The sequence below is a fragment of the Aquarana catesbeiana genome, linkage group LG12 (genome assembly GCF_042186555.1).
Source record: "Aquarana catesbeiana isolate 2022-GZ linkage group LG12, ASM4218655v1, whole genome shotgun sequence".
NCBI lineage: Eukaryota > Metazoa > Chordata > Amphibia > Anura > Ranidae > Aquarana > Aquarana catesbeiana.
This window is the reverse complement of record NC_133335.1, coordinates 98,866,796-99,010,974: the sequence shown is the minus strand read 5'-3', so window position 1 is coordinate 99,010,974 and position 144,179 is coordinate 98,866,796. Positions and strand designations below refer to the sequence as shown.

Below are 144,179 nucleotides of genomic sequence, written 5' to 3'. Positions count from 1 at the left end.
TAGACAAATCACACCTTTTTTTGTTTTGCCATGCCAATCAGCCTAGTTAAGCTGCAGCTGGCAAATCTGTTGCATGAAAATTGTTTGGGGGGGGAGTTTAAAATGCATTACTTGGAGTGAGCATACATCTGCAAAACAAATTATTAACAAAACACATAAAACAGAACATTTTGCTACAAATTTTATTGGTCAACAAAACAGGGCTTGGAAAAGAGCAAGGAAAGCAAGAAACACATGTCTGTTAATTTGAGACACTAACAGAATATGGCTTTGAGGTTTGACCATTTTGCAGAGGAAATTAACAGGAGTGAAAAGGACTGTGCCCACAAACGGACAGTCTCTTAAGGATTTAAACATTTAGTAGTCACAACATCTTAAAGTGATTGTAAAGGTTCATTTTTAATTTTTTTTAAATTACAAACATGTCCTACTTACCTTCACTGTGCAGCTCATTTTGCACAGAGTGGCCCCGAACATCCTCTTCTGGGGTCTCTTGGCGGCTCTCGCGGCTCCTCCCCACATCAGATAACCCCCTAGGAGAAGCGCTCTCCCGAGGGGGTTACCTTGCAGGCGCGCTCTTGAGTCCAGCATTTGAGTCCATAGCCTCCGAATGCAGGACTAGGCCCCTCCCCCCGGTGCCCGCGTCATTGGATTTGATTGACAGCAGCGGAAGTCAATGGCTTCTCTGGTATCAATCTATCCAATCAAGAGCCGAGAACCTCGGGCAGAGGAAGAGCGCGTCTCCGGCGTGTGAAATTCCAGGGCTCAGGTAAGTAAAACAGGGGGGTTGGGGGGCCAGTCACTGCCAGGTGTTTTTTCACCTTAATGCATAGGATGCATTAAGGTGAAAAAACACGAGGTTTTACAACCCCTTTGAGGAAGATTTTGCAAAATAATGCAGCATAGACATTTAAATCAAAAACTAACAACCTACAAACAACAAACATTGACAACATCAAAAATATTTCAGTGAAAAATATCCCCTCCCCAAAAAATAAAAAAAAGTAAAAAAAACTTGCTCTAAAACACATCTGTTTTCCAAAGACATAGCAAACAAAATAAGTGAAAAAAAAGTGGAAATACATGTGTTATAAACTCTATAAAGGACACCCAAATGTACTCTCGACTGACAAGACACACCTTGCCTCTTTTCAAGGCAAGGTAAAGAATGCTATCTGCAAGCTTTATATAACATAGGTTTGTGTGCTAAATAGGCAATTGAAAACACATGCACCGTCCATGAAACACACAAAATGCAAATTCACCCAATGTAGAGACAGAACTTCAAAGTGGGTACACATGTTAGGATGTCCTTAAATTACCAACTCAAAAACACACTCTCTGAGCAAATACATTTCACACACCAAAAGCCACAGCAAAAAACCAAAGTCCCTGAGCATGCCCAGACCAACCAAAATGCATTTCACACACTAAAAGCCACAGCAAAAAAACAAAGTCCCCGAGCATGCCCAGAACAACCCAAATGCAGCTAGCACAAAATAAGCCACCCCCCTGTCCAAAATTAAGCACATCATCCAGCATGCTACAAAATTACAGATGGGACAAACACCCGCCGGTCCAGGGGGGCAAAAAAAGAGCCTAACATGGGCAAAAGTTATACAACAAATACCATTGCAGTCTATGGGAACTGACTTGTTAATTTTGCTAGTCCTCACTTGGCTGGCTTAGATTCTAGTTGTTGGCCTTAAAATGGGTATGGGGCCCAGGTCCCACCCTGGGACATATATCAATGTCACCAATTTGGACAACCCCAAAAACGAAACAAGGAGAAGTGCCTTTAAAAATGCAAAATTGCTTAAAAGCTAGTAACTTGGAGGGCTTACTCTGCCTGTAAAGTGGTGCATCTGTAGCATGTATCCAAAATGCTGCTTCAAAGATGTACGGCTTTAGGGAAAACTTACAAATCTACATTACAGCTGCAAGATTTTAACCCAAAACAAAAAATAGCCCGCCCCCAATACATACAAGGCCATTTGGGTCTATTAAGGCTTAAAATGAGAACCCCCACGTGAAAAATCCCACCCCAAACTAAAAAAAGATTGTGCCCCTCCCACACACTAACAAACCCCTAGCCAAACACACAGCAAGCCAGCCCATGAAAGGGGGGTGGATGGTTGGAGGCAGGAGGGGCTCGGGCACCCCAAAAGTCAACCACCTTGTTCCCATATTCAGGCAGACAAGAGCCTCTTCCACACAACCCTAGCCTGGGTTTGTAGGGGGTTGGAGGGGGGGGGACAAGAGCATAGGAGAATGGAGTGTGGAGTTCCTCTTTAAAAGCAAAAGCTAGCCCAAGGAAATCAAATGCATTAGAGGGGGAAGGTTAAATGCCCTTTTTGGAGGAGCTAGAGGAGCGAGAGTCTTTTTACATCATTTTAACAAGGTGCATGTCACATGTTGGCAACGTAACATGCTAACATGACCTGTGTGCATATCTCCTTAAAAAAATACATAAAGGTGAACCAGCGTAAAAAAAAAATAAATTGTGAAGTTTAGAGGTGCGCCCGTTCAACCCACGCAATCGCATGTACGTTGCTTAACATTTACTAAGATTTTGGCCATGCAGTGAACAAACGCATTTGAATGAGCGCAAGAGTTGCTTGCGCATGCGCACTGCTTACATTAATCTCACGCAGTATTAAACGTACTTGCAGGCACAGCAGGCTTTCTCTGAAAAAGTTACTTTCTCATTCTATTTTGGGCATATTTGTTACTTGGGCAGTTGTTACTAAACTTCCTCACATCACCCCACAATATTGGCACCTCCATCTTGTGTCAATATTGACCTGGAGATATCCATAGTGGTGCACAGATTGCATTCTCCCGTGCGCCGAGATCGTGTATAGTAAATGGGGGATTAGAGCTCTGTTCCTGGCGCACGTAAATATTAAATGTGCGTTGCACCTCGCCGTGCGCCTCTACTGATGGTGCACGGCTTTCTGATGGTGCACGGCTTTCGTAAATCACCCCCAGGATCTCTAAATGAGGGACGTTTTGATGATTGATAGCTCTGCCTCCCCCTCAAAAATAGCATGGGAGGTGGGCACTACCCAGGGAACATGTAGCAATACAAAGATATTTTTTTCAACCCATTTGGCCAGGAGCAATGATTTTTTTCAGTAGTTAAAGTGAAACATTAAAATTGTCCAATTCTTTTAATGGGGTGTGTCCTAATCCTGCCTGCAAAGGGAATGTATCTCTGCTGTGTAAAGAAACTGCTGCAGTAAAAAAAAGTTTAAAATTGCCAGCAAATGACTTTGAGAGCTGTCGCTGACAGCTTTTCTTAAAAAATACAAAAGCACAAAGACCCCCTCTGCTAGGTTTTTTGGGGGACCATTGTCATTTGTTGGCAATTTAGACTGTACCATTTTTTTCTTTGTAAAAATAATTTTTTCTGTAGCACAAATACTAAAGCAAGAATTAACAAAAATGCAGAGTCCCCCCAAAATGCATACCAGACCCTCTGAGTCTAGTATGGATTTTAGGGATGCACTTTAAACAAAGAAAGACAAAAAGAAGCACGAGGTCCTCCAGGAAGTAGGGGGATTTTAAGCGAGACTCAATGCAATAAACAACAAAAAAATCAGGAGATCCCTCTAAAGATCTAATCAGAGCATGCAGCCTGGCGGGCAAGGAAACGAAGCATGCGTACTTTCACCCCTGCACTTTACCATGCTTCATGTTGATGAGAAAAAGAGCCCCTTGCTCTAAAGGGGCTCTCCTAAGAAATCAGGCAAACTTTTACTTTGAGTTTTACTTTTTTTTGCACTGATGTGATATTTTTAGTGAGAAGACTTTTGTTGGTATATTTTGAGGTAACTGGGGTATCTGGGGCTTTGCAAAGTACCAAAAATTTACATTGTAACAATTACAGGTGCATGTAAATTTTCATAACTTTTCTTCCCACAGCATGGGGAAAGTACCTTGCCAGGGCGGGAGCCCTCTGGCAATGCACCTTGTCCTTATGCGGATTGGGACAAGGGGCTCATCGTTAAATTCCTCAACCAAGGCTTGGGGTTCAGCATGGGGGAGAACTTATCAGAATCTGCATGTCCCTTTTAAGATAAGAGTAATTTGAAAATCAAAATGTATATATACTGCGTATATATTATATATATACATACAGTGGGGACAGAAAGTATTCAGACCCCCTTAAATTTTTCACTCTTTGCTATATTGCAGCCATTTGCTAAAATCATTTAAGTTCATTTTTTTTCCTCATGAATGTACACACAGCTCCCCATATTGACAGAAAAACACAGAATTGTTGAAGTTTTTGCAGATTTATTAAAAAAGAAAAACTGAAATATCACATGGTCCTAAGTATTCAGACCTTTTGCTCAGTATTTAGTAGAAGCACTCTTTTGATCTAATACAGCCATGAGTCTTTTTGGGAAAGATGCAACAAGTTTTTCACACCTGGATTTGGGGATCCTCTGCCATTCCTCCTTGCAGATCCTCTCCAGTTCTGTCAGGTTGGATGGTAAACGTTGGTGGACAGCCACTTTTGGGTCTCTCCAGAGATGCTCAATTGGGTTTAAGTCAGGGCTCTGACTGGGCCAATCAAGAATAGTCATGGAGTTGTGAAGCCACTCCTTCATTATTTTAGCTGTGTGCTTAGGGTCATTGTCTTGTTGGAAGGTAAACCTTCGGCCCAGTCTGAGGTCCTGAGCACTCTGGAGAAGGTTTTCGTCCAGGATATCCCTGTACTTGGCCGCATTCATCTTTCCCTCGATTGCAACCAGTCGTCCTGTCCCTGCAGCTGAAAAACACCCCCACAGCATGATGCTGCCACCACCATGCTTCACTATTGGGACTGTATTGGACAGGTGATGAGCAGTGCCTGGTTTTCTCCACACATACCGCTTAGAATTTAGGCCAAAAATTTCTATCTTGGTCTCATCAGACCAAAGAATCTTATTTCTCACCATCTTGGAGTCCTTCAGGTGTTTTTTTAGCAAACTCCATGCGGGCTTTCATGTGTCTTGCACTGAGGAGAGGCTTCCGTCGGGCCACCCTACCATAAAGCCCTGACTGGTGGAGGGCTGCAGCGATGGTTGACTTTCTACAACTTTCTCCATCTCACGACTGCATCTCTGGAGCTCAGCCACAGTGATCTTTGGGTTCTTCTTTACCTCTCTCACCAAGGCTCTTCTCCCCCGATAGCTCAGTTTGGCCAGACGGCCAGCTCTAGGAAGAGTTCTGGTCGTCCCAAACGTCTTCCATTTAAGGATTATGGAGGCCACTGTGCTCTTAGGAACCTTAAGTGCAGCAGAAATTTTTTTGTAACCTTGGCCAGATCTGTGCCTTGCCACAATTCTGTCTCTGAGCTTTTCAGGCAGTTGCTTTGACCTCATGATTCTCATTTGCTCTGATATGCACTGTGAGCTGTAAGGTCTTATATAGACAGGTGTGTAGCTTTCCTAATCAAGTCCAGTCAGTATAATCAAACACAGCTGGACTCAAATGAAGGTGTAGAACATCTCAAGGATGATCAGAAGAAATGGACAGCACCTGAGTTAAATATATGAGTGTCACAGCAAAGGGTCTGAATACTTAGGACTATGTGATATTTCAGTTTTTCTTTTTTAATAAATCTGAAAAAATGTCAACAATTCTGTGTTTTTCTGTCAATATGGGGTGCTGTGTGTACATTAATGAGGAAAAAAAATGAACTTAAATGATTTTAGCAAATGGCTGCAATATAACAAAGAGTGAAAAATTTAAGGGGGTCTGAATACTTTCCGGCCCCACTGTACATAAGAAGCTAATAAGGTGTTTTTTTTCTGGTATTCCAACAAGTACATTCTATCCCTATAAAAACTCATAGTTGAAAAATGTGCAAATTATGAAACAGATCAAAAGGTTGAATTGGGTGCATCATTGGCAGACGGGATATTAAGAACCTTGCTCACTTCTAACCACCATTTATTCAAAGATATATCATTCATGCTAATTTCTAAATTGTTTCAGCGTCCTGAGAATTTGCAGTATTGGGATCATTGCATTTCTGATGTAACAGGAGCCAGCTTTTAAATGTTCCCCATTAAAGAGATGGTTAATAATTTTTATGGGAACTTATATTAAAGAAGAGTACAAAAAGAGGCCAATTCTCATTGACCTAAGAAAGGCCCCATAACATTATCTTCTATTCTTTTCTTGATTGAATCATTTTCAGGCTGGTTTGGGGGAGCTGGAATTTATCCAGTTCTTATCAAATTGAAGCAAATTAATTTTATTGCAGGATATTAAGTTTGTGAGGTTTTAGAGACACATTACTGGATTGTTCCCTTTTGAGTTTAAACTTAGCTTTCAAATCATTGCTTAAAATTGATATAGTGAGAGAATCCTAATGACATAATATGACTTTTTTATAATTATTCTTCTGTTCAACTGTTCTTCATTGCCTTGTACTGTATATAATCAGGCATAAGTTGTTTTTACTGACATATAGTAGTGGATCCTCATAATCTTATTTAGGATATAGCCTGGCAACTTTGCTGCTGCATTTGACATATGTACATTTATGGATAAAACAAGGTTTCTTTTAACAATAAAATGACATTTTAAGAATAAAATATAAATGACAAAAGTATAACTACTTTTTACAAATTGTAAAGTCAAAATTTTGACAAAAATACAATTTTCCACACAATGTTTACAATTTTTTTGTGGCTTTTAAGTGGGTAAGTATGATGCAAAACTATATTGGAATTGTTTTTACACGAAATCCTTTTTTCTATAGCAAGAAACAAACAAACAAGAAAAAAATAAGATAAAACATTAAATTAATGAAAAAATACACAAATAATAAAATACACAAAAAAATGAAGATACAAAGAACGCTAAATGAAATAACTAAACTACTGTAAGTTTTATCTAAGCTGCTCAATAAGTGAAACTGATGACATTTCATGGGTGGTAAAATCTAGTTTTGATGCAAACTTCAATTGGGCAAAATCATTCCACTCATCTCCAACTAGTTTTTAGTGTTCATTAAAGTGCCAAGTAAGCTTTGTACTATATATGCGTGGAATGGGCAGTAAATGCACTGCAGGTTTTACTAGTTGGCAGTGTGAAGCATAAAGTATAGCTAGCCATAGATGAATTGTTTTTTCTTTCTTTATTCGGTCAGTGGGCTGAAAAAAAAAAAAAAAAAAAGTTTGTATTTCTACATCCACACAAGGAAGGTGGATAGGGGAATTCTCTTACTGAGGCATTGTATTCCAAAAGCAAGATACACTGATCAGTGGCTGCATCCAATTGACTGCAATCACTGATCAAGAAAAATGATCCAATATTCCCATTCGACAGAAGGCGATTGTTAGAGTAGGAATGGCCACACATGGATCAAAATGTGGCCAGTCCCTGCCATACCCGGCATATTTCGATCCATCGATGGCCAGCTTAAGCTTAATCTGTGCTTAATTACATAGTGCCCTATGCCATGTTTACTTCATAGATGGGTTTGCACCTAGATATAAATTATTAATACATTTTCTGATCTGTGCCTATTTAGGTGACCATGCTCTGGATAATCAAGCTTTAAATTGTCATTGTTTCAGGGAACAGTGGTTGACTGCAGAGAATAAAACTACCGTATATACTCGAGTATAGATTGATCCGAGTATAAGTCAAGGCCCCTAATTTACCACAAAAAAGGGAAAAACGTATTGACCTGAGTATAAGACGAGGGTGAGAAATGCAGCAGCTACTGTAAGTGGTAAAGAGGGTCAACAATGCCCATCTGCAGCTGCATGCCTCCCTGTGTCCTGTGCATGTGTCCCTGTGTCCTCTGCATGTGTCCCTGTGTATGTGTGCATGTGTCCTGTGCATGTGTCCCTGTGTATGTGTGCATCCTACCTGTGTCCTGTGCATGTGTCCCTGTGTATGTGTGCATCCAACTGTGTCCTGTGCATGTGTTCCTGTGTATGTGTGCATCCAACTGTGTCCTGTGCATGCCTCCGTGTGCCGCTCTGCAGCGATCAGTGTGTGATAATACCATTCGGCGGCCATTCTACTATTCAAAAGCCGCGCCTCCTCCTCGTCTGTGATAGGCAGAACACTCCATTTCCCAGCAGTCAGCCTATCACGGACATTATGTCATCCTCATACCACGGACGAGGATGAGAGAATGTCCGTGATAGGCTGTACACTGACTGCTGGGAAATGGAGTTTTCTGCCTATCACAGACGAGGAGGAGGCGCGGCTTCTGAACAGTGGCATGGCCGCCGAATGGTAATATCACACGCTGGCAGCCGTCTGCCTGCATGACACGCTGATCATGTAGGCAGAGGGCAGTGACTCGAGTATAAGTCAAGGGGGGCAGTTTCAGCCTAAAAAAAAGGGCTGAAAATCTCGACTTATACTCGAGTATATACGGTACATCAAGTTGACTATTTTTGTGCCATATCCTAAAGCAACACAAATAAGTACATTTTTGCCTAATGTCATAAATTTTTGCATGATTCAACCCATGTTGAGAGCATGTGGCCTGGTATGGTTCAGGAGGGGGACCGCACAACCATCCCTCACTCACTTTTTCTGGCCAACTAGGCTGCATGCTCAGACTATGGTATTGATTTCTTAGGGGACCTCATACACTTTTTTTTGTTTTCTGCCTGAGGTTCCCCCTTAAATCCATACCAGACTCAAAGGGTCTGACATGTATTTTGGGGGCACTCTATGCATTTGTTTTCCATTCTTGCCGCATTATTTTAATTCTTGTGCTACAAAAAAGAAACACTTACAAAAAAGTTATACAGTTGAGACTGCCTGCAAAGAAATGTCATTGCCAGCTTCTTAAAAAAAAATACAGCACAGAGATATCTCCAAAGTTTCCCCAAAATACATAGGAGACCCTTGGATGGATCTGTGTGCTGTTTTTTGTTTATTTTTTTAATCTGACAATGAAAGGTCATTTGCTGACATTTTACAACACTTTTACAAATCACTGCTCCTGGCAGAATGGAATTTATTTTTCATAGGCTCCCCAGGGCAGTGTCCATCCCCCAATTTTATTTTTTGACAACCCCTTGCCTATTATCCCAGAAAATGGGAATCTTTAATTTGACAGATTCACCTCCTATTGATTTCTGTGTGATTCGGGTTCGGGATCTGAACTTCTTTGAACCCTGCTCGAACTGAACCCAGGGCAGTTTGGCTCATCCTTATATATGTTACCTAGATTTCTCACCTACACCTGGTGGGGGGGCTCCATGAATTTGGGTCTGTTGTGAAAGGTGCACACTTTTTGTTTTCTAAGATCTTAAAAAGTTTTGGTCTTGGCCCTGAAGCCCTGAGGCTTTGTAGGGCTTTGGGTGGGATAATGCCTTCATCCCTGGGTCCTAACATAAGTCCTTTATCAACTAGTTTAAACTTTCCATAGACCTTTTATTGTGTGAGCTGACTGATGCTGATGTCTCTGTCTCTCGCCAAAAAGGTACTGTACATGTGCTGCCTGTTTGTTTTAGGGAATATATTAGAGGGCCTGATGTTAGTCAAGAATAGAAATGAGCTCAAGGCTCAAAACCGGACTGTTATCCTGTTTAAATGGGAGCCAAATATTATATATATCATCTTGATTTCTACCACTACTATCTATGACAGATTCTTACTGTCAATTGTTCCTAAGGAAATCGCAAGTGCCAGCATTCAGTGAATCTTTAGCAACCAGTGCCGTCACTTGGCCCATTCATTTACTGGCCGGGAATTCCTGTACATATAGACAAAGGGTTGGGGATGGTGCTGATATCACTGAACAAATGTGGCCCACATTGCCATGAAGATATATAGTTTTCATTGTGGGTTCTGAAAGTGTACACCTAATGAGCCATAGAAAATAAAAAAAAAGCTTAGCCAAACACGTAGGGCATCTGTGTGTGAATCTAGACTCTTGTTTATATATATATATATATATATATATATATATATGTAACAATATATTGTTTGTGTTAAATGTGATGATGTTGCTTAAAAAGCTGACCTGCATGGCAGATTTGGAAATTGTAAAGTTTCAGAAAGTAAAAAATGAGTTAATGTTGCATGTATTTGAATATTTTGGGCTATTAGTACTGAAACAGAAAGAATTTTAAAAAAGTATATGAGAAAAGTGAGTCTTTGTCATGAGGAGTTTATGAATGTTTTGCTTTGCATGCAGACTAAAAATCGCCGCCTAACCCCCCCCCCCCTCCACAGTCACTGAAGCATATAGGAATGTGAGTTAACTGTTGACTCTATAACGAAGAGTAAATGTTTAACATTTTGCCTTGCCTAAGCCTGGATATTTCATTTTATAGACTTGTGCAGGGCTTTTTTTCTCAGAGAATAGGTAAACCCCTAATGCTGCCCTGACCCCCACCCTCCAATTGGTAGGAGAATATGCTACATCACATGGTGTGTGTGGACAAATATAGAAAAAAAGCAGGGTTCCGGAGTGCACTAAGTACAGAATGCAGGGTTGAAGAGTACACTACATATGGAATGCAAAGTTCAAGGGTGTGTTACATACAGAATGAAGGGTTCAGGAATGCGCTATGTAACGAGTGCAATGTTCAGGAGTGCTTTGCGTACAGAAAGCAAGGTTCAGGAGTGCGCTACGTATAAAAAGCAATGTTCAGGAGTGCATGATGTACAGAATACAGGGTTCAGCAGTACTCTATGTACAGAATGAAATGTTCAGGTGTGTTACCTACAGAATGAAGGGTTCAGCAGCGCACTACGTACAGAATGCAATGTTCAGGAGTGTGTTACCTACAGAAGGAAGGGTTCAGGATTGCACTATGTACAGAATGCAATGTTCAGGAGTGCGTTACCTACAGAAGGAAGGGTTCAGGAGAGCACTACGTACAGAATGCAATGTTCAGGAGGGCGTTACATACAGAAAGCAGGGTTCAGGAATACACTAAGTATAGAATGCAGGGTTCAGGAGTGTTGCTATGTACAGAGTACAATGTTCAGGAGTGCATTGTATACAGAATGCAAGGTTCGGCAGTGTGCTACGTACAGAATTCAATGATCAGGAGTGCGTTATGTACAGAATGCAAGTTTCAGGAGTGCGCTACGTGCAGATTGCTTTGTTCAGGTGTGCGTTGCGTATAGAATGCAGGGTTCAGGAGTGCGCTAGGTACAGAATGCAGGGTTTAATAGTGTGCTGCATATAGAGAACATAGTTCATGAGTGCATTACATACAGAATGCAATGTTCAGGAGTGCTCTACGTACATAATGCAATGTTCAGGAGTGTGTTACATACAAAATGCAGGGTTCAGGAGTGCGTTAAGTATAGAATGCTGGGTTCAGGAGTGTGCTATGTACAGAGTGCAATGTTCAGGAGTGTGTTCTGTATAGAATGCAAGGTTAGGAGTGCACTACGTACAGAATGCAGGGTTCAGGAGTGCGCCAAGTACAGAATGCAATGTTCAGTAGTGCGTTATGTACAGAGGCAAGGATTCAGAAATGTGCTATCTACAGAATGCAATGTTCAAGAGTGCATTACGTACAGAATGCAGGGTTCAGGAGTGCACTTCGTACAGAATGCAGGGTTCAGGAGTATGCTGCATACAGAGAACAGGGTTCAGGAGTGTGCTATGTACAGAGTACAGTGTCCAGGAGTGAGATACCTACAGAGCTCTTCTCCCACCTCTAAATCACCCCTCCCCACCTATAGAGTACTGTACTCTGTTCCAGCTGAAAAAATAGGCTGGAATTGTACAATGTGATAATAATAATTTTTGTGTTTATAAGTGCCAGTAGCAAGTAGTAAGAACAGGGCCAGTGTCGGAGGTCTTCCAGCTGAACAAAAAGCCTTGGAATTATAATTTGATATTTGTTATACAAGAGAAATGAAACATTTTTTATTACGCACTCCCTCATACCCACATAAGTATTCTGTAACTGAAGAATTCATTACAGCTGTGCTTACACAGAAACATAGAAAAATGAAAACATTAGTTTGTTAAACTTTGATTTACTGATTTAATATTTCTGATTCAATGAAGTGAAATTAACAAAAACCTTTGAATCCTGTGAATAAAATATCCCTAGTAGTTAGTCTACAAAAATCCAGCACTGGACTCAATCACCCAACACAAGGTTCAGCATGATTTTTAATGTGTGTACTGTACCTAGGGAAGTTTAAACAATTAACCTTACCAAAAGATATATGCAAATAATATACAGATGTGTTGTACATACAGTACATTCATAATGATTATTGTGTTTTCCATTTCAATCAATGTGGTGATGCATATAATCCTAGCGGACAACTGCTACTAGTGTATTATACATTATTCTACATATAAACTAAGTTAAACTAATTATATTTTCCTGGATGTACTTAAAAGAAATAGCATACAAAAAGTTTAAAGAACCTGTTTTGTATAGAATTCACACTCCAGTGCAGCTTTTCTTTTCTGCCAAACTGTTTTGTATAATGTATTTTTCCTTTATTAATATTTACAATGTTATTAACTAAAGAAGAAGACTATAATCCCCATGGGCCATTGGACTTTTTGTTTTTTGGGGAGGCGAATTAGGAAGCTTTATCACAGCTAGTGGAGCGCATATAAAGCATTCTGAGCCAAGTCACTTTGGATTCAATATGAGGGAGAAATTAGAAACCAAGAAGCATATGCTAAATGCACTGATGACATTTTAATTGGAGATGTTTATTTCACTAATTTGAAATGGCAAAACTGCCAGCACTAAAAGGTACCAAACCTACAGAGATCTGTGTGGCATCAGGTAGATTTAAGAGTCCAAAGAAATTGCAATTGCAAATTAGTGAAACAAAAATAGAGAGACCAAGGGAATAAAGAAACAGATGGAATTTGGGGTCCATGAGGGTGGTAGAATTTGTTTGCCTCCTTTATAAAATACTAAATATTAGGGCCGCGGAAATAAATTTTTAATTCCTCGATTAATCGTTCATTTTTTTGATTGTTCAAAATTTTTTTGATCGGTAGGCTGCCTGCCCTGGGGCCACTTCGGGCCAAGCTGTGGCTGCAGCGCAGCGCTCCGCTCCCTCCTCCTCCTCCACTATATGTCATACACAGTCTGCGGGCATCTCCCGCTGTGTGTCTCCGAGCTGAGTGTGAAAACTTTGGCCGCGCAGTGACAAAGTGTTCTGTCTATCACACGAGCTGATCTAGGAGGAGGGCGGGACTTTTCTCACAGCACGGCCAAAGTTTTCACACTCAGCTCCGAGACACACAGCGGGAGATGCCTGCAGACTGTGTTATACAGGCACAGGCACTGACTACAGTGAGGCTGCGATTATGGGCACGGTGAGACTGCATTATGGGCACGGTGAGACTGCATTATGGGCATGGTGAGACTGCATTATGGGCATGGTGAGGCTGCCATTATAGCCATGGTGAGGCTGCCATTATGGGCACGGTGAGGCTGCGATTATGGGCAGGGTAGGTCTGAGATTATGGGCACGGTGAGACTGCATTATGGGAACGGTAAGGCTGTGATTATGGGCACGGTGAGGCTGCGATTATGGGCACAGTAAGGCTGAGATTGTGGGCACGGTGAGGCTGAGTTTATGACGTGTGATGTCCTAGCCATGCCCCGCTATGTCCGGCTTCGGCCGTTGCCATAACAACGGTGCTAAATCAGCTAAAAGTAGTTGGATCTGTATGTGCGTTATAATTAAGCGAAATTAGTCGATTAATCGATTTTAAAAATCGATTAATCGAACCTGAAAATTTCAATCAGTAACAACCCCAATATATATATATGTAGGAAGGCCAGTATGGTGGCCTGAATTTATGGGAGGAGCCCGGGGGGTATTTAACCAGCCCGCTCACCTGTGGTGCTTGTCGGTTTCCTGTGCGCGATATACGTCACTAGGCCGACTATTCCGATTTCAGCGTTCGCAAATACTTGGCTCACAAGTTCCCGCATTCGTGATCTCCGTGCCCGAGAGTTTTTTGAAGTCCGCGTTTACCGATTCGTTCGCACCACGCGTCTGGCTGGGCTGTCGCAGGTAGGGTCCCCTCGGATTTTTGTTTTTACGTACGTTATGTCATGTCACTAAACCGTGGTATCAGAATTACGAATCACTCGCAAATTTCACGAACGTAACCACATGTGTATTACTCGCACTGTCGTCATGTTACCATTTTGCGTTATCTGAGGAAACCATAGCGACGCAAGCGTCGCTTCATTTCAGACAGGTCTTAATTGTTAAACATGTGTCAGTAGACAGCCATAGCGATTCGTAAATGCATAAATCTTTTCGAACCACGTCAGTTCGATACCAATCATTTCTCATTTCTGAAACATTTCTAAATACATTTCTAACATTTCAAACCATTTCAAATCATTTCTCATTTCAGTCACGTACCGCGCTCCGATCCGAATCCAGTCGCACCTAAAAGATGCACCGATTCGCTCCGGTGTGCCCCAGTAGTTACGGCCTCATTTCAGTACATGCTCCAGAGTCACGTCATTATCAGTCGTTATGACTCATCGATTCGTACCTCTGTCATGGTTATCATTTCATTTCCACGTATCACGCTCCGATACGAATTCAGTCGCATGGAAATGCACCGATTCGTCTCGGCGTGCCCCAGGTATTACCCACATTTCAGTACATGCTCCAGAGTCCGATTCGTGGTCAGTTGCTACAGCAGCACGACCGATTCGCGCCTCTGTCATGGCAAACAATATGTCACACCTGCACTTACCGCGCTCCGCTTCGAATCCAGTCGCATCCTCCATGCACCGATTCGTTACGGCGTGCCCCAGGGCTCGGCCTCATTTCTGAAACATGCTCCAGAGTCCGGATCATAGCTAGTCACAGATATCGGGCGACCGATCCGCATCTCTGTCATGGAATTGCTATCATTTCACTCCCACAGCGCATCACCGTTTCGAAACCAGTCGCATCCGAGATGCACCGATTCGTCACGGAATGCCTCAGTTGTTTCGGCCGTATCCATACCTATACCAGAGCTCGGTGCGTTGCCAGTCGCAAATGCGGCACAACCAATTCGAGCCTCGGCCAAGGTAAACATTTCTCTCATTTCGTTTCTTACTGCGCTCCGATTCGAATCCAGATGCATCAAACATGCACCGATTCGTCCCGGTGTGCACCAATGTTTTTCAGTTGCCTCATTTCAGTACATGCTCCAGAGCCCGGATCACGGTCGGATCAGTCACGACACGACCAAGCCGGACCTCTGTCATGGAGTTCACTCATTTCATAATCAAGGCAAACATTTCAAATCATTTCATTGTCACAAGATTGTAAGCACCATATAAGTCATTGCTTCAAGTTAGTCAGCAAACCCTTCACGAACTATCACCTTTCATTTTCCTCCAGGTCAGTCAAAGTTCAGTAGGTCCACCCTGCACCAGGTTGGACGATATCCCCCCAGGTAAAAAAAAAAAAAAAAAAAAAAGTGGGAGAAAATAAGTCGGGTAAGTATGACTCAGGGAATCAAAGAAAAAACTTGAAATTTATGTCACCCCCAATAGGTTACAGTCAACCAAAAATAAGAGCTCAAAGACAGGATATTCTCACCAGATCAACCATGTCGCAGGCCGGCAGCGAAGACTTCACGGCCCCTCTGTCACCTTCCCCGGTCTCAGAGAGCGGCAGCGTGCAGTCCCTCAGGGGATGGACTATCCCCAAACTGACGGCAGAGCTAAGACGCAGAGGTGTGCCCTTCCCCGCCACAGCGAGGAAAGGCGAGCTGTTCAAACTCCTCTTTCCCCCACCAGCAGCAAGACCCAGTACCCAGCAGGCATCCCTCCAGTCAATATCTTCAGCCATCTCACAACTTCACACGATGGTGTCGTCCCTGTCTACCTCGGTCACAGACGTACAAACCAGGGTGGCACTCCTGGAGGCACGACCGGCCGCGGCTATCCCCGACCCAACCGCAACCCAAACCTTAACACCCCTTCCTGCAGGTACCTCAGGCTGGAGCCCCATTGTCTACCCCTCCCATTTGGTTCCAACCAGCATCAGGAAGGACATTTTGGACGGCAGGGACGTCAACCTGGCCTCTCTCCTTATTTCTGTGCACGATCTGGCAGAAAATAAGGCCTACTCCTGGGGTGACATATCGGTGGTCCTTAAAGCCAAAGACCCCAGACTGAACCGCAAGTTATCCGTCCCAGAATTCACCCTGGCCTTTGGCATGCTGAGAGACGTCCTATGCTCAGCCGCTCCCAGCAGAAGGGAAGAGCTGGACTTATACCTCCATACGGTAGTAGACTTGGGCTACAAGTATGGAGGATTTTCCTTTTACGACTACCACCGTTCCTTTTCCGCAAAGGCTGCTGCCAGACTCACACAGTTCCAAACAACAACAAATTGGAGTCTCATGGACACAGAGCTGTTCTGCCGCCATTTTGCCGGCTTACGCTCACCCCTGTGTGCTATTTGCCAATCCTCCACCCACACTGCCACCTGGTGCGCCAATGCGACAACCAGACGTCCCTTCTAATTTCCCTCTACCTCCGGTGCACTTCAGGGTCAGTCGGCCCCTGAACAAACACCTCAGGTGGACAAATTCGGACACCCAGTCCGAACCGTGGGAGGGGCAGCCATCTGCAATAATTACAATTACGGGTCCTGAAACTTCAGTCAGTGCCGCCTACTTCACATCTGCACCTTATGCCAAAGAGCGCACCCAAGAAACCTGTGCGAAGTCAAACAACAGAAGAGGGCTTGACTAAGCCGGATCAATGTCTTATGGCTAGGACTCTACCTCACCTCACATCCCACCCCCTCCCTGGCCACCTACCTTATCCAGGGCTTCACAGTAGGCTTTCACACCGGCCTCATTTCACTACCCCACAGTACTTACGAATGTGGGAATCTTCGTTCAGCGGCCATTGACGAACAAGCCATAGATCGGCTCTTACAAGCAGAAGTAGACCGAGAGTACGTCATAGGCCCCTTCACTCAGCCCCCTTTCAGCACTTGGAGAGTCAGCCCTATTGGGCTTGTCAAGGGCAAATTCACAAATAAATTACGTTTGGTGTACGACCTGTCTGCGCCTCATTCTTCCCACATCCCCAGTCTCAATTCCCTGATCCCCTCCGAAGAATTCTCCCTAAAATATTCCTCCGTGGACATGGCAATCCAAGCAGTCATCAAAGCAGGTACAGGTGCCTGGCTTTCCAAAGCCGACATCTCGGATGCCTTCAAGCTCCTGCCTATACACCCATCCCTTTGGTGCTGGCACGGCATCAAGTGGAAGGAGGCATATTATTTTGCCACAAAACTAACGTTTGGTTCGAAGAGTAGCCCTTGGCTCTTCGACACATTCGCTCAATCCCTCGCTTGGATACTGGTACACAAGGCTCAGTGCCAAGAAGTCATCCATTACCTGGATGACTTCCTACTAATAGAACCTCCCAGCAAGCCCCCAGGAGACCTTGACAAACTCAGAGTGGTATTCAGGAATCTCAATGTTCCCATCGCCGAGCACAAAGTCGACGGCCCAGCACACAACATCACCTTTCTCGGAGTCAACTTAGACACCTGCACTATGCAAGCCAGTCTCCCCCTCGACAAACTAACCCGCATCAGGGCGGTCCTTCACAAATTCACCCACACCAAAGGGTGTACCAAAAAGCAGTTGCAATCTCTCCTGGGAATGCTTAATTTCGCCATGCGAATTATTCCACAAGGCCGCACCTTCGTGTCACGTCTGCTGAGATTCCTGTCAGAAACACAAGACCCCGATCAGATCCTGAATCTAGACTCCGCAGCAATAGCGGACCTATCTATGTGGGAGGAATTCCTGTCCGCCTGGAATGGCATATCCCTATTTATACCCATGGTGTCAGCCCTTTCACCTCAGGTGGTGACAGACGCTGCAGCTTCCACAGGTTTCGCGGCAATTTTTGGCCACCAATGGTTTTCAGGACCCTGGCCTCAACAGATACTGTTGATACCCGGCTTTACCCGAACATCTTCCCTCTTCGAACTCTATCCCATAGTGGCAGCTGCACAACTCTGGGGTCACCATTGGACAGGGCAAACCTTGGTCTTCACCACTGACAATCAGGCCACGGCAGACATCATCAACAAAGGCAGGTCCAAGTCCCTAGCAGTCATGTCCTTCCTGCGCAGATTGGTAGAACTGTCCTTACAGCGTCAGTTTAACATTCACTGTGCATTTATTCCAGGCAAATACAATTTAGCTGCTGACGCACTGTCACGTTTTAACTACACCTCCTTTTTCAAACAGGTTCCCGCAGCCGATCCAGTGTCGGCCCCTATCCCCGTCTGGTCACAGCTGACCCTGGACTAGCTCAACATTTACAAGGAGCAACGCAGCTCATCAATCACTCACTCTCTCATAACACACTCAAAGCCTACCAGACAGCTTGGAGGGCATTCAATAAATTCCTCACATCCTGCTGTAAAGGACCAACAGATGTCAATCAGGTACTGGCCTTCACTTCATACTGCCATACTCAGCTGGCCTTATCTTACAATACCATTCGGCTATATCTAGCCGGCATACAACATTTCTTGACTCTTGAAGACCCCACAAAATCTTCACTGTTCTCATCACACGCTATACGAGCCATCCTTAGGGGCATTCAGAAACAACAACCAGTGATCAGCATCAAGCGCTTACCCATCACGGGGCCCATCTTCAGGGAGATGTCGACTATTCTGGCTACTTCTCCATTCGGTCTGCTCCCCAGCACGGTCCTACAAGCAGCCATATATTCGGCTTACTATGGGTTCTTGCGACCTGGCGAGTTCACCTGTAACAGCCCCACAGACCAAGTACTATGCAGACGGCACTTGCTTCGCTACCAAGACCATTTTTTCCTTCACCTCGAGGTTTCTAAAACCCAGCAAACAGGCTCTGGAGTAGACATTCACCTCTACAAAACTAATAACAGCTGGTGTCCAGTCACCGTACTTAACCGTCTCCTGTCACTCCTGCCTGAACAACCGGACACCAGTCCTCTTCTACCATTCCCAGTTAAACCCTTAAGTGCCTGTCAGTTTGTAAAACACATAAGGATACTTCTCCGCAATCTTCACCTTAACCCCAGTCAGTATTCCGGACACTCCTTTCGTATCGGAGCAGCCTCCGCAGCATCCCGCCATGGGGTCCCAGACCACGTCATCAAAAGATTAGGCAGGTGGAAATCAGCCTGCTTCGCCCGGTATATCCCCAATCCTCAAGTAGAGATGGCACAGGCATTTTCAAAATTGGCTCAATGAATAACTGAAAACCAATAAATATTATACCCCTACCTGAATGTTTTTGCCCCCTTATTTTGGCATACCGGCCATTAGACCAAGGCACACTTTCAGGTCCATTTCATATGGTAAGTCCACACTTCCAGGTCTATTTCTGATGGTAAGTCTTATGTTAACTATAAATGTTATCTATGTCCATATCGGACATAGGGCTCCAACCATAAGTAGGAAGGCCAGTATGGTGGCCTGAATTTATGGGAGGAGCCCGGGGGGTATTTAACCAGCCCGCTCACCTGTGGTGCTTGTCGGTTTCCTGTGCGCGATACCCACCCTCCCTTCCCCATTTCACAGCATTTCTCAACTATTCATTTCTCTTTACAGAATAATCATTTCTTAAACCAGGGTATGCCCCCTTATTTTGGCATACCGGCCATTAGACCAAGGCACACTTTCAGGTCCATTTCATATGGTAAGTCCACACTTCCAGGTCTATTTCTGATGGTAAGTCTTATGTTAACTATAAATGTTATCTATGTCCATATCGGACATAGGGCTCCAACCATAAATATATATATATATATATATATATATATATATATATATATATATATATATATATATATAGCTGAGCTACATGGCCCATTCCATTTGTCCAAAGGTACCATAGTCAGTTACCCCAACTCTGGGCGGCCCCAGGGTTCACAACAATTGCTATTGTAGAAACATGTACAGTACATGTTCTTGTCCCCTTTTAAAAGCTGTAAGTTCATTACATTCAGTTATCAAAATGCTAATAATTCTACTGAGCTTTAGTTTGTGTAGACATGTTCTCCAGATTGGTAGAATCTTGCTCTCTTGCCAATACCACTGCTGTGATTACTAAGAAATTACTGCAGGACATTGTGTGCAAATGTGGCTCCATGGAATCAGTGGTCTCAGACTATGAAGGTCATTTTAAGGGTCAAATTATGACTGAGCCAAAGCCTCCAAACTGAACAAGGGTTTCTCACACCATTTCAACCAGAACCATCAGAAAACACAAGACATAAGATACAAGCCCTTGCCCTTGGGATAAAAGTATATCAAACTCCCCTCCCACTTCCCCCAGCTTGGGGTCCAGAGATTGTCCCCTTTCAAAATACTGTTTGGTAGAGTCCCTATTACAAGACTCATCCTCCTCCAAGTAATACAATTGATGCATTGCTCACTGTAAATGTATATATAAAAGTTACATAAACAACACATTACATTGTATGCCCAAGCTTTATTATCTATTTTAGATCCCAATTCTGATGCTGAGTCACACTCCCTACAGTCAGAGAACTGGATAACTTTTAAAAGGTTTCAAAGGAAGGGACTCGAATCAAGGTTTAAGGTTTCTTCTAGTGCACCTGAAAGTTATGTTATATGGGAAATAGGACCTGAAGGTTGGAGTCCCTCACAGATCCATTGAAGAGAATGTAGGCATAGAAGGCTACTTCCTCTACGTTATTTGTTCTCAAATAAATGAGTTCATATTCATGCTACATTAAGTATACATTTTAATGATAATCTTTTTGCTTATGTTCCAAATGTTGAGAATACAACAGAACTGCAGTCAGAACATACTACATCAGATGATTTTTGTGTAAATAACGATGCAGTAACTGATTCACCCAGTGTAAATGTGACAGATCCATTTTTAATAAAAGTACATGAAAGGCCTATTGTTTCTGTAGGATCATACGGGAGAGAACTATGCAACCTATTATTTGATTTACATAATTTTTACTTTAAGGGAATATAGACAACAGAAAAAAGTATTATTATGTTTTACTTGAACTTATCCAAGGGTTGCTAGGATTGTTTTCATCCCATTGAGTGTGTTCTGGAAATTCTGATTAATAAACATCCAACTTATGCTAAAAGTACACAACCAATAAACTATTTGTGGAAGGGAAAGATTGTTCTACAGTTAAATTGTAATTCTGTTTATCAAGCTGTGTTGTGCAAGAAAACAGGTGTAATACTTACTGCCAAATACACAAAAATCTCAGTATGGAAACTAGAGACTGGTGCTAACAACAAACAATATGAGGTTCTAAAATTCACAAACAGGAACATCTATAAATGCTTTATTTTGTTAGTTACTGTATGTGGGAAATGTGTCCCCGCTGTTGAGTGTCACTATTCGATTGATGTGACTCTTTGGCCCTTATCAAGACAAACCATTTGTGTAGACAATTTGTAATGCAGTTTATCAGGGCTGTTGGACATTTACCCAACTGGCAGTTGTTCAACTTTAAAGATACTATTCCTAGGGAAAACAACCAGATTAGTGATCACAAACATTGATTTTCACGATTCGGATGAGGTAAAACTTGTGTAACTGAGGTAATAGCTAATAAATGGATCAAGAGATGTGTAGCATTTATGAAAAAATATACATGTAAAAAGTTTGGTTGGATTCAGAATGTTTTCATATTGGAGCAAAAAGAGCTATTGCAAATACTGCATTAAGACATTCAGGCATGGCATTGGGCAGAAACAAGCATGGAAGATTTGTACAACATGTAGAAAATGGAATTAAGACACAGGGCTAGTTTACACTTGCTTCAAAACATGGCTTCGGACACGCTTTGTTAAAGCTCTGTGGACGATAGTCAAAGCCTGTCACTAAATAAAATAGTTAGTATACAGTCCTGTTTACACCTTGCTTTTGCTTTGTGCTTCGATAGGCTTTAGCGGGGCTTCAATGAGGCTTTGGTGGAGCTTCGATGGGGCTTTCGGTGAGGCTTCAGTAAGTTTTCGATGAGGCTTCAGTGGGGCTTCAAGCAAGCTTTGCCATAGACTTCTATGGGGGCTTTGAAGATGCTTTGAAGCACCACTGAAGCTACATGGGGTATAGTTTTTGAAGCAAAGCCGAATCAAAGCAAAGCAAAAGCAAGGTGTAAACAGGACTGTAAGCTAACCATTTTATTTAGTGACAGGGGCTTTGCCTAGCATTCAGAGAGCTTTCACAAAGCCTGTCCGAAGCCTTGTTTTGAAGCAAGTGTAAACTAGCCGTTAATGTGTGTTGAAACCAAAGCAAGTGTAAATGAGCCCTTAGACATAAATCATTCTTTTAAAAACTTACAAAATGCTCACAGTGATGCAACTACCCCACTATCTAAAAGAATTAAACTGAAATGTAAGGGTTTAATTGAACTGAACTGCATAAGTAGAACATAGACACAGGAATGCATGCCAGAAAACACTTCTGGACTTGACTGGTACCAAGTTTCCATATATGTAATGAAACCATCAATCAGTGAAACGGCCAATTATTGTGGCTGTTAAATAGATAACCTTTTCTCAAAACTTTTATGAGATCAGGGTCTGGTAAATTCTTCCAGAAGCTTCCATACCCCAACGTTAAAAAAAATACAGTGTAGCAGTCATGACTATGTAATGTATAAAATACCACATAGGATGGAACAGGGCTCGGGTAAATACTATGTAATTGCAAAGCACAAAAGTGGTCTGGGGTAAATGTCTTTTCATGTTGGTGGTCAGTGTGCAACATTCACTCAGCTTGCCCCCTTGCACCAGTGGTCAACATGCCCCCTTACAATGGTGGTCAGCATGGTCTCTTGCACTGGTGGCAAGCATGCCCCCTTATAATAGTGGTCAGCATGCCCCTTGAATTTGTTATTAGCATGCCCCCTTACATTGGTGTTCAACATGTCCCCTTGCATGGTAGTCATTTACAGCTGTAATAGGCTGTCGGTGCTGGTTGTTTACAAACCCTCATGCCAGGGTGCTAAATGTAATCCTGGACTCTGACCTGTCCTTTCAGCCCCAAATCCAATCGCTGTCCAAATCTTGCAGACTTCACCTCTGTCTAAACTTTTTAGCTCTATACACCACCACAATGGATTTGAAATGAAACAAACAAGATGTGCTTTAACTGCAGACTTTCAGCTTTAATTTGAGGGTATTTACATCCAAATCAGGTGAACGGTGTAGGAATTACAACAGTTTGTATAAGTGCCTCCAACTTTTTAAGGGACCAAAAGTAATGGGACAATTGGCTGCTCAGCTGTTCCATGGCTAGGTGTGTGCTATTCCCTCATTATCCCATTTACAAGGAGCAGATAAAAGGTCCAGAGTTCATTTTAAGTGTGCTATTTGCTTTGGAATCTGTTGCTGTCAACTCTCAATATGAGATCCAAAGAGCTGTCACTATCAGTGAAGCAAGCCATCATTAGGCTGAAAAAACAAAACAAACCCATCAGAGAGATAGCAAAAACATTAGGTGTGGCCAAATCAACTGTTTGGAACATCCTTAAAAAGGAAGAACACACCGGTGAGCTCAGCAACACCAAAAGACCCAGAAGACCACAGAAAACAACTGTGGTGGATGACCGAAGAATTCTTTCCCTGGTGAAGAAAACACCCTTCACAACAGTTGGCCAGATCAAGAACACTCTCCAGGAGGTAGGTGTATGTGTGTCAAAGTCAACAATCAAGGGAAGACTTCACCAGAGTGAATACAGAGGGTTCACCACAAGATGTAAACCATTGGTGAGCCTCAAAAACAGGAAGGCCAGATTAGAGTTTGCCAAACAACATCTAAAAAAACCTTCACACTTCTGGAACAACATCCTATGGACAGATGAGACCAAGATCAACTTGTACCAGAGTGATGGGAAGAGACGAGTATGGAGAAGGAAAGGAACTGCTCATGATCCAAAGCATACCACCTCATCAGTGAAGCATGGTGGTGGTAGTGTCATGGCGTGGGCATATATGGCTGCCAATGGAACTGGTTCTCTTGTATTTATTGATGATGTGACTGCTGACAAAAGCAGCAGGATGAATCCTGAAGTGTTTCGGGCAATATTATATGCTCATAGTCAGCATAGTCATGCTTTTGCTTTTAACTACAACTGTATGTGACACTGTTATAACTTTTTAACCATGTTTTCAATTAAAATGGAATTTTATCATATTATTACCTTCCTCTTTACTTTCTCTTACTAAATATTTGGCTACACCTAGTACCGCAATAGTCCCCCCCCCCCTTTGGGTTTCCTTCCCTGCATGGGGTATCGAGATACTGGCCGACAGAAGCAGCGAACTGCGGCCGTTCCCTACCTCCTGCCTTTCCTTGTACATGCTCATAGTCAGCAAAATGCTTCAGAACTCATTGGACAGCGATTCACAGTGCAGATGGACAATGATCCGAAGCATACTGCGAAAGCAGCCAAAGAGTTATTTAAGGGAAAGAAGTGGAATGTTATGCAATGACCAAGTCAATCACCTGACCTGAATCCGATTGAGCATGCATTTCACTTGGTGAAGACAAAACTGAAGGGAAAATGCCCCAAGAACAAGCAGGAACTGAAGACAGTTGCAGTGGAGGCCTGGCAGAGCATCACCAGGGATGGTGATGTCTATGCGTTCCAGACTTCAGGCTGTAATTGACTGTAAAGGATTTGCAACCAAGTATTAAAAAGTGAAAGTTTGATGGATGATTGTTAATCTGTCCCATTACTTTTGGTCCCTTAAAAAGTGGGAGGGCCATATACAAAATGTTGTAATTCCTACACCGTTCACCTGATTTGGATGTAAATACCCTCAAATTAAAGCTGAAAGTCTGCAGTTAAAGCACATCTTGTTTGTTTTCATTTCAAATCCATTGTGGTGGTGTATAGAGCCAAAAAGATTAGAATTGTGTTGATGTCCCAATATTTATGGACCTGACTGTAACTCTGTGCCTGCTGTTAGGGAAAGCACTGTACAAGTTTACCAACCTTTGGAAGCAGGCACAGAGCTTGAAATCAAACAGCGAGGTACTGCACAGACTGACAACAGTAGTTGTTGAATTGCTGCTCATCAGGGGGAAGTAGTTAGTGCCGGCTGCCTCTTTTTTTTTTTTTTTTTATTCTATTTATTGTTTTTTTCGTTTAGTACAAAACAACAATACAAAAAAAAAAAAAAAACAGTACGTTAAGGTGACCAATGGACACCTTCAATGTATGGCCAACATGGCCTTCCTGTTCTAACTAACATAGTTCAGCTGTCTAACATATTTAGTGCCGGCTGCCTCTTAATATACAGTGTGACCACTGTCAAGCTGTAGCCCTGTAGAAGGAATGCCATGTCTTAATTGTTGAGAAATGATCAAAAGTATCAGAGGAAATCTAACCTGCATTGTACTACACCCAAGTACAGTCTGAAATGTCACAAGACCTTAGGTTAATGATCACATCCCTCTATGTAGGACAGTTTCTACTTGGTCTAAGGAGACAAGTGGATACAGTAGTACCAACATTCCTATCATTCACATAAAGTGGAGGATGATTCAATGCTATGATTGTAATGAGAATTGAAATTGAAGCATCACACCACTACTAAGAGGTCCAGATACAACTATATTGCATTAGAAATCAAGGGTACAACCCAATGACTTCTAATGGAATAAAGTTGTATCTGGACCTCTTAGCAGTGGTGTGGCACTTTTAATTCTCTTTATATTACACTTCAAGCCAAGGAGATTGTGGAGCTCCTCTGGTGTGCAGAAACGGCCTACTCAGGAACCAGATCATTTACACCAACATCAGATCCTTAAGATAACAATACCTGTAGGCTAACCCTACAGGCTCAGCGCTATCTTTCCACTTTCCTTAACTGTTCAGTACTATGATTTTTAGAGCCAGACCTACACTATTTCTTCCTTAGTACCTGTTGCTGGGATAGAACACCATGCTTATACAGCAGTCAACTTTGGTACTATCTTGCCAGAAACGACTGTGTTACTATCTAGATTACACCATGATCGAATGATCTATGAATTCAGACAACTTCAGATCATAGATACTGATGGGTATTGGAGAAAGGATGTTGTTATACTATGTCAAGGTGAAAAGACTCAGGTCAGGAGTCAGGAAATAACAATGCTGGCAAAAGGAAGGATCATGCTTATCGAATGCAGTGGAATTATCCTCACATTACATAAAGTGTTATAGGCAAGTTAGAATCAGATAACAAGTGACACACTTGCATTGAATTTTACACAATAGGGTACCCTACCTTGTGGGTTTTATTGTACACCTGTAACTGTCATACGTGCAGCAGAAACCCTAGAGCATACACCTGTTACACAAGAAAATAGGCTTGACATGAAACCTGCCACACCCATTCATTTATAGAAAATTCCTTTGGGATTTGTTAAAGGCCTGGTTGTTAGATTTCAGCCAGCAGAATAGGATTTTGAATATATTGTATATCGTGTTGTGAAGTAGCGCTAATATAGCACGTCAACAAAAAAGAACAAAAAAAAAAACAAGGAATTTCTCAGATGCTCATGGCAAATATAAACTCATATACAAGTGTTCAAAGTCCTAAAAGGTGCATCCCATAATATATATCTGAGCAATAATGCAATGAAATCCAGTAAAGTGTATGACATAATACTAAACTAAAAGTAAATTGTTTCCCAGGAGTAATCAGCATCCGAAAAAATCAGGTGACTCAGAGAGATGATCATTTCCAAAGTGAAAAATATAAATCAGAGTAGATAACCGAAGAGACGAGGGGGAACAGGTGAAAGAGTCCAAATTAAAGATGTAAGATGGTAAACATGTCTTTCTGCAGTCCTCCCCCAGTAGTGCTAGCCTCTCACCTTATAGATAGACTCCAACGGGTCTAATGGGGCAACAATAAATGACCAGCCTGTTGTTGAAGCTTTCCTCACAGCTTTCAAGGGATCAATGAAACTTTTGTCTGGTCTCCAAGGTCTTTTCCTAGAAGAAAGTTTTCTCTCAATCCTATAGGTGGGGCAACAGTAAAGGACCCGCCTGTTGTTGAGGCTTTCCTCACAAGGTCCAAGGGATCGCTGTAACTTTTTCTTCGGTCTCCACGGTCCTTTCCTAGAAAAACGTTTCTCCCAATCCGCAAGATAGAAGATAAAAAAGAAGGCTCTCCATAGTGTTGGAGAGCGGATTGGGAGAAACTTTTTTTCTAGAAAAGGACCGTGGAGACCGGAGAAAACACAGACAGTGGGATTTAGCCCCGCCCCCTTGTCACTGGATTTGATTGCCAATGGCTCCTGCTGCTATCAATCTGTCCAATGAGCAGAGCAACAGAGGCTGGAGCCACTGCACTCATGCACCTTGCTGGATTGGATCGGGCTCGGGTAAAAGAGGGGGTCTGGGGAGAGATGCAGCACAGAAGGTTTTTTTACCTTATAGGATAGAATTCATTAAGATGAACAACCACTTTAGGCTTTTTCCATCTGTTTTTACCTGGTGATCTGGCGTGTAACACACCTTCTGTATTAGAGTGCGCCCACTCTGGATGAAGGAGCACATGGGGCACAGCAGACAGCAGCATTGTCAGTCTAGAAGGGAGGGTAGTGTTAAATGTATTAGCAGATTTAAATACACTATACACTAACAAATTGAAGCTGAACTCCGGCTAATACTTTATAAGGAGTTACTGCAAAAAAAAACTTTCCTTTTAGGATAAAGGTTTTACATGAATAAATAAAAGTTGACCATTGTAAGCACCCCTGTCAGTGGTACCGTATATACTCGAGTATAAGCTGAGTTTTTCAGCACATTTTTTTGTGCTGAAAGTGCCCCCTCGGCTTATACTCGAGTCAAGCACTTTTCTGCAGCAAACATTGCCTTTTTTCCAAACCGAATTTGGGGCCCTGTATCTCGGGGCCACTTACTGCTAGGAACCCCAAATTTGTTGTGCAAACCCAGTCAAACCCATACCACAATGTTTCCAAAGCTGGTGTTCCTAGCACTAAGTGGCCCCGAGATACGGGGCCCCAAATTCGGTTTGGAAAGTGTCATTCTCTGCTGCAGAAAAGTGCTTGGCATTTTCTGAACCGATTTTTGGGGCCCTGTATCTCGGGGCCACTTAGTGCTAGGAACCCCAGCTTTGGATATGTTGTAGTGCTAGTTCCACTGGGTTTGTACACCAAATTTGCACTAAGATACGGGAGATATGGGGCCCCAAAGTCGGTCAACTGTGTCCATCTGCAGCAATGTCATTTCGGGACCCTTTGGGTCCAGAGACCCCAAATTTTGGCTGGGGGGCATCTAGGAACCCTTAACTACCGAGTTTGAAGTTTAGGGGACCTATGGCTGCAAATGGGCACAGTGAGGCATGCAAATGGACACAGTGAGGATGCAAATGGGCATTGTTGACCCTCTTTTCCACTTACAGTAGCTGCACATTTCTCACCCTAGGCTTATACTCGAGTCAATAAGTTTTCCCAGTTTTTTGTGGTAAAATTAGGTGCCTCGGCTTATATTCGGGTCGACTTATACTCGAGTATATACGGTAAATGGTTTGTCACCCCTGAAAAAGTCACGTGTCTGTGACGTAACATGTAGGGCACAAACGAAGGTATACCGGTAGTGACGTAAGCAGATATATGAGTCACGCACTCGTGGATTTTGTTCTTTTTTAACATTTTTGGAATGTGAGTGAAGCTATTTGCTTTAATAAATCTTATACATAAAATTACATCACACAATGGGAAGTCTTTTCCACATTTTGTTTTGCATACCCTAAGCGAGGTTAAGAACCAACACAAAGGAACACCACCACAGAGACCCGGAAGTCAGGGAGAACAACCAGAAGGCACCTAGCGGGAAGAGGGGATAGGAGGACCACCATATTAAGAACAAATCCCTTCATGCCTTAACTCAAGTAGTAAAACGGTGAGAGTCCAGAGAGCACAGTGGTGTCACAGCAGCATTTTAGAGAAGAGACAGAGGTTTTTTTTTTTTATCTCACACTGAGGTGACGGGATATATACAGTATAAGAGACATATCAAAGACATATGGACTATATGATGAACTAGCTATATTGGAGTATTGGAGATGCACATTAGACTTTGCTTACCTTTATTTACTTTGTCTTTCATACTATAGCACTTGTATGATTTGATTTGCACGCTTTAATATCATTATACCTTATGATTAATTATTCATTGGTATTTATTGTACCCATCTGAGGAGCTTATTAATTTTTGCACAATTTATCATTGCTTGTTTTGGACTACTAACAGTGAGTTTTTGCACATATTTAAGCACCTTGTTTTTGAACAATATCTACTGCGATCTTTTGCACATTCAAGCAGCGCAGCACCATTCATTGTATACCAAATGGTTTGTCTTGTCCCTGTAAATCAGAATGTATGTAGATGTGTTGAAAACAATCAGCTGCTCCAGGGATGGACAATGATCAGATACCTCATTTCCTGTAAAGGAATAGCCTTGCAGAATTGTAAGCACCAGAGCTGGCTGTGATTGTCTTTGTGTGAAGTGACATGTATTTTTATGCAGCCCAAATACCCAGTAACCTTTCCCCTAGAATGTCTGGATGTTCCAACCTTAAACTCCATGAATACTAGATTTTTTTAGCTCACCTGGACATTAGCCATGAGAAAAATGAGTGTTTAGTTCACGCTAATAGTTCCAGGAACTGTGATGAACGTTTTCCTGTCTGGTTATGCTGTCTTTATATTTAATATTGTTAAACCTTTCAGGACGTATCTTTGGTAATTACTAACTTTATAAGCTTGCACACATAGAGAGATATTCAGAACAATATCAATGTCTTTGGTAATTACTAACTTTATAAGCTTGCACACATAGAGAGATATTCAGAACAATATCAATGTTTAACTATTCTCACACAAGTAAAGCTTTCATTAAAAATGACAAGGAATCCTTAGTTACTGGAAAAGAAAGACATGGTCTACATAGCTAAGCCAGTATGTGTGTCAGGTTGAGGGGGAGGTTGTATGTTGTACATTATATTTACATTTTTGTATACTTTTTCCTTTTTATTACACTATCACAAGGGGTCTAATATGTCTTCTCTGTGACAGTACTGAGTCAGTGTCAGGCCCTCTTTATGGTGATGTTAGAGGTCAATTAAATGGTCTCCTCTGCCTCCACTACAGAATACAAACAGATAGCATTCTTCATCAGCAGCTTACCTGGCAACCGTCTAGGATTTTGACAGCTGTGACTCAGAAATGTTTAAAGCGTTAAAGAGGTCACTTTACACTGGGGAGATGGAAACAGGAGTGTGTTATCTCCTCCTGACCTGCCATTCTGAAGCCTCCTGGATTGGTCCCTGGCTCCCAGCGACAAGAAAAGCAAGATGAGTTCACGGACTGGGAACATTAGGCGATGGCACATTGCAAGAAGGGGCGATCACATGGATAGGGCAGCACACAGGGTGTAAAAAGCGTTTTGGGTGGCTGGATAAATCAGTTCTGCTTAAAGATCGCAGGGCTGCAGAGAATTATCAATAAACAAACCCACAGCCGCTACTTGCATTTACATCTGTTTGCTGCCAAACATCGTGCTGTAAACTTAGCTGCTGATCAATTAAGTCTTCAAGGCTCTCCACAGAGAGTCCTCTGATGAAGCCATGTAATTGGTGGTGTAACACGTAATGGGCGGAACGGGTGACATCATGTATCTCGGGAAGGAAATTAAGCTGTTGTGTATTGGGAAAACAGCCGCATGGACATCTTAAAAGGGCCAGTATACCCTAGTTATCTGTACATGTTGAGACCTGTAGTGCACAGTAGTATGTGAGTGCATTTTGAGTTTAATAAAGAGTGTGATTATAATACAGTGATGCACTAAGGGCATGTGCTTCTTTCTCTTTGAGCACATTTATTGAACAAAGAGAAATGCATCCAGACCCATCTGTGTAAGTCGGATTAAAGAGTAATGTAGAGAAACCATAAGAGGAAAGAGGGTATCCCAGCAGGTGGAAACATATTAATTTGGAAAAAAAAATTATGAAGTACCATAAACGCACAAGAGACTGTATTGTATAAAAACATTTTTCATATATCTGTATATTTTTATTACATATTTTTCTTCGTTGTTTTGTAAAAAAATTTCATTAATTATATTTTTGTGAGGTGGCGCTATACTATATTGGTTTATAAAAGTTTGGAAGGTGTGTGGAACAATTATAAATGATAGCAGCAACCTATAAAAACACGTCACATGGTTCTGATATTGATAAATGGTATAAACACAGATTGTGATTGCACAGGAGTGCATTTGTTTATAGTAATCACCTGTCAGTACTAGGTGTACTAGTACCTTTTGACAAATTCTCCTTTGGTCCACAGGTCCCTTTTCCCCACAACACCTTTGAGCTTGATATCTTTTAGCTTTTGTAGCTAAAAATAGGATTTTTAAAACAGCTTACCTGTAAAATCCTTTTCTTGGAGTACATCATAGGACACAGAGCCTCAAGTAATTACTTGGTGGGTTATGGGCCTACCTTCAGGTGTTGACACTGGTATAACCAATACAGGAGGTTGACTCCCCTATATAACCCCTCCTCCTTCCAGGAGTCCTCAGTTTTTGTAGCCAAGCAATATAAGCAATATACTCTCACCCCATAAAACAGAGGGGCGGGAGCTCTGTGTCCTATGATGTACTCCAAGAAAAGGATTTTACAGGTAAGCTGTTTTAAAAATCCAATTTTCTTTATCGTACATCATAGGACACAGAGCCTCAAGTAATTACTTGGTGGGATGTCCCATAGCAATGCTACTTGAGGGGAGGGAGACACAACCTGTAGGGCACCCCCAGACCTTGAGGAATTATACTGCTGCTTGCAGCACACTGCGTCCGAAGGCGATATACTCATTCCATCTACTTGATAACATTTTGTAAATGTATGCACTGAAGACCACGTTGCGGCCTTGCAGATTTGAGACATGGAGGCCTGGTGACACACTGCCCAAGAAGCACCAACCGCTCTGGTAGAGTGCGCCTTAACTTGAAAAGGGGGAATCTTTCCCTTTAAATCATAAGTTTGAATTATAACTTGCCGAATCCACTTAGCCACAGTGGATCTTGACGCTGGCAGTCCTTTTTTAGGACCCTCTGGCAGAATAAATAAGACATCAGTCTTACGAATCTGAGCAGTTTTCTTTAAATAGATCTTCACTGCTCTCACCACATCAAGACAATGTAGTGACTTTTCTTCTTTGGAACATGGTTTTGGAAAAACGATGGCAGGACAATATCTTCATTCAGATGAAAGCCTGAAACCACTTTTGGCAAAAAGCCTGGACGAGGGCGTAACACCACTCTGTCCTCATGAATAACCAACATGGTTTTGGAAAAAACGGCAGGACAATATCTTGTTCAGGTGGAAACCTGAGACCACTTTTGGTAAAAAACCTGGACGAGGGCCCAACACCACTCTGTCCTCATGAATAACCAAATATGGCTCTTTACAGGAAAGAGCAGCCAATTCTGAAACCATTCTTTCTGAGGATATAGCAACCAAAAATATCAGCTTCCTAGTCAGAAGGACTAAGGGAACATGCTGTAATGGTTCGAATGGCGGTTTTTGTAACACTGACAAAACTAAATTCAAGTCCTAAGGGCTTAAGGGTGATTTAACTGGCGGATTAATCCGCATCACTCCTCGCATGAAACCCTGGACTAAAGAATGCGTAGCAAGTGGTCTTTAAAATAAAATTGATAAGGCTGAGACTGGGCCCTTAATAGTACTCAGGGCCAACTTCATCTCTACGCCTACTTGTAGAAAGGCAAGAATTCTGCCTATAATATATATATCTCCGAGGGTGCCAACACTTGGATTCACACCAGGAAACATAAGCTTTCCAGACTCTATAATATATAGTTCTAGAAGCTGGCTTCCTAGCATTAATTAAAGTAGAAATAACTGCCCTGAAAAGCCCACACTTCTTCAGAATGTGGGTCTCAATAACCAGGCCGTTAAATTTAGCATTCGTATGGAATATCGGCCCCTGCGAGAGCAGGTCTGGCCTTTGTGGAAAGGACCACAGATCCCCCCCACTGCCATCTTTACGACCTCTGCATACCATGACCTTCTGGGCCATGCTGGTGCTGCCAGAATTACCGGTTTTCTTTCCAGCTTGATCCTGCAAAGAAGTCAAGGCAGCAACTGAATGGGGGAAATGCATAGATCAGTAAAAGCTGATCCCAAAGTATCACCAACGCATCTGTTCTGCATGCGAATGGATCCCTTGTTGTGGACACAAAGTTGACTAACTTTGTTGCACTGGATGCTAGAAGATCTACATCCGGAGTCCCCCATCCTTGACAAACAGCCCGAAACATGTCGGGGTGAATAGACCATTCCCCTGGGAATAATCTGCCGGCGGCACATGTAGTGCGCGTGCCAATTCTCTATTCCCAGAATGAAGACTGCCGATGGGCACGGAATATTTCTTTCTGCCCAAGTTAGAATATGGTTCACTTCTCTCTGCCCTGAGAGATTCTTGGTGCCCCTTTTGATGATGATATAGGCCACAGCCGTGGCATTGACGGATTGAATCCTGTCGGGACAATCCCTTAACCTGGAAGTCCAGGCTTTTAGAGCCAGACACACTAGGATGTTGATGGGCAAGGCTCGTTCGGTTCTTGAACACTGTCCATGGACAGTTGTCTTCTCTGTCATTACCACTTTCCAGAAAAGTGGTTTGAAGTATTTACCCTTTAGGACATTCTTTAGTAACCACCAATTGAGGCTTTGGGACACCCTTGGGGACAGCTGCATTGGCAAGTCCAAAGCTTGGATTATTTTGTTCCAAAGAAATAGAATACTGTTTTGCAACAGTCTCGAATGGAACTGGGCAAAGGGAACTGCTTCGAATGAAGCCACCATCCTTTCTAACAACCTCATGCAAAGGCGAATGGAGGGACCTCCTTTTGACCTGACCATCTGCACCAACTCTTTTATAGAGTGGTGTTTGTTTTGTTTTGTTTTTTTTTTCTGGGCAAGAAGACCCTTTTTCTGGGCTGTATCTATGATCAGACCCAAATACTGCAGCCCTTTTTTAGCGATTTTAATGGAGACTTTACTAGGTTGAGAATGCAACCCAGACCTTTCCAGGTAACTGGTTGTAATGCGTACACCTTACTTCGAACAGCGATTGGTCTATTAGAAATAGATTGTCTAGGTATGCCAAGACTGTTTAAGCCCTGTGCCCTTGACCTGGCTACAGGTGGGGCTAGCACCTTTGTGAACACTCGAGGTGCTGTAGCTAGCCCGAAGAGCAAGGCTATAAACTGAAATGCTGCTGTTCTACTTCGAACCGCAGAAACCTTTGGTAAGTGAGAAATATATGGACATGCAGATATGCATCCCTGATGCCGATAGGTGCCGGAAGTTTTCCTCGTTGCAGGATAGAAACTACTGACTTGATCGACTCCATAGAAAGGAGCGGATCTTCAGGAACTGATTTAGATTCTTTTAGATCTAGAATGGATCTGTTGAATTTCTGCGTGGCTCTGTACATGTACAGGAAACGCATGAAAAAGGCAGTGAAGGTTCCAAGGAACCTAAGAAAAAACAGAACTATCAGCTGACTCTACTGGAGGTAGCTTGGAAGAGGCACAAATGATCTCTGTAAGAGGTTTGTACCAGCAATTTCTCAGATTGCGAGGTTAAAAAAAAGTTCAACTCTAGTTGTCTCCTCTGCAGAGGAGTACTCGGTTTGCCTTTCTTCCCGATTACCTGAGGGTAATCCTTCATCCTCTACCCACTGTTCCCTTGATAAGGGATCTCAGGTGGGGGAGGGGGGGTCTAACACGCTTCTCATCCTTGGATAGCGGATGCGATTAAAGTTGCTAATTTTCCTTCTAGGCCCCGCAGGGCGGAGGAAAAACGCATCTTCAATCATGTATACAGGGGCTGAATATTTTCTCCTCTTAGGCTTAGTTTCCACTATTGCAACCCCAAAGTTGCGTGATTTTACTGTGATCCTTTGCGGCGCAATTTTGATGCGACAGGAAACAATGCTTGTGTATTCTAGAGGTTTATGGACCTCAAGTGGCATCAAAGTGCAAAGTAGTGCAGGGACTACCTTGAAGTCGCACAGATCTGAACAGTATTTATTGGAAATCATGCCCTAGAGTCTGACGGTGGAGGCTGTCATCGCTGCATAGAGGCAGCTGCCCCAGTGCAGGGGAAGGAATCTATTTAAGTGACTTGTCCAAGGTCACAAGGAGCCAACGTGAGGACGAGGTCCCACGTCTTTCAGGAAGCCTCCCATGGCTACGCTGGCCATCAGAGTAGTTAAGCTGTGAGGAGTGGCTCCTTCACTAGTGAACGCCGACATGTGGATCTGAACCCATGTCTGTCAGGAAGTCTCCCATGGCTGCACTGGCCGTCAGAGTACTTAACCTGTGAGCTGTTGTGGCTTCACTTTAAATAAAAGGATATTTATACCTTCTACTGGACAAAAGAGCTTTACTGCTAGAAATCATTTGGATGTATTTCACCAAACCTTCCCCAATGAAAGGGGAAACTAGTCAGACACCCCTTTTTTGCAAGATGCTTCGGCTGACCAACCCTTTTAACCACGGGGTCCTAAGCATGTGTTTTAGCACAAGCGCAAGGCGAGACGTCTGGTGGATAGGGTCTTTTATGGCATCTATGGCGAAACATAGCGCCATTGGTAGGAGGATTTTAACAAAAAAATTCCAACTCCTTATCTGTTGGATGCTTAAGCAATTATGCATCTTTATTGATGCTGGAAATCGCAGCGTCTACTGCTGGTATTTCCAGCCCTTGTGAATTTTTCCTCTATGATAGAGAACTGGGAAACTCTTTGGAGGGAAAAAAATGCTTATCCAGATGATCCCATTCAGCATAAATAAGTGCTGTTTAAAAAAAAAACAAAAACAAAGAAGGGACCTAGACTTTCAGCCTACTTTGTTAGGAGTAGTATAAAAAGTAGAATGAACCATCTCTGTAAGAGTTTGTACCATCAATCTGTCAGATTGTGGGGTTGCATACGGTTCATCAACTGTTTCCTCAGCAGAGGAAAATGTGGCTTTTCCCCGTAATCCCCTGAGGATAACACCTCATCCTGTGCCCACTGTTCCCTTGGAAAAAGGGGTTTGAGGTGGAGGAGGGGGATCTAGCATGCTTCCTATCCTCTTGGATGGAGAATGCGATTAAAGCCGCTAATCTTTCTTCTAAGCCCAACAGGGCAGAGGAGAATGCATCTTCAGTCACATACACAGGGGTTGAAGTGTGAGAAGCAGTTGCACCACCAATTGCTTCCAATGACTCACCCTGGCTTGCCAAGTCAGGTATCTCCGGAGAGGATGACAGTGTGGAGGCATGACTGGAACTCCCAGCACCTGGGAGTGGAATCCTTGGTACCTTTGTGGTACACTGGAAATCAAATGTGCTAAGCACAACAGCAGAGGCACTTTAACAAATTATGGTATTTGCTGAACAATAGTTTTAGCAAAAGAAAACAATGTCACCATAAGGATCAACCTTTGATACTGAGTACCATAATATTTCCTGTGCCGGAAATGCCTGTTTACACACCTTTACATGCCCAGCGCTTCTGTGTCTCTTAGTGTGACAGACTTCTGTCTTCAGCATATGAACTGAGAGCGTCTGTGTTAAGCGTCAGGTGAGAACCAAATTACACATAAGTGTCAGCTGTTACTGCACCTCTCCAGGAGGAGAGGGGAATTTTTATCAGCAGTGTTTGTTAAACTCCTAGTTTTAAAGGAAGACTTCACTTTATACAAAAAAATGCAAATGGCTGGTTTTGTATGTTCATAAACTACTGCTGTAACCCCTTTAGATCCCTCAGAAGAGGAACACCATCTGTTCAATTAAGAACTCCCCTCTGGCTGCAGGGACCACACCCGCTGCTTTAGCCAGACACAGAGCTGCTGAAAAAGCATTGTACTAGGTAAGTGTAATATACTCCCTCTAGAGGAGACATTTTAAGGCATACAGTTATACATTTTATATATATATATATATATATATATATATATATATATATATATATATATGTATTTTTTGGAGAAAAAGGCATAGGTGGACTTTTTACAGTTCCTAGGCTTCTCCCCTTACCTTATCCTCGCTGCAGGATACTGCTGATTTAACAGACAGATCCAACTTTCACCCATCACGGCGGGCAGCGTAGTTAAACCTTCAAAGACTGGGGCCCTTTTTAAAGGGGTTCCGCTCCTTTGGACCTGTATAGCAACTCTCAGGAACAACTTTAGGTAATATGAAAAACCAAAAGGAGTCCTGGTTCCTAGGGTCCAGCTCTCAAAGAGAAGCTTACAGGCAAAACCTTGTTCTTCAATGCGAGGCCCAGGTACCATCCTACCAATCATGGCACGCTGCGCCGATCGCACATGTGAAGCCATAGCTGGGCACCCACAGCTGCAATGCTGGCGCCGCTGAACGGAGGGGGAGACGAGCGGGGCTTCTATCCCCCACATCGCTGGACCGTGGGACAGGTAAGTGTCCGATTATAAAAAGTCAGCAGCTGCAGTATTTGTAGCTGCTGACTTTTAATTTTTAAAAAAAAAATGGGAACTCCTCTTTAAGGAAGATAGGGCTTCCATTTCTAAGCACATTTGGCTAAATGTATTTAATTTTCTAGATTTTAATTAGAAATAAATAGTAGTAGTGGGATACCTAAACAATCTCCTCTTGAGGGAACAGTTGGCACAAGTAATGATTGACAATGTGATGTGGCCAAGCTAGACCTTAAACAGGTTTAGTTGAATCCTGAACTGTCAGAAGAGCTGGAACTGACACATCACTTGGAGAATCTAAGTCTCATCCTAGGCAAAACTCAAGCCAAGGTTTTCCTTTAGCAAGAAAAACTTCTGGCTCTTCATTCCCAGACTCTTCTGCATAACACTTCTTGGCTTAAAGGCAATGCTGTTTTCTTAGTTTCACTTCAGACCCCTTCAACCAGCATTAGGTCATTGTGGTGCAAATCAGTTCAGTCTAGACAAACCAACTTGCCTGACACCAAAGTCCATGCTATCTCTGGCCTGGTGGCTCAGGAATCCAGCACTGGAGTTGGGAAAATCCTCCCTCCTGTTGTCTTAGAAGGGCTTGGTGTCATAGGCACCATGACAGTACAGGGGAATTGGTCACCAGAGGAATCTCCTCTCCCGACCAACATTCTACCGCTCAGGGCAATTTGACTGTTTCTATAATGCCAGACACCCCAACTGGAGGGTCGTTCATTTAGAAGCCAGTTGGACAACGCCTTAGCAGTGGTTTACATTGAGCATTATGAAGGAACCTAATGTTTCATTGCAGAAAGAGAGGTAGAAATAATTTTAACCTGGACAGAACTTCACATTCCAGCCTTGTCCACGATTCAAATTCCAGGCATGGACAATTGGCAGGCACACTACCTCAGCCAACAGTGCCTGGTCCTGGGCAAATGGTCTCTACAACTGAAAGGGTTTCAGGACCTGTGTCACAGGTGAGGAACACTGGATGTGGACCTCCTGGCCTCTAGATTTAGTAACAAACTGGACAGGTTTCTGGATGCAGGCATACTCTGGGGGGGAAGCATTGGATGCTCTGGTGACTTTGCGGAATCAATACATCCTGTTCTATACCTTTGAGGTAGACTCTGTGGGGCCTCCATGTCTTCTAATCCTGGACCAGCGAAGTAAGGACTCTAGGGTCGCTAATCATATTTAGTAGGGGCATACGAGTGCTGGATGCCAAAATGGAAATGGTGGACATACTTACTGTAACTGGGAATGGCCTTGCATGGGTTTGTGCTGTAGTGACATTCTAATGGGTACTGATCCTCCCCTATTTAAAGCATACCAAAACCAAAAGCCAAAATGTTAAATATTGCATCTTACCAGCTGTGTTGGCTGCATTTGTTTTTATTTATATTTTGCGGGCTAAGAACATTTTACGAAATACCTGTTGAGCTTGCCAGAAAAGGTAGCAATCTAAGATTTCCCCTTGCAATCTACTAATCTCATCCCCCCATATGCAATAGAGATGAGCAAAGGCAGACATGTTCAAATTCCAGCCTGGATGGCTCCTGTGGTTCCTTACATAAACTGAAGTGAGCTTAGCCACCCAGGGACAAGTTGTATGTTATTCGCAGGATTACAAAAGGTAAAAAAAAGAAAAAACCTCAAAAAGAAACAAATGAAGAAACCACATATAAAAGGACTGGTAAGTGGCAATATATTTATGTCGAATATGAGCAAAATAAAATGGCATGTATAATGCAGCTGTCATAAGCATTAACATGACAATCTGTTTTGCTGAGTGCACCTATAACATTAACTGTTGATCTGGTTAGTGTTTTTTTTTTTAAACTTCCATTAAAAGCCCAGACTGTTCAGCAAAAGTGGCAGTAAAAGGTTGAGGCAAAATAAAATAAACTTACCTGCCTGTTAAAAGAGAAGTATGGGGTTCCTTTTTTTTGCTTACATCTATTCTATGTGAGCTGCTGATATCTATAAATCCTTCCAGCCCTCTCAGAAGTGCCCCCATTCTGTAAAAATCAAGCTAAATACCTGTGGGAGGGGCTACAGTCTTTCATACAGTGTAATACCGACAATGGTCTGGCTCTGGAGTCTGGATCCACCCATCTACCTGTCATTTTGCTTGATTGATGTTGGCTCTCTGCTTGCTCCCAAGACAAATCCAGCAAAGATTACTATCACTGACTGAAGTGCTCTTATATGTAGGGGAGAAGTTACTGATAGTAATAAGTAGAGGAGATTTACATACACAGCACTATCTACCAGAGTGAAAACAATATATTTGTAAAGCAGAATACACATATGGCTGTGACAGCACACAGGGATTCCATGCATTACTGGTATAGTAAAATGAAATAAAATCAGAGCTAACATTGTGAATGAATCCTTTTATTGACTACCTGGATTTTTATAGGAAACAATGAAACCTTCCATTCACATCTATTTGTATTTTCATACTGAAGCACAGAGCTCCTCAGACATGGACAGAGCTTTGCTCCCCCATAATTGGTGTATTACCTAGTGCCCCTATAGTAATAATGCTTCCTTCATTGTAAATAGAGTATTACAGGATCACATACTGTACAGTCATTACATGTTGTATAGTGCCAACACATGCCGTATGGGGACAATAGGACTGTATAGGAGTACAGGGGGTGGGGATGATGGGATTGTATAGGAATACAGGGGATGGGGATGATGGGACTGTATATCACTGCATGTGATGGCACTGGGGATGGGGGGATAGGGATGGGATCAGTGATAGAGGGGGGGTGGTGGGGGGAGGGTATGACATCAATAACAGAGAGATGATTTGTACATATAATAAAAGGAGACTGGGGACATATCAGGGGTCACTTTAGATGTGGGGGAGTTGCAGGTCTCCTCTCCTATATACTGTACACAGGTATGCTCTATACACATAGCACTGTGTTCATTTCAGAGGACAGACACAGGGCACTGGTCCCTATGCTCCTCTTGATATAACACAGTGCTATGTGTAGAGAGATTACCTGTGTTCATAGAAGTTTTCAGTGACATTCCCCACTCCCCTCCCCCCCCCCCCCCCCCCAAGAGCTGGAGGAGATGCTACATGAACTTTGAATGAATGAGTGACAGGAAGGAGGGATTCAGAGTACACAGGAGGGAATATCAAAGCCCAGGGGAAAGGAAGAGCTTGCAGATAACAGCCAGGGAAAGATGAGGATTTCACTGCTTGCATCACACAGTCTCTGCTTCCAGGTTTTAGCTGGGGACACGCTGCCATGGAAATAGAGGCATGTGAAGAACGTGCTCGTTCTAGATAATAGCCTGGGTGTGCATCTCTTCAACAAACACACCCACATGTCCTCCAGAGGGAGAGAATGAAGGAATGGCTGGATTGTGAAGCTGTATCCGCCCCCAGAAACTTTTGAACTGAGAAAGAACCATTAGAGGCCGATTCTGGACACTTCAAAAGAATATTCTACAAAAACTAAAAGGGCTGAGGAAAGAAATGCAATGCAGGTATGAGGGTAGAATGTACTGCCTATTTTTGCATTCCTATACTTCTCCTTTAATCTATGCAGTCCATTGCTTATAATATTGTTTTCTATCAAACTCTCAAATATCTTCTTGACTATAGGAGTTAAACTAATAGGTCTGTAGTTAAGACTTTGATTCCTTTTTAAATATAATGACCTTGCACCAATTATGGTCTTAAGCTCCAGTATTCCTTCCTTGTTTTTTTTGTTTGTTTTGTTTTTTTTTTTTTAAGCTTTTCCTTTTTTTCCCCAGTCACCAACAAGTTTTCAAAGGCTACTTTCACACTGAGGCGCTTTACAGGCCCTACAGTGCTAAAAATAGCACCTGAATAGAGCCTCTCCAGTGTGAAAACCCAAGTGCTTTCACACTGGAGCGGTGCGCTTGCAGGACAGTCAAAAAAGTCCTGCAAGCCGCATCTTTGGAGCTCTGTATACACCGCTCCTAACAGGCCCCTGCCCATTGAAAACAATGGGGCAGCGGCGCTCCCCGGGCGGTTTTAATCCTTTTTCGGCCGCTAGCGGGGGTTAAAACCGCGCCGCTAAAAATAGCACCGCTTTACCGCCGGCGCCCACCCCAGTGTGAAAGTAGCCTTAAGGGCCTACATACTCGGATCTGAATTTTTTACTAATATATTTAAAGAAGTTTTTTTGGGGGGGTTTTTCCTACTTTCCGTTGTAACCTTCCACGCACATCAATTTTTTTGGGATATTTCCTTTTTACATATTGTTATATTTTTTGTAACCTTTAAATGAAAATGTTCCTTCATTTTTTTTTTTTTTTTTTAAATGCCCTTTCCCTTTTCTTTATTGGTTGTTAAAATTTAGACATTAGCCACGTAGGTCTTATTTTTAACCTTTCAAAATTTATTGGCTAAGAGAATGTGTTTGCATAGTCGATTTGAAACATTCTTATTTCTGTTCTTCGTTGACAATATTCCCCAGCAGTCTAAATCATGGAGCACAGCCCTGAGCCCTGGAAAATTTTACAGTGATTGTAAACCCCATAAAAAAAAAAAAAAAAAAGGTTTATACTTACCTGCTCTGTGGCCTCTTATCTCATTTGCTGGGGTCCCCTCGCCAGCTCTGTCCATTCCTCTTCTGTGTGTGCCCCATAGCAGGCCATGTGCTATGGGAGCACACATGCGGGAGAGTTCCTGAGCCAGGATGTGCGGTTTCAAGAACACATACATGGCAGGTCTTGGTCCTGCCCCCCGGTCTCTCCTCACAGGATTTGACTGACAGCAGTAGAAGCAAATAACTCCCACTGCGCTCCGCAAAGCTTGCGAGAGCAGGGACAGTAGACTTCAGCCAGGCACAGCGCTGGATTGATACAGGACTCTGGTAAGTTAGGGGGCATAGAAGGAGAAACTAGTACTGGAAAAAAAAAAAAATTTACCTTAAGAGAACAGGTAAAAAAAAAAAAACTTTAACGCTTAGAACCACTCTAAAATTAAGTGTTTTTATCTTACCAGTATGTGTTTGTGTTTTGCAGCTTACATTTAATGAAATCAAGTTAATGGTCACCGCTACCCAGATATTATTTTATGTGAACATTAGTAATAAGCTCTGCATGGTCTAAGATTACACTATCAGGTCTATTAGAGTATCATTTCTAGTCGGGGCTTCTATAAACTGTACAATAAAATAGTCTTGTATTCGGTTTATAAACTTTTGCCCTTTTATTGTTCCAGAAGTGTCATTACTCCAGTCAGCTTCAGAGTAGTTATGTCCCATCTCTATCTGTGTAAGTAGCTGAATCGCTATCTCCTCATTACTCTTTCAAAATGCAGTGTTGCACCTTCAGCACCATCATACTTTATCAACAAGGTCCCCTTTCACACTCACTTTTAACTGCCTTTTTACATAGGTGGGGGCATTTGTCTCCATTCATTTAACCAGTGGAGAAGTGAACATATCCACCTTAATACAGCAAGGTATTTTACTGGCAGGATCACCAGGGGGAAAAAAATAAATAAATATAAGTACTGCAGCCACCATATCTAAGAACTGGTAAGGTGACATGTATTACATTTTGCTCTTGGGTTTAGCTACAGTTAATTTTTGGGTTTAACTATACATTAAATGCATACTGTTTACTAGTCAACAACTATGCAGCAGTTTGTCAATTACAGCTTTAGATGCTTTACAAACTAAACAGATGTTGGTAATCCCTGTAGTGTTTTTTTAACACTTTATTTTAAGAGTTTCACATACAGATAAGAATGTTGAAAGAGCGTATACATAAAGTGATTGTAAAGTTTTTTTTTATCAAAAAACAAACATGTTATACTTTCCTACTCTGTGCAAGGGTTTCTTCGCCGGCGCTCCTGGCTCCTCCTCGGGTGCCTCCATGTAGAGCCTCCTTCCATGGGGGCACCCACATGGGCGTGCTCCCGAGTCCTGCTGCAGCGTCCATTGACACAGACAGTGGGACTTGGCCCCACCCCCAGTGTCACTGGATTTGACAGCAGTGGGAGCCAATGGTTCCTGTTGCTATCAATTTATCCAATGAGGACCCGAGACAGCGACTGGAGCCACGCTGGGCTCATGCTCGTCGCTGGAACGATCAGGCTCAGGTAAGGAAAAAGGGGAGGGGTGCGTCTGGAGGACAGCTAAAGCACAGGTTGTTTTTCACCTTCATGCTTATGCATGAAGGTGAACAACTATGAGACTTTACAACTCCTTTAGCATAAGCAATATGACAAACTACACAGAAAACCATCCTGCCTGTTGAATGAATAGACCCTGTAGCTTCTTGGCTGCTCCTGCTTTCCCTTAACCACTTGCCGACCACCTCCTGTAGATATACGTAGGCAGAATGGCACGGCTGCGCAAAGTAACGTACCCGTACGTTACTTTGAATTTGCCGCCGTGCACACGCCTGCCGCGAGCTCCGTGTGTCGGGTTGCAGGTTCCGCGGAGAGGACGAACAGGGAGATGCTGATGTAAACAGCATCTCCCCGTTCTGCCTAGTGACAGTTTCACTTGTCTCTGCTCCTTGTCATTGGGAGCAGAGATCAGTGACGTGTCACACACAGCCCATTCCCCCTACAGTTAGAACACATCCCTAGTACTGACTTAACCCCTCCCCGCCCCCTAGTGGTTAACCCCTTCACTGCCAGTGTCATTTACACAGGAATCAATGCATTTTTATAGCACCGATTGCTGTATAAGTGACAATGGTCCCAAAAATGTCCGACATGTCCGCCATAATGTCGCAGTCACAATAAAAATCGCTGATCACCACCATTACTAGTAAAATAAAAATTATTAATAAAAATGCCATAAAACTATCCCCCATTTTGTAAACGCTATAACTTTTGTGCAAACCAATCAATAAATGCTTATTGCGATTTTTTTTACCAAAAATATGTAGAAGAATACATATCGGCCTAAACTGAGGAAAAAATTTTTTTTTTATATATTTTTGGGGGATATTTATTATAGCAAAATGTGAAAAATAATGCGTTTCTCGCTCTTGTCTTGAATTGTTGCTCTTTTGTTTATAGCGCAAAAAAAAAAAAAAAAAAAATCACAGAGGCGATCAAAAAAGCTCTATTTGTGGGGAAAAAAGGATGTCAATTTTGTTTGGAAGCCAAGCCACACAATTGTCAGGTAAAGCGGCAGTGCCGAATCGCAAAAAACACTCTGGTCAGGAAGGGGGTAAATCCTGCCGGGGCTGAAGTGGTTAAAATTAGTGTTTGCGTATTTAATGATGAGGGAGTCTGAGGTGGCAACCAAAAAGTTAAAGGAAAACCTGGCTATAAGCCAAGTGATATTTGTCATGAAACCCTGCAGACGAAGTCCCTGACTGAGGCCAATGATCCTCCATCACAATATTGCGTCTTTCAGAACAAAATTAAACAAGTCATTAAAATGGACCTGCCCATTGCTCATTCTGGGGAAGATTGCTCTTCTCAGATACTAAGCCAACTATTGCTCCTGAGCCGCTTCATTCAAGCAAAACTGTATCTGAACCAAACGGATATTTCCCTGCAAGCATTCTTAAAGTGGAGTTCCACCCACAAGTGCAACTTTCGTTTATCTGATTCCCCCCCCCCTCTGGTGGCCACATTTGGCACCTTTGTGGGGGGGGGGGGGGGGATGGGTACAGGCAAATAACGTCAGCAGCTCAGTCTCCCTGCCTCCTTCCTTCTTCTGCTGGGCCAGTGAGAGCGCAGCGTGCATATGCAGTAGGGACCCGGCCGTGAAGCCAAAAAGGCTACACTGCCGGGTTCCGTTACCCGCAATGGCGGCGGCAGCACCCGACCAGCCGATGTAAGCATCAGCTGCGGTGCAGACATTGCTGGACTCCAGGACAGGTAAGTGTCCTAATATTTAATGTCAGCAGCTACAGTATGTGTAGCTGTTGACTTAATTTTTAAAGGGGTGGGCAGAAATCCGCTTTAATATGGCCTGGTCTACCTTAGTGACATCGAGATAAATATTCTCAACCTACTTTTGAGAAGGAGATTGAGTTGACAGCTATGAGATGGCAATCAAAAGATATGGCATTATTGCCCTTTTGGGAGCCGTGCTATCGCCTTGTGGAATGACATGGCAGATGAAAGTTGGACAGATATTTTTCTGTTTAGCAGTTACAGGGTTAACACAATTGTACAACATGACCATGGGAGCTTCTGTTTTTTTTTTGTTTTTTTTTAATCATGTTCTCATTTTCCCTAGGGTTGGGTTACAGGAAGCCTAGAAAACTTCTGGACCTAGCTCATGGCTGTCTTTTAACAATTGGCTCTACTAAATGTTAGAGTAGATAGATTATAATGAGGCTTTATATTGGACACAACTTCAATACGTCACAAAAAAACAAAAACAAAACCAACCGCCTTACCGCTTTGGGTTATTGATTGGATTTGCTTTGTGTGCAAGAGGTTAATGTCCGACATGGGAATACATGTCCTGTGTCTCTGCCTTCACACCAAGTGTTCCTGAACGTGGGCAAAAATTCTTAATGGCATCCTTGGTCACTCTGCTCTCTCCTCCTGTCAGCACGTTCCTTTTAAAACAACGAGTACTGCAACATACCCAATCTACTCCTTGTGCTGCTTCTCACACTCTCAGTCTGAGCCCTACTGCACAGGGACTGAAAGGCTGATACCAAGTGGCAGAGAGGATCCTCTCCCCCTACCCGCTGTCACATTTTAAAAACCGTGCAGGACCCTACACTTCGTGTATATATTCAAATAAATCCAAACTTTTTTCAATGAAGATCGATCAGATTACAAAAAAGTGCAACGTTTTGGAGCCACATGCCTGACAAAGGGGCACTGCATGGCTCCGAAACTTTGCACTTTTTTGTAATCTGATTTTCAATAATTAAAAAAAAAAAAAAAAAAAAAAAAAAAAAAGAAGAAAGAAAGAAAAAAACAAACGTTCAGACTTATTTGACGATACATGGTGTGCTGCAGAATATTTAATTTGTAGTGCATGCTCCAGTATCCAGCTGGTGGTCACTACAGCACTCGACTTTTGAGCGCTCATTCCATGTGTGTGATGGGTATATAGCCCATGATCTACCTACACAGAGGGCACTGGTGAGCATTCTCATAGTTCATTGATCTTTCTGCTCTCCAGTAACTGTCTGCCTGTGCAGGAGGTACAGGTTGACAGTTATACTGACTCTGCAGGAGCCTGATATTATTACACCCATTACCAACTGATCTAAGGGGCAATGCTTTCCCGCCTCCTGCGAGGAAAAAATATAAATGCACATTTTTTATTCTGCAGAAATAGGTGCATTTATGATCTTTTCCCAAAAGGTGAACTTGGACTTCAATGTTTGCAATTAAATTGATAGAAAGTGTGCTCCTGCCAATATAGACAAGAGGTAACAAATATCCACAAAGTCATAAAAAAAATAAATAAAAATCACACACAGGAAACAAGGAAAATCAAATGTCCTTCAAACGGTTTTAATTTCAAAAAGGCAGGAAACAGCACTGTTAGATTCCAAGATTATTGCACTGAATTTTTTTGTTGAAATTAACTCAACAAAATCCTTTCCTACAAAAAAAAAAAAAAAAAAAAATGCCACTGAAAAGGTTTCTTTAAAAATGAAAATAAAATGAAGTCTGAAGGAAAGAATAAAAGTCTTCAATGCTTGATGCTGGAGAACATGCATTCCCTGAAACAATCAACCATTTATAAGCTTAGCTGCGTCGAGAAACCTAAAACCTGATGCTCAAGTGCACCACAGCCAAGGAGTGTTTATAAAATGCCCAAATACAACCTGGGTCTTAAAACACTGGGCCTTCTGCACTAATAACTAGAGTCCAATTTGTTAAACAGGTTCTTGCAAGAAAAAACAAACAAAAAAAAACAAACAAGCATCTACACTCATATGAATGCTAACGAAATGTACCCATATATACATGATTACATGGTGGCGGAGTCTAGTAATTGTAGCCACTTTTGTAATTTTGGGAAGGGACAGTCCCTACATCCGGAAGATACATGGCTCCTTCATCCAGGTGTGACAAGGGGACTGTGTCTTCTTCACTGACCTGTCGGTCAAACTCGGACTTTAAGGCAGGACGTTGATTGTCAGGAAAAGCCAGAGAAAACAGAGCCTCGGGTTCACACACAAACTTGTAGACGTAACGCTCGCCAGCAACCTGTAGAGGGAAGATTTGTATAGTTATTCGAAAGGACCAGTAGGGAGTTTTCTTTACATATGAAAACACTAAACTTGTAGTTTGTCAGGCCTTTAGGTGACACGTTGTCAATGACTAGACAAGGGCAATGTGTAAGTCATGGAGGCCTAAAAAGGGTAAAAATTAGGTTTCAGGTGTCACTATAAAGTGAAATCTGATTGGTTGTCATGGATTGCTGAACTTGCATATTACAAATGCTGTGGGCTCTGTCTTACTGAGCAGGCTTTAAAAGATGATAGAAAGTACGTAGGCCGCCATTGCTGACCCCTTATTCTAAAAAGCTAGGCTGCCATACCGATTCATTTGTTAAATATTTTTAGTCACTTATCAGTTAAGACTTCACTTGCTGTATACTTGCTTCAAACCAAAGACTCAAGTGTTAAAAAAAAAAAAAAAAAAAAAGTGTATATAATCTTGCATTTTTTAAAGGAGGTCAGTAAAGCTGGCCTACATATTTGTATGGTAAAAGACTTATTTTAGAGATTACTTTTGGTGGTATTTGGTCACCATTAGGTTTTTAATTTTTTCGCTATATAAAAAAAAAAAAAAAAAAAAAAAACCCAACAACCACACAATATTTACTTTCTGCTACAAAACCCATCAAAAAAAAAAAAATCTAATTTATTCATAAATTTGGGCCACGTGCTACGTGTCTTCGATAAAAAGAAATCCCAATATGTGTATATCGATTCTCTGTTTTCCTGCCACCAACATGGCTGCATACTGTTACCTGCCATGGATTGGTGCCAGGAAAGGAAAAATTACTGCAAGTATTTGATAAAATTTAAATTTTCCCATCAAAAATGACTTATGCTTTAGAGATTCCATTTCTAACTTTAATAGGACTAGTTGTCAAATAGTATCACAATAGTAAACCATATGAAGGAATGACCATACATTTCCGCTAACCATCAGCTTGACATTAATTGTGTAATTATATTGGTGTGTATTGAATTTAATATAATTATATAACAGTTTCCTAATTTATGTTCTATATGTATTGAAGTGATGTACATTCAGACGCATGTTCTTGCCTGAAGGGAGTTTGTAACTTTTCCCAAAACGTTTGCTTATATGAAAGCTGTGTCTTTAATTTTTAATTTCCTATTTGTCAACAAAGTCAAGTGTAGCGATCTTGGATTTTGAGATTAAATATAGGTTAGATTTTTAATTTACTTACTTTCTGCATGATTCCTTTTTCATAGTAGTACCTCAGAGACCGGCTCAACTTGTCGTAATTCATTGCTGGCCGGTTTTTCTGCATGCCCCAGAGTCTGGCGACCTACAAAAACAGAACATCAGCGTCAAAACACACTGTCAAAAGTAAGGAGGAGTTAACAGGTTAACTTTACAGAAACTTTGTTTTGTCCTTTTTATTTTAAGTTTGAAAGGGCTAACATGCCTTTAGGCAAAAAATACATTCTGCCCTTCTTGATGTTATACAAGCTCACCAAGCTGTGACATATGGAAAACAAAAACAAAAAAAATGATTAAGTCCAATATGAGTGAAGTGAATTGGACAAGGTGGAGTTGCACATGACACTAAATATATTGTGAAGACAAGTGCAAGATGTGAGTCAGCTATCCATACTGTAAATATAGTTCTCTATACATGCACACATCAAGCATCAGAAACCTTAACCCATAAGAGAGATGAAAGGTTGATATATAAAAAAAAAAAAAAAAAAAAAAAAAAAAAAAAAGAACTTACAATATATATTAGGTTAGATTGAGAATGCTACATTTGTAAAAGGTCTGGAACTAAAGTGAAGTGGTCCTGAGGTCATTAGAAAACATGACTGATAGTGACTTCTCACCTAGCTGTATGTCACGCTGACCTTCGGGCTTCAAAACTTTGAATGCCTGCTTATAAGGACTTATGACTTCAGTATTATCTTCCTAATCTGCATACTGCTTCCAAGAAAGAAGTGAAGCCAAAGGATTGGCATGGCTAGCATTTTCAGAAGATATCAGCAATAGCAGCTCCTATATTTATCTCAAGTTTTCCCCTGTGACTGACAAATGACTTTACAGCAGAAACTGAGCAAAGCAAGGGTCTCTAAACTAAAGAGTTCGCAAAAACTGAACCATATTGCTTGACCTGTTCAGTGAAGATCATACGCTTTATACTTACTAAAAGTGGAAGTCAGAGCTAGAACGAAAATTGCTCATACCCACCTTCTAAACACTTATACTAACTACCCTGTAGAAGGAAGATGCTTATACTTGACTATTCTCAGAGTGCTCTGGTCCAGTCATGTGATCAGTTGCCTGTGGTCAGCTTCAGGGGAGAGGAGTGACAGCCGACAGATGCCCCATAGTAAGCTTATGGGTGATGTCACCTCCAGGGAAACTATTTCAATGGCCCTCTCATATCTTCCCTGCAGCCGGCAACTCACCAGTCTGAGAAAAATTACTCACAACCCCCAAATTATTTTTATACACACACATAAACATCATCCCTTGTTATAGAAATAAGGCTCGACAGGTCCTCTTCACGGAGAAATTTGGGGTCTTTAAGGAGAAAAAAAAAAAAAAAAAAAAAAAAGGCAGTGTTTACATCTGCCAGAACCAAAGTGATGCTGCTTCCGGCCTCCCAGAACCATCTGGTCCACAGCCAGCTCTATGGTAATCCGGCAAAAAACAGTCAGATCGCATACTGGGCTCTCCGATCACACTGGAAAGCCCGAAGATGCATTGGTGGGTGGCGGGGTTTGTCTCCCCTCCAGGTGCCTTTAAAAGCAATCCAGCGGCTGATCAGTCGCTAGGATGGCCTTTATAAAAAAGGAACTGCTGTATGAAAAAATAAAATACAATTTAAAAAAAACAAAAAAAAAAAAAACAAAAAAAAAAAAAAAAAAAGTAGCTGCAGGCATTCCAGTATAACTACTTCAATCTCCTACGGTCAGGAAGTGCTTATGTTTAGTTCTATCCTGGACTTCCACTTTAAGAGATATTGGCTTAGATATGCTAGGCCACAAGGACTTTCAGATAGGCTTTCCAGGATATAAAATTACAGCGCATACTGAAGGAATCTTGGCTGAACATCTTCCGACAAAAATGAAAAGCTAGGAAATCTTGATGTATACAAATCTTTATCAACTAGTCAAGTAATTTTCAGAAAGATAGCGGTTGATCCTGCCAGAAATCTTGGGTCCTTGTTACCTTCTGTGCACTGAACTCTGAAACAAACCGTGTATTGGCCTTCCCAGCTACACCTTCCACACCTATGTAATGGAGGGGATGAGGGAGGGAGGGTGTTTGTAGTCTGAAAGGAAGGCAAATGGAGGACAACACTGATCCTTCATATACACACAGTACACCGAGTGAGCATCATCTCCCCAGGACTGAAATTTGATACAAGCAGGATGACCAGGTGAAAATCAAGGAAAATACCATAAAAAAAAAATGCAGCCACTACATCTAAGCTGCAATAGATTACACTGTATGCTTGAGTTTGGGTAACAAGCATTGTATGCTTGAGTTTGGGTAACAAGCATGCTTTTACACATTTTAATGTGTGAAAGCATGCTTGTTCAAGGTGTATTGTTTTCATGCGTGAAATGCTCATGGGATGGAAGAGTACTATGGAAGATCCTGTAAATGAAACGTTTTAGCCTAAGGTGTATATTACAGGTGAAAGTCGTTTCTAAAAAAAAAACATACCTCTTCTGGCTCTATCAGTTTAAATTCCATGCCTCTACCAGTCCATGCAATGAAGTGGGAATTGGAAGGATCATCCAGAAGAGCCACCAGGAACTGCCACAATTGCAATGATCCTCTTCTTTGGTAGGGTGGTCCATCTCTGTAGGCTCCAACTTCCTGTTTGATATCACCTGCTGCAAATCCAACAACAAATTAGACAGACATTGTGGCCAATACTTCTTACACAGCTACCATTTCTAAAATTACCACAAAACAAAAGCGAAAAATTGAAAGCCTGTGACAAAAAATGGTCTCTTGTTAATCCAGTCCAGTACAGGATCACAAAGTTCAGCTCCCACCAAGGTTCATTAGTCTGAACCAGCTGTCGCAGTCTTTATTTACATGATATGTATACATATTACCTGTGTAACAAAGCAACAAATACATAAAACTGAGGATGAGCCAAAACAGGCTAAAAAAAACCCTGAAGCAAATATATACATCTGCAGCCACTGTTATGTAGTAGGGACACTACTAAACTAAAAGGACCTCTATCAAAACATGCACAGATACAGCTGTTGTGAACTAATCAAATCTCACCAGTCAGTAAGGATCATAAAGAAAACATAATTCAATAAATATCTTGTTGTCTTAAGCTTTATTCAAACTTAAACTACGGCTTGCCACCCTCTGAAAAGCAATCTGCTGTGGATCACTTTTCAGAGGGTAGTATAGCAGCAGCTGACAGGCGTTCACTGCCACTTCCTGAATGTCTTTTCTACATTTTTAAAATTGGCAAAATGGTAATTTTATAATGCGGGATTGCAGCGCAAATGCGAGTCAAGCATTCAGCTCACAATTTGCAGTACAGTCTCACTGAACTCAATGGGCAAGTATGACAGACAGTCATCTTTCAAACTCTGCACCCAGAGTTAAAGTGGATGTAAACCCTTATATACTGTACACTCAGTGAAGTGACTGGCCTCAGGTGATACACAGATGAAAAATCCTCCTACATAAGTTATACCCATTTATCTGCAGTCTTCTCTTCATCTGTTCAAAGAGCAGAATTTTTAAAGCTTGTCTAAGCTCAGAAAAAAAGGGGTGGAGAGCTGCAGTGCTGTGAGGAGAGATCTGAGTGCTGATTGGAGGGAAGGGACACACCCCCTCACACAAAACAGGAACAGAGCTAAGGCCGTCAATCAGCTGGAGATCCCTCCCCTGTCATTTTTTCTCCTGGTGTCAGGAAAACTTGTCGTCAGAAGTGATTGATGATAGCAGAGGAACAAAGCAACAGACAGAAATGACACTTATTGCTCTGGATCGAGACAAGTATACACTATAGAGGGGTATGCTTTTCTTCATATTTCAGGTCTGAGATTTACAACCACTTTAAAAAATGTTGCTACTGCAAAGCATCTGTATTGTTGTGGCCAGGGGGTGGTAACACCATGGCTCAGCTACCCATTTTACCACCCCCCAGCTGCCCATTTGAAAGACTTTAAAAAAAAATATTTAAAAGGAATCCAAATTTAGACCCTTGTAACTTAAGCAGGCAGTTAAATATTTACCTTCAAACTTTTCTGGCACAACACAGGCATCATCGGTGAAGGGTCTCATTGGCTTCTCGTAGCCATAACCTGCAAGAGAGAAAAAACCTTATTCAAACTAGAGGTAAAAGACGATCAGGCTGATTTAATAAAGGAGCAGAACATCTTCACATAATAAATCGTATGAATATTCAAGCGAATAATTTAATGGAATATTCACACAATTTATAGTGTGAAGATTCTCAACTATCTTAGTAAATCAACCTCATTGTGACAGGAATAGTACCACTGAAGTGGCACAGGGCCAGTGTGGTGCCTATTTAAAAAGGGAACAAAGTCTTTACCTAAGTAACTATAGACCTGTTCGTTTTACTTCTATAGTCAGGAAGATACTGGAAAGTTTAACCCCTTGCCACCGAGTGTACGCAGATACGCGGCCTCGGCTTTCGGGGGTTATACCGGGATGATGCCCGCAGCTGCGGGCATCATCCCGGAAGTTTTCCTTAGAGCCGGTGATCGGCTATCCAGGGATAACAAACCAATGCAGCTAAAAGCCACTCTGTTGTTATCCCGGAGTGGGAGGGGACATTTCCCCCCCCGCCGCTCTTACTGGGCTTCCCGACCCACCAGGAGTCCCGATCATTGATCCGCCACTTCCTGCAGCTAGAGAGAGACGGGCTTCGTGCCAGCCTTCTCTCTGTAAACACGGAAGCGACGTCACTTCCTGTTTACTCGGCTGCCAATGGCGCCGGTTTTTAAAAAATATACAGTATTCAGAATCGCCGAAAACAGCGATCTGAATACTTTGAAGTGCAAAGGAGTACCTGTCACCACCTATTACTGTCACAAGGGATGTTTACGGCAATAAAAGTGATCAAAAATTTTTTTTTTTAAAAAAAACAATGTAAAAAAAAAAAAAAAAATTTTTTTTAAACGCCGCATATGTAAACAGTGTTCAAATCACACATGTGAGGTATCGCTGCGATCGTCAGAGCGAGAGAAATAATTCTAGCACTAGACCTCCTCTGCAACTCTAACCTGGTAAACGTGTTTTTTTTTTTTTTTAAATATCGCCTATGGAGATTTTTAGGTAACGTAGTTTGTCGCCATTCCACGAGTGTGCGCAATTTTAAAGCACGACATGTTTTGTATCCATTTACTCGGCATAACATCTTTCACATTATACAAAAAAAATATTGGGCTAACTTTACGGTTTCGTTCTTTTAAAATTCATGAAAGTGTCTTTTTCCCCTAAAAGCTGCGTTTAAAAGACCGCTGCACAAATACCGTGTGACATAAAATATTGCAACAATCTCAAACAATTTTATTATCTAGGTTCTCTTAAAAAACTATACATAATGTTTGGGGGTTCCAAGTAATTTTCTAGCAAAAAATACAGATTTTAACTTGAAAACACCAAATGTCAGAAATAGGCTTAGTCATGAAAGGGTTAATAAAAAACCACATAGACGAGTTCTTACTGGAAAAAAATATTTTAAGCAACAGACAGCATGGATTCATGAAAGACAGTTGTCAGACAAACCTGATTTCTTTTTATGAAGAGGTAAGTAAAACCTTGGACAGAGGGGTGGCTGTGGATATGGAATACTTGGATCTTGCAAAAGCGTTCGATACAGTTCCCCACACACGGATAATGTGTAAGGTAAAGTCTACAGGCTTGGAAATAGTTTGTAAATGGATAGAAAACTGGCTAAAAGACAGAATTCAGAGAGTAGTGGTTAATGATTCTTACTCTGAATGGTCTAAGGTTATCAGTGGTGTACCCCAAGGTTTCAATGCTGGGACCCTTACTTTTTAAAATATCTTTATAAATGATATTGGGTCTGGGATCAAAAGTATTACTTCAGTCTTTGCAGATGACACCAAGCTATGCAGTGGAATAACGTCCTTACAGGATGTTTTCAATTTACAAGCCAACCTCAATGCACTGATGTCTAATTGGGCGACTATGTGGCAGATGAGGTTTAATGTTGAGAAATGCAAAGTTATGCACTTGGGGGGCTAAGAATATGCATGCATCATACATACTAGGGGGATCCATAGATTTTGGTAGATCATTAGCTTAATAATAGCATGCAATGCTAAGCTGCGGTTTCCAAAGCGAGTAAAGTCGAGAGAGGGAGAGAGAGAGAGATATTGAGAGAGAGAGAGAGAGAGAGAGGTAGAGAGAGAGAGAGAAAGAGAGAGTTAGAGAGAGAGAGAAAGAGAGAGTTAGAGAGAGAGAGAAAGAGAGAGTTAGAGAGAGAGAGAAAGAGAGAGAGAGAGAAAGAGAGAGAGAGAGAAAGAGAGAGAGAGAGAAAGAGAGAGAGAGAGAAAGAGAGAGAGAGAGAAAGAGAGTTCGAGAGAAAGAGAGAGAGAGAGAAAGAGAGTTCGAGAAAGAGAGAGAGAGAGAGTTCGAGAAAGAGAGAGAGAGAGTTCGAGAAAGAGAGAGAGAGAGTTCGAGAAAGAGAGAGAGAGAGTTCGAGAAAGAGAGAGAGAGAGTTCGAGAAAGAGAGAGAGAGAGTTCGAGAAAGAGAGAGAGAGAGTTCGAGAAAGAGAGAGAGAGAGTTCGAGAAAGAGAGAGAGAGAGTTCGAGAAAGAGAGAGAGAGAGTTCGAGAAAGAGAGAGAGAGAGTTCGAGAAAGATCGAGAGAGAGTTCGAGAAAGATCGAGAGAGAGTTCGAGAAAGATCGAGAGAGAGTTCGAGAAAGATCGAGAGAGAGTTCGAGAAAGATCGAGAGAGAGTTCGAGAAAGATCGAGAGAGAGTTCGAGAAAGATCGAGAGAGAGTTCGAGAAAGATCGAGAGAGAGTTCGAGAAAGATCGAGAGAGAGTTCGAGAAAGATCGAGAGAGAGTTCGAGAAAGATCGAGAGAGAGTTCGAGAAAGATCGAGAGAGAGTTCGAGAAAGATCGAGAGAGAGTTCGAGAAAGATCGAGAGAGAGTTCGAGAAAGATCGAGAGAGAGTTCGAGAAAGATCGAGAGAGAGTTCGAGAAAGATCGAGAGAGAGTTCGAGAAAGATCGAGAGAGAGTTCGAGAAAGATCGAGAGTTCGAGAAAGATCGAGAGTTCGAGAAAGATCGAGAGTTCGAGAAAGATCGAGAGTTCGAGAAAGATCGAGAGTTCGAGAAAGATCGAGAGTTCGAGAAAGATCGAGAGTTCGAGAAAGATCGAGAGTTCGAGAAAGATCGAGAAAGATCGAGAAAGATCGAGAAAGATCGAGAAAGATCGAGAAAGAGATTGAAAGAATTTTGACCCTGTACAAATTAGTAAGACCTCATCTGGAATATGCAGTTCAGTTTTGGGCACCAGTTCTCAAAAAGGATATCGGGGAACATGTACAAATATATAAAGGGTCCATATAGTGAACTTGGTGTTGAGTTATTCACTTTACGGTCAACACAGAGGACAAGTTTCCTTTACGTCTAGAGGAAAAGACATTTCATCTCCAAAATACAAAAAAGTTTCTTCACAGTGAGAGCTGTGAAAACGTGGAATAGACTCCCTCCAGAGGTGGTTCTGGCCAGCTCAGTATATTGCTTTAACTGCTTGCCGACCAGCCGCCGTCATTATACTGTGGCAGGTTGGCACAATCCCGCGAGCCGTCGTAGCTGTACGTCGGCTCCTTTAAACGGGCGAGTGCGCGCTGCACTGCGAGGGTGCCATTGCTCGTGGCTGACGGACGCGATGACCGCTGGCCACGAGCGATCGCGTGCATGAGAGGCAGAACAGTAAACACATAAATCCCTGTTCTGTGAGGAGTGACAGATCGCGAGTTCCCAATAGCTAGGAACCACTGTCAGTCATCTCCCCCTACAGTTTTAACACACCTAGGGAACACATTTAACCCCTTGATCGCCCCCTAGTGTGAAACCCCTTCCCTGCCAGTGACATTTATACAGTAATCGATGCATTTTTATATCACTGATCGTTGTAAAAATGCTAATGGTCCCAAAAATGTGTCAAAAGTGTCCGATGTGTCCGCCGCAATATCGCAGGCTCAAAAAAAAAAAAAAACGCAGATTGCCGCCCTTACTAGTTAAAAAAATAAAATAAAAATGCCATAAATCTATCCCCTATTTTGTAGACGCGATAACTTTGGCGCAAACCAATCAATATAGGCTTATTGCGATTTTTATTACCAAAAATGTGTAAAAGAATACATATCAGCCTAAAACTGAGAAAAAAATTAGATTTTTTTAAAAAAACTGGGGATATTTATTATAGCAAAAAGTGCAAAAGTGTTTTTTTTTTTCCAAAATTGACAATTTTTTGGTTTATAGCGCAAAAAATAAAAACTGCAGAGATAATCAAATACCACCAAAAGAAAGCTCCATTTGTGGGAAAAAGACGTCAATTTTGTTTGGGTACAGCGTCGCATGACCGCGCAATTGTCAGTTAAAGCGACGCAGTGCCGTATCGCAAAAAGTGCTCTGGTCAGGAAGGGGGTAAATCATTCTGGGGCTGAAGTGGTTCTTAAGAAAGGCCTGGACTCTTACCTGAATGTACATAATATAACTGGGTACGATCATTCATAGGTAAAGTGGATCCAGATTGCCTCTCTGGGATCAGGAAGGAATTTTTTTCACCTGCTGTAACAAAACTGAACAATGCTTTGCTGGGGTTTTTCCACCTTCCTCTGGATCAACTGTGAGTATAGGATTGTGTATATGGGGTTTGTATGATTTTATTTATATGGTTGAACTAGATAGACTTGTGTCTTTTTTCAACCTGATTAACTATGTAACATGCTGGCATTGTTTTGCAGGGACATTTTCTTAAACCACCTGCGGTTTACTTCCGCTTTAAACAGATTCCTAGTCCCTTTGCCATCCTCCAATATGGTCCACTGGATTCTTGGCAACTCTTGTAAATTAAATCTTATTTAATATTTTCATGCTTTATTGCAAAAAAAGTTGCAATTCCAATCATCTTTTAAACAGAACTACAGTTAAGTAAAATGCAATACATTCTTGTCTTTTCCCCCCCAGCATGTTATTGGCCAAAAGCAGCAGACTGACAAGCTCCTGCCTAAGGCCGGCCATACATGGAGGAGCAAATTTCTTTCCTGCAACCACGAGTTGCAGGAAAGAAATTAGCTTGATTCCTCCATCAAGACAGACACTGTTGATACCGGAATCCCTCCTGCCAGGTCATTGTCTTCTCCCGGCGGTGGGGGGGGGGGCGTCCCTGCTAGAAGAAGACAGTGATTATTGCTAGTGCAAAATTTTCGGAACTATATAAATACCGATAATAAATTGGGTGCAAGTAGTAAAACACAGTGGGGTTGATTTACTAAAACTAGAGAGTGAGGCCCGGAACGAAAGGACTGCAAGGAGGGATAGTGTAGGGCCGGGCATGACAGTGTGTCTAAGGGAGACACATATGGGGTTAATGTGGAAAGGAGTAATGGGAGTGGCAAGAAAGGGGAAGGTAAGAAAGAAGTTTTTGCCAAAGGGGAGTGGTTATATTTATAGAGGGGGCGGTGCAAAGGGTCAGTGTGAAGATGAACTTACAGGAGGAGGCAGTTTTTCTCACTGCTCCTCCATGATGGCAGAGATTGAAGCAATACCAGAGTGGCTGCAGAGACAGGCGCGGAGCTCATGGAGGATGAGGCAGACGGATCCCCGTCAGGTGAGGTGTCCCATCGCGGAGGTCGCGGCCTCCAGCGTGCTTTTCACCAGGGCCTGCATCTAGACCCATTCGCCTCCCCAGAAGCCCGACAGAGGAGCGATCGCTTCCCCCGGCAAAACAGCATCAGCCACAGCTTTCAGCAGGCCCTGGGTGGTCCACACGCCGCCTGCCTAATCCGGTGGGTGGGGCCACGGGCCAACATGGCGCCGGTTCCCCGCACGGACATCGTGGGTCAGGAAGCAGGGCGGCATCCCCATCCGCACACAGCGATCAGAGGGGGGAGATGATGAGGGACGGAGAGCCGAGCAGAGACACGGAGGTGGTGGAGCGGGAGATCGGGAAGTCGGTGAGGGGGCGGAGCCTACCGGGACGGCGCTCGGTGGGACAAGATGGCGGAGGAAGAACAACACATGACAGCCAGGACATCGCCAGGTCAGGTCAGTGACGCCGGTCTGGAGAAGGAGGAATTTCGGGGGTGAAGCGGGCCCCACAACTGCCAAGCACCACGGCCTTAGGGATTTCATCTCCCGGGGGGCTTGCTATGCCACCCATCCTGGAAAAGGACGAGAGGTCAGAAGGGAAAGCATCAGGGGAGGAGGAACCACTAGTACAAGCGATGGAGAGCAATGCGGCGGCTGTTGGGGGAGCTCCTGGTCAGCCCGGTAAGTCAGTGGTTAATTTGTCTTTGTCTGATGCATTGCAGGATGTGTTAGGGGTGGTAGCTGCGGGTACGGTTAGGCCAGCAGTTCCTTTGATACAGTCAGGGGGGGATACGCTGGGCCAGCAGGGGGCAGGGCACAGGACTGCCAGTGCGGGGTCCGGTACGCAGCTGACGGATTTATTGGAGGGCCTGCGGGCGTTGTTAGGTAGATTTGAGGCAGTGGTTGGAGGAACTGGGGGATCTGGGGTGGAGATGCCCCCGGCAGCTCCGATACCCGTGCAGTCAGGGGTAGGAGTGGTCACCGAGAAGGCAGGGGAAAAAGGGGATACGGAGAAGGCGGAGAGGACCAATATGGTCAGGACTGCGAACGCGGCAAAGTGCGAGGTATACCTCTACTTCGAGGGCCCGCTGGGAGCTCATCTAAAACAGGAAGTCCGGGATAAGATTTACAAGGGCGAGTATGTGGAGATTTTTCGCTACTGCCATTGGAAAAAATTAACTTGGACAGGGTGAAACCTGATGATTCCAAGAAGGAGAACGAGGAAAGAAGGAGGTACAGGCTTATACCGTGTACATTTGTTAACTGGCTGCAAGCGTTTGCCATTATGGTGAGCGTTATTGGTGAGAAGAACCCCAAGCATTGCTCGGCTTTGTTCTGTTACATGGACGCTATAGGAGAGGCACATAGGGTGTACGGTGGTACTGCTTGGCTTAGATACAACGAGCAGTTCAGACAGCGCAGAGCAGTCCGCCCGTCTCTGCAATGGAATCATAAAGATATTAGCCTCTGGATGAGGCTTATGTCTTCAGCGAGGGCCCCGCCTCAGTTTTTTCAGGGGGAGGCCGGGGGTACACATTCCTCAGGACTGCCGGCCGGAAAGAAGTGGGGAGTATGCTGGCAGTGCAATGAGGGCTCCTGTAAATTTGGAGCAGCATACAAGTTCAAGCACGAGTGCTCTGGGTGAGGGGGAGCCCATATATTGTCCAGGTGTTTTAAGAGAGGGAAGCATGCCGGCGACTCTGCTCAAAAGAGGGATGACGCCGGTGAGGGTGGAAAGGATGCTTCCTTTTCTAAGTAAGTATCCAGACAGGGAAGCGGCAAAGTTATTGGCTTCGGGGTTTCAGGACGGTTTTAAGAACCCGTGTTCGTTCGCGATGGTTCTGCCAAAGGCAAGGAATCTGACATCTGCTTTACAGCATCCGGGGGTGGTGGAGGACAAATTGGGAAGAGAAGTGGCCATGGGGCGCATGGGGGGGCCCTTTGCCAACAAACCCTGGCAGGATTTGGTGGTGTCACCATTGGGGGTGGTGCCCAAGACGGAACCGAACAAGTTCCGCGTGATACACCACTTATCTTTTCCAAAAGCCATGTTCGCGGCTTTCAGCTCGTTTTTGGAGTGGGTGATTAGGGAGGTTTCCAGCTTAGGTTCAGTCATACATTATTTGGATGACTTTTTGTGTATAGGCCCCCCTGCTTCCTCTGTGTGTGCGATTCTACTTTCCACGTTGCAGCACATCGCAGGCAGGTTTGGTATACCATTGGCCGCAGAAAGAACGGAAGGCCCAACGGCTGAACTTAGCTTTTGGGGATAGTAATAGACTCAATGGCGATGGAGTGCCGATTGCCCAGAGGTAAGTTGGAGGACTTGCAGAAGGAAATTCGGGAAATCCACGGACTGCGGAAAGTTCAGTTGAGGACTCTGCAGTCGTTGCTGGGTAAGTTGAATTTTGCCTGCAGGATCAGCCCCATGGGGCAGGTATTGCCGACGGCTGTCGGCAGCCACCGCGGGGGTAAAGGCCCTGACTCATTTTATTCGCCAGACCGGGGAACACAGGGAGGATTTAAAGGTGTGGTATGAGTTTTTAGCCTCATACAATGGCAGGGCGGTGTGGATGTCTGGCCCGGTGAGTAATTTCGATGTAGAGCTGGTTACAGATGCTGCAGGCTCCACGGGCTATGGTGCATTTTTCCAAGGGCAGTGGAGCGTGGAACCCTGGCCGCAGTCTTGGGAGAGGGCGGAGTTCCTTAAGAATTTAGTGCGACTGGAACTTTTCCAGTGGTGCTGGCTTTGGAACTGTGGGGGGAGGCATGCCAGATTCTAAAGTTGAGAATAAATTGTGACAACATGGGAGTAGTGCAGGTGGTCAATCGCATGTCTGCGTCACCACAACCAGTTATACGGCTTTTGCGGAAACTGGTGTTGAGGTGTTTGAGATTAAATATTTTATTTATGCGGTGCACATCCCGGGTGTCGACAATTCGCTAGCTGACTCCTTGTCTCGATTTCAATGGAACAAGTTCAGGGAGCTGGCTCCGGGTGCACAAAAAGAAGGAGTTCCTTGCCCGGACTGGATTTGGGAGCTGCCCTTGGAGTCACCGCGGGATGGATTCGGCAGTCTAAGTGAGTCCACTTGGTCAGCCTACGCGAAGGTATGGAAAGAATGGTCAGGGTTGGTACAGGAGGCAGGGGCTGGGAAAATGGGGTCTGACGGGCGGTTACTGGTATTGTATTTTGTAGCTAGGAACATTGAAAAATGTTTTTTCGGTCTCTTCCATCGATAAAAAAATGGCGGGCTTATCGTTTCTTTTCAAATTAATGGGAGGGGAGGACTGGAAAAAAGATTTTGGGTGAAGCAGGCCATAAAGGGTTATCGAAAACAGCATATGTGGAAGGATGTGAGACGGCCTGTCATTTTTGCGAACCTGGGGTCCGTATGTGCGATGTTGGGTTCAATATGTAAATCGCGGTATGAAGCGTTGCTGTTTACAGCAGTGTTCTCGCTAGCATTTTTGGGGTTTTTTCGGATAGGGGAGTTGGTCAGCCCATCGAAGTGTTTGGCAGTGGGCCTGTTGGGAGCAAGATGTGCAGGTGGAGGTGGATATAGTGTGTTTGCGGCTGCGCAGGTCAAAAACTGATCACCAGGGTAAGGGTGTGGATGTGTCGCTGTTCGCATTACCTGGGTCTAGGGTGTGCCCTGTTGAGGCAGTGCGTGAATTTCCGAAGATTAGAACAGATGGGGCAGGGCCATTCCTGAGGCATGAGGATGGGTACTACTTGTCAAAGTTTCAGTTCATATCAATTTTTAGGAAATGTCGTAAAGCAGCTGGGTTGGACGGGGCAGGGTACGCTTCACACTCCTCCCGCATAGGGGCGGCTACAGAAGCTGCCAGATGTGGGTTGGATGAGGCGGCTGTGCGCAGAATTGGAAGATGAGATTTGAGGAGATTTCGGTCTTATATTAGGCCTCATCTGGCCGTGGAATAGATATAAAAAAAAAAAAAAAACTATCTTGGATGTTTACAGGAAAAGGAGGGTGCATGTGGGATTCGCATGTTGTGATATGGTTGTGTTAAGTTGACAGGTGTGTTGCTGCCTTTATGTTATTTGTTTGTCATTTCAGATGGAGGTTCAGTACGCCTTGTCTGGATCATAGGGCACTCCTAGGTGTGTTGGGGGGCCAGGAGAGGAGACGTAAGACCGGATGGCAGGCAATTGGGTATTTTCCAGGAGGGAGGCTTATCGGAGATGGTTGGGGATACCCGGGATGAGGTGGGGTAGAGTGATGGTGGAGGTGGAGAGGTACGTAAGGCTGGATAGACCACCTGACGTGTTAGTGATACATGAGGAATGATTTGGGGATCCGGACAGTCAGGGACCTGATCGCGGATATTAAATCCGATTTCACGCACTTGCGCACTAAATTCCCGGGTACCCCTTTTTGCTGTGGTCTGACATTGTGGCTAGAACGACATGGCGTTAGGCTAGATCTGTGGTGAGCATCAGTAAGACTCGTATCAACAAAGTAGTGGGTAGGTTCGTGGCACAGAATGGGGGTATTGTGATTAGGCACAGAGAGCTTGGAAAAAATGTGGGGCTCTACTTGAGGAGTGATGGAGTTCGTCTCTCTGAAGTGGGGATTGACTTATGGCTATGGGTTTACAGGAAGGGATAGAACGGGCCCTGAGGGTGTGGAGGTGCCCTCAAGGGTAAGGTTGTCACCCTTTCGGGCTGTGGCGGTGTTCTTCTGGTGGTCTTTGACGGTGGCAGTAAACGGAGGGATCAAAAAGGGGTGGGGGGCTCATCGTTTGTATGTGCCCCTCCGGTGTATTCCTGAACAGTGGATGGAATACTGGAATGGTTGCACTGTGGGAAGGGGTTGTCTCCGAGCGGTCACAGCTGGAGGCCTATCAGTTTGGAAAAGGTCCCACAGTGCATTGGTGTGGTATGTGGTTATATGTGGTTAAAAGGTGGGTCACCGTCAGAGACCATCAGACTGGGGTTAACAGGTTATGTTATTGTTTATTATATTTATATATACAGTATATATAATATATATATATATATATATATATATATATATATATATAGTGGTTTGGAGTTATTTAGTTGGTTTGTTTTAATAAAATAGGCTGTTATGGCCATTTTACTCCATAAAATATAAGTGTGGTCTCATTATTTGAGGTGGGTAAGGTATGGGTTGGAGTATAAGTGGGTAACAGCGATAAGAATGAAGGGAACATTTAGACTACACTGGTCAAGTGAGGCCCGGAACGAAAGGACTGCAAGGAGGGATAGTGTAGGGCCGGGCATGACAGTGTGTCTAAGGGAGACACATATGGGGTTAATGTGGAAAGGAGTAATGGGAGTGGCAAGAAAGGGGAAGGTAAGAAAGAAGTTTTTGCCAAAGGGGAGTGGTTATATTTATAGAGGGGGCGGTGCAAAGGGTCAGTGTGAAGATGAACTTATAGGAGGAGGCAGTTTTTCCCACCCTCCCGCCCTAGATATATGTGTGCAATGTGTCCGTGTGTACTTGCTGCTCTGTTTTTAATTTATTGCAGGAAAAGGAAGAAGGTCGTCATGACAGCGGATAGGTGCCCTTCAGGGCTATGGCGGTGTTCTTCTGGTGGTCTTTGACGGTGGCAGTAAACGGAGGGATCAAAAAGGGGTGGGGGGCTCATCGTTTGTATGTGCCCCTCCGGTGTATTCCTGAACGGTGGATGGAATACTGGAATGGTTGCACTGTGGGAAGGGGTTGTCTCCGAGCGGTCACAGCTGGAGGCCTATCAGTTTGGAAAAGGTCCCACAGTGCATTGGTGTGGTATGTGGTTATATGTGGTTAAAAGGTGGGTCACCGTCAGAGACCATCAGACTGGGGTTAACAGGTTATGTTATTGTTTATTATATTTATATATACAGTATATATATATATATATATATATATATATATATATATATATATATATATATATATATATATATATATATATATATATATATAGTGGTTTGGAGTTATTTAGTTGGTTTGTTTTAATAAAATAGGCTGTTATGGCCATTTTACTCCATAAAATATAAGTGTGGTCTCATTATTTGAGGTGGGTAAGGTATGGGTTGGAGTATAAGTGGGTAACAGCGATAAGAATGAAGGGAACATTTAGACTACACTGGTCATGCAAGATCTGGTGCAGCTCTGCATACAAACCAATCAGCTTCCAGGTTTCCAGGTGCACACTAGTTTTAGTAAATCAACCCCAGTAAAAGAAGGTGAAGTAACAAATAACCTCAATGATTAAAGCTAACCTCCAGGAATCAGACAAAATCTACCCTTGCAGTGCAACTTAGTCCCATGCAAAGGTAAAAGTCCTCGCCTAGACTATAGGTGCAGTAAAAAGGTAATACTTGCCTTATTCCTGGCTACAGCCAGCTTCCTTCAAATCAATGCCACCGCCAAGTTGCACTTGCATACTTGCCTCCATCATGTTACAGGCAGGCTCCACTATACACAATGAAGCCTAATACACACTAGTAGTTTTATTTTCGTTCAACCCAGCAGGGCTGAATAAAAAAACCTGACAGCTCATGAGGGGCCGCTGTACTAACTGTCCGATATTAATACAGCGATCTCCCCTGCTGTTATACAGGGTTCTGACAGGGGGCGGGGCCCGCTGAGAGCACTGACCGGGAGTCGGTCGGCAGACCTTGTTTGAGCATGCCTCTTCGACAGAAGCCACCCGGATGTCCGGCATGTGTCAGACCAGCTGCCGTACACACGGGCCGAATGTCGCTATTCAGCCCATGTGTACTAGGCTTGATGCCGAGGATTACCTGGAGCTTGTCAGACTGAGGGATAGGGTATGTAATAAACCTTTACCCTGCATCCCTAGACTTAGGCATTTAAACCATTACAATGTGAGGGGCCCCACTGCAAGGGTTGATTTTGTCCAATTCCTGAAGTTCAGCTTTAAGTAAAAAAAACTAGACTCATACCAGGAAATGAACCAAGCTTCCTTTGCCTGGTGTAGGAAACAGTCAGGAGTGGTACGTGTAACATTAACTGAGATGATTGACCTGTTTCAGGCCTGTCTGCGACACCCACGCCAGTTTCTATTTCAGAGCGCTATAGACACTAGCGCAGGTCTGCCCCCAATTATCAGAGGGAATGCAGCAGGTTTCCATATAAAAAAGAAAAAAAAAAAAAAAAAACTGGCACAGATTCCTGCCAGGTGCAACCTTGTTACACGGGAGAAGAGTTGTCACAAGACAGCTTCAATTCCCCTCTCTGCCCATGCAGTGATCACACTACACGAGCAGATCTGCAGCGTTAACAACCCTCCACCCCCCTCTGATCTAAATGGAGGATACAAGGACTGCAGCGAGATTTGGAGCATGTAGCTCCAGCTCCGTGCTGCCTTGCATAGAACTAGATCAGTCAATTTACAAAGCAAGCCTTGCACCCCTTTTGTTAATTAGGGGATTTGCTCCATTTTTTAGGTTTAGAAGAGTGGTTCAAGCACCTGCACCACTGTTAATTCCACCCAAAAATGTGAAAAAAAAAAAAGTGGAAGATTTCTAAAACAAGGAATCTGAACAGGTCTTATAGTACTTTCTTCAAATGTTATTTACATTCTTCCAGACATCCTGGAAACACAAGATTGTGTGCCAAGGGGTAAGACTATATGACAACTGTACAGTACAGTGTTCGATTACAAGGGTCCAGTGCAGCAGGACACATTTAAGAAAAAAAAAAAGTTTGTAGGGATGGCAGGCAAAGGAACATGGAACATGCAGAAGTCTGATTAAAACGATAGAACAGCATGCCATCGGCTATTCCTTCACCTGTCTCCTTTAATCACATTACGTTCTGACTTAAGAGAATACTTACCATCCATGTTTGAGTAGCCTTCCATGTTTCTGTACATTGACTGACACCCAGGAACATCTGCAGAAAAAGGGGGGGGGGGACACAATTTGTAACTTCCATTAAACAATATAGAGTCCAACAACAGAGTCAAAGTCCAACAAACCACAAACTAAACACTGCTAAAGTTGACTTGGAAAAGTTTTAGGAAGTGATCCTAAAAACGGTGCAGGGTGACCAAGCAATTGAGCAGATGTGCCTTCTGTTTATATTAGACCAAATCAATGTATTATAAACACATCTGACAAAGCTTGTGATATTTCCGTTCGTTACCTTCAGAGTTTATCCTGCTGACCCAGGCGCCAAAATTAGTTTAAGTACAAAAATAAAATAAATATTGAACAGATCAGTCTGACATAAATCAGAAAGGATTAGGATAGGTCCTTATAAAAGCCCTGCGTTTTGGGTTCACCTAGATCAGGGGTCTCCAAACTTTTTACTGAGGGCCACATCATATTTTACAGATATTCGCGGCCGAAAAAAAAAAAAAAAAAAAAAGTTAAAAGTTATTTAGAAAGGATTTCTCAGCCACGGAATAGAACAGAACTGAAAGGCTGCCATCAAAGCTGGATGGTGCACCTGTATCCTCCGCCCGCACCTAAATACCGGAGCTTCATGCACCAGGGCCAAACATTTTGTGCACATAAGGCCTTACACCTGTGTCCCCGTCAAAGTCGCCCCGCACATTTATGTCCTCACCAGAGCCACCCCCACCGCACACTTCTGTCCCCATCAGAGCCCCCCTGCACCCTTTTGTCCCCCATCGGAGTCCACATTCCTCATTTGCATCCCCACCAGAGCCCCCCGCCATCAATGTACATTTGTGTCCTCCATCTCAGCCCCCCACATTTTTGTCCCCCACCAGAGCCCCCCCCCCATACTTGTGTCCCCACCAGAGCCCCTCTCCCAGCACAATTCTTTGCCCATCAGTCCTCCTGCACCGCTTTCTATTTCCCCTGTGTCTATTACCGATGTAGTGCTCCTCTGACGGGCTGGCTTTAGTGCAGACCTACTGCACTTCCCGCCTCCCATCCTGCTGTTACACAGACTTTGTATGTGAAATTACAGCGGTAAAGGACACCGAATGTAACTACAGGGTGGGAGCCAGGAGGTGCAGCAGGTCTGCACTGAAATAACTTGGGCTTTGTTGGGTTTCTTGGGTTGTGGGACTTGAGCTGCACACCCCCTCGCTGCCTGTCAGTTTGCAGAGCATGCCCCGCAACCCTTGCAAAGACCGTCCCTGCAGCAAGTCTGGTGATTCTAACTGGAAAAAACGTCCTGGCGGGCCAGATGGGGCCCGCAGGCCGTACTTTGGAGACTCCTGACCTAGACGAAAATAGCCATTGACCAATGCAACTTAGCTTAAACTCCCATTGACATTCCATAACATAATACGCTTGTACACAATTTACATTAAAGCTGTGTATTCTGTACAGGTCTGGAAGTTTACAGATATGACGACCTATCTGATCAGTGCACTCAGTCCTTTGAGTGCTACAAGCCTTCTGCAAGTGAACCGCAGACTTGCACAGCTGTGCTGATTTTAAAAATGAGACAGAGGCTGCAGGGTAGAGGAACCCAACTACTGCCATGGGGAGGAAGGGGGACACTGGAGGTGGAAACCTGGTGTAAATATGGATGTAAAAAAAAAAATGTTTTTTTTAAAAAGGTGTCCAACAAAAGCATTTTCTTTTTAGTGTTTGAATCACCACTGAATTTAAAGTGGTTCTAAAAGAAATTTTTTTTTTTTTTACCATAATGCCCTATTCCCTTACACAGTTACCAGAGTCGTCTCTCAATCCAGTGCTGTCCTATCTTCAGCAACTTTTCGCCACTCTTCTTCTAGTCAGGGTAGGTTTTGATGGCAGCAGCAGCCATTGGCTCCTTGCTGTCAATAAAATCATGTGATGAGGCAGCAGGGCCAAGCCACACTGTGCATTGACACACACAGTCTGGCTTGGGAGTGCGCGCCCACAAGAATGCCATTATAGTAAGCGATTTGCTATGGGGGCACTCAGGAGCAGCAGACAGCACCAGTGGGGGACCTAAGAAGTGGATTGGTGCTGCTCTGTGCAATACTTTTAGACCCCTTTTCACACTGGAGCGTTTTGCAAGCACTATAGCGTTAAAAATAGTGCCTGCAAACTGCCCCAAAACAGCTGCTCTATTCACTCCAGTGTGAAAGCCTAAGGGCTTTCACACTGGAGCGGTGCACTGGCAGGGCGTCAGAAAAAGTCCTGCCAGCAGCTTCTTTGGAGCGGGGAACTCACTGCTCCTCCCCATTGAAATCAATGGGGCAGCGCTGCGATACTGCCGGCAAAACGCTGCTCCGGCAGCGCTTTGTGGGCGGTTTTAACCCCTTTTCGGCCACTAGCAGGGGGTTAAAACCTCCCCACTATTGGCCGAATAGCGCCGGTAAAGCGGCACTAAAAATAGCGCCGCTTTACCGCTGACGCCAGGGTGCTGGCAGTCTGAAAGGGGTCTTACACAGAGCAGGTAAGTAGACCATCTTTTAATTTTAGGGAAAACAAAAAAAACTTTACAACTGCTTTAACTGTTCTATGGGAATTTCTGCTCCCTAGTCTCATGGGTAATAGTTTCATCAAACAATACGTCCATACACATTTGTAGCAGGGATACAGAAAGCAAAAAAAAAAAAAGTCTGGCAGGGTTTCTAGTCTACTAATCCCCCACTGGAGATTTTACCCTTAATTCCTTTCTGGATAAATCTGAGATCCCTGGGAAATGTTGTAATGGATTGTAGTAAACATCCTGACAGTAGGTCCAGTCGTTCCCAGCCCAAACCTTCAATTTAATCTGGACGTTGGTAAGCAGAGCAGAAGAACATGCACTTGTCTAGGAGTATTCAGCAAACTTGCAGAAAAAACTACAACACATGCTATGGATGGCAACCAGAGTAACCACCATGTTCCATTCTCAAACCTTAGAAAAACTGACAGTTTGAACTGGATTGCTTGCGAAAGGCAATACCTTAATTTCCCTTTCCATTATTGAAGACAAGATGACCCCAACCTCCCCCCACACTCCACTCAATCTTACTAAGAAGGATGAGCTCCGCGGCGTGTTCATTCACACACTCCACGTGCAGAGCCCGCCAGGTAGTCGGCACTGCGATAATCACATGTAGTGAGACATTTCCTGATCTCTCCAGCCGCACATCGCCTGTGATTAGCGCAGCGCCGACTTCGTGGTGGGATCTACACGTGCTCATTATTAAAGACAACTTCTTCTATTGGGTACAGCATTTTCAGCTGGTTTTCAAAGGAAAAAAAAAACCCACCCAGTTAGCAAGTGTCACTTGGGGTCATTTTACTAAAACCAGAGTGCAAAATCTGATAGACTTTTGGCTTAGATGCACTTCTACATTTAGAAGATCTGGTAACTAGCACTCAATGTTAAAGATCACAAGATATATTGCTCTACCCAAAAAGTACAAAGCAGAAATGTGACGTTCCTCACAAAACTAAAACGCCACCAATGTCCATCCATGTCTAAGCTTCTGTTCCCCAGGTCCTAATTGCAGTGTATAATCAGCCAGCAGTAAGGTAAGAGGATGAAAACAGCTAGATACATTACACACAGGGGTTTTTCTGTTACACATTTTGATAAGATGGTTTAAATAAAGCTGATCTTTCACATCTATCTATAAACACCTGCTCAATGTGAACATTGGAGGTTTGGTACTATCCATCCTGTATTGTAACGTCATTAGCACAGGTCTTTTTTTTCCTCCCAATGCCTTAATAGCCTTGGGCAGAAATACAGTAAGAGATAGTGTTACCACAAGACAGCCCATATTTCTGCTATGATGTCAGCTGCCTATGAAAAGGCAGCCCAGCTGTGTAAGCCAGCACCAGAGTAGCCCTATGGGGACTTCTTGTCTTTCGCTCGTCCTCCATTTTGTGAGTGAAATTCCTTTGACTCCATTCAGAGTATGTGTGTCTGACTGGCAGGCAGGTGGGAGGGGGTAAGGATTGCTTTGTGACCTTGATTTCTATCAGAAAAAAAATTGTAGCTGGAAATTGCAAGGTCACAGTACACCAAGAATGCAGCCTCATCCCAGCATGGTGCCACAAGAAGCAATGATTAATACAAGTCAGAAATATTCATTTATCTATATACTAAACAGAGGCCAAAAGGAACCCCGAGGAGGAACGTTCAAATTCCATCATTAAATACAAATCAGGACTCCGACAGGTCCAGCTGTGGAATTCCACTGCCAACCATTCCTGAAAGTTTTTTTGGTTAAATCATCTTTAGTTCACTTGTACTGGTATCTCAAACAAGCCATTTCATTTTATGTGGTGGAACAGAGTTGCATGGAACAGACGTTCACTCACAAGCAATGCAGACAGACACCAAATCAGAAAGCTGACAGACATGGACAGGCATGTACTTAAAGCACCATATACTGATTCTCCCTCTAGCTATAAAGCAAAATGGTAGTGTGTCAGATATAAAAGTTTCCAGCTATAAATCAAACCTCACAGGTCTCACTGTAGGATCCCAAGTCTACCATACTGGATAAAACTTGACAAAGGAAACAAAGGATCCCAAAATATTGGACCTTTAATATAGTGTAAAGTTGGCCAATAAAGGGTTATTTCACAACAGCCTATGCAGGTAAAGGGCAGGTAAAGGGCAAAGATTAAAAAAAAAAAACAACTTGCATACAAAATGTAAAGGATCCTGGGAATCCCACTGAACAACAAATGTGTTGATGCTTCCCACTAAGTGGGTAGGTGTCACCAAAAACCATATACATAAAATAGAAAAAGGCATAGACACCACACCAGCTACCATAGCTGGTGTGGAGTCTAAGCCCTTTTTTCTATGCATACATCAAAAAAAAAAAAAAAAAATGCAGATTTGACTAAAGTTAGATAATGCCCTAGGTGTAGGCCATTTACATATTTCCCTGTAGCATGGCTGAAAAACTCCCAGTGATGACATCCACCCATCCTGCCTTATTGCTAGGATGTTACTAAGGCACTCTCAGCTGTTACTGCTCATGCTCCCCATCACAGGAGTGAGCTCTCAAATTCTCATCCGTGTGTTATACTAGTTCCTCTGTCACAAGATTGCTGAGCTTAAAGCTAATACAACAGAGGAAGAAAAATAATATTCCCAGAGATTAGAATTGGAGAAAAATCTCATTTCTGTAATGGTGGGGTTGCACAACGTTTGGGAGGATCTTCACAATGCCCTAGCAACTTGGTAAGATGTGGGGGACACCATTCCTGGGAGTTTTAGTATGTAAATGGCCTATACCTAGTGCAAGAGCGTAATTCAACTTATGACAGATGAAACCAAGCTGCTACCCCCTTAATCATTCACAGCTTGCAAGCACTGGCTTCCAGCTAGAAAGGTCTTTGGTAACCTCCAAAGTTCTTTAAACAGCATATAGAAAAACCTGGCGCTCCAGTGCAACAGCTATCATCACATGCTCTTCATTAATGTTCATATAGTAGTCATGTTAAAAAAAAAAAAAAGAAAAAAAAAACAACACGTTTCGGCCTGTCAGGCCTTAATCATGGCTCGTGACAGCCGAAACACTTTGGATTTTTACATAACTGTACTACTACACAAAAACTTTAAGAGCATTTGATTAGCCATTGCACTGGAGTGCCAGCTTTCTCTATATACGGTTATACAACTTTAGTCACAGCTGCACAGTTTGTTTTCATCGCAAGACAGTTTTTGATAAAGGCAAACTAACCCTTTAAACTTTCTGCAAATCCACCGAAAATAAACTTCTAAAGAGAATGGAGGATTGGTCAGATTGCACAAAATTTTTGCAACAAGCTGGAAATCCTCTGAGCAGTAATGAGCCCTACAAATGATTCTGTTACAGTGACCCAAGGCCAGTGATGGCGAACCTTGGCACTCCACATGTTTTGGAACTACATTTCCCATGATGCTCAACTACACTGTAGAGTGCATGAGCATCATGGGAAATGATGGTTCATTTGACATCACAACCAAAGTTAACCCTAAATACTCTGATTCGTGCCTGTGCATCATATTGCACATCTGACTGAGACATGTACAGTATAGCCAACCTTAAAAACAGCAAATCTATTTTTGAGCTAGTGAAACTAAAATCGATTAAAAAAAATTCCCAACTGGTCTCTTTTCTGGGCCAAGGCTAGCCATAAACTAAACTAGACTATGTCTTTCCAAGTATAATAGGTGGGAAACCATCTGCTGGTGATCTAGAGAGGCAGGACCTAGTACAGTTTCTCACGAGACTAGCCTGGTAAACAGCAGGCACACATATGATTAAACGCATTCCTCATGTTTTCTTTGAAAAGGATGGGAGAAGTTGGCCGGCAGAATTTCCTACAAGTGCGTCCGATGAGAAGAACGCTTTATCACCCCATTTTGTTGCCACGAGGCATTGAACCAGGGACAAAAATTATGTTGGTCATGAATATGGTTCTGGCAGTCAGATGTACATGTGCAACCATACTGATTTTTTTTTTTTTTTTTTTTTTTTTTTTTTAGGAAAGTGACTCACCGGGATGGGGTAAAGACTATTATAAAATGTTGGTAGACATTAAAGACCTTCGACAATCTCCCAACCATTACTAAGAATTGCTCTGTACTAAAAACGCTTCATTTTCAGATCTTTCATTGGGAGATGCTATGGGATCAAAGCAGCAGGTCTCTTACCTGAATCATATGAATAGTCTGTCTGCTCCTGTTTGATTACAACACTGGAAGGATATCGATTAGCTCTGCTTGGACCAATATGGTTTGCCTGGTCATACATGGGGTCATGATACTCTTGCTTGAAGCCCTGCTGTGGGTATGGGAGACATGGCTCTGACATTTGCCGTTGGTAGTTGGCAGGAGACTCCCTGCTCATGTTCTGTGCTGATGGAAAGGAGTGGCACATCTCTGGCATCTGCTGTGGGTACCTGGAGCTAGGAATACAAAAGAAAATTTGATATTACATTATATTTACATACATTATCCTGAGGTATGGCAAAATATAGCCTTATCACTGTCTACAATCTGTTTAACATTTTTAAGACACTGGCATTGTGTTTTTTGAGAATAATGGCAAAGTACATGTGAACTCTCACCTTGCAAAATTAAAACAGCCCATTTAGTTTAAAATCTAAATGAAAGGCAAAATAGACGTGTGTGCACACACACTTTTTTTTCATCAATACCTTCTTTCTAAGCGATTACATAATCTGCTCCCCAGCTGCATAAGGGGGCTTTGAGAGCTAGGGGCGGAGAAACAGCTGTACATAGATCTTCTTAGTGAATGGCTGTGCAGGGGGGGGCGGGGGGTGGGGGGGGGCGCGCGTCAACACAACTGATCAACTCCCTTCTCATTGGCTTAACTTTAACATAGGCTATCCCCAGGAATGCCATTACCAGACTCATCCACCTTACAAACCGCTCAGCATCTGCTACCCCTCTCTGCCAATCCCTCCATTGGCTGCCACTCATTCAACGAATTAAATTCTAAATACTAGCAATAACTTACAAAGCCATCCACAACTCTGCCTCCAGCTACATCACTAGCCTAGTCTCAAAAATACCAACCTAATTGTTCTCTTCGTTCCTCCCAAGACCTCCTGCTCTCTAGCTCCCTCATCAACTCCTGCCATACTCTCCTCCAGGACTTCTCCCGAGCCTCGCCCATGCTCTGGAATTCCCTATTCCAATCTGTCCGACTATCTCCAAAACTATCCACTTGTAGGCGATCCCTGAAAACTTCTCTTTAGAGAAGCCTATCCTACCTACCCCTAACATCTGAACTTTCATTTTCTTCATCAGCTCCTCCCCCACAGTTTTTACCCTTTTGTATCACTTGACACCCCCTCCTAGATTGTAAGCTCTAATGAGCAGGGCCCTCTGATCCTCCTGTATTGAATTGTATTGTAATTGTACTGTCTGCCCTAACATTGTAAAGCGCTGCTCAAACTGTTGGCTCTATATGAATCCTGAATAAAAATAAGAACAAGAATAGTAACAAGAATAGTAATACAGGCAGGCTGTTCACCCAGCACAACCAGAAAACTGACCACGCCGAGGTGGATGTGTTCTCATGCCTAGTGTGGTCAGATTGAAATAGGAAAGCAGGGGAACTGGCAAGATCAACAGGGATTTTTACACAAAAGGAAGAAATACAAAGAACATGATGATACTTTTTAATAAAAGTACAAGGTAAAAAAACAGACATCTCAAGCATATGAAATGTTGGGGGTAACATTCCTTCATTAAGGTTTCTAGTGAGAACTAGGAATGCACACCTGAGTGTCTATCCTAGTTCTTAGGGCACCTCTTTCAAGTGGCAGCTTGGGTTTCCCCTAGGATCAGACATCAATTCAGCACGGTTTCTGATCATGTGATTTCCACGAGAGATGTATGGCAATTCATTTGGTTCTTTACAAACTGCCAAGCCCATGCTGTCACAGTAACCTACACTTTCCGTGTGTATTTTTTTTAACTTTTATTACTTTTTATTGAACAATGTACAAGTACAGGATCACCGTAAGGATATGGAGTACAAGTTAACAATAGCCTACACAGTAAAGAACGTAAAGTTGGGGTACAAAACATCCCCCAAGTAGATCACTAGGCAATAGGTACATAGTAAAAAAAGAACGAACAATGTGCAACAGTGTAGGCGAGGGTACACATGAGCTGACACTATGATAAACTTAGTTTAGACATGAAATGTCATTGGGGAGAAACCGTAAAAACTTCCATTATCGCTAAACACATTTTGGCAGCTTGCAAACAGTGGTCCCAGATTTTATTGTATAAGGATGTGCATCCTCTGATGTACAGGTATTTTTTATATGGTAGTGTATTGTTTATTTCAGTCAACCAGTCGTTAAGTCAAGGTGGTGTTGGTCTCATCCATTGTCTAGCTATTATTTTCATGTGTATGTTTTTACATTGTAGATATAGTTATCGTCTTGTGATTTCAATTTATGATACAAATACAGCTCCCACAAGAGAAAGGAGACCACACATAACAAGGTATTTTCAATAACGGCCCTTACCCATGTTCCACAAGATATCCTCCAGACTGAACAGGCTGTGATGAGCTCTGTGGAGAGACAAATCCTCGGTCCTGTCTATTAAAGTGATGGATGGGGGACACTTGAGCGCCTTGGTTCTGAGACTTGATACCAGCTTGCCTGGATGTTTGATCATAAACACTTCAAAAGAGGAAATTGCACATTCAATAACTCAAAAGCCACTACTCAACCATAGGACAATACATTCATATTCTAGTCAAGTCAGGAGATCCAGTCAAGTTATTGTTAAAGTTGAATTTTACTCTCCCATCAACCTTAATTTTTATTCCACATGCTGTTAGCATTAGTAAATAAGTATATCATATATACTGGTTTTAAAACTTTTGATTTTAATATTTCTTCAGTTGCTTCAAGTTTCCTTGCCTAGGCAAATTATGTCATACATCCCAGGAATATTCAGGAGAGGAGGGGGTTTTTTTTCAGCTAAGAACTCTCCTGCATGCATGCGTGAGCTAAGGGCAGGTGGATTCCAGGAAGTAAATGCTACATGAATCATTTGCCCTTACTCAAGATGGCCACAGCCAGAAATGCTAGGGGGGTGTTTTTGAAAGCGATTTCTCAAAAAAAAAAAAAAAAGCATGGAGACATGGATGGATTTGGGGAGGTGCTTTGAATATTAAAATTGTGTTTTTTGTTTGTGGTGCTCAGATGACCAAAAGGTAGGAAGAACATCTGCGTCAATACTGTAAATGGCAGCAATGACTTCTTAAAACAATCTTTAAATAAGAAATAAATCCGTTCCCTGTGAGCGTCGCAACACACTGGGGCGGAGCCTGGCTGCAAATTCAAAAAAGTGAAAAATCATAACACATACAGTACACTGTAATCTTACAGATTACATTACTGTATGAAATCATTTCACATCCCTTTTGTCCCCAGTAGTTTGTCCTATGCCCTGCATGCAGTTTTATGTGATATATACGGTTCTTTCTGCCTGGAAACTGGAGATTGTCCATAGCAACCAAAAAGTGTCCCTTTACATCAAAAGTGGTTTTAGACCAGTTAGAAAACAGCGATAGTAAATTAGAACACTTGCAGAATTGAGCGATAATGAATTGTGGGGAAATTTATTATATTATTTTTTATAATTATTTATATTATAATTTATGATTTTGTGTTTCAAACTTCATCATACCCGGGATATATACTAGACTCTTGGTGAACAGATATAAAGTGTGTTATTGCTAAGAATTACAGGCCTACAATATAAAAACGCCAAATTTCTATGCAAAATAATTGTACCGCTTTGAGACGCGAAAATCTGAAATAATCATGCCGCCAGGGAGGTTAATGAAGATATGCCATGTACAGAACTTTGGTTTCAAAGGAGGCAAAGCTAAACCTACAAACTAAAAAAAAAAAATGCATATAATGTACTCACCTGGCATAAAGGCACTGCTCCCCATTACGGTATTCAAACTGTTGTTTCTGGCTACAGGAAAGACTGGGCTCTGAACAAGAACTGGCCTGCTCCTTTTTTATTTTCACTGGTGGACTGTGAAAAGCAACTGAAACAGAGAGAAAGAAACTAAACACCACATATATGAAACACACATTAGACGCTAAAGTGTCTACAGATGAGGTCTTCTCCCTTTGGAAGTGTATAGGGAAACGTCTCACCAGAACCATAACCATGCTTTTACAACTGCCAAGCTGCAGTTTGCTTATATCTAAAAACTACAGATACCAATGGGGGGCGATTTACTAAGACTGCAAAATCTGGTGCAGCTCTACATTGAAACCAAACCAATAGGCTTCCTGTGCGGGTTTTGTTTTTTGTTTTTTTTGGGGGGGGGGGGGGGGGGTTCTCCAGATTTTGCACTCTAGTTTTAGTAAATCAACCCATGTACCTTGTCCGGTATAAAAAGCTATAGCGTGCCAGGTACAGGCAGTCAATAAGTACCATGGCAGTCTCTTCCATATGCACCATAATGTCCTTATACCGTAACCAACCCACTGGGCAAGTAGTAACCTACGATCATCCTGTGAAAAGTTTGCTTAATGGACAATTAAAAAAAAAAAAAAAAAAAAAAAAGGGGGGGGGGTCTCTTGCCCATAGCAACTAGATTTGAGATTTTCTCTAGTACAAGACTAAGAAAAATGAATGAAAAGCATAATTTGCGGCTTTAAAGCCACATATGTAATGTATAACCAGAGTTCAAGGTTTTAATCCAGGCGTTTGTAAACTGCTCTTCAGACTACAGCAATTAGAAATAAAAATAAACACCTCTAAGCATGCTGGCCTGACTTTTAATGGCCCCACCTAATTCTGAAAGTATAGGCCTGGAGCAAAATTTCAAGGTGCTTCCAGGTAATGCCACAGAAATAGTTACCACCGGTATGAAAGATTAGGGAGATTTTTTCAAAGCAGAATGGATCAGAGAAGCGGCAGTTACAGCAGCATTAAATCCAAAAATCAAACATTTATTATACTGCAGCTTACCAATTCTTATGCCATGTACACACGGGCAGACTTCGACTGGACTGGTCCGACGGGACGAATCCAGACAATCCGACCGTGTGTGGGCTTCATCGGACCTTCAGCGGACTTTTTCGGTTGAAAATCAGACGAACTTTAGGATTTGGAACATGTTTCAAATCTTTCCGACGTACTCGAGTCCGGCCGAAAAATCCGTTCGTATGTATGCTAGTCCAACAGACGAAAACCAATGCTAGGGCAGCTATTGGCTACTGGCTATCAACTTCCTTATTCTAGTCCGGTCATACGTCAGTCATCATGTACGAATCCGTCGGACTTTGGTGTGATCATGTGTAGGCAAGTCCGTTCGTTCGAAAGTCCGTCGGAAAGACAGTCGGACCTTTTATGCTGAAAAGTCCGCCCGTGTGTACACGACATTTGATGTGATGGCTGCATTAGTTTTCCTTTTAGGCTTTCTTCAATTTTCATCTGGTGATCTAGTTAGGAAAGTCTGCTCTTCAACAGAAAAGTGCTCTTGCAGTTGCGGGGAGGAGACAGACCATTTAACACTGGCAGGGGTGCTTAAAATGGTCAGCTTTTATTTATTCATGTAAAACCTGTATCCCAAACAGAAAACTGTTTGTTGTAACCGGCCATAAAGTGTTAGCTGAGTTCAGCGTCCATTTGTTAGTGTACTTAAATCTGCTACTCCAGCCAACACTTCCCACCCCCCAGATCGACAATACTGCTGTCCAAATCCGCCCCTGTGCTCCTTCATTCAGAAGTTGTGTGTAATACAGGTGGTGTGTTATTGGCCAGATCACCAGAGGAAACTGAGGGGAAAAAGCCTTAAAACTAATGCAGCCACCCCATCTATGATTGGTAAGCTGTAATATATTGTATTTTTGCTTTTGGGTTGAATACCATTTTAAGAAGTGGTCTAGCATACAGGTCAACAAAGAGACCCCTTGCCTTATTGCCTTTTGTATGACTGGAATACGTGGTTTAAAGACCTATTCCACTGCACCAAGTACAGCTTGCAAGGCCAGTGGCATATATAGATTTTTTTGCACTTCTAGCAGACATGCTTAAAGCTAAACTGCTGGAATCCCACACAATTTTTACCTTTAGCTTCCTTTACTTAAAACACCTATAAATGGCTTAGTTCATATAACATCTTTAGGTCCTTTATCTACTTTGCGCTGGAAGAGTATCTCGATATGTGGCGCATGTCATGTCCAATGGGTTTCCTATGTGGCAAGCTTAACTAAATCTCCCTCGATACTATGGGAACTCACAGGCATGGTGGGCAGCCTCCAGACTCGAGGGTGGTGCTTAGGGCTATTGCTGGCAATCAGTGGCTGTGTATGGGTTATGACAGTGCTACAAAGATCATACCCAAAAGGGATGAAGGTGTGACATCAGCACTTCACAGCTACCTTCAGTAATCCGCATGAGGAGGTTGTGTGACCAAAAGTCATATCGCCATAGGGAGAAAAGTGGGGCCTGGTTGCATAAACTGGAGCAACCATGAAATAGAAGAAATATGGGGCATGTTTGAGGGGCAAAAAAATAAAAAAAACTGAAAAAAAAGTGCATTTTAAAAACCAAAGACTAGTGGTTTTAGGCTTGATTCACACCTATGCATTTTTAGTGCTTTTTGCATTTTGCAGATTTGTCCATTTAACATGGTTTCCTATGGAACACATTCTGTAGTGCAAATTTGCAAAAAAGCACTAAAAATGCATAGGTGTAAATCAGGCCTGAGACAAGTAAAGTATCCTTTATGATCATCTAAGGCCCCTTTCACACTAGCAGACTGATTGGGCCTACCTGTCAGTTGTTCAGGTGACCCGATCAGACTCTCCAGTCTATGTAGCGGTCAGTGTGAAAACGGACATATGGCATTTTTTTTTCTCACCTACATCCAATCAAAACCGACAGATGGGGATCAGTTCCCCTTTCATCTAGCAGATCAGATAGCAGTCAGGTGTAAACAGACAGGTGACACGTTTACATCCAACCACCCATAGAGAACAGCAGGCTGTGTCTGCTCTGCATCAGTGGAGCGGACACGGACCAGCCACCCACCTGCTCAGTAGGCATCAGCAGACAGATCCCGCTGAGCTGGCGGAGTCCTCCCCATGTGCAGGGGCCTGATCCTCTTAGCTGGAGTTCAGCTTTAAGGGCTTGTTTACACTAGTGCTAACCCTCTGAAGAGCAATCCACAATGGAATCAAAGCATTTCACGGGTGGGTAGGAGGCCTTAGGTCAACCAATCATTGTTTTAACCCAAGGGAGCCCGCAACACCACACTGCAACCATGTGAATTGCACATGGCTACATAGCACTTACCGCGCAGCCCTATTCACTTAAATGCGTTGTGTTCGGTGGGAGGTACTGGCCACTAAACGTGACGGGTTTATTTCCCCCCCACAGCTGCAAGTAAAGCAATGCAGCTCATCTGTTACAAACGCTCATGTTAAAAATATTCCAATCCGTTTATGTAGAGGTTCAGTGATGATGCAGACATTTTATTATTTTAAGGGATTGTTCACACCAGTGTCTTATGATAACGGTAAAACTTACTGTCTAGCACAACGCATCAAGGACCATGTAAGGAGTTGCCATTTAAATGGCACCCCAACAAACCTGAACACCACGCCTAGACATCCTACAGACGTGAACTTTCATGCATGTGAACACACATATACAGAAACACACACACACACACACACAGTGGAGTTTTAACAGCACATTTAAAAAGAATGTGTTTCTTACCACAATGTGTATTTAACATGTAATGTTGTATAACACACGCGTATTACGGCAACAGACTAGTGGAACAGCCCAATGTAAGTGGCACATAATACGAGCCACATCACCATTTATTTTCTCAACAAAACACACAACTTAAAAAATACATGTATATTTGTTTCATTCTAAAAATGATATCTGGCTCCCAGCTTCTACTGATCAGCTAAGCTTTATATAGGACTGTAGCAGTGAAGATTACGATTATTATCTAAAAGGCATAAAATCTATTAGATGGATGTAAATATACAAGGCAAATATAATTGTCGAGGTAATAGGAAGGGGTTTGCATCACATTATCCCAGGAGACTAGTGGGACACTGGCAGGACCCAAAGAAGCTCTGTAACAACAATTAGAGAAGAGGCAATGACGTATTTAATCTGTTCTCCTGTCACTGTTCTACCATCATCTACACCCAGCTTGTTTGTGATGTCCCAGTGCAGCCATGTGACAAATGTCAGGGGATGGTGTAACACCGATGCAAGCGGCTCACTTGGGACATCATTTCCTTCTCTGCAGATTGTGTACAGATCAGAGCTGCTCTAAACACCAAAGCTTTGTCAATGAGACTCCATGCGAGTAAACATTACAGTTCTGACTGCCGACACATTCCAACCACTTCCCATTCACGTGTCAGAATGATTCACACTGTTGGCATTGTGTTGTCATATAGGGGGGTGCCCATATCAAGAGGGGGCATGTAAAACCCCCTATTGTGGTATTATTCAGAGATAATTTTCTTAGATACGGCTTTCTGTGTAGTAATCTTACACAAAAGGAACACTAAACCCAAGAACAAATAAAATGCAACATATCTACAGCCCTTGGGGCCCATTCACACCATTTGCAAAGGGATGCGCTGGGCAGCATTGCCTGGCACAATCCCAATGCAGAGACCATCAATCTGTCTCGTTTTCTATGGTGTCCATTAATACCACTGTGTTGCGTGCTGAAAAAAAGTACTGCATTCCAACACTGTGAATAGAACTTATTGAAATATCACTTGTAACAGTGCAATAAAATTAACCCCCAAAAAATAAAATAAAATATGTATTATATTAATAATCAAGTCCTCCTAGTACCCATCAGCATGCGTGTTGGCAGGATAGCTGGTGTGAATCAGCCGTTAATGCTGGTTCACACTAGTGTGATTTCTGACAAGACTTGAGTTACACAGAATTGCATGACAAGGGAAATCACATTACTTTTAAATGGTGTCCGTTCATCAATGCGACTGCAGTGCGATATTGGAAAAGATTTGTGCTACTTCAGTGCGATTTAGCTCCACAGAATATGCAAACCACAGTTAAAATGACATCAAAAATCACACTTCATATTTGCACTGAAAAATCGGATCACTGTAGTGTAAAAACCTATCCATAGTTATGGTGGATGCCTTATTGTCTTTCTCCAAGTGAAGAACATTTTCAAGGCCCCTTTCACACTTGTGTGACATCAAAGTCGCACGATGCGGTCGTGATTTGGGAGCAGTACTACTTTGCCACAACTTTGGCATTAACCGCTCTCAGCTTGTGCTTACAAAGTGAAATCGTGTCTATATTATTCAGGTACGATTTGCATACTACTTGAGGGTTTAACATTGAGGTCATGGATGTTGGACCAAAGTAGTGCAGGGACTATTTTGAAGTCGGCACGACTTAAAGTCGTGCCAATATGAATGGTAGTCATTGAAAATCATGGAGAATCTTGTTAATAAAAAAAAGAAAATCATGGAGAATGACTTGTCATGTGATTTTGCAGTACAAAATCGTGGGACAAGTCGTATAAGTGTGAAAGGGGACATAATGACAGTTGGTCCTGCCAGAAATGCATGGTCCTTGTCATTTCTAGAGAGCTTCTCCAAAGAATATCCTCCTTCCTAACAATGTAAACAATTATTTGCCCTGCCCCCCCCATGTAATTGAGCTAGAGAAATTTGTAGTCCATATCAGGAAAGCAGCCTAGGGTGACAACCATGGCTTTCTCATACACAATGGAGGAGTGATGTAGTCACCCAGGGACAGGAAGTGTTTTATCTGTAGGGATTACTAGATAAATAAAAGCAAAGAAAAAAAAAGCCAGAGAATGCAGCCACCTCACCAAAGGACTAGTAAGCAGCAATATTTAAAGTTTTTGGTTTAGGGTTTAGATCCAGGTATGGCAATGTTTGCATAAAGCGTAATTCAGCTTTAGTTGCATTGGTTATAGGCTGCTTTCACACTAGTTGTAAAAATGCAGATGTGTTTTCCACCTGTGAAAAAAGGACGCAATGTATTTAAAAAAAAAAAAACCCACAACAACTGCAGCTGCGTTTTGCATTAATTTCCATGGAGAGGTGTGTTTTTTGGTGCAGACGTTTTACCGCACAAAAAATGCAGCATGCAGGACTTAAAGCACCCTACCTGCAACTGACTGGCGTGAGAAGTTCCATAGGATTTAATGGTCATGTGGTTTTCTTCTGCTTTTAGTAAGGCAAAAAAACTGAAGAAAAACTGATCAGTGTGAAAGGGCCCCATAGCAAGCACCACGAATATAGGGATCACCACTAGCTTCTGGGTCCAGTGCTGAGCGGCTGCTCTTCTGCACTGAACACGAGAGGTCACACACTTGGCACGGGCCTTGCAATTCTCAATGAATGCAAAAAAAAGTGTTCTCTGATGGGAAAGGGTGGAGATTGTGCAATCACTGCTTACCCAGAGAATGCTGTATTCTGGGGGTGAATTACTGGGAGGGCGTTTGGTCTCTTGCCCTTTCATACTCCCCCCCCCCTACTTTACCTAAGATTACGGTGTTAGCGGTGCCTACTACAGTGATTTCCAGCTTCCACAGATCCCACAGTATGGCACATGTAAAACTTACATTGGTCCAAGCTGGACTAATGTAACTAATGCCGGCCATACACGGTTCAAATTTCGACAGCATTTTCTTTCGAAAATCGTATCTAAGAATTTTCATACGAATTTTGCATCATTAGTGGGCTGCAGCAACAGCCAATTTTCGTTCGGCAATCAAATCTGATGAATCGGACATGTTGGAAATTTTTAGAAAAACGAACGATTTTCTAATCAATGATGGGAGAATTGTGCGAGAAATGTAATAAGAAAATTTATGGAGAGAAAAGAAGATTCCCGGCCACGAAAATTCTCTTCTGTAGCAATATGAGGTGAAATTGAAGGCTTGGTCGGCCGAATTTCGAAAAATCAATGGTGGCATCATCCGATCACAAAAAAAAACAGGAACTTTCTGATTTTGAAAAGAAAATTCTTTCGAAATTCGACCATGTATGGCCTGCTTAAGGAAAATTTTCCATAACTGGAATTCAGCTTTAAAGACACAGCCTTTAGCCTCTCTCCAACTTGAAAAACTGGGAAAGATAGCCCATAGAAAAAAAATAAACACATTCTAGAACATAAAATGCAGCATATATGTCTTGTTGCTAAAATATATACATTTGAAGAACTGTATATAATACTTCTAAATATACTGTACTCTAAATTCAATTTGATGCAGCATGACAGCACAATGACCCACAGAAAGCACACCAATCCGTATTATGGCCAGGGCAGGCTTCTAAAAGCCGAGTGGCAATTGAGGGTTCCAGCGCTCTTCCTCTTTTCTCGCTTCTTTATTATGGAATCTTTTGAGGTTTATTGGGCTCCAACCGTGAAATCTGGCACGCTTCATATAGGATTTATTTAACATTCAGTAAAAGGGAGACGGGTGCTGCACTGACACACACTGAACCCTCCTTTCCCTATGCCAGCACCTGAATTCTTTGCTGAGGGAGCAGGCAGGAAATGTGCGGGGAGTAGGCCAGGAGCCCGGGCCCACAGGGGTTAAAGTAAGGACACACAAAGCCCTGTACTGTACATTGTTCAGGGACAAGTCTGAACGTGACACACCCACAGGCCAGACCAGACACTTCCGAAACAGCTCGGCACAATCTGTTGAGGATGCAATCTTTTCAAAGGCTTGGCGTGTTGCTGCCATAACAGAGGGAAAGGCAGACAGACACAACTGCTTACTCCTTTATCATTCCCTCTGCCCTGCATCTTAATGGCTGACTACATAAAAAGGTGCCAAACATCTCCCCCCTGATCTGCTGCAATAGAGGATGTTGTATAGGTAATCTGTGTGCAGACGCTTCAGTTTATGAAATGCATGCACTTAGCCTCTTGATCGCGGAGGAATAGAAAGTGGGTCTGGTATCCAGTATCCAGTCAATGCAGAGTCTAGCACGTGACAAGCGGGAACTGGAAGACTACAAGAGTGGAGCACTAATGACCTCTAATGGAATATTGCATTTCATTCCACAGACTGGAAGAGCTTGCTACACGGGTAGAGGTGGTGCTGCAGACCTTTATCTACTGTATATCCAAGATAATGACTGGAAGAAAGTGCAATGTTCTTCCCTTCACATCACTGATCGCCACGTGGAATCTGTTTATCTGGGCCAGTTTATGACCATTTACAAACCATACATTGACACGAGGCACTGCTAAAGATGAATTTCAGGGATCAGTAGGTCATACAGAGCTACGCTGGTCTAAGCCAGTGTAACTATGTATATATTACACCTGGCCAATGCCCTTGGAAACTGGAAACCACTAAGCACACACCGCTACTCCCTGATCTCCACTTTCTTCCAGGTCCCAGGTCAGCATACCTCCCAACTTTCAAACTTGTGAATGAGGGACACTTGAGGGAGGGAGAAGCTGGCGGGGTGCTCAGAGCACCGCGGCAAAACTGGTTGTGGCCAAACTGCAGCGTGAGGGACCTAAGGGGAATGGCTAAACAAAACTCAGGTGCCTGGTATGTGCTGGGGGAGGGGGGTCACTTTGGGAGGTAGAGGACTTGTGCTAGAATGTGGGGTAGAGTTAGGGACAGATCTATATTGGGTGAGGGGTGCTTTGGGAGGGGAGAGGACTTGCGCAAGAAATATTCTCCCCCAGTTTACACTTTTCAGCAAAAATCTGCTCACTCATCCTCACAAACCCCCATCCCAGTACAAATACTCTCCCACCTAGAATGGGATGTTCTCTCAATCCTCCCAGCATAAATTCTCTTATCCTCTCAGCAGAACCCCCCACAAATACAGCTTCTGGTATAAAATTCCTTTCTCCCTCCAAAATCATCCCCACAGCATAAAATAACCCCCCCCTCCGCTCATCCCACCCTATTGTGTAACAATAGCGAATTCATTTTTGCTATTTTCACACTAAAATTCCTCCCTGCCAATCAGGAGGCAGGTCGTGAGACTTATTGGATGCCTAGCACTTTGGCAGAAGAGCAGCCACATGTCGGAGGAAGCTTGATGAGCAGACACCAGAGCCGCCGCTGCCCGAAGCCTCCACTCCAGAAGAGGCCACCACAGCCCCGCCACACAAACGGGTAAGTGCTGGCCCGCCCTTGGGGGAGTTGGGGGTGCTGTCAGTGCTGCGCCGGTAAGGGGGGGGGGGGGGGGGGGTGCCGTTTGCTTGCCGCCCCACCCCCAAAAGAAGAACCCACCAGCCGCCACTGCAAGTGTACTAACCTCCAAATGTTCCCATGTACAAAAATCCTCAATCCCTCACAATTCCTCAGCCCCGGGGAGATCCTTCCCAGACTCCTGCCTTGGCAGAATACACATCAGAGCTGAGGAGGAACCTATGGGAAACTTCCTCAGCGCTCCAAAACTATTGCTGCCGTAAACATGCAGCCAGCTGGGAGAGATACCGGCCGCTATAGTGTCGCCGATTACTGTGCTGGAGACCCGGGGACACCCCGCAGGAGACGTGGGCAAATGCCGGGTGCTAGTGACCGTCGACACTCCCGTCACGCCTAGTCCCAGCCCTGGTGATAGCACACACTGCGATGCAGTCTCTTGTATTGCAGGCAACATTTCCCGCCGGCTGCCTGTCACAGTAACTTACTTACAAAGACTGCATTGCAGTGTGTAGTACCCCATACACCACACACAAACTTCTGGGCAGAAGCAACTAGTGCCCATGCTAGCTCACCCCCCCAGACAAGTCCCTGGAACCAAGTGCTGCAATTTGTTCCGGCACTTGGCTCCACTCCGGGACTCAGCCTTGATTCGCCGGGACTTGCATTAAATCCTGGGACAGTTCTCCAATTTGATAAGGTGGTGAGGCAGTGTGGTGATATCACACGCCACCTCATCCAATCAGAGAATGCTTTGCGTTCATTAAAAATAATATCTGAATGGAGCCCATGCCACGTGGGTGACCTCCTGTATTCACAGGGAATCAGTCCAGCTGCTCAGCAAAGAACCAAGTGGAGATGGTGTGTACTTTCATTTCTGGCTTCCAAAGGGCATCATGCAGGTATGGTTTAACATTTAGCCCATGACAATTAAAAAAAAAAAAAAAAAAAAAAAAAAAGGAAGTGTAGCTCTTATTTACATTATTTTCCCTGAGGTCACATGATTGTCCATCCTCCTTTCTTCCCACAGCTTGGAGGGATGCGGACAGCTTGCTTGCCTCCGCTGACATCATACATGGCAACACTAAGCTGCACAACTCAGCTGCACAACAATTTTTATACAAAACCTCTTAACCTCAGCGCCTCCCAGCCCTTTAAGAGGTTTACGGAGGTGGGGCAGGGTGTAAGAGAACATGACTGCCTGTCCTGGTGGCCACGTTCTACGAAACCTCTCGACTGCAAGCAGCGATCAGGAGCTTTTGGTTAGGTGTTGGTGTGAATTGAATTCAGACAGGAATCTGATTCACACCCATGAGATCCAATTCTGGTGCGGAAAAAAAAAAAAAGTCCTGCACGATTTTGGTCCGACTGATACAAATTCAACCAATGATGTCTTCTTTAGATGAAATGCGTTGGGACGAGCCCTGCCGTTGTCATTGCATTACCCACAAACCTTATATTTTCAAGAGCTTGATCCACTTTCCAAATGTGAGCATTTCCAATTTTTAATAAATTTCTATGTTTATACGGATTCACACTACGTGACGTATTTTCTTTTTTGGTCACGCTACTTTGAACATTTGAGAGGATTTGGTCTAACAAGTTGGCTGCTTCTGAGGACTGCTTCTCTGGGACATCTCTTGACCAATTGGACCATCTTCCATTTTTGATCTGGAGCCCAGATGTGGAGATCCCATACCTTGGTGTTTACACCATATGCCTTGTTGACTCACTGAGCATATGCCCATTTGAGTCCTCTCACTCTGGTAAGCCTTTTCACTGGCTGTGTCTTTACTTTAAACACTGATGTCAAATGGAATCCCCTTACTGGCTATATAATCAGTTTTCACTGTTTATCCAAGGACTGTTACATTCATGGTTCAAAAATGTTTATATGATGGAACATGAACTTTAGTTTGGGTGTGAATCCCACATCAGTTTTCACTGTTTTTATTTAGTAGTTATTTCACAAAATATATTAGATTGTATACATATGAATTTGTATCACAAATTTGTAAGCACTGCACAAAATTTTATCCTTCACATATTTCTTGATTTACACTTGTCTTAGTGTTGTTCTGGCTGCTATTTGATATACGTTTGCATGTCAGTGCAACATACACCATTTTTTCGATTTATAAACCAATCTGTATAGCTGAATTTGCATCGCACAGACATCGCATGTGATCTGCACAGCAGTGTGAATCACATGCGATGTCTGAAATCACACAAGTGTGAACTGGCACTAAAGGGCAACTTTTTTGTTGAGAAAAAAAAAAAAAACAAAACAAAACCACCATTCCCCTCTCCCCTCTAGGTGATCAATGTACATGGCAAGGATTTTAACTTTGTTGTAGATTCCGATCTTTTGTTATTCTGAAGGAATAGCGGTTTGTCTGTGTCCATGAGCAATGTGAATCTGTATGGGAGTGATTTTATAATCAGCTGCTGTGCCTGCAGGGCTCTAATAAGGGAAGTGGCAGGGTCTGCAGCCCTTTAGAAGTAAATTTCCCTTTGGGAGTATCCCAACAAAAATTACCTGAGGAGATACCCAAAATCTGATTTTCTATATGGTGCAGACTTCTTGGAAAAATCAGTGAGCCAATCATACAAGCAGGAAAGGACATTTCTTGGGGACTTAATATATACACCATTTGTATACAGAATACCTCCAGGTAGCCATATTGCATTTTACAGAAAATTACAGATCTGCAGATTAAAAAGGAAAGGCTATTTTTAATAAAATTCAATTACATTATGACTTGTGTCGCAATGGACCAATATATAGATTTTTTTTTCTTTATTTGCCATTTTTTCCCCCCATGCAAGTGGAGTTAACCTTTAATAAGGGTAAACTGGTGGGGATGCATAGAAAACTGGAGCCGTTCAATGGGTGAATTGGATGTGTTCTGCCTTTGACAAGTTCAAGTGACAGATGTAGGCAGATGGGCTGCACTTGTACAATGAAGTCATCTAAAATACATGAATCAGACACCTGCTCCATTCTGCTTATTAAGACTGATGTCTGCAGTGTAAAACCACCGTGCTACACAAAGCCCAACATGAAAACCTGCAACAAAGAATGTCACTAGCAAACATCACATTCCACTGAGATCAGCGCACATTCCCTATTGCAACACGCTCATTCTTCTGACCTGAAGATTGTCATTCCTGAGAACGTCCCATGGCTCCACCATCCAAACCACATACCAATAGCAATGTATACAGGAAATGTGGAGAACTACTTACGGTTCTCTGACTGGAGGTCCTGCAGAAACTGCTCCTCACTGTCTGGAACTTGAGCTAAAGAAAGGAGAAGAACACAAAAGGTTACAAGGAACTCTTCCAACCATTGACACTATACTCTAAAAAGAAAACTATACAAGTATGTATTCTTAACCCAGTTCAAAAAAGTCAATTGCTCTCAGCCTCCAATTTTTTATTTTTGCTGCCATGATCCGATTCCCTGTTAGAGGGTGGCTACGTTCATTCTCCATGGTCCTCTGTATGTAGGACTGTAGCCACCCTCTCGTTTGCTCCTGAAATGGAGCAGAATTAAAAGGAGGGAAAAGGAGAGGATCGGGAGCTCATTGAGGACATTTCAAGGTGGCAGAAACAGTAAAACAAATTTCATGAAAAACAGATTACAGAGCCATTAAGTAGTGGCTGTGCGTGGATGATTTTTTGGGAGAATAAGGATATTTAGCAACCAAAATTGCACATGACATCAATATCACTGCCACCACAGCAGGGTGCCCATAACAAGGGCCCAACTGTACTGTTATCGGTAGCCTTGAAAACATCCATCATGAGGGTAAAATGTCACAGTCACCATCATTCTTGTGTGTGAATAATGCAACCCTTCCCACCACAACTTCCCACCACAACTCAGGGGTTTGCTGTGCATTGTTTGACAATCCTTTCCCCATCTTAAAGGGCTGGGATGGCAGCACACAGCAGGTGAACAATTTATAAAAAGGGAAAACCTTTTTAACTTGTGGACAGAGTGGAGAGGGATTAGAACCCTGTCAGGTTTGTATTGCTGTCCATGTCCCTGTTAGGAGATTCACCTTCTCGATTTGTTCCATTTACAGTTATCATCGAAAGTGAAAGTAATGAAAATCCCAAAATTTGGGCTGTCACCAGGACAGGAATAGAGGGGAAAATCAAATGGGCTGCTGACAACTTCACGCTAGGGGATTTCCTCACTTCCTGTTTTGGCGACAGGAAGTTACAGTAAGTAGAATAACCCCAATGGGACACAGATGGCAAAAAGCTGAAAGGGGGTTAGGCAGGCCATACAGGACAGGACTCCTACAGAAAATGAATAGATTTCCCCCATCCAAACACTTAATGTGAATGAGGGAATCACTCCTGAGTTATTGTATTTTTACAGTGAGCCTTCCCTGCTGTCAGAATACACTGATCAGCACTGCTGGCTTTATCCAGCGGCACTGATCCGAGCAAAAATTTGCCAGCAGGCTGGTTGTACAGATGTCAATGAAGAGATTGACATTGACAACCACCTTGCCCATACATAGATGGAAAATTCAGCCAGTCCCTGCTGAACTGGCCGCATTTCCATCCATCTATGGCCGGCTTTATAAAAGTATAAAAATAAAAAAAGTTTTGGCCTTTAGTTCTACTTGAGTCCAGAATACTAAAACACATTGGCAACGTCATTTACCTGCCTGTAATGTATGACAATGGCTGTGATGAAAACAACCCTTAAAGTGGACCAGTCACAGGAAAATCATGGAGGTCATTGCTGTTCTGTCTGGGAGAAGGTTGGGTCCCTGGCTGTCATACTAATCTAATGTCTTCATTGCTTGCCAAGCCCCTGCCAAAGCCAAGTGACCCCAATTTACAGAACACTAGTTCCAGCTCTGCGATTACTAGGATTGAAGAGTTATACAACCAGGGAACTAGCATTTTCTATGAGACAAGAAATCACAGGTCTGACTTTCCCTTATGACAGGAATAGATTGTGCTTGGCTTCAGCTGCCTGCACGACACTTTTCAGTACTGACAGGGACTCATACAGACTTTATATGGCCTTGTACTAAGGGGTCACTCTTCCAGGATGGGACCTCACTCAGAGCAGGCCTAAAGACAGGTCACATGACCACTTTTAGGTGGGAGGTCAGGGGGGGGGGGCATGGGTTTAAAAGCAATGCTGTTTTTACCACTCCCTGACTTGCCCATGTGACAGGAGCCCACAAACTTGGGGTTTGTATTTCTGCCTGTATTGGTCAGTAAAACCATGGCTCATCCTCATAATTTTACCCCCCACCCCCCCAGAAGTGTGGGTCAGGTTCAGCAAGTGGTACTGTCCTCTGAACATAAGGGAATCATTTTTGCAAAGCATTGCAGCTGTGGCTTTTGCCTCCTGCCTTTACAGCTTAGAGGGAAGGTGGTAAAAATGTGACTCAACCACCTTTTACCACCCCCAACCCCAAATGTAAAAGAAAACCTTATTGTCTTGGCGTCACATAGAAAAATGTGGGTTGATTTTGCTTAATTGAGAGGACTGTCAATAAAAACCTGGCAGAGGTTCTCACCGGTTTCCACTTTCTATAAAAATAAAAGAAAGTTTGGGCTGTTGTCATGTTTCTAATAAAGTTCCACAGGCCTATAAAATGCATTTCTTGACCACCTCCATCATAAAAAACATGCAGTGTTGAGTCATGAGCCAGTTTGGATGTTTAGCACAGAATTGCTCTAAAAATACAAACCACAGCTGAGTGTTTGCTGCAGGAAGGCCGAGCGCTTTTTTTATTTCCTCTTATTTTGGGTGCTGCTCCTGATTGGTCTACTAAAGCTAGCAGAAACCCACAGCCAAAAACACTGAAAGCTGATCCGCCTGTCTTCCTTATTTTTCCAGCAGTAAAATACGATGGCAGATCTGTAGTCCGGGTCACAGAGTGCAGCACACCATGTTATGTGAATGGATTGCCCAACGCTCAGGTGATCATTGAGGAAAGTGACAGCACGCTGGCTGCAGGCACTGCCCTGAATGAACACCATTAAACATGGCCAGCAATACACCCCCACAGCACCATTTGTTAAATGTGAACTAAACCCATCCATTTAACCCTTTCCCAAACTGATCAAGTCAAGGCATGTATAAACGCTCAGTGTCACAGTTGCTTGTGTTCTCATCCGAACCGTGAAGCCATCAAATGGCTGGTGTCACTGATCACATATACAGCACCACGAGGGAAAAAAAAATATGCAGCTTCCTTGGCTGTAGAGGAAAGGATGGTCTTGTTCTGCTTTAGCTTATACACTTTGTGTTACAGTTATCAATGTATTCTAATCCATAGGAGATCTGAACCTGGCAATCATTAAACAGATGGCATTTGCTGAAGCACTGTATCCATTGCCATGTATTTCTCTGTAGAATATACAGTATTTGTTCTTTTTCCACCCTTTGTTGTGCTGCAGCCACGTTCCATCTATATGCATGCACTCCAACAATGGCTTCAGGTCATAGGTCTGAGGAGGCTTTCTGCTGGTGACACCAATGGATCATACAAGGCACATGAGCTCACCATCATGTATTCTCCATATAGACCATGCAGAACGAGACAGAGCAAAGGCACCCTATAACAGGAATTGCTCATAAAGGGTCTTTATGGCAGGATCTTTGGGTATTGTTTTCATGAAATTACAACATGTTAAAAACTTATGACATTTTAGTGAATGGGTTTACATACACTAAACAATCTGATTGTACAATCGTCTTCAGATTTACCAACTATATAAAGGCCTGTGTGACTGGATAGAATTCTACTGTACAAGTTTGTCTGTATTATATAGTTGTGTTGTCCATGCACACATTTACATAGGCACAGCATACAGCCATTCATTACTATGGGTGGATGTCCCTCCCAGGTACTGAAATATGCACACAATTTATGCAAGATACCCAAAAGCCATCTCCGTGTATGAGGCCCCAATCTGAACTCCGGTGAAATGTAAAACTTGCCCTTGCAGTGGTACTTCCCCCTTAACCGTCTTATTCCTCACTCCCACAGGCTTCCTTCTCTCCTTGTGATCGGTACCCTGCAGCCACTTCTTTAGCACTCTGACATCATCCAGTACAATGCAGGACCAGCAGATTTTTATATTATCGGGATGACAGCGCTGTGCATGGGGGAGCAATTTGTTTTTACTTCTCTATTTTTGGTGTGAAAAATATACTATACAGTGAGTGAAAAAAAGTATTTGATCCCCTGCTGATTTTGTACGTTTGCCCACTGACAAAAATGATCAGTCTAATTTTAATGGTAGGTTTTATTTTAATAGAGAGCGACAGAACAAAAATATCCAGAAAAAACGCATTTCAAAAACGTTCTAAATGGATTTACATTTTAATGAGGGAAATAAGTATTTGATCCCCCATCAAATCAGCAAGATCTCTGGCTCTCAGGTGTCTTCTATACAGGTAATAAGCTGAGACTGGGACCACTCTCGGAGTGCTCCTAATGTCAGCTTGTTACCTGTATAAAAAAAAGACACCTGTCCACAGAAGCAGATTCCAATCTCTCCACCAAGGCCAAGACCAAAGAGCTGTCCAAGGATGTCAGGGACAAGATTGTATACATACACAAGGCTAGAATGGGCTACAAGACCATCGCCAAGCAGCTTGGCGAAAATGTGACAACAGTTGGTGCGATTATTCAAAAATGGAAGAAAACACAAAATAGCTGACAATCTCCCTCGGTCTGGGGCTCCATGCAAGATCTCACCTTGTCGAGTTTCAATGATCATGAGAACTGTGAGGAATCAGCCCAGAACCACACAGGAGAATCTTGTCAATGATCTCAAGGCAGCTGGGATCATAGTGATCAAGAAAACAATTGGTAAGGGCTCTTTCACACTGGAGCGGTTTGCAGGCGCTATTGCGCTAATAATAGCGCCTGCAAACCGACCCGAAAGTGCCGCTGCTGTCTCTCCAGTGTGAAAGCCCTCGGGGCTTTCACACTGGAGCGCTGCGCTAGCAGGTCGGAAAAAAAAGTCCTGCTAGCAGCATCTTCAGAGCGGTGAAGGAGCGGAGTGTATACCACTCCTGCCCATTGAAATCAATGGGACAGCACGGCTATACAACCGGCAAAGCGCCTCTGCAGAGGCACTTTGCAGTGGTTTTTAACTCTCTCGGCCGCTAGTGGGGCGGTTTTACCGACGGTTAAGCTCCGTTTACAATAGCGGCGCTTTAACCGCTGCCGCCCCAGTGTGAAAGGGGCCCTAACACTACGCCGTGAAGGACTGAAATCCTGCAGCACCCACAAGGTCCCCCTGCTCAAGAAAGCACATGTACAGGCCTGTCTGAAGTTTGCTAATGAACATCTGAATGATTAAGAGAACTGGATGAAAGTTTTGTGGTCAGATGAGACCAAAATCAAGCTCTTTGGCATCAATTCAACTCGCCGTGTTTGGAGGATGAATGTTGCCTATGACCTCAATAACATCATCCCCACAGTCACACATGGAGGTGAAAACATTATGCTTTGGTGGCGTTTTTTCTGCTAAGGGGGACGGGACAACTTCTTGGGTGAGAACCTCCTTCCCTCAGCCAGGGCATTGAAAATAAGTCGTGGATGGGTATTGCAGCATGACAATGCCCCAAAACACAAGGCCAAGGCAACAAAGGAGTGGCTCAAAAAGCAGCACATTAAGCTCCTGGAGTGGCCCTGCCAGTCCCCAAACCTTAATCCCATAGGAAATGGGATTAAGATATGAGTTACCAAGCATCAGGCTCAAAACCTTATGACTTGGAGAGAATCTGCAAAGAGGAGTGGGACAAAATCCCTCCTGAGATGTGTGCGAACCTGGTGGCCAACTACAAGAAATGTCTTACCTACGATTGCCAAGAAGGGTTTTTCCACCAAGTCATGTTTTGCGTAGGGGTCAAATACTTATTTGTACATTAAAACGCAAATCAATTTATAACTTTTTTGAAATGCGTTTCTGGATATGTTTGTTATTCTGTCTCACTGTAAAATTAAAAATTGCGTGACGTCAGCACGCTTGTGATGCTCGTGGGATTGTAGCTTACAGTACATGTGGTATTGTGAGGCAGAGGTGAAGTGACCCCTGGAGGCACTTGGGAGGCAGCAACACTGTGGCTCACTGGCACCTTTAGGAGCTCATCTGAAGGCCCGCCAAGCGGAGCAGTTAGGAGCGATGGGTGAAGGTACAGAGGCGACAGCGGAGGTGGTGAGATGGTTTCACTTTGATCAATAACCACATGGTATCAGCAAAAGCTGTCAGTGCTGCACAGGTGGTGTGCTGTTCTCCCCCTGCATACAACCTTACCTCCCCATCCTCCTTTTCCATTGATGAACTTTCTCCAAATAATGCAGCCTCCCTTTGGGTGATCTTCCCCAGACTGTTCCTGGACATTTCAAGTCTGTATCAGTCAGCAACTGCTAAACGCCTCACAAATGTTCTAGAGAGCATAGTCCCCGGCTGTCAGGAAATCACTTGAATTACTACCACTGACTATCCTATACTAGGCAGCTCTAAGAACACTAAACCTGTTTATTAGCATCTGCATTCACTCAGTGGCAAAACACACCATTCCCCCTCTTCTGGTTCTAATGGAAGCTTGGGACTGTTTAGTATGGTTTACTATAATAGGAGGTAGAGCTGGGCGATTTTTTTTTTTTTTTTTTGGGAGAAAAATCGGGAGTTTCACGATTCAAATCAAGTTTTTTTTTTGGATGGTCACTGCGCCGGTCCTGAGGAGCTACGGGCAGGAGTTTTTAGGCGAGGCCGCATCTTCGGCCTAGTTTGCGGTGTCCGGCCTCGCGGACTGGGCTGAAGCTTCACCTAAAAACTCCTGCCCGCAGCTCCTCAGGACCGGCGCGTTGTCAGCGCCGGTCCTGGTGGGGAAAAAAAAAAAAATCTAAAAAAAAAATCGATTTGCTGAATATTTTAAGCGACTTGACCTCTCAACTCAAATCCATTTTTTTCCCCAGCCCTAATAGGAGGTCCTAACATTTACACTCCAGCCTCTTAGTCCCGAAGAGGTGTGTCCAACTGTTTGAATGGGTGCGTGCGCAGCTGCGATCTCTTCTTAATGACAATGTTGTCTTTTTAATACTGTTTTGGAAGGTTTTCACTGGATTTTTTTGCTGTTTATCTATATGGTGCTTTTTTCTACAATAAAATTATTTTATTTCAACCACAGATGTGACCTTTTTGGTAGGTTTCCTTCCTTTTTTGTACTCCCCATTAAAAAACAAAAAAAAAAAAACAAAACAAAAAACACACTATTAAAGTGGATGTAAACCCCATTCCTATACCCAGTGAAGTGAACTGCCTAGATCAGTGATGGTGAACCTTGGCACCCCAGATGTTTTGGAACTACATTTCCCCATGATGCTCATGCACTCAGCAGTGTAGTTAATCATGGGAAATATGGTTCCAAAACATCTGGGGTGCCAAGGTTTGCCAGCACTGGCCTAGATGATACAGAGATCAAACAAATCCTCCTACATAAGTTTTACATGCATTTCTGCCGTCTTCAGCTTTACAGTTTAGAAAGTGCAGATCCTGTTAAAATTGTCACTTCCTCATTCAGCAGTAGCAGTGTAGTGTTGGATTACACTGGGAGACAGCTGATTGGAGGAAATGCACACACACCCCTCCAGATAGGCAGAGACTTTCAGAGCTGTTCTGAAAGTAAAGCAGCTTTCTGCTAATTTATAGTACCCACCCTCACACAAATTTCAGCCTGGTTTTATCGTATGTGTCAGAGAACTCGTCAGACGTTATGCTGATAACAGAATGGAGCAGGAGAAAGCCACGAGACATAGTGCTTTGTAGAGAGATAAAAAAAAAACACTGCAGATATATGTGCCCAGCTCAAATTTCATGAATCGGGTTTACATATACTTTAAAATTATAGACTGATCATTTTTGTCAGTGATCAAACTTACAAAATCAGCAGAGGATCAAATACTTTGATACATTATATGTTTTGTACAGCGAGGGGGAAAAAAAAAAAAAGGTATGTGTGCAAATCCTATCATATGAACCAACAAATTCTAAAGTGCTCTAGTGTGAATCCCATCTACATGTCCACATTTGAAGAAAAAAAAAACAAAAAAAAAACAACATGTTTTGTAAAATGTGGACATAAAAATGGTTTTTGCACTAGAGCACTTTAGAATTTGTTGGTTCATATGATAGGATTTGCACACATACCTGTCTGATACATTATAGCTTTTGTATAGTATATTTTTCACGCTGGCACTTGTGTGGGAGTCCCACATATCCACTGTTGTATATTTATATTTAAACACTAAGCATTTAAGAGTTGCAACACAGGAAATACACGCACGCAAAACTTTTGCAACAGTAACACTTTAATTATGGAAACATAAAATCGAGAAGTAAAACAAATTGCTCCCCGTTGCACAGCGCTGTCATCCCGATTATGTAAATTTTAAATGAGCCCTCTCGATTTTGACAGCAGCAGTGGTCATTATTGATCATCCAGGCATCGTTCACATTTCTCCTATATTGTATACTTTTCAGTTCTGTGTAATGGGCTTACACAAAGCGATCCTTTAACTCGTTCTCTGGGTTCCCCCGCCAGCACTCTCTGCTTCTCTTCTCCAAGTGCCCCCTCAGCACTAAGGGGTTCAAGGAAAGAAAAATCGCTTCATTCTGCCAACAGACACTGCTGATGGGGGATTGCCTCCCACTGCGCCATTGTATTCTGACAGCAAGAGGTTTCCCCACCGTCAGAATACAATGATATAGCTGCTGGCTATAGCCATTGGCCCATTCATCCAGTACGTCTAGACTAGGCCCGCAGGCCAATTATAGCCCATCTCTTTTGTGGCGGCACTCAGGGATTCGTTGTGGGGGGGAGATATATACCTCATTTATCGGCATAGTACACGCACTTTCACCCTGAAAATTGGGTGCAAATCGTGTGCGCATGTTATACGGCGATCGTTCAATTCTGGCTGCCTCGGAGGGGACAGGGAGGGGGGAGGGACGAGTGCCGACAGATTACATACAGGAGAATCTCCTGTTTACTCGGCGGCATCTGTAATAGTAAGTCCCGTCTCCTGGGCCGGCATTGGACCACAATCTGCTTATTATAGGAGGCGGGAGGACTTTGTATTAAAAATATCGTCAAGTAAACAGGCAATTCTTCTGTATGTACTGTTGGCGCTTGTCCAGCCCCCCCCCCCCCCCCCGGTCCCCTCTGAGGCTGCAGATGGGCATGGATCAATTTGCATTGATGGCAATGGTGAGGCTGAATTCATGTCAATGGTGAGGCTACATTAATGGGCACTGGCCCTCATTTGTTTCAGTTTGTTTTTTTTAAATGTAAGTTTTTTCCTGAAACTCTTAAAGTGAAAGTACATGTTATACGCCGATAAATACGATATATCCAAATAATCTGAGCTCATCCTTAGACTCTTCACCACACACAGCTACAAAAGGCAAGAGAATTCTTGTTGGGCAGTGTATTAGTTAATTTGCATTTAATTTTAATGGTTCAAAGAATGTCAGGCAAAATGGTCGGCCCGCATGTTCACTTCATAAAAAAAAAAAAAAAAAAAAAAAAAACACACACACACACACACACACACACAAAAAAGGGAGGGAAAATTCTAAAGTTCTAAAGAAAATGAAAGCAGTGACCAATGATTGGTAAGCTGCAATATATTACATTTTTGGTTTTAAGTTTAAAACCTCTTTAAAATGAAACATGTGCATAGGTGCCTTAAAAATTCACCTTCTATTAAAAAAAAAAAAATATATATAATATCAAAATGCACAGCAGATCGTGGGTGCAATGCAGGACTCCTGCAGACTGCAAGCTGCCTCTTACCGCGTATGGGCAGACAGTTACACAGTGACAGGAAGCTCAGTCAAATACCAGAGCATTCAACAGCCCCGTGGTAGTTCACTGAGAACTACAAGCTGACAGTCAAAGGCTGTCAGCACTTGTTCCCCCATTTACAGAACTTTAAACGAATGACATGGAGCCCCCACACAGCTGCGTTTTTTAATTGCGACAGCGACATTGGGGAGAAGAGCCCTGGCTCGTTGTCACTACAGGCATTACATGTTCCATCCTAAAAATGGGTTGAACATATTAACATGTTCCCAAAGGTGAACTTATCTTTTAATATGCAATAAAATGCAACATTCAAGAATACATTTTAGTACACACTAATGAAATAGTAGCCATAAACAGATTTTTAGCACTCTAGCACGTAGGATATATCTTGACTAGTGATGCTGTTCAAAGTGTGTTTTATCTTTGGGCCTCATGCACACTCAACCATTTTAAAGTTGCTCTTAGGGATGCCTGGCCTCTAAATGGCCTTGCAGGTTAGCCTATGATGGGCGGAGCCTCCTAGTGATGTCATCACGTAACGAGGTGAACTGCAACTCCTATCCGATTACTGGCTGGGTGAATTTTTTTTACAATGCGATTGTCCTTATACATTTGTAAGTGAATTTTTAACACAATAAATACAAATTTTAACGTACTACACCATGAGGAGCATTTACCCATTTTGTTCCTACATGGATTTGATCCAATGGAGGTCTGGAGGAGGATACCTAGTGCTGGGTTTAGTGGTCTTTCCTGATATTCCATGAGAAGTGTCACTATCACTGGTGAATATTAAGCTTATATTGACTGCTCTAAATAAAGGGGTCACTGTCGTCTGGTAAGCTCGCACCTTTATAATTTCTTGGGTGGTGGTGAATGCTACTGGCACATCTTGAAAACTGCAAAGTTTGGAATGATGCACATCTAATATGGGACTCTGGATTTGGGATTTATTCATTGCATGAACTTGTTTACATGTTTGTATTCAATATCTGCACTTTATTCAAATCTTATGTATAATGAGTTAAGGGGAACTTGCCTACTGGGCACTCTTACCCCTTTCCTGCCCAAGTCAATTTTCAGCGCTGTCACACCTTGAATGACAATTGTGCGGTCATGAGACAGAGCTTTCTTTTGGTTGTATTTAACACCACTGGTTTTTTTTAGGTTTGCTAAAAAGGGAAAAAAAAAAAAAAAAGTTCTAGTTTGTTATAAAATTTTGTAAAGAAATAATTCTCCTTCACTGATGAGCATGGACAGGCGGCACTGATTGTCAGTGTAGATGTCCCCTGTGTGGATTGCCACTTACCAGCTCTCCTCACGCGCTGTCAGTGTAAGGAGAGGACTGCTGATAACTGGCAAATCCTGTTTACACTGATCAGCTGCGTTTGGCCCTTTGTCCTGATTTGTGAGCAGCTGTGTCTGAAGAATGCAGACCCCAGTCAATGGTCGTGCAGGAAGCGCGATCTCTCAAAAATACGAGTTCATGCACACAGAAGCATATAGAGACAGGAGGAAAAAAAAAAAAAAAAATACTGGCAGGAATCCAGGAGCAGTGACTTTTGGCAGGGAAAAAACGGCGCGTTTAGATGTACGGTAAACGCATTTATTCTTGCCATTGAAATTGATGCCCAGGAGCTTGATGAGTCTAAATGCATTACACACGTTTACAGTTTTTTTTCCTGCCAAAACGCAGCTGCCAGGAGGAAAAGGTGTCTAGGAGACATGGCCAAAGTGTCCAGTCTGCATAAGGCCTAAAAATTCTTTTAGCACCCTTGTAGCGCGTTACCATTAATGGTCCACCCATTTTCATCACTCTTGACTGTGGGAGGAAACCATCCAAAATTAGTATTGACATATGCCACGCAGGTACAGTACTTCTCTAGTTGCATCAAAGCAAAGGACTTGATTTATGTCATGTAAACTAAAGACTTGTACTAATTGCATATGCAGCGTGACCATTTCATCAACTAGTCACTATGGCAAAACCTAAAGTGACTTCTCATCACCGCTTATGGCAGTTTTTCTAATATTTAGTCATGTCTTACACTTGAAAACTAAAAAACGTACCCAACTGTACTCCTTGTGTTGTACTTGCACCATTCTTCTACACAACCATGTTTGTTACATTAAAAAAACAAAAAACAAAGCTCTCTCTTATGTCTGCTAATCATTTCCCTTGCAGTGTGCATTAATCAATAACACGTGCCTTCGCAACTCCAGGAACATCACCACCTTAGGTCTGCAGGTCATCCAATGCGCACTCTCCATTACAGTGGGATGGTCACGTTCCTCAGGAAGACAGGGCACACACCTGTGCTACACTCATGTTAATCATGTCCATTCACATGCTATGCAGACCTGCGCTGTGTCAATACTACCTAAATCGGAAAAATAAGACGCAACACAACAGGCCATCTAAAATTAGCACCTCAGTTAATAGGTTAGGGATTGCACTCTGACATTTTAGAAGGAAGTATTATTGTCCGCTGGTGACTGAGTAACATTAGTCGAGGACCCAGCACTGAACTGGCAGCGTTACTTCCGGTGCATTCCAATATTCCATCCTCAGATAGCACAAAACTATTTATAAGCATTGGCATGTTGGCACAAAGTGCTGAAAGGTGATATAGGAAGTAAAGGATCTGTGCTAAGTGAGCAGAAGGCTTCAGTTGTGCTGTGCCAAGGTTAGCGTGACAATTTGAGGCATGCTAATCACAAAATACTCACATATTCTACATTTAAAATAGAAAGAAAAAAAAAAAAAAAGAGAGGTAAAAGATTTAACAGTGTACAGCATTTCTAGTACATACACAAAAACTAGCCGATTTCCCAAATCTCTGAGGGGAAGCAGAAAGAATACAAAGTGTCTGTGTGATGTCAATCAGATCGGTTGCCATGAATTACTGCTACCCTATTAAGGCCCAATTAAACCCTCTGGGGGCAACAAAGCACTTGCAACACTTTTTTGGAATTATATTTATATTAGAAAGTGTGGCGTTAAATTTATGAAAGCCATGCGACAAGGTTCTTCCTGCAACACAATTACATTTTGGACCTGTGACTGCAACAAATTCATTAAATATACCACCACATCTGTGATAAGAAAAGTGAAGGTATACAAGACCTCTTCTATAGTGGAGTAAATGGCGTCACGTATACACAAATATATTGTCTGAAGAAATTCAACAGATTCATAGATACCCTATTGATGGTTACACAAGTCTGTCGCAAGCAGCAACATTTGTTGCATGGACAGATTTTACAAGTGCCTATGACACTAATTCCAGGGGATGTATTTATCATTGTAATTCAGGCTGCATGTACTGTAATAATGCTTTGCAGTTTGTTTAGTTGCCAAGTGTTGCAAGAAGGGGTTAAAATACCCTGTGCTGGTAGCTCCTAGGATAGCAAGATTCCTGCTCTTGCACACATTGGCCTGGCTCTCCAGTGGTCTGACATGCCCCCATTACACACGGCTCTGGAAGCAAAGGAACCCCTATACATGACAGTTTAAAAGTGATTTTATAGAAGGAAATATATTTACAAATGTGTTATACTTACCTACTCTGTTGCGGCAAATTTGCACAGAGCAGCCCCAATCCTCTTTTTGGGTCCCCCTTTAGTGCTCCTGGCCCCTCCTTCCTGTTAAGTGCCCCCACAGCAAGCCGCTTGCTATGGGGGCACCCAAGCCAAGCTGCAGCTCCGTGTCCATTCAGACAAGGAGCTGCGGTTTGGCCCCACCCTCTCTCTTGATTGGCTGGCTGATTGATTGACCAATGGCCCCGCTGCTGTATCTCAGCCAATCAGGAGGGAGAGTCCCTGATGGCCAAGACACTCATTGACATCGTTGGATAGAGATGGGGCTCAGATAAGTATTAGAGGGGCTGCTGCACACAGGCTTTTTATCTTAATGCATTATATGCATTAAGATAAAAAAAAAAAAAAAAACCTTCTGCCTTTACAATCCCTTTAAAAGAAAACATTCCAGTCAAATGTGAAAATTTAAGGTTAAAGTGGTTGTAAAGGCAGAAGGTTTTTTATCTTGATGCATTCAGGGCAGCGGCTCCTGTGTCCTCTTCCATCATGGCGGCTTCTGGCGTGCATCTCCTCCCCTCCTCCTAGGCGTCCAATGGGATCGCCTGTCCTTTCAGTCAGTCGGGTGAAGGGTCTCAAGACCCGCTTCCTTATTGGCGGGGAGCAGGATCAGTGTTACAATAGCAAATATTAAAGCGGTTGTATAACCTTACCCTAATAAGGCTTACCTGTGGGTAAAATGAATATCTCCTAAACTGGCGCATGCGCTGTGAATGCCTGGCTGAAGGTCCGGCAGACGTTGCCGGACCTTGCTGGGAAGAAGACTCCCATGCGTATGCGCAGGAGTGACGTCATTGTGGCACCGGCCACTCACAGTGCCGGAGCCGCGAACCCGGAATGCACGCCGAGGGCAAAACGTCAGCTCCCTCACCCTGGACCGGGATCAGATAGCATCGCCTCGTTCTAAAGGTAAGCATTTCATGAGCTAGTATGCGGTGCATACTAGCTCATCATGCCTTTGCCTTACAGGTTGTTTTTTTTTCTGCGGATATACAACCGCTTTAATTAACATCCTATTTTAATGCCCGTTAGAGCCTCTGGCTCTAATCAGGTGCTTTAAAACAAAAAAACAAAAAAAAAAAATAAACACACACCCCCCCATTGGAATCCATGCATCTGGCATCCTGCAAGGGGCCGGACGCATGGACTGGGGGGCGGCGCCCGTGCACCCTTAATGAACAGGACGCCCCTGGTTGCTGACCATGTCCATCCCCTTAGGACTACAGTGTACCCATCTTCTGATGGCTACTTCCAGCAGGATAATTCATCATATCACAAAGCTCAAATTTCACCACTGGTATCTTGAATATTCACCAAATCTCAATCCAACAGAGCACCTTTGGGATGTAGTGGAACAGGAGATTTGCATCATGGATGTGCAGCCAACACCTTGTTGAATCTATGCCATGAAGAATTAAGGCAGTTCTGAAGGCAAAAGGGGGTCCAACCCAGTACTAGCATGGTGTCCCTAATAAAGTGGGCGGTGTGTGTGAGAAATGTGCATACGAATACAGGAAAGGGGGGGGGGGGGGCAGCTCTAAAGCAACTACTGTTAGGTTTAACATATATGGTGAGCTTTACAAAGCTTAGGTTGGTCACCTTCAGTCCCACCCTACAGTGATTGGGCCTGGTGGGGGTCTGCCGTCAACAGTGTTGCGTTTAGGTCAACGAAAATTCTCATCAGCTGCATGTTTTTAGTGACAAAAACCTAAAAACAAAAATAAAATTTGAATTCAATCAATTGACTAAACCTGCCAAAAAGAACAAAAAACAGGAGGGACGTTTACCCACCTGAACCTGCATTTTCCTTGGAGCTCTGCCTGTTTGTTAAAGCCCCAGCCCCTGATAAAAGCAGGCTCCCTCTGCCTGCTGCCTGGGAGTTCTGGAACAATGCCCTGCAAAGCACATGGGGAGTGAATCCCCTCCCACAAAGGTAGCCGTGCTTAGCACTGTGTAAAACATCCTCCCAAGACCAGTTCTCAGCCCTGTGCACTCCCATTTACTTCCCTATCCCCACTACAAGTTATTCCAATTTTACTCCAGTATACAATGAGTTTGGAAATTCTAGAGAAAGGCTTAAAGTGGATGTAAACCCTCTCCTATACTCAGTGAAGTGAACAGCCTCAGATGATGCAGAGATGTAATAAATCCTCCTACATATATATTTTACTTGTATATCTGCTGTCTTCAAATTTATATATTCTTTAGGAAGTGCAGAGTGTGTTAGAAATTTTTCTTCCGGTTTCAGCAGTGGGCGGGGAGTCTAGACACATGGTGTGACAGCTGATTGGAGGAAAGGCACACACTCCCCCGCCACATAGGCAGAGGAACGAAGATACTTTGTCTAAATTGGCCCTAGTATATGAATGTGAGTTAGGGACCTTAGATTGTAAGCTCCTTGAGGGTAGTGACTGATGTGAATGTACAATGTATATGTAAAGCGCTGTGTAAATTGACGGCGCTATAGTACTATAAGGCGCTCGGCTGTTATACCGGAGGAGCGGGAACGGACGTCCCCTCCCGCCGCTCTTACCGGGGCTCGGGGAGGCACAATCACAAAACCGCCGTAAGCGGCTTCGTTCCAGCCTCCTAATAGTAAACATGGAAGCGATGTCATGATGTCACTTCCCGTTTACTCGGCTGCCAATGGTGCCGGTTTTAAAAAAAATATACAGTATTCAGATTCGCCGAAAACGGCGATCTGAATATACTTTGAAATGAAAAGGAGGAATTGGGGGTCTTTTAGACCCCCGATTCCTCGATAAAGAGTACCTGTCACCACCTATTACTGTCACAGGGGATGTTTACATTCCTTGTGACAGAAATAAAAGTGATCAAAATTTTTTTTATATTTTTTAAAACACAATTTATAAATATAAAAATAAATCGCCGCGATCAGCAGAGCGAGAGCAATAATTCTAGCACTAGACCTCCTCTGTAACTCTAACCTGGTAACCATAAAAAAAAAAAAAAAATTGAAAGCGTCGCCTATGGAGATTTTTAGGTACCGTAGTTTGTTGCCATTCCAGGAGTGCATGCAATTATAAAGCGTGACATGTTTGGTATCTATTTACGTGGCGTAACATCCTTCACATTATACAAAAAAAATTGGGCTAACTTTACTGTTTGGTTTTTTTAAAATTCATGAAAGTGTCCCTTTTCCCAAAAAGTTGCATTTAAAACACCGCTGCACAGATACCGTGTGATAAAAAAATATTGCAACAATCACCATTTTATTCTCTAGATTCTCTGCTAAAAAATATATATATATATATATATATATATATATATATATATATATATATATATATATATATATATATATATATATATATATATATATATATATATATATATATATATATATATATATATATAATATTTGGGGGTCCTAAGTAATTTTCTAGCAAAAAATACAGATTTTAACTTGTAAACACCAAATGTCAAAAATAGGCTTAGTCATGAAAGGGTTAAAAATGTGATTTTTATGAACGCTTTTGAGCTAAAACTATACCACCACAAAAGCTTATGGCTCAAACAACGCTCAAACACGGAATAGCCACATTTTTCAGCATTAGAATTTTACAGCTGAAAAACTCCTTTTCAGACCCACTAGTTCTAGGGGGAAAGCTGAAAAAAGCCTATGTGTGCATAGACACAAAGGATAACACGCTGGGGAGTCTACTGGCTGCAGGAAAAAAAAAAAAAAAAAAAAAGCCTGAAGCCAAAAATAGCAACTGTAAAAACGTCCAGTGTGCATGAGGCCTTAATGCATTACAATTTAACTATAAACCCATTAGATTTTAGTAGACTAAAATGTACCGACGATGTTAGTGGACTAAAATATGATAAAAATTCAGATGACTAAAATTAAAATGGCATTTTAGTCAAAATACTGACTAAAACAAAATTTGATGTAAAAATTGACACTGGCCGCTAATGTATTGCATTGCGGGGGAGGCATGAGGAGGGTCACTTGTTCCAAATGAACAGTATTGGGTATTTATGTGGCATGCAGAATGGCATAACAGGAAGTGAGCAAAAAAAGTAAAAGCTGCCACCACCACTTACATTAGTCAGGTTGGAAAAAAAAAAAAAAAAAGGACAAGTCCATCTAGTTCAACCATAAAAAAACAAAAAACAAACAGAAAATCAATATCCAATTTGCTAGAGCAGGGGAAAAAAAATCCTTCCTGATCCCATGGAGGCAATCGGATTTTCCCTGGATCAATTTTACCTATAAAATGTTAGTACCCAGTTATATTCATTTAGGAAAGAACCCAGGCCTCTCTTAGACCCCTTTCACACTGGGTCGTTTTGCAGGCGCTATTGCGCTAAAAATAGCGCCTGCAAACGGACCTGAAACAGCCGCTGCTGTGTCTCCAGTATGAAAGCCTCAGGGCTTTCACACTGGATCGGTGCGCCAGCAGGACGCTGAAAAAAAGTCCTGCTAACAGCATCTTTGGAGCAGTGAAGGAGCGGTGTATACGCTCCTGCCCATTGAAATCAATGGGGCACTGCGGCTATACTGCCGGCAAAGTGCCTCTGCTGAGGCACTTTGTGGTTTTTCTTTCAACCCTTTCTCAGCCGCTAGCGGGGGGATAAAACCACACCGCTAGCGGCCGAATACCGCTGCTAAAACGATGGTAAAGCGCCGTTAAAATTAACGGAGCTTTACCGCCGACACACCTCTCGCCCCAGTGTGAAAGGGGCCTTAAAGCAATCTACTGAGCTGGCCAGAACCACCTCTGGAGGGAGTCTATTCCACATTCTCACAGCTCTTACTGCAAAGAAACCTTTCTGTATTTGGAGATGAAATCTTTTCCCCCAGATGTAAAGATTGCCCCCTTGACCTCTGTGTTGACCGTAAAGTGAATAACTGAAACACCAAGTTCACTATATGGACCCCTTATATATTTGTACATGTGAATCATATCCCCCCTTAATCCCCTCCTCTCAAGAGAATAAATTCAGTTCCTCATAGCTGAGCTCCTCCATGCCTCTTATCAGTTTGGTTGCCCTTCTCTGCACTTTCTCCAGTTCCCCCGATATCCTTTTTGATGTCCAAAACTGAACTGCATATTCCAGATGAGGTCTTACTAATGATTTGTACAGGGGCAAAATGAAATCTCTCTCTGGAGTCCATACCTCTCTTATACAAGAAAGGAAACCACTATAGAATGAACCTATTTTCCCTAGTATGGGTAGGGGGTTATATTCACACTCCTAGAAAAAGTAAATATACCTAAAAAATGTAACCAACAGATCAATTATTTGCCAGATTGGAACATTTAACAGGAGGGCGAGTGAAACACAAAAGAGGTCACCTGCAGCAAACCTTAAAAGGAAAAAATACCTGGTTATTGTTCGGTAGAGTGACCCCCCACAGTCACCCCAGTGATTCCCACTTCCTAACACAGATATTCCATTTGTATGTAGGAAATGGCCTTTCCTTTATCTAGTCACATGGAAATTTGGATGCATTTCCATTGTGCCCTGACCTGATCCGACCACTGTGCACCAACATGGATTTCAATGCTTACAAAACAGACCGATACAACCTGCAACCCCCCAGGCTATTAACCTGCACTTGTGGAACTTCCAGTTTTTCTTTTGTTATAATATATATATATATATATATATATATATATATATATATATATATATATATATATATATATATATATATATATATATATATATATATATATATATATATATATATATATATATATAAAAAAAACAAAAAACAACAATGGTCATTGAGAAATAGGATACAAGTTGCGTCTTAACTGTTTGAGCTAGAAAAGAAAGTCTTCTTATATTAATGATCAGTGAATCATCACAGACTTACAACTGCGTGTCTGTAGTAGATGACAATCCATAGAGAATTTGTGCAGATTGATCAAATATTCACCAAGTATTTATTGAAATGACTATTGTTCTAATTGGTAGTTCCTCCTGATCATTTACACTTGAAAAGGGATCAGTTATCTTTTAGCGTGTAATCATCCTGTGTGCTAAATGAAGACCTGTCTGCACTAAAAACCAGCTCGCAAAATTGATCGTCTACACCAGATTCTCCAGCAAGTTTGCAACACCTCAACTAAGATTACTTAGCTCAGTATGATTTTTCAATGTCAAATCTGGTCATTTAATTTAAGTGGTTGTAAACCTCAGACATGAAATATGAACAAAGCAAATCCCTCTATAGTTTGTGCTGGTCTTAAGAGCACTAAGGCAGGCCATACACTGTTCAAACCTTTGTATGGGCAGACTGAATGTACCAAGTTGTTCGATCAACTTGGGTACAACCAACATGCAGTGTTTTACCTGCAATTATTGCTAGCAGCTCCCCCACTGGGAGAAGACAATGATATGGGGGGAGAAAAAAAAAAAAAAAAAAAGCGAAACTTGTTCTGTGTCTACGGCCGGCCTTGGTGACTTGTCTGCCGCTTCGTATCTCTAGCAGCATGAGTCACTTCTCACAACTTTTCCTGACACCAAGAGAAAAAAGTTGACACGGGAGGGAGCTTCAGCTGATTGACAGCCTCAGCTCTTTTCCTGTGTAAAGGGGGATGTCCCTTCCCTCCAATCAGCTATCAGAGCTCTCCTCACCGAGCTCTGCAGAGTAAAACTTTAGCTCTCCGCCGCCTTTATTCTGAACGCTCACACAAGTTTTATAATTCAGCACTTTCAGTGGATGTAGAGAAGAAAAGACTGCAGATAAACAGATACAACTCACGTAAGAGGATTTTTCTCATCTCCTTGTATCACCTGAGGCCAAGTCACTTCAATGGGTATTATAGAAGGGTTTACAACCACTTTAAAAGTACAGAGCAAAAGGCAAGCAGAGTGGGGTTTAATTTACTAAAGCGGGAGTGCGCAAAATCAGGCTCACTTCTGCATAGAAACAAGCCTGTAACCTCAGCTTTTTTAATTAAACTTTGGCAATAAAACCTGGAAGCTGATGATTGGTTTCTATGCAGAAGTGAGCCTAATTTTGCACTCTCCAGCACTTTGTTTTTTATTTAAATAAAACGGTCAGCTCTGGTCGGGAGCCGCTGTACGAACCCCCTTGCCAGAGCAATCCGATCAGCGCTCTCTGCCATTGGCTGAGTCGGTCGGATGCTGGTTTTCCAGCCACCCGGCTTCTGTCGGACAGACCAACATACACACAGGCCGAATGTCTGACTTTTTTTTTTAACCTACCGTTTTGGTAAATAAACCCCACCGTTCTAATGCTTTTGAGAAGTGTACATTTCCATGCACTATTACAATGCCACCATATTTGTAAATTATCCATACCAAGAAAAGAAAAAACAAAAAAAACAAAAACCCACACACACACGGCAATGTATATTATTGCATGTGTTTTTAAAAAAAACAAAAACACACACACCTAAGTGTTTCGTTTTCAGGCAGAAAGCCAAGCGTTTCTACCACGATTTTGCACAGGTCAAAAAGGTCAGCAATGTAAAAAAATAAATAAATAAATAAATAAATACAAAATAAAATCAGAAAAATGCTTCAATCTACCCAAAAAGAAGCTTATGTACTTTGAGCTTCAGGTGACAAAAACGCTCAGGGGCCGTGAATGGGATTTTGCTTGTTGGATGTTTTTTCTGGCGTTTTAGGAGCTGAAAATGCTCAGGTGTGATTGCAGCCTAAAACTAAACATTTCTCTCAACAGTAGCAATTCCTGCCTGGAAACAACAACCAGCTCACTAGCAGATATGACATTTAAATAGGCTTCTGTGCCTGAATCTTCTGCAGGAAATAGATCCCTGCAGCTTTTTTAAAAAAAAAAGGCTGTATGGAACTTGCATGGTGCTTTTGCATCGCATTTTTCAGTGTGTGGGGGTGCCATTAAGAGTTAATGGCACCCCCTGTTGTGCAGCTGCATGCTGGTGCGGGAATGGGTGCAATTTACACACCCTCCCGCATATATGTGAACACAGCCTCATGAAATAAGAGCACAAAAAAAAAAAAAAGTCATCCTCTACGAGTACTGCATTTTTGGGTTTTAATACAGATCTGAACGCAGTACTCCATTTTTTTTTTTGGGGGGGGGGGGGGGGGGGGGCGACGACACAATGCATAACGATCAGCAAACCAGCACTGTGTTGAGAGCCACCAATCAAAAAAATAAGAAAATACACACACCACATTACACAGCAGTACACCAATAGACAGAGACCTACCTTCAGTATATTCTATTTACTCCCCAAGATACTAGATTCTGGTTTCACATTCAATAAATTTACCAGCAGACTCCCAACACCCCAATAGAGGAGTTATCCAAGATAATCCAACTTCAGCCTGTCAGAGAGCTCATAAAAAGGCACAAGGAAAGAATCATAGATCATGTACAGATTGAGTCATTAGGGAGCAGAAAGTTACTTAACATGCTTTGTTTTTCCATAGGCAAAAGCCAAAAACCCTTCTACTATTAACTACAGCTTAATATGTCCTGTTTCTTATAACTGCTGATGTTGGATGTGCATTTTTAACAAGTAAAAGCAGTATAAACAAGGCAATCCTGCCTGAAAAACTTCCATTACTGCAATGTTTCCAAATAGGAAACTGAAGAATAAACGTCTGGTAAGGTCCTCAGAAAGCGTATTAAAATAAGAGCACCTGCAGTGCTTTCAGAGTACGCTGGAACCAGAACGCTGGAAACAGGGCTGCCGCCCAGCTAGGGTGGCACTAAAAACGCAGGACTTTAAGCCATGTGCCTACAAAGGGCTCTGGGAGTAAATACACACTTCACCACTATACAGTTAAACAATAAATCACCTTGACCGAATAAATAAAACGCATCACCTCACTTTAAATCATAACTGCAATGCACAGAAAGGTGTGTTTTTTTTATCAACCCAATGAATCTTGAAAAACGAAAAATTGTATAGTGGTGAGGGGTAAGACCCCTTTTCAGGTTATTGGAGGTTTGTGTTTTAGTGCAGTAGACAGGAATAAAAGTAATTTACAGGCCCACTGTACAAAGGGTGTAGCGGTTAGAAGTAACAGTGCAGGGCACAAGTATACACAGCTCAATGCATACAAAGGATTCTGATTACAAATGTTTCAGCTGCTGTAGAGTTTTAACAATGGATCACCCCAAGAATAAATAAAGGGGGTCTCTAGTCTAGTCATAACTGCAATGCACAAAAGGTATTCAACATTAACCCATTAAATATTGACAAACTGATTTGAATAGAGTGCTACAGGGTAAGACCCCCTTTCAGGTTTAAGGTTGTCTGTGTCCCCAAACACACACACACACACTATTTGCCACAGAGTGCAGGGGCCAGGAGTCTGCAACTCACAGAGTGCCTACAAAAAGGACTCTGGTAATACAAACATTAAATTGCCTTAACTGGAAAAAGTGCAATAGTTCATTCTAGTCATAAAACTGCAATGCAGCCATAACATTTTTTAGCATGTACTTGATGAACCCTGCCAAGTTGAACTAGAAATCTCAATTATTAAAACAATGTTTTTTTTTTTTGTTTTTTTTAAACTTCAAATTTTAGATCTGTACACCAGGTATTTGTACACTCGGATAAATTACATACCCCAAGTGTCCACAAGTGTAAACCAACACATGCATTCCCTATAAACATCTCCAGAAACAGGTGAACATTAAACACACACACACACACACACAGTGGTTAAATAAAATAAATACGTCTGCCTCTGCCTATTCCTGTGCAGAAGCAAAAGCTGCCGATCTGGGTCTTTTACATATGTACATATAGGTGGGCTACCCATGTTTACACGAGAAGTACTACAGTCACTAGATGGCTGCCCCCATAAGTTTTCTTTAGGCTTTACTCAGAAAAGGAAGGAACTGTCCCTTATGCAGATTTCTAGAAAAAGCCTTTTCAGCATTTTCTGAAACAGGAGAGAGTGCTTTGCGTTGTGAAAACATTCCTTGTTTTGGAGGCAGGATGATGCAATCCGAGGATCCTAGACTGCCTGTGCCAAAGTATAATTACATAAAAAGAGGCAGAACTCAGAATACAGAGCTATGGCTGCTGCCAGCAGGTAACCACAAACATGTAGCCATTTCTATTTTAGATTTCTTTTCATAAAAAAAACAAATGGCATAGGAAAGAAAGTTTCTGTACTCTATTCTGAAATACAGACACCTTATCAAGGAATTCCCCAACCACAGTTCCAAAATCTGGCTAAACAGCACTTGATTTTCATTAAACACCACCATTTGGAGTAGGAAAAACAGACTCATGTGACAGGGTGAACCAACTGGATTTCTTCTTTTAGGGGCTACCTTACGTCTACAGAGGTCCACACCTATTTTTCTTCAGAAAAGACCACTTTTGGCTGTAATTATTATTATTATTATTTTTTTTTTTATCAACAGTTGCAACTTTCAACATTTTATTCCAGATAAATGGACCTGAAAACCTTTCCTAAGGCACAGAGTTTGAAAAGTACATGAGCAAATTTATTTTTTTTGCCAAAATTGAGAACGTCCAAATTGACATTCTTACTAAGGCCTGCTAAGGAGTAGGAGCTACCTACAGCCCAAAAAATACTGATCTGACATGCCTAAAGTCGACCATTAGTACTTATCCATGGGAGATACGCAAAAGTAGGTTGTCTGTTTAATTTTAGATTTTGCCTGATCCCCAGGTCTATGGGCACCAGCTGACTGCACCAGACACCCCTAGCTGAAAAAAAATAGACATGTTGGATATTATCAGCAACTGCCCCAAAAAGAAGATGCAAGTGTCGCTGTGCTTTCTCTGCCTATATCACAAGAATAAAAAGTGTGCATTTGGGTTATCTGACCATGTATTTAAAAGCAGTATGAAATCTTCAGGTTAATGGATTGTGCCTGGAAACCTTTGAGAATGAAAGATTCCAATAAATAATATATATGTGAATGAGAGACTCAAGTTTGTAATACCTCCAAAATGATTGCATTAAAAAAAGGAAAAAGTTGTATGGGACAATTTATCATATAGATAACATCTTTATTACACAACACACGCACATTTTACCATGGTGAGATTTTCAGGGTACAAATATAGATCATAGTCGATACAACCGTTAAAAAAATTGTATCAAATTATTTTGAATAGGAATGAGATGTAGGAACCTATAACTCCCTTGTATTATTGCTGTACTCAGCATTTTGATACCATCTTAGCAGTTGCATTGAAGAGAATTCTAGATTAATACCCTGGAGTCCCACTATGTTATACTATGTGTGGTTTATGCCTTCAAAAATTACTATTCCTAAAAAGTAGTTATGTTACCATTACCTAGATAACTTATCCTGCATTTTAACCATTTCTGCAAACAGGTATCCAAATAAATGTATTACACGGATCAACAGACAACAGTTACTTTTGTCTACTTTCACTACTAGCCATATCAAATTCATGATTAGCTTCAATGATGATAGCAGTGGTGCCGTTAAGGAAGTAAGGCTGAGTAAGCACGTTTATTAGCACATCAAAGGAAACACCACTTCTAGGCCTAAAGGGTAAGCCTGCTATTGTACGTTCATCACCTAGTTCTTCCTGTTAAGACCTCCACTAGAGCCCTAGTTTGCTCAAGCCCTTGTTCAGGCTGAAGGCCCAACCAAAAGGGTTCAGGACAGCAGTTGATACATTTTAAAGAGAAGGAACAATGACAAGTATTTATTTAAAGCATATCTAAATCCAAAAACATCCCCCCGCCCTCAATATTTTGGCTACAGTACAAAATTCTTCTCAATTTTTATATTTTTCTCCTCACTTTCAGTCCCAGTGACAATAGTCTCAAGGATACAGAGAAAAAAAAAAATCTCCCCTTGGGGATACAGGCAGCAATAAAGAGAGGTTCTGACCCGTCCACACAAAAACTAATTAAATTCACTTTAATAAATTTCCATTACTGTATCAAAGCCTTTGTGGCACAAGATTTGCTATAGTGTCCACCTGTAGAATGCCTAATCTGATCGAAAACAGAATTGTGCTTATATAAAAGCTGCCTGCTCAGTTCAATGGGTAAATTTGGATTGGTTGGTCCCCAAATAGCCTGTGATTCTCTAATGTACAATAACTGTATCAATGGGTCGAAGTCGTTGCAAAAAAACAAAAAAAAACAAAAACAGAAAACCAAGTTCGAAGATTTTAAACATTTAGGGCTTATTCACACCATGTCACTTGAGCTGCATTTTTCTGCATACCTGCGAATGTTTATGGTGTGAACATGGCATATAGAAAACAATTGGTGGTGGTGTACTGAAAAACTCAATGGACACGGAACGAACAAGGCCACAGTGCTTCAAATTAATATTTTGCAAAAAGACTAAATACTCTTTATTGCAACATGAGTTATAAAAAGATGCACATATTTGGGACCCATTGGGTTCATTCCTTGGGTCTTGTATAACTCCTTCACAATTGCTTTTACATTTGTGTTGGTTTTCTATCCCTTAAAATGAACTTTAGAAAGAGGCATAAGCCAGAATACATGAAGATCTGCCAAGGCAGCTTGAAGAGATCATGAAGTTTGGTTGTTGCACTGGTTAGCAAAAACAAATGGAAAAAAAAAAAAAAAAACACAACCTTTGATAAAACCTAAGCAGTAATGTGTTCTTGTACAGTTCACCTTGATCCCTACACAGCTGCAAATGTGTTATTTGTTATAAATTGGTATCCCAGCAATTTCATAACAGATCACGTGCCTCCTATGTCAGCAAGGGTAATGCAGATTTCCAGGCAGATAAGAGCGCTCCTAAATCAACAGTACAATCTCAAGCTTTGCCACTTCCCATATCTCTACAAACACTTCTGAGATGAAGATTTTCTGAACTGGAACATCAAAGGCTTCAATTAGACACCAAATGTTTAAAACTATTGTAGACCCTATAATACTTATCAAGACGGTTTACAACCGAGTCTTAAATTACTGAAAGACAAAATGTGTAACTAGCAACCTGCATCCACTCCTTCCACTCCTGGTTTCAATCTGTTGATGTCTTCTAAACCAAAAAGCTAAAGTTTAACTATTTTTTTTTTTTTTTTTTTTTTTTTTTTTTAGAAAAAGTATATTGTATATACACTTTTTTCTACGGAGAGAAGAGAAAGTATTTTTCAAATATCCTGTTGTGTTGGATGACTGTAAATTGCTGGTAAACTGGACACCAAATCATTCATTGACTGCAGTTATAGTGATCTATAAAGATTTTCATGACATAGCCTTATTAATATGGAGAAGAATAGCACAATTTAAAACATATTGCACCAAACCCAAGACTGACAAACACTTTTACAAAACTGGTCATTTTTAGATTTTAGAAAGCAAGTCACTTAAATCCAGCATTGCAAAGCAGAAAACACACCTTTTAAATTATTTCACACCCGATTCCTTTAAAATGGGTCAATACTTTCCTATTACCAAATATCCAAAATGGCTTAATTCGTGATAGTCAAGTTAGGCATTTCAGAAATCAAATCTAAAGTACTCAGTGGTAACACAATCCCAGCGTAAGCAATGAACAAATCATGTAAAGGACAATCGGAGCTAGACAATTACATTCATTATAACAAGTCTTTCAGCCTTGACTCGGGAAGAAAGAACGACTTGTTACTATCAGAGATAGATGAAAAGAAGAAACTTCAATGATTAAACCACTAGATACATTTCAGAATCGTGCTATATGTATGATACAGGTGAAATTATACAAAAACAGTAGAACTGCAAAATCCTGCAAGTTATATTTAAGTGTTTCAAGGTTGAAAGAACCTACAATAAATGCATGGCACTTTGCATGGGGTTAAGGTAATTCACAAAGTCATTTTAAAACTTTTCATTCAATACATTGATTTTTTTTTTTTTTTTTTACACTAAAAATGTTCAAAGTATGGTTTGAAAGGGCTATCTTTAGCTCTAAAAAAGGAGAGACATTAGGAAAAATGCATGAGGAAAAAAAAAATAAAAAATAAAAAACCCACCACACACGGATGGACACTATACAGTTTATGGCTTCAAAACTGATCAGTTAAACATATGATGGTATTAGCCAAGAGCCTAACCACAGCCATATAGCTCAATTATTCTCAGGGGCAATAATTCCATTTGCTCAGATGACTTGCTTACCTATTCTGAAGATAAGCCAATGAAATACTGCAGAATGTTGCAAATATTACAAATTGTCATAAATGTAATCCAGGAGTATGGCCACAACCAAAACAAATATCAGCACCCAAAACATGCTACAACCAAGTCTACAGTTCGATCTATTCTACAATGAAAACCAAGTGTTAAATTTTGCCACCATAAATCTAAACCAGTGTGAGGTCAGAAGCAACAGATATAATAGACCTACCCGTGATATCAAACCAAATGGATACCGGGGTTCTGATTGACTTTGCTATTCCGATATTAAAAAGCATGGCTCCAGTTACAAGTGGTAAAAGAGAAGGATCCTTGAAGAAAGACACAGAATGCTCACATTTCAATGTTTACAGACTTAAAGTGGCAATCCCGGGTCTTAATATATCCATCATTGCAAGTAGTGCAGAGACTTGTATGCTCACCTGCATTGGAAATGACAGTCCAATGTCTGCCTGTACAATAGCCAAGCAACAGTATGGGCACCCTCATTTCTGTGATCCAATTGTTAAACTGCAATTCCCATGTTCATTAGTCTACTTAACCTCTTCATGATCTTTTTTGGAGCATTTGGAAAGCAGAGCATTATGGGATTCTGGAAAAACTGTTAATGCAGTAAAACGGACAAATTGGAGCACTACAGCATAAACGTTCAGCTACAAAGTTCTGGCTGCTATGATTTTTAAATAGCTTTTTCCCTGGTTTCTCTGTTTCTGGCTGGCCGACTCCTATGGCATCATTCTCAAAATCCCCTTACAACACAACACATTTAATGCTCATTTAACGTATGCCATCCTTGTATTCTTTCTAGATATTAAGTGTCGGTAATCAAGGGGAATCCCATAAAAGTATGCATGCACTGTGGTAACTATCAGTTCACCAGACACTACCCATTTTAGAACACATGATTTATATCACAACAGTAACATCATTAATGTAAGGAAATGGGGGGAAAAAAAAAAAAAAAAAAAAAGAAAAAAAAGTGTTTTTAGGTTTATTTTACCACAGAAAAAAAATGGCTGCCAAGTGTACTAAAGACATCTGACAAAAAGAAAGAACATGATTGTACCACAATTGGATTTTACTATTCTTGAAATGACTACCAAGCACGTCGTAGCAGGTATAAGCAACACAACCAGGAAAACTTGTAAAAGTCTGTTGTGCATGTACGAAAATACAACTGCATGAATAAACCTTGAACTCTCAATCCTCAAGATAATTCTTAGGGCTTGTTCCCACTAGATGCATTGTTCTGGATTTTGCACTGAAAGTAATATGCCCTGAAGTCAGAAAATACATAGTCTCCTATATAGGAAATTCACACCAACCTTCAGTGTGTTCACTGCCATTGTTCCAATCAAGTCTACTGTATGAGGTTCTTCAAAAAAATGCAATGTGGTGAAAACAACACACCAATTACTTTCACACAGACCTATTAAGGCCAAGCCATGCATTTTCACAATGATATAGAAATAATTTTTATTATAAAAAGAAAATGGGAAATACATCTTTTTTTGCAACATGGATGCATTATTGATTCAGTCAACTCTGAAGCTTGACAAAATATAGAAATCTGGCACCTAACTGCAACCAGTCCTCTAGTGATATGGAGTATTCTTCCATTAAACAAAATTAATCTTGGCCAAATTACATTCTCACTTCTAACAGCTGATCTGCTGTCATCAAATTTTTAAATAAAAGGTTTCAAAATTTGTAGCAGTACCATAAATCACTAGACAGCAAAGATTTCCTTCTTAGCTATGTTGAAGAATTTACAAAACTGTAGGTGAAACGTTACTGAGGAGGATGAAACCATTAAAAGATATATTTTAGATATTAGATAATTATTATGTTAATGATAGCTACTGGTCAATATGTCTCCCAACTGCCTTTATGCGTAAAAAGAAATAAAATGAAAACTAGTAAAAACAACAGTATAAATAAAATGTCAGATTTAAAAAAACAAAAAACAAAAAAAAAAAACCTAGGGAAACTTGTCAGTACAGTGGGGGGGGGGGGGTTTCACTCGACTTGTTCTGTCTTTTGCCACAGGAACAAAGTGAAAAAGACAGACAGATTTTCCAGTGGTCACCAGAACAGGAGGTGGGGGTAAATCTGCCAGTTAGATAGCTGTCACTGGAACAATTGCCCTAAGGGATAGTTTTTTTTTATTATTATTATTCAGGATTTATATAGCGCCAACAGTTTACGCAGCGCTTTACAATATAAGAGGGAGACAATACAGTTATAATACAATAAAATACAAGAAAATTAAGAGGGCCCTGCTCAGAAGAGCTTACAATCTAATAAGTTTACATCTGTGTTAGCCCCCCTGCTTGGATTGTACTTCAGAGGGTGTTTGAGAGGTGAGGCGGCATTAGGTCGCTTCCTTAAATGCTCCTTTGAACCCCTAAAAACCTGCACCACAACCACTTCTAATATCTCTGCTTGAACGCTCTACTCTTCCACTATAATTTCCAATATCGCAAGCAGGGCTCTTGTCTTCCACTATAACTTTGAATGTCGCAACCTGAACTCTCCACTCTTACTAGAACTTCATATCGCTACATGCACTCTTCACCCTTACCACCAACTTAATACCTCTACCTGAATTCTCCACACTTCTATTATTACGTCGAACCCCAACCACAGCACTACCTGCCTGGAGTGTATGTTCTCCGTGTGGGTTTCCTTCATGTACTCCGGTTTCCTCCCACACTCCAAAGACATGCTGGTAGATACATTGGCTCCTGTCTAAATTGGTCCTAGTATAATTTATGAATATGAGTTGGGGCCTTGAGGGCAGGGACTGATGTGAATGTACAATATTAGGTGTAAAGTACTGCATAAATTGACATCGCTATACAAGAACCTGTAATGAATAATCTATACCCAACTCTCCACTCTTCCACCAACTTCTAAAGTATCTAAATAAATTCCTCAAAAAAAAAACAAAAAAAAAACAAAAAAAAAAAAAAAAAACAAAACAAAAAAAAAACCTTTATTTTCATTGAGATCCCTCTGTTACCATTCCAATGTAGCAACAGAATCAGGCTTGGGGTACTTTTGGTAAGTGGAAACCCCTCTAGTATAAGCTACAGCCAGAAAAAAAAAAAAAAAAAAACAAACACACACACACCACTGAGCAGTACTCCGTAACATTAAAGTCCTGCTTGTAAAAGAACAGTGTATAATTACCCGTCCAGCTGCCTGCATCAATTTTGCTCTCAACCAATGCCAAACACTCCTCTGTTTTGAAAGTATTGGTCGGTCAAGTATCTGGTTTCCCACTGCACCTTATAGTCCTCCTCACTGATCCCAATGTCACTGTGTCCTGTAGTGATGGGGGCCACAAACACACAACACTGACCACTTAGGGGGAATAGACACCACTGACCAAACATTTAGAGCCCTTTCACACTGAGCCACACCAGGTGTCAGCGGTAAAGCGCTGCTAGGTTTAGCTGCACTTTTCGTCCGCTAACAGCCGAGATAAGTGTTAATAGTGCTGGAAAAGCGCATCTGCCAAAGCGCTTTGCGGGTGCTTAGTCAGCGGTGCTCATTCATTACAATAGGCAGGAGCGGTGTATACACCGCTTCTCCACCGCCCTTAAGATGCTGCTTGCAGGACTTTTTCTAACGTCCTGCAAGCACACCACCCAGTGTGAAAGCACACCGCCTCTCACACTGGGGCTGCAGGGGAGGCGTTTTTTCAGGTGCTATTTTTAGCCCAAAAGTGCCTGAAAAATGCCCCAGTGTGAAATGGGTCTTATGAGGGCATTATTGTTGACATTACACTGCAAGCTATACCATGCATTACATAGACCTAAGCCCTGCATTCTTGATTGATGCACTGCATATGCTTGTTGTAAACTACATATTCCTGGCTGCAGCATTGTATACATTATGTTTCACCTAACAAAGCTCTGACCACACTTTATTGCTCAACAGTTGCTGGCTTTATTGAATAAGTTCTTGCAAAACAAAGGTTTAGCTTTATGCACACCGAAAAGCATATGTTATGGGGGAATTTAATTTTTTTTTTCATAACCATCTCTTGCCTGCAGTTTGTGTCTGACATGGTCACTCAGTAATTAAGGACACTGATAAGGACTGTAGCATGTGCAAGCATTGTATACAGCTAATAGACACAACCTGGCTATGCCCATCAACCCTTCTCCCTCCAAGACCTCTCCAATCTACTTCTGTGCCTATTCCACCAGCCTGACCCCTGCACTGTCCATTTCACCAGCCTGACCTCTGAACTATCCATATTATTCAGTCCCTCTCCATAGCTTTTTCTCTCCGCTCAGTATATTCTCTTTGCGTTTTCTTTCCATACATGCCTGTTTGGACTTTGTAATCTGTGCAGAGCTGATAGGAGTCTCGTGCCCAGCTATAGATTAGTAGGAAAATAAAGTATTCCAATAAGGCTGATAAAATTAAATTTCACAGTTTGTGTTATACTGCAGTGCTTGACTACAGAATGTACAGCTACGTGGCACATGTTCTATAGAGAAAACAGTTGAGAGCAATGCCAACTTAAACTGGTTCTAAAGCGAGTGTATTTTTACTTAATGCATTTTCTACATAAGACAAAAACACACCCCACACTCCCACTACTTGTCCACGCCCTCCCCCAAAACACTTACCTGGTTCCTCTCACCAATCCAGCGCAGTCCCGCTCTGCAGTGGCTGCAGTGGAAGATATTGGCTCCTGCCAGCCAAACTCCTGTAGGTAGGGAGCGGAGGGGTGTGGCTTAGTGGCACTATGTGCATCTATGGAGCCTGGCTCGGAAGCGTGCCCACACGAGTGCCCCCTTAACACGTGGCTTACTGAGGGGCATTCAGAGGAACGAGGAGCAGGCTCCAGAAGAGGTGGTAAGGGACCACTCTTAACCACTTGCTGCAAAATCACATACCTGTATGCCATTTTGCTTCACGTGGTTGTACGGGGGTGATGCCTGCAGCTGCAGACATCATCCCGGTACTTTTTTTTTTTTTTTTTTTTTTTTTAGACAGTTGACTTTATGATAGCCATCAATGCAGCCAATTAGCCGTGCAACCGTTATCACAAGCAGCGGGAGAGGAAGTCGTCCCCCCTCTCTGCCCAGACTATCTTATCCGAGCAGCCGGCACGTCCATCGGCTGCCCAAAGCCGGAATCAGGTTTGAGCGGGTCTCAGGTCTAGAAACCCTGAAAGTGATGTAATTTCCTGCTTTTAATTGCACAGGGGGGATTTGGGGGTCTTAAAGACCCCAGATCCCTCCAAAAAAATACCTGACACCTGATTATTGTGGTCACAAGGGATGTTTACATCCCTTGTGACAGTAATAAAAGGCGTCCAAAAGACTTGCATACGCAAGTCACGGCCGCAAATGTAAACAGTGTTTAAACCACATTGAGGCATCGCCACGATCGTTAGAGTAAGAGCACTAATTCTCGCACTAGAACTCTAAACTGGTAAAAAAAAAAAAAAAAAAAAAAAAGTAAAGCATCACTTAGGAGATTAAGTACCGTAGTTTGTCACCATTCCATGTGTTCGCTATTTTAACATCTTTCACATTATAAAAAAATAAATAAAAAATTGGGCTAACTTTACGATTTTGTTTGACTTTTTTTAACCCCAAAAATTGCGTTTGAAAGACCGCTGCGTAAATACAGTGTGCCAGAAAATATTGCAATGACACCAGTTTATTCTCTAGGGTGTCTGTTGGGGATTCTAATTCATTTTCAAGCAAAAAAATACTTATTTTAACTTGTAAGCAACAAGTGTCAGAAAAAGGCCGGGTCTTCAAATGGTAAAAAACAAAAAAACAAAAAAAAAAAAAAAAACCCCCACACACACCCACCAGACCCAAAAATACATACCACTATATAGCACTTTACAATCATTTTAAACTGAAAAAGGTATCTCCCCCCCCCAATAGTTTGGTTAGAGTAAGGGAAGGTTGTCCATTCTTTTGTCACTTGTGTCCCATTGGGCAGATTCCCTTCACTTCCTGTTCCACAGCAAAAAAAAGGATGCGAGAAAAACCCTCTTCCCTTGAAAGTAAGGGATTCCTTCGTCACCAAGATCACTGAAACTAGGGCACCCATTGGAAGATTTCCTCTCTATTACTGTTCTGTGACAAACCAAAATTAGTGTGTTTTTTTTTCCTCCCACTTTTCGATAACAGTGGTCATCAGTACAAATGGAGGATGAATCACTCACAGACCGGAGGGGGGACTGTGTGCATTGTGGAAGTCAATTGGAGAGCATGTAGCGTGCGTTTTTCATGTGCTGCAAATGCATGGGAATGGAGACCCACCCTCTTGGCCTAGCTACAACTGGGAAAGGACAGGCTTCTCTCACATCTCATTCAAGAAAATTCACAGTGAAAAAAAAATAAAAAGCATAGGAGTGAAGCCAGCCTCAATGCAAAGTTCTTCTCCATAGTATATTTGGATTCCTTAAAAACTATGCAATTCCTGAATCAATTTTTTTTTTTTTTTTTTTGTGCATTTGGCATCATGCACCACCATTTTCCTTAATTAAGTGGAACTCAAGTCCCCATTCGTTTGGCTCCATCCCCCCCCATGTCACCATTGTTATTAGGACACATGTGCAGATGTGTCAAAGGGCTTTTCCCCCGACCTTTGGGTACTTGCAGAGTGCTTCGGCACAAATCAGGAGATTTCTGCGCATGCACAGAGTAAAGTTTTGGAAATTCTGCAACAGCCATTTTTTGCACATATGCAGTTATGCTAAAAAAAAACCTGTGCATACAAAAGATGTGCCACAGGGCTCTGTTGGGACCCAGAGACCTGTGGCACATCTGCATATGCACAAAATCCAAAATGCTTACCTAGGAGAAGAAAGAAATGCTGCCTTGCATTACAAAAAAAAAAATTAAATAAAAATAAAATGAATGTCCATATGTGAGCAAGGGTCGAGAGGGGTTGTGTCAGTGAAGGCAAAATTGCATTTTAGGGGGAAGGTTTGCGTTAAGGAAATCATTTTTACGGTTGCAAAGTAACATCACTTCCTGTTCAGGCTGACAACACTAAGCTGCTGCCTTGCAGGGAGCAGCACCATTGTCAGTCTGCCTTGTGCATTCCTTCAGTTTACAGCTGGGCTGCCTGCAAGTGGAAAACACAGACCTGATAGGAAGCCCAAACAGCCAAATCAGGGGTCTCTAAACTTTTCAACATGAGGGTCACAATGTATATTTTCCAAAAATTCAGGAGGAAAAAAAAATCCCCCATCAGAGCTCCCCTTGCTTCAGGATCCCCATTAGGGTTTACCCTTACACCAGAACCCCCCCAATTACAAAAGGGTCCCCATCAAGGTTCCCTCCGTACATCAGGATACACGTCGTTCTCCTTACGTTCCCCCAGAGCAGGCACTGCAGATTGCCAATGCTGCTGCTTATTTGCTAGGCAGCATCCTAATGCCATCAGCTTAAGAAATCTATATACAGTGAGGCATGATGTCAAACATACTAAAAATAGATTTTTGGTTTACATACAAATAATTTTGCAATTACAGAATATTTGAACAAGAACCTCATAATTTTCCCCTCTAAGGTAAGCAGCCTCTACTTTTAACTACACGTCCACCTGACCTCGCTCAGATGGCTATTCCTGTATATGCATTGCATGACACTGAACAGAAGGGCACAACAATAAACTAAATCTCTATGAAGATAAAAACATCCTATTCAATAGTAGAACTCGGAAGTCAAAATGGAGTCAAATATTTCAAATATGCATAAGTCAAAACATACAAACTAAACCAAGGCCTTGCTGAATACCAGAGTACAGCATGTCGCCTTAATAGTGCACATTTTTTAATCTTCAAAAACACTGTTCAAAAACCATTACATTTCATAGAAAATCAATTAAATAAATCCATGAAAAAAACAAAATTAAAAAACCCTACACTGACCAAGAGAAGAACACTTTAGAATTAGCCACAGCAGTAATTATGCAATAGGCAAAGCAAGCAGACGATTTACATAAGACTAAAATCTTGGGGAAAAATAAATGAAGTTAAAAACATTAAAAACACGGGAGGTGACCAATAACACAAAGAACAAAACACAACCCATCTTCCAATAGCAATGAACTAGATGTGCAATGGGCACGGAACCCCTTTTGGTCATTTCCTGTGTTAATGTATACCATATGTTATTGTGTGCGATTATAGCCAGATATGCACCATCAACAAGCTTGAAAAAATGCATCGTGTGTCAACATGAAGCATTGGAAGTCATCTTGCAAAGCTTTTGCTGCACACTTTAGTCATGAAAAAATCTACTATACATTAATGGGACCACTCCCAGGCGTTTGATAACCGTTTACCAGCAACCCCCCGCATAACAAATGCATCAAATTCATGAAAAACAGTAGCCATCTGTATCAGAACACTTCCCCCCAGCACTTCTTAACCTTTCTGGATTGGAAGAGCTTTAAAAACAGGACTTCCAGCCATTACCAAGTACTGCAGTTTTTGCAGTGTTGCAGGATGGGTTAGTGCTATATGAATAAATGATAATTCCTCTCAAGCCAGCAAGAAAATAACCTTACAGACTGCACAAAACTACATCTAACATGCCATTTGCTTACAGCTAATTAGGCTCCAAGGAATTGACTTCCCTTTCAAACTAATGTTAGGGGAAATTAAAAAAAATAAGATAAAACATAAAAACTGCATTCAAAAAGATCACAATGCTCCAAGATAGACATAGTAATATCTACACAACTTTCATAACTAGAAGGTAGCTGCTAAACATTGATGCACGAAGGAAGACAAACTTTAAAAAAGTATTGGGGAGGGGAGTGGGCCCAGTGCCAGATCTTTTTCATAAGCAAATACACAGCACAATTGTTTTATTCATAATCCCCAAGTTAAACAAGTCGCAAAATGTTGGCAGAAAAGAAAAATATTGCTCATCTGTGGAAAGGGCTAAAATAAATAGAGAGAGAGAGGAGAAATAGATACAGATGTGCCGACCATAGAGTGCTTGGGGTGGTAGTGGGGGAATAATTGGGGGTTAAAGCTTACCTTCCGTTAACCAGGCTTCCTGGAATTGGCTTAAATCCTGGAAGAGATCTGAAAGAAGAGAAGACTGTGAATCTATAGCCCATTACTCAAAGACTACAGATTTATTTTATCAATGCATTTTGTAGGTCTCATTTGTACATTTGGAATTACTACAGGAGGTAGGTAGGCTGCAACCAGCTCAGAACGTGTACAACTCTATGGGCAAGCAAAATATCATTAGTAATAACTACACAGGTAGCCAGCATCCTGCAACCAGCTATGAGTGTGTAGAAAGGACAAGCAAAATAGCACCAGTAACTACTACAGAGGAGGGCAACATCCTGCAAATGTCAACCAGCTCTTATGGGCAAACAAAATGTCACTTTTATAGAAGTCTACAAATCCTGTGTCACTTCGCATCCCCTGAACAGCAATGAATAGAAGAATAATTCACTGTGCAGGTGTAGCTGTGAAATCCAATGTGGGAACTAAAATCAATGCACCCCATTCAGGATCCTTCACTGTAACCAACCAAGGTCCAGTCCACGGTGTGTATTGCTACAAACTGATCTGTTTTTTACTATATGTATATGGCCCCTTCTAGGCTTGCTCTAGTAAAATAAAAAACTAGAAAAAAGTAAATTCATATTCAAAAAGGACCATTTTCAATGCAGAGCAGCATCCACTTCTAGCAAGAAGGGAATTGTATTTTTGGTTTAATAGAAGTTGTGTGTGTACATATAGTTTTTTTATAATACACACACACAATTCTAGTTGTGAGGAATTACATTTTTAATACTTTGTGACCAGACAGGATTACAGGTATATTCCTAGCTGTGGTTCTCAAATAGACTTCCATAAAGCATGAAAAAAAAAAAAAATAAAATATATATACACACACTTATTTTCTTCATGTTAGAGTGTGAATCTATAAAAACACCATAAACATTGTTGTCTATCATACATCCAATGTCTAGGAGGGTGGACAGCACATTCGCTACCATGCATGTTCTCAAACAAAAAAAACACCTAAATAGATCAAATACAAGATTCTACAAAAATAAAATACATATGCTCACATTGCTGTAGTGCCCAAAAAATAAATTTAAAATTATGTGAGATAGATAGATAGATAGATAGATAGATAGATAGATAGATAGATAGATAGACACACCTGATAAAAAATCATGAATATCTATCCATCTCTTTTTTCTTGATACATACACACAAGACATATGTTAGCCCCTGTATCCTTGTGTGGGTAGGTAGGAGGATAGTGGGTGGGTGGTTAGTGCATTACCTTCGGATTCTTGCGGCGGTAGATCTGCGTCCATGAATTTCCTCTTGCCTCCTATGTAGTATCTGTCTACGTCTCCATGTCTCTGAGGATTCTAAGAAAAGATTGAAGTAGAAATGTGAGTATAAAAGAAGTAGTGGTGAGGAGAGGGTGATGTGGAAGGAGAGGAGGGATGGAGGTGCAGCATACTAGGAGGACTCACATTAGTCAGGGTGTAGGGCACTTGCTGGTCCAGGTATCCTCTCATCCTATGCTCCATTTGGTTATGTGTGTGTTGTCATGGAGGACTGGTCTGTAAGGACAGGAAAGGGGGGAGATGAATGGAGAAGACAAACATGCATACATAATGAGGCCCATTGAGAAAAATGCAGAGGGGTGGGGGGAGGGGAGGGGAGAGGAGGAGGAGGAGGGGGGGGTTGAAGGCTCCAGCACTCAGTATGTCCCAGGTGAGGAGGAGTTGCTGCAAGTTGTGGAAAGTTAGTTGCATGTAATGCAGCAGCAGAGGGGAGACTCCCCGGAGACATGTGGTAGTTGTACGGCCCCCTCCCCCCGTCCCCGGTACCGGAGTCCCCTCACCTCGGCGGGTATGTGCGCTGTGAGAGCGGAGTGATATTCCCGGGGAGGGCGGAGGAGGAGGAGGAGGGGGAGCCCCCGGGTCAGACTGACTTGTTTTTCTCGCTGTGATTGGAGGCTCTCCTCTCTCATGCTCTCACATTTCCCCCTTCTCTCCCTTTTGTTTCATTGACTTTTTTGTGAATGAAAGCCAGGCTGAGCCGTCCCGTCCAATGGGGGAGCTCCGACCACGCCCCGCCAGCGGAAGGAGGAGGGGAGGGCACGGCGGCCAATCAGGGGCGGGGCTGGACAAGGTTTCATTGAGAAGTCTGGCACCCATTCATAAATCCGAGGAGAGAACAGAGCGGACTTCATTCATGGAGGAGGAGGGGAAGAGGGAGAGGAGAGGAGAGAGGAGGGGGGAGGAGGACACAGACACGGCTCTCTGCACAACTTCACACATGGGAGACAAGCAAAGTACACCCCACTGAGGGACAGGGTACCTACCACCACCTACCCCCCTCTACAAAGTACACCCCACTGAGGGACAGGGTACCTACCACCACCTACCCCCCTCTACAAAGTACACCCCACTGAGGGACAGGGTACCTACCACCACCTACCCCCTCTACAAAGTACACCCCACTGAGGGACAGGGTACCTACCACCACCTACCCCCCTCTACAAAGTACACCCCACTGAGGGACAGGGTACCTACCACCACCTACCCCCCTCTACAAAGTACACCCCACTGAGGGACAGGGTACCTACCACCACCTACCCCCCTCTACAAAGTACACCCCACTGAGGGACAGGGTACCTACCACCACCTACCCCCTCTACAAAGTACACCCCACTGAGGGACAGGGCACCTACCCCCTCTACAAAGTACACCCCACTGAGGGACAGGGCACCTACCCCCTCTACAAAGTACACCCCACTGAGGGACAGGGCACCTACCCCCTCTACAAAGTACACCCCACTGAGGGACAGAGCACCTACCACCACCACCTACCCCCTCTACAAAGTACACCCCACTGAGGGACAGAGCACCTACCCCCTCTACAAAGTACACCCCACTGAGGGACAGGGCACCTACCACCACCACCTACCCCCCTCTACAAAGTACACCCCACTGAGGGACAGGGCACCTACCACCACCACCTACCCCCCTCTACAAAGTACACCCCACTGAGGGACAGAGCACCTACCACCACACCACCTACCCCCTCTACAAAGTACACCCCACTGAGGGACAGAGCACCTACCACCACACCACCTACCCCCCTCTACAAAGTACACCCCACTGAGGGACAGAGCACCTACCACCACACCACCTACCCCCTCTACAAAGTACACCCCACTGAGGGACAGGGCACCTACCCCCTCTACAAAGTACACCCCACTGAGGGACAGAGCACCTACCACCACACCACCTACCCCCTCTACAAAGTACACCCCACTGAGGGACAGAGCACCTACCACCACACCACCTACCCCCCTCTACAAAGTACACCCCACTGAGGGACAGAGCACCTACCACCACACCACCTACCCCCCTCTACAAAGTACACCCCACTGAGGGACAGGGTACCTACCACCACCTACCCCCCTCTACAAAGTACACCCCACTGAGGGACAGGGCACCTACCCCCTCTACAAAGTACACCCCACTGAGGGACAGAGCACCTACCACCACCACCTACCCCCTCTACAAAGTACACCCCACTGAGGGACAGAGCACCTACCACCACACCACCTACCCCCCTCTACAAAGTACACCCCACTGAGGGACAGAGCACCTACCACCACACCACATACCCCCCTCTACAAAGTACACCCCACTGAGGGACAGGGTACCTACCACCACCTACCCCCTCTACAAAGTACACCCCACTGAGGGACAGGGCACCTACCCCCTCTACAAAGTACACCCCACTGAGGGACAGGGCACCTACCCCCTCTACAAAGTACACCCCACTGAGGGACAGAGCACCTACCACCACCACCTACCCCCTCTACAAAGTACACCCCACTGAGGGACAGGGCACCTACCCCCTCTACAAAGTACACCCCACTGAGGGACAGAGCACCTACCACCACCACCTACCCCCTCTACAAAGTACACCCCACTGAGGGACAGGGCACCTACCACCACCACCTACCCCCCTCTACAAAGTACACCCCACTGAGGGACAGGGCACCTACCACCACCACCTACCCCCTCTACAAAGTACACCCCACTGAGGGACAGGGCACCTACCCCCTCTACAAAGTACACCCCACTGAGGGACAGAGCACCTACCCCCTCTACAAAGTACACCCCACTGAGGGACAGAGCACCTACCACCACACCACCTACCCCCTCTACAAAGTACACCCCACTGAGGGACAGAGCACCTACCACCACACCACCTACCCCCTCTACAAAGTACACCCCACTGAGGGACAGGGTACCTACCACCACCTACCCCCCTCTACAAAGTACACCCCACTGAGGGACAGGGCACCTACCCCCTCTACAAAGTACACCCCACTGAGGGACAGAGCACCTACCACCACACCACCTACCCCCCTCTACAAAGTACACCCCACTGAGGGACAGGGCACCTACCCCCTCTACAAAGTACACCCCACTGAGGGACAGAGCACCTACCACCACACCACCTACCCCCCTCTACAAAGTACACCCCACTGAGGGACAGGGCACCTACCCCCTCTACAAAGTACACCCCACTGAGGGACAGGGCACCTACCACCACCACCTACCCCCCTCTACAAAGTACACCCCACTGAGGGACAGGGCACCTACCACCACCACCTACCCCCTCTACAAAGTACACCCCACTGAGGGACAGGGCACCTACCCCCTCTACAAAGTACACCCCACTGAGGGACAGGGCACCTACCCCCTCTACAAAGTACACCCCACTGAGGGACAGGGCACCTACCCCCTCTACAAAGTACACCCCACTGAGGGACAGGGCACCTACCACCACACCAACTACCCCCCTCTACAAAGTACACCCCACTGAGGGACAGAGCACCTACCCCCCTCTACAAAGTACACCCCACTGATGGACAGAGCACCTACCACCACACCACCTACCCCCTCTACAAAGTACACCCCACTGAGGGACAGGGCACCTACCACCACACCACCTACCCCCCTCTACAAAGTACACCCCACTGAGGGACAGAGCACCTACCCCCCCTCTACAAAGTACACCCCACTGAGGGACAGAGCACCTACCACCACACCACCTACCCCCTCTACAAAGTACACCCCACTGAGGGACATGGCACCTACCACCACACCACCTACCCCCCTCTACAAAGTACACCCCACTGAGGGACAGAGCACCTACCACCACACCACCTACCCCCCTCTACAAAGTACACCCCACTGAGGGACAGAGCACCTACCACCACACCACCTACCCCCCTCTACAAAGTACACCCCACTGAGGGACAGGGCACCTACCACCACACCACCTACCCCCTCTACAAAGTACACCCCACTGAGGGACAGAGCACCTACCACCACACCACCTACCCCCTCTACAAAGTACACCCCACTGAGGGACAGGGTACCTACCACCACCTACCCCCCTCTACAAAGTACACCCCACTGAGGGACAGGGCACCTACCACCACACCACCTACCCCCCTCTACAAAGTACACCCCACTGAGGGACAGAGCACCTACCCCCCTCTACAAAGTACACCCCACTGAGGGACAGAGCACCTACCACCACACCACCTACCCCCTCTACAAAGTACACCCCACTGAGGGACAGGGCACCTACCACCACACCACCTACCCCCCTCTACAAAGTACACCCCACTGAGGGACAGAGCACCTACCCCCCCTCTACAAAGTACACCCCACTGAGGGACAGAGCACCTACCACCACACCACCTACCCCCCCTACAAAGTACACCCCACTGAGGGACATGGCACCTACCACCACACCACCTACCCCCCTCTACAAAGTACACCCCACTGAGGGACAGAGCACCTACCACCACACCACCTACCCCCCTCTATAAAGTACACCCCACTGAGGGACAGAGCACCTACCACCACACCACCTACCCCCCTCTACAAAGTACACCCCACTGAGGGACAGGGCACCTACCACCACACCACCTACCCCCTCTACAAAGTACACCCCACTGAGGGACAGAGCACCTACCACCACACCACCTACCCCCTCTACAAAGTACACCCCACTGAGGGACAGGGTACCTACCACCACCTACCCCCCTCTACAAAGTACACCCCACTGAGGGACAGAGCACCTACCCCCTCTACAAAGTACACCCCACTGAGGGACAGGGCACCTACCCCCTCTACAAAGTACACCCCACTGAGGGACAGAGCACCTACCACCACACCACCTACCCCCTCTACAAAGTACACCCCACTGAGGGACAGAGCACCTACCACCACACCACCTACCCCCCTCTACAAAGTACACCCCACTGAGGGACAGAGCACCTACCCCCTCTACAAAGTACACCCCACTGAGGGACAGAGCACCTACCACCACACCACCTACCCCCCTCTACAAAGTACACCCCACTGAGGGACAGAGCACCTACCCCCTCTACAAAGTACACCCCACTGAGGGACAGGGCACCTTCCACCACACCACCTACCCCCCTCTACAAAGTACACCCCACTGAGGGACAGAGCACCTACCACCACACCACCTACCCCCCTCTACAAAGTACACCCCACTGAGGGACAGAGCACCTACCCCCTCTACAAAGTACACCCCACTGAGGGACAGAGCACCTACCACCACACCACCTACCCCCTCTACAAAGTACACCCCACTGAGGGACAGGGCACCTACCACCACACCACCTACCCCCCTCTACAAAGTACACCCCACTGAGGGACAGAGCACCTACCACCACACCACCTACCCCCCTCTACAAAGTACACCCCACTGAGGGACAGGGCACCTACCCCCTCTACAAAGTACACCCCACTGAGGGACAGAGCACCTACCACCACACCACCTACCCCCTCTACAAAGTACACCCCACTGAGGGACAGAGCACCTACCACCACACCACCTACCCCCCTCTACAAAGTACACCCCACTGAGGGACAGAGCACCTACCCCCTCTACAAAGTACACCCCACTGAGGGACAGAGCACCTACCCCCTCTACAAAGTACACCCCACTGAGGGACAGGGCACCTACCCCCTCTACAAAGTACACCCCACTGAGGGACAGAGCACCTACCACCACACCACCTACCCCCTCTACAAAGTACACCCCACTGAGGGACAGAGCACCTACCACCACACCACCTACCCCCCTCTACAAAGTACACCCCACTGAGGGACAGAGCACCTACCACCACACCACCTACCCCCTCTACAAAGTACACCCCACTGAGGGACAGGGCACCTACCACCACACCACCTACCCCCCTCTACAAAGTACACCCCAGTGAGGGACAGAGCACCTACCACCACACCACCTACCCCCCTCTACAAAGTACACCCCACTGAGGGACAGAGCACCTACCCCCTCTACAAAGTACACCCCACTGAGGGACAGAGCACCTACCACCACACCACCTACCCCCCTCTACAAAGTACACCCCACTGAGGGACAGAGCACCTACCCCCTCTACAAAGTACACCCCACTGAGGGACAGAGCACCTACCACCACACCACCTACCCCCCTCTACAAAGTACACCCCACTGAGGGACAGAGCACCTACCCCCTCTACAAAGTACACCCCACTGAGGGACAGGGCACCTACCCCCTCTACAAAGTACACCCCACTGGAGGGACAGGGCACCTACCACCACCACCTACCCCCTCTACAAAGTACACCCCACTGAGGGACAGGGCACCTACCACCACCACCTACCCCCTCTACAAAGACACAACATTCAGCTGCCACTTCCTGTCCTGTCTGCCTTCCAAGGGCCTTTCCTAAGTTTATGGGTGTTTAACCCCTTCTATACCAGCTACTCCCCCCTTCCTGCCCAGACCAGCTTTCAGCTCAGTGTCACACTTTGAATGACAATTGTACGGTCATGTAACACTGTACACAAATGACATTTTATCCTTTTTTTCCCACACAGATAGAGTTTGCTTTTGGTGATATTTGATCACCTCTGCAATTTTTTTATTTGCGCAATTTTTAAAAAAATAAAATATCTAGATCTATCTTTTTTTTTTACTAGTAATGGTGGTGATCAGCAATTTTTAGCGGGACTGCAACATACAGATCGGACATTTAACACTTTTTTGGGACCATTGACATTCATACAGTGATCACAAAAATGCATTGATTACTGTGTAAATGGCACTGGCAGGGAAGGGGTTAATTGTGTTCTCTGGGAGGTGTTTCTGTCGGGGGGAGAGGGGGATCGCTGTTCCTGACCACTAGGAACAGCAGATCTCTCTCCTCCCCTGTCAGAACAGGGATCTGTCCTTTAACATAGACAGATCCCCGTTCTGGCTCTGTGGAGCAATCTCATCATGGCCGCCGGCCACGCGCATTGGCTCCGGCGTCGTTCACCTATGGCGGTTTGCGCAGCTGTGCCAGCCTGCCGCTGTATGACGGCGGCTGGTCGGCAACATGTTAATTACTGCTGGAGTTTATTTTTGCTAAAGAAAAACAAAAAAAAAAAAAAAAACACGAACATTTTCAAAAACGTTTGTTTCTTGATCGATCCTGCTGTACTGACAGCCTGTCTCATTTCTTGAGGCCTGAAAATGCCAGGACAAGGAGGCGGAGCCTAGCAGAGCAGACATGCATTGTTAGAGCTCCACACCGCTGAGGAGAGAAGAGAAGGACAAAGCGGAGCCTGCAGGCTCAAAAGGTATCCATTTGAACCTTTTTGCCCCAGGGAACAAACTGTGAAAGTTTTGGCAGGAAATATGGTACTGGGAGGAAACCGTGGCAGAAATAAAAATCACCTCACAAAGAGCTCACAGGCACTCACTGCAGCTGAAGCAGCTCCAGTCACCTCACAATATACAGCATCAGGGCGCTCTCACAGACAGAAAATGTCACAGCAAGACTCTCCATTTGAGTCAGATACAGAACAAATCCTCTCACAAACTTCTCCACAAGCCTCCTCAGTATCCCCAGTAATATTATTACAATTTGAAAAGATGCTTCATAAGGCTTTAAAACAAACCTCAGACCAAATAACAAAAAGCCTAACCAAAGAAATAAGAGAGCTGGGAAACCGCACCGCAGCCTTAGAAATAAAAATGGATGAAATTGAAATTACAACCCAAGAAAATATAACAGAATTGGAACAATTAAAAAAAGAGAATTTAATACTTCAAACTAAGCTCGAAGATTACGAAAATAGAGCCAGACGTTCAAACTTGCGCATAAGGGGAATACCTGAAACTGTGACAGACCTGCAATCTACTATTACTGCTCTATTACAAGAACTAAAGCCAGATATCCCTATTGAACGTTTAGAACTGGACAGAGTACACAGAGCCCTCACAGCCAAAAAGAAAGATGGACCCCCACGTGATATAATCACAAAATTTCATTATTACAGAACGAAAGAACAAATACTAATTGCTGCAAGAGAAAAAAAGGAACTTAATTTTCAAGGACACAATTATCAAATTTTTGCTGACCTATCCCAACTTACTATTACTAAAAGACGATCCATGAAACCCCAACTAATGGAACTGCAACGCCACAACATTATGCATCAATGGGGCTTCCCCTTTTCAGTCAGATTTAACTACCAAGGTACAATTTACAGAAGCAGATCAGCAGATGAACTACAACAAACCCTTTTAAAATTAAATCTGACAGAACCCACAAGCAGCAACACTCCTACACGCAGAAGAATGGCGTCATCTTCACCTTCAGGCAGCACCCAGAAAATTTCAGAACAAAATGGGAATCATCATTCTCACAAAAGAGGCCGTTATGCCACATCATCCATGGACCAAGAAGATTCAATGGACTGACATCCTAATTCCTGATATCTCTTCATTTATTATACTAAGAGATGGTTCTCTATAAAAAACCTATATTTATAACTGAATGTAACTGCATTCTGATAGTCACACACTGTGTGGGATCATATTACATTCCAGTTATATTTCTTATTACTTCTGATTCATATAGCCTTAGAATATATAAGTGAAATAAGGAAATTCTTGTTCAGTTATATATTATCAGGTAATAACAATAGATTTATTACTTTTTAGGACAAATATGTTCAATAATCCAGAAGTAATGGAAGCTTTTTCTTTCTTTTCTTAAAACAAATATATTATTACCTAACTAGTTCCTAGAATTATGTTTTTGTTTATTCTAATCTGAAGCAATACAACCTCAATTTTATGAGTTAACATATCTAAACAGTTACATATGAATAAAATATGTAATTGTTTACTCTAAAAGGGTTAAAATCCCAAAATAATTCAAACTATCTTCATCAATACCAAAGTTATTAACAGTACCTTTCTAACTGAATTATTTAGCCTAGGGCAAGACTAACCATATACAACCACCCTGGAATAAATAATTTCAACAAAAACTATATTCTGCACTCCAATTAATGAAACATCATTTTGATGTCTTTTGACATAGCACTTCTCTCCTGTAAGCGGAAGATCCGTGTACCCCCATTAGCCCTCCTCATTCTCCCAACCATATTATGTGGGAGTGTGACGAAGGCACTTATTCCCCTGAGAGAGATATTTATTCTCTTTCACGGGTAAATTGTGATTACTTGCAAAAAATAATTTATACAATGTATCATCTAATCTCATATGTTTTTTGTTTACTCTTTACTCCAGAATTCACTGGTTTCTTTTCTATCTATTCATCTCTTCAGTTCACACAGGTTGATCTGCGCAGTCAGCTCTGCATAACAAAAAGTAAGTCAAAACTATTTGATCTATTGCCATGGCACCACTGAATATACTTTCCCTGAATGTTCAGGGAATAAATGTCCCTCAAAAAAGGACCAAAGCCTTCCGTACTTTCCATAACAAGAAGGCTCACATAGTATGCCTCCAAGAAACACACTTCACCAAAGATTCTACTCCAAAATATATTTCTCCTTTTTATCAACAAATTTACACGGCTTCTGCCTGTACCAAGCAAAGGGGAACTCTAATTGCATTTCACCGATCCACACCATTCACCTTATCATCAGAAATTAAAGACCCAGAAGGTAGATACCTGATACTCATGGGTTATATAATGGATACAGCAATCACGGTGATTTCCTACTACGCTCCTAACAAACAACCTACACCATTCCTCTCACATATATTACAAGTGATTAATACACACAAAATAGGAACAGTGATAATGTGTGGGGATTCGAACCAGGTCCTCCTCCCATTTCTAGATAAATCACCTTTTACACCATCCAAAATAACCTCTAGATTACCTTTTTCTCAACTTCTTTCCAAATACAATCTGGTAGATTCATGGAGAGAAAATAACCCAATGAAAAAGAAATTCACTTATTTCTCGCACCCTCATCAAACCTTCACCAGAATAGATCATATTTTTCTAACAATAGGAATGATACCAGAAATTATTGCATCAGATATAATTCCGATTCCGTGGTCTGACCATAATGCAGTATACACTACTATAGCCTCAGCCATACCAAAAGCGCATGACCCAACGTGGTACTTACCGGACATAATGCTCAAACACCCACTACATCAGATGGCCATTGAACAAGCTTTAAAGGAATACATATCAATTAATAATACAACAGACATCTCCCCAATAACACTGTGGGAAGCTCATAAGCCTGTCTTGCGTGATACAATACAAAGACAAATGGCACTATTTAAACGGGAACGCAAAAATCTAGCAAAAAAACTAGAACTCAATTTTAATGCAGCCTACATATCATTTCAAGATAAACCATCTCAGAGTACAAAATCTCATCTGGAAAAATCTAGATTGGAATACGATCTATTTCTCACGGAGTCAGTTGATAAATCCCTCAAACGCTCCAAACACAATTTCTACATGAATACAAACAAACCAGGTACATATTTGGCTCGGGCATTAAATTCAACTAACAAATCTTTCAAACCAATACGTTTGAAATTATCAAAAAATGTTTACACTTGTAATCCAGTTAAAATAGTCCATAAATTTCACTCACATCTCGCAACTTTATACAAGACAAACAATGAATTTAATCCTACAGAGGCTGAATCCTTCTTCTCAAAAATAACCTTACCTGAGTTATCTCAGAATCAAAAAAGCAGTTTGGATGAGCCTATAACTATAGATGAAGTTGCTAACGCCATAAAAGACCTAAAACTTAACAAAAGACCAGGCCCAGACGGCTACTCGGCTTTATACTATAAAACAGTCTCAGAAATACTCTCTCCCATTCTCACTGAAACTTTTAACAAACTTCTAGATGGACATTCTTTTCGGCAAGAAACACTAATGGCAATTGTTTGTATGATCCCAAAACCCCTTTCTGATGATACTTCCTGTGTGAATTATCGGCCTATCTCTCTGTTAAACCTCGATATTAAATTATTAGCAAAAATAATAGCAAAACGCCTCAATAGCATTATAGGAAAATTAATACATAGAGATCAAGTAGGCTTCATGCCAAATAGACAGGCAGGCGATAATATGCGCAGGGCAGTGTTATTGGCACATATTGCAAAAAAACGGAAAATCCCTTTATGTTTTCTATCTCTCGATATTAAGAGGGCATTTGACACAGTATCCTGGCAATATATGCAATATTCATTACAAAAATGGGGTTTTGGACCCCACTTTTTAACATGGATCAAAGCATTATATAATAAACCCAAAGCCTATATAAAATATGCTGGATACAAATCTGAAGCCTTTAATATCGAAAGAGGTACCCGACAGGGTTGCCCATTATCTCCCTTATTATTTGCCCTTATACTCGAACCCATGGCCCAATACATCAGAACAAACCAAACTATAACTGGCATTGAAGTAGGAGGTATTACACACAAATTATGTATATTTGCAGACGATATATTACTTTTTCTATCATCACCACAGGTCTCTGGTCCTAACTTAATACCAGCTCTTGATGGATTTGCAGCCCTATCCGGCCTTATGATTAATCCTAAGAAATGCCTAGTGCTTAATATTTCACTCACAAACATGGAATTGATCCCGGCTAGGGCTGCACTCCCATTCACATGGGCAGAAAAATCAATCCCATATCTTGGAATTCATTTAACAGCATCTCATTCTGACTTATTCTCAACCAATTATCCTCCTGTATTAAGACAGATCACAAATCTAATAAAACAATGGTCGCAACTTCCTTTATCCTGGATAGGGAAGATTAATGCAATCAAAATGACTATTCTACCCAAATTGCTTTATCTATTCAGAGTCCTCCCTATTCCAATTCCTTCCTATTTTTTGAGAATAGTACAAAAAAGAGCAACTTCGTTTATATGGGGCTCTTCTAAACCACGTATACCTATACACACACTACATCTTCCCAAAAATAAAGGAGGCCTGGGATACCCTAATTTTACTAACTACTACAGAGCAGCACATTTGGCCAGTCTGTCCAAATACCATGCAAAACAGGAAATCCCATTATGGGTATTTATAGAGGCTTCAGAAAATGACCCTCTATTAATATCAAATTTATTATGGCTTGATCCTAAAGACCGCTTTAAAATTCATAATCCCATAACTAAACACTTCTTATCTCTCTGGGATAAACTAAAAACCAAATATCAGTTACAATCTCCACACAATCCTCTCCTTTCTTTTATCAGAAATCCGGCCTTTTATCTGGCATGGATCTACCCAAATTCTTTTAAAGCTTGGACAACATCAGGCATTCAGACACTAAATGACTTCATAGCATCTAAATCATTCCTTTCATTCCCATCGCTTAGAGAAAAATATGATCTACCAAACTCTGAGATATTTAGATATCTCCAAATCAAAAATTTCTATACACCATTCCTAAAGGGGGATACACCATTATCCCAATTATCCATTTTTGAATCAATCTGTACAAAAGATCCATTTGCTAAAGGTACAATTTCATCACTTTATAATCAATTATATGGAGTAGCAAATTTTAATAGACCCTCTTACGTTCAGAGGTGGGAGGAGGACCTGGGACGAACTTTAGAAGACACGGACTGGTCTAACATATGGCTCACATCTAAGTCATCTTCACCCAACATCTTAGCACTGGAGACAAATTATAAAGTCCTAACTCGCTGGTACCTTGTACCCGCTAGAGTGGCAAAATATTCACCTAATACCTCAACTCTTTGTTTTCGAGGATGCCCAGAAATAGGCACATATTTACACATATGGTGGACGTGCCCAGTAATCCAAACCTTCTGGAAGGAAGTCTTCGTGATTGCATCTAAAATATTTAAAAAAATAATACAACCAGATCCATATTTAACTTTACTTAATCTAAAACCGGAATGGTTAACACTCTCTCAATTCAAACTTATGATCCAACTAATAACGGCTGCAAAACAAACAGTGGCCAAGGCATGGAAATCTCCTACATTGGTACTAGCAGAAACAATTCACAGAATGAATAATACAATGTCCTATGCTAAGATGGTAGCCATCGATCAAAATCAAATTCCAAAATTTGAAAAACTTTGGCATCCTTGGATAAAACAACAGTTCCTGTCAAACTTCAATGACTCTGTCCTGTTGCCATGGTAACAGATTAAATGACTTACAGAGACACCCATTCTAAGGCTTCAAAGAGAACTAAAAAGAATAATAAACTGACGAGCGGGACAACCTTGTGGACCATACCTCTACCTTTCAACCCTTTTTCTTCTTTCTCTTTCCTTTTCTCCACCTTACGATTAAAGCTCATTATCAGAATTTATTTGACCTATATACACTCTACTTGTAAACAATATGTATAGTAGGTATAAATCATTTAAATACCTACAAAAGTAACTAAGGAAATGATATATATCTTTAATTTAGGTTTACGTGAACCCAATGTTTAATATTTGAAATTTCATGATATTTACCTATATAAACCCTACTGTAAAACAATGAGCTTACTTTATAGATCCTTGTAAACTTTCTTTATGTATCTTTATAACATTGTATACTCAATAAACTTCTTTTGACAAGGAAAATGCCAGGACAGTACAAATGTCCCCCAAATAAACCTTTTTTGTAAAGCAGACAGTCCAAGGTATTTATAAAAAAATATATAAGAGAAAACAGCAAGTTTTTTGAAGACTTTGTTTTGCACATTATGATTGCTTATAAGAGTGAATATCACCATTATAAACAACCATTTTTACTGAATGACAGATTTAGTGTTTCTATTGTGATTGGCCACAGCTAATCACATGGTACAAATGGGCTGCGATTGGCCTCGTCTGTACCATCTGATGACTGTGACCACAGAGACCACCACAATAGTACACAACGAATGGAAGAATGTCTATGGTGTACAATTGTCATGTTATCTGCTGTGATTGGTCACAGCGATCACATGGTACCGGCAGCAGCCCAGTACACTGATCTGTCATCCGCTGTGTCCAGTGGAAACAGGTGACAGATCATGCCACAGTGTGGCGTGCAAAGCACATTCTTGGGAGTAGGTCAAATGACGTCCACCCAGAACAAGAGAGCTCCCACCCGGCTATCATTGTACTCGCCACTGCCATCTATCCCGGGCTCCGCTTGCCCATTTTCAGGCCTGGGACTAGCATAGCAGGTGCTGCTGGGTAGAGGGGAGGGATCAGAGCGGACATTCTCTCCTTCTGACCCAAAAGCGACATGTAAAAACATCACTTCTGGATGCCTGTCAGCATGGACAGGAAAGAATGTATTGCAGTGCAATCTGTATTGCATTATATTACATTTGGTGGACCCGGATGTCTCATTAAAGAGAACCTGTATAGGGTAACACAAAAAAAACTTTTTTTAATAAAAATTGAAAAAAAATGTAAGTTACACTAAAGCGTATAAAAATTCCCCCCCTTCCCACATACACATGAAAACGTAGATTGCAACACACATATTGCCACACACACCAGAGGGAGAGCAATTTCTAGCACCAGACCTTCCCTAACACTAAACTGATGACCTATAGGGGGTTCTTAACCACTTAAGGACCAGGCCTATTTTTCAAACTTGTTGTTTACAAGTTAAAATACATTTTTTTGCTAGAAAAATTACTTGGACCAACTAATTTTTTTCTAACACCCTAGGGAATAAAATGGCGGTCGTTGCAATACCTTTTTGTCACACCGTATTCGCGCAGCGGTCTTACAAGCGCACTTTTTTTGGAAAAAATACACTTTTAATTAAAATAAAACATTAAAGTTAGCCCAATATTTTTTTATATTGTGAAAGATGATGTTACGCCAAGTAAATCGATACCATCTTCCGAGTCAAGGACCCATGGAGCTGGTGTGCATTGACATTCTGTGCTTGGAGCCTGATCTGAGCGGGCAGGGAAATATCCTGGTAGTGACTGACCATTTCACTCGGTATGCCCAGGCGTTTTCCACGAGGGACCAACAAGCATCCATGGTGGCCAAGATCTTCGCTGAGAAATTCTTTGTGCACTATGGTCTGTCCCAACGCATCCACTCTAATCAAGGGAGAGATTTCAAGAGTAGTCTCATCAAGAGACTTTCAGACCTGTTGGGCATCAGGAAGTCTAAAACCACCCTTTATCCTCAAGGGGATCTTCAACCAGAGAGATTCAACTGAACCCTCCTGGATATACTTGGAACTCTAAGTTCAGAACAAAAGCAGCACTGGAGCAAGCATATAGTGGCTATTGTGCATGCTTATAACAGCACCGCCAATGATGCCACAGGTTACTCTCCCTATAGTTTGATGTTCAGACCGTAGGCCTGGCTGCCAGTAGACTTGGCCTTCGGCACATCCCTCGACCATACCTTAGCAACTTTACACAGAGGGTATGTGGATCGCCTGCAGAGACGTCTGAAAACCACCTTTGATAAGGCTCAAGCTGCCTCATATGCCTGAGGACAGAGAAACAAAATAAACTTTGACCTTAGGGTACGAGTGCAGGACCTACAGCCGGATGACAAGGTACTGCTGAGAAACCTGGGTGTCCCTGGAAAGCACAAGTTGGCTAACCTATGTCATTTGCAAGCATCTGCCCAGACACCCAGTATATCAAATCCGGCCAGAGGGATGCACAGGCCTGCTGAAGACTTAGCATCACAATCGTCTGTTGCCTCTGTCAGAAGCAGATCATGTGCCACCACAGCCAGATTTACAGTCCACACCCATGGCCTCTGAAAGATCCCAGCCAGTGACTAGATCTCACTCTGTACCCCTTTCTGAAGATGAAAACAGGGAGGATGAAGAGAAAGATTGTCTGTGGCCATCTCAAATGTCAGGGCCTGCCACCCACCCCCTTTCTTCTCCTCCCAAGGTGACTGAGGTGACTCTCAGGCCAGAGGCTCCTGAGTTTGTACCTCAAAGTCCACCTTTTGAAGAGTTGGAAGACCCTCAATCTTCCCTGCTGACAAGAGACCCCTAAGACTTTCCATCCTTCATTGAGGAAGCTGAAGCTGATATGCAGGAAGAAGAAGAGAGACCAGTGTGCCTGTAACCCCAGAACCTAAAGAACAGCGAGAGCGAAGGGTTATTCACCCGCCCAAAAGACTAACATATGATACTTTGGGTGAAAGCTCTCAGGAGGTCGTTCTCATTGCAAAAAGGACTCTTGAAGAAACTGACCCTTCCACCGCAGATTTGGTGATGGACAATCCCAACTCACTGTCAGGGCTGGGCTCAGCCCTTCCTTCTCTGAGCTGGCCACTTAGCTGTCGGATAATTTCCAGCTCCTATCTCTCCACAGTTACTCAGCTGTTGATGATATCCTGCTCGTCAGTCCTGCCTACTTAAGCCGTCCAGTCCAGAGGATCTCTGCCTTCGCCTTGGTCAACATCACAGAAACAATCTGCTGCGATCCTGTTCAAGACTTGCTTTGCTGACATCCCTTCTGGCTCCAGATCCTGCTTGCTGTTCCACTACATTGATCCCGGACTTCTGGCTTGGCTGACTATCCGTTCCGGTTATTGAACTTTGGCTATGTCTTGACTACGTTTGTTCTTTTTACTTTTATTATTAAACAAGTGTGATTTAACTGTACTTCTGTCTTGACCTGATTTCTTGGTTTCTGACACTCAGCCCCTGCCATATCTAGCTGGGCCATTCCAGTTAATCTCCCCTCCTATGCTAATTGGTGGGATGTTCCTCTGCCAGGGTTTTATGCAGATGTAAATTGTATGGTTTCCTGTGCACACTAACCTATTTTTTTTTCCGTGTGTATATCAAAAGCATGTAGTAGGTCATAGACTCTTTAACTCCTTTGGCGGACCACAGGTTCTTTGGTGGGGGGAGTGTGTAGCGGGGGATACTATCACCCATGGTCCCGCACCTCCCGCCATTCCTGCCAGCGACCGCCGGACTGAGTGGACACTGAC

At 42.9% G+C, this 144,179-nt stretch overlaps 1 protein-coding gene across 2 annotated transcripts; it reads right to left on the bottom strand.

The window, feature by feature from the left end:
- Positions 1 to 46,984: 46,984 nt before the first annotated feature.
- Positions 46,985 to 127,913, bottom strand: ETV4 (ETS variant transcription factor 4). Of its 2 annotated transcripts, none has more exons than XM_073608224.1 (13): positions 127,782 to 127,913; positions 127,318 to 127,407; positions 127,119 to 127,209; positions 125,840 to 125,887; positions 89,430 to 89,483; positions 76,904 to 77,030; positions 75,484 to 75,642; positions 73,127 to 73,380; positions 66,395 to 66,451; positions 52,963 to 53,031; positions 51,413 to 51,585; positions 48,927 to 49,028; positions 46,985 to 47,707 (listed from the first exon to the last, which is right to left on the bottom strand). In XM_073608224.1, exons 2-13 carry the CDS (start codon positions 127,372 to 127,374, stop codon positions 47,486 to 47,488), a joined length of 1,413 nt encoding a protein of 470 aa, XP_073464325.1. In that variant the 5' UTR covers positions 127,375 to 127,407; positions 127,782 to 127,913; the 3' UTR covers positions 46,985 to 47,485. The 2 variants fall into 2 exon arrangements, with proteins under 2 accessions (XP_073464325.1, XP_073464324.1); XM_073608223.1 differs by having other exon boundaries at positions 127,692 to 127,887.
- Positions 127,914 to 144,179: the final 16,266 nt, after the last annotated feature.

Bases quoted from the DNA above. Each gene is read 5' to 3' on its own strand.
- ETV4 (XM_073608224.1), bottom strand. From the start codon at position 127,374: ATGGAGCATAGGATGAGAGGATACCTGGACCAGCAAGTGCCCTACACC. The intron at 125,888-127,118 runs GTAATGCACTAA...CTCTTCTTTCAG, and splicing joins ACCGCCGCAAGAATCCGAAG to ATCTCTTCCAGGATTTAAGC. The intron at 73,381-75,483 runs GTAAGGGCCGTT...TTGTATTCCTAG, and splicing joins GGATATCTTGTGGAACATGG to CTCCAGGTACCCACAGCAGA.